The following is a 101,231-nucleotide window of genomic DNA, read 5'->3' on the forward strand; positions in this document are numbered from 1 at the left end:
TAGATCTGTTTTATGAAAAAAAAGAAATCAAATTGTGTGCATACTTAGCAACCTACTATGACATACCCACTGTTAAGTTACTTGTAGTATGATGGTTGTATCATTTGTATAATACCTCAATGAAAGTTGAGACAACAGACTCGATTTGTATTGCCCCCAGTCTAATGTGAATCCAACAGTGGCTGTCAATGAGTGCGTACATTCAGGTTTTTTTGTTTCCTTTTTTTCAGAATCAAAAGTGCCTTGAACTCTTGCACATCACAAAACTTGAAATTTGTCAGCCAGTACTTGAACTTTTATCAAGTCACTTTTCTAGTTTGATGTTTGTATCCGTGATGTGTATTACTGTATTAGTTCGTTGGCAGATGCCATTAATCAATGCAGTATTGTGATGTAGTCAGGAGCAATGATGCACAGTGCGTTTACCACTTTTCGTCAGTGATTAGGGCAATGAGACAGATTTGTTAGTTCTCATCTGTCAAATACACTTCTTTCATTTCTACAGTTTGATTTGGGGAGCAAATTGTGAAGTACACAGTATGCCATTTACACAAGACACATCTCTACCGCACTGTTAATACCCCAGAGGAAAATCTACCCTAAGATGGAGACATTTTTAAGTGTACAGTGGATAATGAAAGGAATGGACACCATGCCATGTCTAAACATCTCTTTCAATTTACATGTTACAAGTTATATTATCATGATATCTGTACCATATATATCATGCACACATTCATGTATGCTCGTAAATGTATCATTGTGTATGTATTTATGTACATGTATGTTTGTATGAAAGTGTGTATTACAAGCACTTGTGTCTGTCTTTGGTTCCAGTGATGGACTCTGGGATATATTTCATTTGACCGGATTAGAAAAGTGACCGTCACTTGCTGTGCAAGAGACACTTCGAGTGTATATCATGTTGCAAACCAACTCATGGAATTATGATGTACATAGTCTCTGCAAAAAGATTGATCACAACTTCCTCCGTTAATAAAATGTAATTTTGAATAGATTGATGCCTTATTCCGCTCTGCAGATTTGTTATAATATCAAGTTAACATTTCCGTTGCAAGAAAAAAAAAAGACAACAAACAAACCAAACAAACAATCAGTATTGCACTTCCCTTAGTATTTCATTCTTTCTTCATGTCTTCTGGGACACGATACTTGTGATGCACTTTTCTGATTTCCAATTTGATCAAAAGTTTTAAAAATTGAAAGATGTAAGCCCACTCATGGACTTCTTGTTTGCCCAACACTTTTGACATATGAAATGTTACTGACTCTTTAGATTTATTTTAGTTTCATAGATTATGAAACTAAATACCACATTTCTCAACTTCCAGATGTATTTTTTTTCCTTTGACAATAATTGCAACATTTTAGTGCAATACACCAGAAGAGAAGACATGATAAATAAAGACAGCATTAAACATTGTTGTGGTTGTGTTTTAAAGAAAGAAGAGTGAGAGAAAAAAATGGGGCCCTATAGAACAAATAATTTACCCCAATATGGTACGTTAAGGTTCAAGGCAATGGTAGGACGCAGTGTATAGAAGTATAATGTGTATGGTGTATCAACATTCCAATAAAAACGTTTACTGCAGTATAAGGTATTATAATTTCATTTCCCTACAACTCTATTTCCATTATTTGATTATTCATTTTAAAAAAATGTATGTTCTCTATGTATTTGTTTATTCAATTCTTTTTTTTTCTTTTTCTTTTCTTTTTTTTTTTTTGGGGGGGGGTTCAAGTTTGCATAAGATCATTACACCACACTGGCCTGTCTATAAGTGTAAATGTATGTAAGCTATTTATGAAACTGGTGAAGCAATGTTTGTTGCGTGATTTTTAAGGTTGTCATTTTTAGGTCGTAAATGTGCCCACATGGGACGGTACTCTGTGGTCTTTCTTGTCCAGTTTCGTCTTCTTTTCGTAGTCTGCGGAGTGATTTGATACCTCTCGTGTAGTTTCTGTCACATGAACTCACTAATGATTTTGTGCAGTAGATGTTAGTGTTGTGAATATTCCATCATTTGAAATCTGTGAGTCACATCCTTTTTTTATGGGTCATCCCACAAGACCAATACCCATGAGTCATACAGCCCACAAATCCTACAACCCACAAGTTCGACACAAGGCAAATAGAGCCCATGGGGATGAGACCGACACTAGGTAAAAACAGCCCACGAGTTTGACGGATACAACACAGGGTTTAATGTGTCGATCTTGTAGGCCTTGTTTGCTTTGGTGTGGAACTTGTGGGCTGTAATACCCATGGGCTGTATAACTTGTAGGCTGTATGACTCATGGGTGTCAGTCTCGTGACATGCACCCCTTTTTTATGGGTGATAACCTGAGAGCTCATTCGTCAGCTTTATGGAGACCTGTAATGGAAATAGTCGTTTGATCAACAACAAGATTCTGGGAAGAGGTGTTGGGGGGGGGGGGGGGGGGAGTGGGTGGGATATATCATTATCACATTCATACAACTTCCTGATAGTAATTCATAACAGTTATTAACAGCAGTGAGTAAACATACTTGCAGAAAATATACATGCATACAAATGTTTTGCAGACTGACACTCAGTAGAGTGATGTATTGTCAATATTCGTGATACCACTATGAAGTGAAATGACAGCACATGGTCAATGATTTTCTGTCTCGTCTCTCTGTTTCTACCATCCTGTCTATCCATCTGTCTTTTATTCTTTACATCTAATTGTTATTTCTTGGGGGTGGGGGAATTGGGAGCAAAGATGCAAATGCCATTTTATGAGTAAGTGTGTGATCATTGTATTTATCAAACTTTCAATTTTTGAGAAGTAAATAAATGCTATCTGTTTTAGTCAATGGTCAATTGGTCACACTCCAAGTGAATTGAATAGTAAAGTGTCTTGTGTGTTTTCTTGCTTGAACCCTGTGGTCTCCCAAACCGCGCACTGGTGCCCTTCTCAAAAGGATCACGAAACTGTCCATTGCCACCCAAGTGTGTGTTTGTGTGTGTGGTGGTGGTGGTGGGGGGGGGGGGGGGGGGGGGACATGGAAATGTGTATGTTTCTTTGCCATGTTCATTATCACCCTACTTTCGACTTTTGATCACTGTGTCTTTAACCCATGCATTATAGTGTGAAATGTGCTGCCTCCTTCCATTATTGAGTAGAAGTTAACATTTGCAAGAAATCAGGGGTTAGGAGATAATATGAATGGTGTCCATCTAGAATCTACATTTAACTCTGTTTTTATAGTGTGTTTGTGTGTGTGTGTGTGTGGGGGGGGGGGGGGACGGAGACTACCACACAAGAATGAAGAAGAATTGGATTACTTTTGGCAACGAGTGTTGAATAAAATGCCCCTGCCAACAAAAACAAAAACAGAAACAAAACAAAACACAAAAAGCAAAACAGATGCAAACACAGTATTATTTATATGATTAATAGATTTCTCCATGAATTCCATTTCACATAAATGGAGTCACTTTACAACCTCCATGTAAGAGAAAGACTCAAGAAACAATGACATATCTCATGGTCTTTCATAAGCAATAAAGAGCAATTCATTATAGTGTTAACATGACAGTCATGCATCTTACACAATGCAAAACATAGCAACTTAGAATTTCATTTATGTTCAACTTGACTTTAAGTAGAGCAAAATCAAAGAAACAAAGAAACAAAATGGCTAAATCTATATTCAAGTTAAATGTATAAGCTTAGACAAGAAAGTCATGGAAGTTTAAACCTTCATTGACATTTTGGGCATATTGATGAAAAAAAAAAGGACTTTATCCATTGTACAATATATCAAAATATAGCAACTGAGTAAACCATGTTTATATTATAAAAAGAAAATGTCAAGAGTAGGCCTATTTGGGAAAATCAATTCACACTTGTGTGAAACAGGTGAGATGATTGATGTTGATGCCTCACAATTCTTGTTTGTTTGTTTTTTTCCACAAGAAAGCAAATTGACATTTTGTATCCATTGCATCAAATTGTTGCTGTAGACTTATTAGAGGTTTGATTTCACCTAATCTTGTTGCTACTAGTATTTAGAAATGATAGATATTCAGTTTGGTTAATATCTTTCAAAAGAACAAGTTTTATATAAACAGTGGAAGACTTGTGAGGCAATAAGTGAACGCTTTTACATCCTAATCTAATCTGATTTGGGATAATTTGTGAAATTCGTTAATTCAGTTCCAAAATCGTCTATTTCAAGCACTTCGTACCTAAAAAAGCAAGCAAACAAACAAACAGTAATTAGGCATATGAATATTGAAAATAAAAAGTTTGCCATCTTGAAAATCATGGACTACAAAAACAAACAAACAAACAAACAAATAAGTATGTCGGATGCTGCCCTCTGCCGTTAGAAGATATAGCAAGAATGCATTTTTACATTTTGTAGTCGGTGTCTGCTGCCTATGACGTGATGTCTGCACACGGTGGGCCTGTAAATGTTCGAACTAGCAAGGTTATTCTCATTATCCTTTCGTTTATATCATCTGAGGATATACTTCTAAGTATACGTCTGTAGTTAAGCTGCAGGAACATTTTATTTCTTTCGAGTTGATTACAAATTGATGCATCGTATACATTTTAAGAGGATGTTACGTGCAATAGTCCCACTTATATTAAACGGCTGTATGTTGTTGTACTCTGTAGTATACAAGACAGTGCAGAGTAGGTAGAACTCGCCTATTCTACTGTGGTCAGTAGTATTCATACTGGTGCTGGTTGTGCTCTGATAATGCGTTCTTATTCACGTTTACGTTTACAAAACGGCGAATTCAGGAGTACCGTCTCTGCCTTAATCTGCTGTAATTTTAATACATCATTTGCATACAAGTTGTCACATTTTTGTAGTAGTAGTAGATGTCTAGAAAGGCAAAGGCCTAGGTTCTATATACTTATTCACGATTCCACGAGGTAAATATTTGTGTGGTCTCACGCCAGCATCCACAATAAGATTAGTAGCATTCATTTCTCATACAAGGTTGAGGCTATGGAAATAGCTAGCGGCTATCCTCATTGGAAGAAGACATTGAAATTTAGAGAACAAATAAAGTCAGTTTTATCACAAACTGTTTCTAGATGATACATGCACAGGATGGATAATTTGACCTGGATATATTTCCTAAATTCACAACAAAGAGCAGTCATCTAGTCAGAACCTATCTAACATGGCAATCTGAAATGTGATGTTTGCACTTTCACAGGAGACAGATCTGCCTTATCTTTTCATGTTGTAAATATGCAAGATGGCAAAGCCGGGGCTTGGTGTAAAATCCTCCAGGCGTGGGAGGAATATTGTCACGGGACATCTCAAGGGCAGGGCAAGCTCCATGGAACTTGGAGAACCAGCTAACAACCCTGACAGTGGCAAAGCCAGTGTCATTAATTTGGAAAGGCAACTCAAGGTAGGCCCTGGTGTCCTCAGTATGATTAACTTTAAAGTTAAAACTAATATTTCAGGATTTATATCTATTTGATTATCTAACATACTTTTAAAAGTGCATTTGGCAATTGTGTTGAAAAGATGATTGAACAAAGATATTGACTCGCAGACTAGAAAAAAAGAAGAAGAAATACTTGTGTGTATAAAATGCACACCAGCTGTACCAGGAATGTCGTTTGATTTCAGATGGAGACTGGTTTCCATCCATTGCTAGAGTCAATTACTAGCAGCCCTTTGTCTTATAAGAACTGAAAATAAAGAATTGCAAACAAGTTTAAGAATAGGTAGGGGATGAGGAATTGATTACTCTATAAATTCTTGATTGTTTATTTATTTTAAGTCAGTTTGTTTTCCATCTGTCAGTTTTGTTGATTGTTTGTGCATTTCTCATCAAAAGGAGCTCTTGTGTGTTTATCAAGTCTTGCCATAAGTGAAATTCTACTTGGGAGAAGTACAAGTTTTGTCATTTCTCATTCTTGGATTATGTATTTCATTCCTTTCTCATCATGACTGAAGGATCTGAAGGAGAGAAATGAAACACTGGAAAAGGAACTTGAAAATGTAAAGTAAGTATACTTAAAAAGTGAACTAATTTATTATCTTCATATTTTTTGCAAATGTGACCATGTTCTTGTATTTGTTGTTTATATGTTTAATGTGTGTTGTGTTTATAACACGAGTTTGCAATGTGTCTATGCTTTTGGCTAAATTCTGTGAGGTTTTTAACACACTCTACATTCTGCCAGTATTTTGATGACTATTCCTTACTTTTTTTTTCTAGCAGAGACTGCATTTTGAAATAACTGCAAGGGTTTTGTATGCTTCACGGTCTTACAGAACATGACGTTTTGTTTTTTGTCATTTGTATAAACTTAATTACTGCAATTACACAAATGTGCATTCACTCATACCATTTATTTGTCTACTCATGCATGATTCCACAGGAGTATGTATGAGCAGCTGGTTGCAGAGGGACCATCTGAGCAGTACTGTGAGAGAAGAGTGCACCTGCTCAAGGCGCAGGTGATCCAGCTGGAAAGACAGGTTAGGAGACTGGGCATTGGCTTTTGGGTCTGAACTATGAAGAATAGTCGGCAAGCTGAACTTCTTGTCACAGAGGGCTTGTGTAATTGGGACTCCAAATTAGTGGTTGCCTTACGACCTCTGGGCAATGAAGCATGGGTGCTGCTTTGCAATGCCTATCTGTCTGATTACAAAGCCAATGCCTCTAGCCTGGGTTACAGATAATGCAAGTGGTGCATTGTGAATATATATGAATAAACATTAGAGCCATGGTACCTCAAATTTAATAACTTACGTAGTATACAATTCTGTATATCGTATTTAAAAAATCAACTTATATTTTTGTATTTACATATTCGACATGATTTGCATAGTATTGACCACACATGAAAGTGTGATGTAGTATTGTGGTGAAAATGTGCACATTTTCAAGACAGTGGATATAAATGGGCATTTCACTGACATAAAACTAAAGTCATATTGTGTAGTGCAGTTGACTGACACAAACTTATTTTGTTTCCTTGTTTCAGGTACTGATGCAGGCAGAGGGCTTGAGCTCTCGATCAAGAGTTCTGTTTGAGGTGGAAAATAATCTGCAATCTATAGCAGATGATCTCAGGTGTGCTGTTATTTTTACCTCTCATTACATAAAGATATTCATTAGCTTGATAACGATGACTAAAATCATACGTTTTCAAATGTTACATGTTAAACTCAAACATATAAAGATTCCTTAAATCTGTGCCAGCTTTTGCCAAAACATACTGTGTTTCATGTCAAGCCTTTTTCCTCACTTTACTTGACAGCAAACTTTTTGCAGCATGCCAGTGATGTAATAAGTTCAGATGTATGATATGCTGATGTATGAGTTCTCAGTTCACTGCATCCAATTCTCATATTCATAAGGATTGAAGTCACAAATACAAGGATTTAATCCCACTGAGAGAGATTTGTCACTTGACTGAAATGCAGATACAATTCTTTCATGTACTATCTACACTTCTCTGAGGAATGGATTTCTAATAAATATATATTTTTGTAAATCTATATTCAAGCTTGGCTTTGACTGCTACAGGCATATTACAGACAACGACTAGGGTATTTCCAATTATATTTTCATCGCATGATAATCCGACCCATTTCTTTGCTAAATTTCTTTCCTGATACTGTGAGTGTACTTGCCATATATTCAAGTCATTAGAATATATTGCAGTGCTGACATACATACTATGTGTATTGTGGTCTAGTAAGAGAAAACAAAACAAAGGCAAATAGTGACTGAGTAGTGATTGTCCCATTCTGTTTGCCCACAGAGAGCTCCTATCAAATGAGGTCAAAGGTCCAACAGTCCCAATTCAAAGGTCACAACTCACCACCATGATAGAAACTGCAGAGTCCGCCAGGCTTAGACTGTACAAGAATTTGGAGGTGAGTGGGGAGTAGTGCACGCAAACACCAGAATCAGCAGCAGTAAGCAGTAGCAGTGGAGAGGAAATTTCATATGTTTGAACTTATTATTCAGTAGACATCCAGAGGGTGCAATAGAGCTATGTTCCTGGTTTGAGTGGTTTACACCCTATCTCTTGTGGAATCTTTTGCCAAGGAAACAAAAGAGAGATCTGCACTCCTTATTGTATTTTAGAAGGCTGTAAGAAATCACAAAAGTGCATGATCACCACTTTTTGTATTCATGGTCATTGTTGGTAAATAGTGTTCTACTTTGGCACTCTGTCTACTGCTTTTTAATCCATTGTTAATTGAAAGTTAATGGTATTTTTTGGCCTCTTACTCATTGAAGACATTATGATTGCAAACTTGCATTCCTTAACTTCTTGACACTCCCCATTATTGTTCTTATCTCTATGTGTTTGTTGTGTTCTCTAAACATGGTATTTTGTTGTGGCTTATCATGCTGTAGCTCCATGTAGAATTCTGCCTTGGCACTAAGGGGTACTAAGCAGTGCATGAATGATAGTAAAAAATGGAAAAATTTGCAATATGTTGTATTTATGTTAAATTTTTACTCCTTTTCAGACTTTTTTGTCTGTTGGTCTTCCTGAACACTGATGATATTTCTGTTTGAAGAAAAAGATCCCTTGAGAATTCAAGTTATTCACATGGACCCATCCTTTCAAACTATATCTAACCTGCAGAGCACCAACCAAGAAAATATTGAGCTGCCCCTCATCTTTACGGGAGGTTTTGCAAAACACAAGCCACATCCATACGACAGCAGGCCTGTTTCTATCATGGACGTCTGCAGTGGAAGAATAGACCATCTCAATTTGAAGCATGTAGTGAGTGTTGCCAACTTGAAGCATATATCGAATTCAATTCAATTTTTTTTAATTCAATTCAGTCATAGTTTATTTCCATCAAATGAAAAGAAATGCATATTACAAAGTGGGACCTTGAACTTTAAACAATCATGTCTGTAGTGAAAATTTATCCACAACAGTGGTATACTGCCACCTTCAGCTCAAAGAGTACATTCGCTTTATACATATTTTGTGATCTTGTGCTGCATTAATAAGACACTTGATAAAAGCTAAACTAAACACAGAACATTCAGCGCATTCTGATACACAAAATGAAGAGCTTATGAAATAAATTACATGTATAATTAGTCCATACATGTATTCCTACCAATGCCCCTTTCCTTTGCGGAAAGTCTTGGAAAGGTCTGTAATTTTTTATTCATGCAGTGATGTAGAATGCATTTCTCTGGGTTTGGGGGGGAAAACGAGCTCTTTGAACTCATGGTATGGTTTTGAGCAATATTTGTGTTTTACCTTTGGTACTCATAAGATTGACAATGTTCACATAACCTTAGTTTGAGTGCATGTATGTAAGTTTGGAATTGTTGAGAATTTTGAGTACTGTACTATACTGTGTTCACAATTTCTTTGATATATAAATATGCCTTCCTATTTTTTTATTACATTCTTGTGCGCTTCATTCAGAGTGAACTTTGTTCCTTTCAGTTTTTATTTTTCAAATATCAACCATGTTTATTATACGATATAGTATTTTTGATAATATTCAGTCTAATTTTTTTTTTTTTTTTTTGTCTGTTTATTCTTTTTTTAAATCAAAGGCGAAGTTAGAATCTAAGCTGTTCAGTCTTCACCACCAGCTGGCGCTGCTTTCCGAGTCCATGAAAATCTCTCTGCCGAGGAATGATGCCGAGGCCCTGTCGGTGGCTAACCCTTACGGTCACCTCCCTTCGGCCTCTGGGGAGAGAATGATGGGTCTCCTGGTCAAGGTTGACCGTCTGCTGGCAGAGTGCTGTCAGGACCTCTCGTCACTGTCCATCCTTGTACCTGCTGCACCCTGGGTAAATTCACCCTCTGCATATGTACATATGTATATGAATATGTAACTGAATTATCATTTGTCTCTAGAGGTACCTGTCCATCCATCCATCCAGCCAGCCAGCCATCCAGTGATGTGATTATGTATGTGCTAGTGTGTGTTTGTATATGTGTAATGTGTAATGAAGCATTTCTGACATTATTCTCATCTGATGGGCCTACATGTAATTGCCATTAAATATAACTGATGTATTCATAATCATTTATAGATACCTGTAGCATTCCTTTAGGACTAGTTACAAGCTGCCCAGTTCATCTGTTACATTCAAATGCATTTTAGTACATCTTATCAAGTTTGCATGCATTTATTGTTGCTCTGTTGGACAAGCTTCAGACAAACTCTACTGCTTCTCAGGAACAACTGCCATTAGGCCAGTATGCATGGCATATGAGTACAGCCAATTACATGGTACATTAATCCAATTCATATCTGATGATCCAGAGAATTGCATGAGATCAATCATTTATTGTCATTCATAAACAGTTACTGTATATAAATAATCTTTTTTTTTTTCTGCTGTCTTGTATTTTCATAGATGAAGAAAAAAGCTCCTTGGAGGTGTTTTTGAGGGGGGGAGGGGGGTATCTTTTTTTTTTTTTTTAGGTTGCTCTCAGATTTGAACTTGATGGGTTTGACTTAGCGTCAATAGGTTACTGGTAATAACTGTTGATTATGATCGATGTCAGTTTGAATGTTTGTTTCCATCCTGGATAACTTACAAAAATTGTAAAGCCTGTTGTCTAGTAGGCAGAATTTTTTTTTTAATGCAATCCATTATGTACTGCATGTCTAAGCAGAGTGAAACGAAAACTCATTTTGGGTACCTCGTATTGATGGCAAAATGTTCCATTTTGTCTCTTTGCAGCCGCTATTAACCAAGTCGATAGCCCCAGAAGTCAGCGTTGATAGTGTCCTGGCAGCCCTGCCAAGCTTTCCCAGGAACAAACAGCAACAGGTAAGGAAACTCACCCAAGGAAGTCTTGAGTGAATTCTGCCGTCGAAATCACCATCTAGCCATCATGAACCCATTGAAGACTAGTCTTGAGTATATTCAGGCTGATGTCTATGGGAAACTTGGTGTTATAGCAAAATCAACTTAAATTTGCATATATGTTTTTTTTCTTTCTGCATAAAGGAGATATATTACATGGAGCAATCTAAATTCATTAAATATGCACAAAATCATGAATAAAACTACCTAAGTTTGGGCATTTGAGACACTTTGTGTTGCCAATTTAAAAATTTGGACTCATAGATTTTCTTAGCTGTCCTACACTTTATTTTTAACAAAGCATTTTATCATATTAAACAGAATTTTGTATCTAATGTTTTGTTGGTTCTGTGTAGATTGTTTTTATTTTCTTTTAAAAGATATGCAATTAGTTATTATGCACTAATCATGTGATATAAGGAGTGCTTGACTTTACCTGGTGATTCCCATTAATTCAAGGGTCAACGTATCTTGTTTTCTTACTGTAGATATCTCTTGTAATGTATTGTGGAAATTATGTATTTTTTAATTGAAAATGCATGGTGCAGAAGACTTTAGCTACCTTTATTGTCACCATCAGAGTTGGGAATAAAAATGTCTGTCAACTCCTTTGAATGTCCTCACAACAGCAGCTCTGTAAATTTCTTCTTTACATAGGGATTACGTCACAGTAGTGGCTTGTGCCACAACATATCTCAGCATTGCAAATTCATTGACAAATGCTTCAATACCCCTTTCTTTCACATTGATTTTGGTTTCCTGGTGCTTTTGTTTGAATCAGGTAAAGTCTGTGATTGAAGCAGCTATCAAGGCAAGTAACTACTCCAGAAGAGTCTCCAAAATGGAGGTGAGTTGTCTTCACAAAGGTTACTGCAATCAGACAGTGATGTGATGGGGGGGGGGGGGGGGGGGAAGCTTACACCTTTTTCCTATTTTCCGTTTATGAAGTCTAGGTTATTCAAACCATGTCAGGAATTTGCACACTGCACACAAAGAAAAAATGATTGGAATATGTCACTGATTGTGTAAAAATATATATCAAGCTGATAAACAAGAAGGAATCATATGAAAATGAAAGCAACAGATGTAAATGGCTGAAAAAGATATTTTAACTAAGTAGGCAACAATACCATCTTTTCAGTGGTTTGAAGCCTTCATGCATAGGGTGAAGGGAAAGAGGTCAATGTCATACGTCACAGAAATTTTTATTACAATATCGAAAGATGATTAATTCTCTTTTAAAAGTGGGAAAATAAGAGGTGGCATTTATGCATCAATAGAAATGGCCTTCCCATGAGCTTGGTCAAAATGCAAGTGTAAAAGTGGATTATACCATTTTTTTTTTTTTTTTGCTTTATTGTTTCGATACAAGTGTGTACATTGACCTATTCAAAAACAATCCTTGCCAATGGCAGCCATAGCTCTGGAAATATATACTCTTATGCACAATATTTTTAATTTTGCAAATTTTGCGAGTCGCCCTACATTCACAATACATCTTACAAAAATATTGCCTCCAGTAACATAAGTATGTTGTATACTGGCATTGTGTCTGAGGTGAAAATTTACTGATTTTCATCAGCAGAAAATAATTGATGCTTATTTCTAATTTCGTTACTGTCGTACAAGTCCCAATTCACACAATATATAGCGTACATAGTGTCTGACTTTTATGAGAACTGCCTGTATACAGATGCATTATCATATTATGACATCGTGATGTTGGATATTGCAAAACCAGAGTTTTTTCTCTCCGTTTTGTGTCCATATGGGCAGGCTAAAGCTTGTGCAGAAGAGCTGAAATTCCACCAAGCACTGTATGACCTCCAGTTCAAGTACATCCAATCTTTGTATGATGCCGTCAGGTGTGCAACCACCACAACTAGTTTTGTTGTTGTTGTTTTATTGGTTTTTGTTGTCATGTAGCATTCCGCCATTTTTCACTATGGTGTGTTGGGTGTTTGTTTAAACAGCATCCTCAAGGAAAAAGATTCTTGACAAGTGATATCTCCAATGAACAAACTGTATGAATGCACTTAAATGAAAGTAATCAGTGTTTGAGATATTGTATTATTGCAATGAACAATTTGTGTGTATCACTTGATTGAATGTGAGTTGAGCTTGTGTCAAGGCCTAGTTAAGATTGATGTTGTGTGTTACAGATATTTGTGGCTAATAGATTTTGATTTGTCATGACAAATTTCATTTCACCTCAAGAGAATGCATTGTAGGTAGTACAGGTGGAAGCTTTGCTTCATCAGTTGATATACTAAGAAATGATTATGCAGTGCTGTGAGGTTACTCCAGGGTTTTAGATACGAACATGTTGTCGCCATCCTTTTATGACTGGTGACTGAAAGGCTCTGTGTTAATGAAGAATAGCAAAATGTAAGCAGAGCATAATGATATGAGCACAAGATATTCAAACTAAAGGAAGAAGATTGGATGCAACTCTTCACAATCTTCAAAATTGAGGTATAACAAAAGTGCACCAATGCAGCCAACTGTACTTTTAGTCATGGTCAGAAATATGGTACTTAGATTATGAAAAAAAAAATCCTCACAAGTATATGATTTTGCCTTCATTTTATTTTCTTCTTTCTTTCTTTTTCATCTTATTTATTCTCACAGAGAATCATACATGATGTTTGAAAGCAGTATCCAGGACACAGTATGTACGCCCATGAAAGGTATGTTTTACTGACTGTGACAGGAAAAAGTCAACTGTTGCATGTGTTACCTATTTTGTAAAATTCCAGCAAGGGCCTGTGTGATTAAAATCAATTTTTGAGGAAAAAATATATATTTGACATGACATGTGTTTGAAAGCCACAATAGGAGTCTACAACAAGTTGAATTCTGTCTGTCGTTCATGAGGAAAGTGTAAACTTTACTTTGATGTTCAAAGAGCAGAGACCCAGGGAATCTCATCATATCTTAACATTTTTCCGCTGTATACAGCTGTCAAACCTATAATCATCTGTGAAAACACTCGACATTTTGAAAGGATGCTGTGGAACTCTTCATGGTGCTACATTTAAGTGGTTGCTGTGTTGTCATGTGTTCTAAAAACATTTGGACTCATCTATGTAATTCTGAGTTGAATTTTTGTAGAAAAAGTTCATGTCATGTTCAGACAATGAAAAAAGCAGACCAGGTTGATCTATTTCCCTGATTTGCATAAATGCCCAGTCACAAACTATATAACCAAGTATATTTCTTTCAGTTACCATGGTACCCCGCTGGGGTGAAATGAAGTATAATCATGAAAATTGTTAAAATCATTCCACAAGTACATTCCACAGGCATCAGGTGGAAATTAAGGGGTTTCAGCATGCAGGGGGCTAATGCAGTTGTCCTTTCCTCACTCTGTTTGCATACCACGACAAGACGTGATGACGCACTTTGAACGGCTGAGGGAGTCCGCATCCGAGGATGCCCTGCGGCAGTTTCTGTCATCGTTCAAGTCACACCGGCAACAGGTGAGTGAGAATGGTAGGGAGGAGGGAATATGACTTCCACTAGGAAACCACAAAAAAACCCAAGTCCTGTAAACCACAAGGCAGTCTCTGACCTAGCTTTCACACGTACCGAGAGTGCTTAATTTGAAACACAATTGTAATGACGCGTCACTTGCTCGAATCATGTTTCAAATTGAGTATTCTTGCCATGTGAATGCAAACTTGGAATCGCAGAGGGTGATTTGAATCGTAATTCCAGTAGTGTTTCACATGACAGTTGAGAGGTGTTTTCCAATCATGTTTCACCAGAAGTAAGCAATGAAATGACCGTGCGAACGTAATTGAACTCCAATCGTATTGGGGGGGGGGGGGGGGGGGGGCGGAGATAATGGTGACCTTCTAATCACTCGTGCAGAAGGATGGCTCAAGAGTGATAGATGCTAACATTGAAAGGAGCAGAACCTCCCCTCCTTGCTCTGAAATTCAAAATCGCAAAATCAGTGAAGCCCTCCTTGGTTGTGTGAAGAAATGATGATTTGAATCATAATTGCAATCATGTTTGAAATTCAGCATTCAAATTAAGTAAATCTCAGTATGTGTAAAAGCATGGTTAGTTCACACTTGTCAGTGAGTCTTGGTGGCAACCTTGCAATGAGGTGACTTCCCCTCCAAGTTCTATGTGTGAACACGCCCCCCCCCCCCCCCCCTCACTGGAAACTGCGTGACGCAGGAGAGAACCGACTAGACCGCCGTGTGAGAAGAGAGAGACAACAAGCATCTTAACATCCCATTAATTCTGTGATGTTGAAGTTTATATAATCTAGTCATATAATCTAGTGGAATAAAACTGAGTCAAAAGGGGCTTAAGCTTTCGATCCTAGCAAAATCTTTATTGGAGGCCAAATGACAAACGGTGCTCCGTTTTTTTGTATAACCTCATACAGATATCACACTCCAAATGTGTGTATCAGACTTACCTTTGCAATGCGGCACATTGATCACATTGGTAAGGATCGTCATTTTGTCGCAAATTCCATCTTTCCACCACTATCTCATTATGATAACTATATTCACTAAGTCAACTATTCTGCCCTATTCATACCAACAAGGTCAATGCTGCCATTGAAGGACTCTCAAGATCCAAGGGCAGCGGAGCTGACGCCATCTCAAAGCACGGTGAGCAATTCCTGGAGGCAGTCAGGGTCGTCGGTCAGAGGACGGCCGCGGAGAGGGACAGGCTGGCCGCAGAACTGGACGAGGTCAAGCGCATGAGGGATGAACACATGAAGGAAGGACTGGACGTCTTCAGACGGCACGAGAAGAAGGAGGAGGAGGAGGGGGACAGAGGGGAGAAGGCGGAGAAGGAGAAAGAGGTGCAGGGGGAAAGGGAGAAAAAGACTTGAGAAGGAGGCAGACGAAGGCACACCTCCGTCAGCGTGGGCGTGTGGTTTACCCCCTTATGACTCCACTCTTGAGGATCAGATCTGTGGGTTCTCAAGATGTCTGCATTGGGATGCCCTGTGAGCTGGAGTGGAAGTACTATAAAGGTGGAAATTTTCACAGTGTTGAAATTTCGGGTAACCAGAAACTAGCGCGAAAATAAAAGCACGCGAATTTTTTTACTTGCTGTATGTTCCCGTACTTATACTGTCTTGATTCCACGGAATTAAAAACACGCAAAACTCTTCTTACCAGGCCGAGCGCGAAAAATTAGTCACGTGAAAATATCCACTTTTACAGTAGCCAAGCAGAGTGAAGCAAGCTGGAGGAGGTGTCATATGCCACATTCACACAGGGTCTTGCATTGTGGGGGAAAGTCCCGCACCGCAGCACGTTCTCCTCCAAAATGATAGTGTGGACACTCAGTGGGTCTACTCTCACTGTCCCTGCAAAGCTTGTCTGGTCCAGGAACAAAATTTGGAGGGGAGAGTAACCTTGGTTTTTAGTTGATAGCACCGAGCTGTATTCATCAAATGTGTGCATGCGCAGACACTAGTGTCAAATGGCAAGGCTCACCCCAAATCTCAATCGCCCCTACAGCTCAGGGACACTGGAGATAGGAGTGTGGATGGTCAGTTGTGAAAAAAGATCAGATCTCTCCTGGCTGTTCCCACAATGCGGGACCCAGTGTGAATGCAGGGATAAAATCACTCCAGAATCTAGGGACTTCTTCTGTCTCCTCCAAGCACAAAGCCTGATTCCATCATCAGATATATTGTTCCATTGCTGTGCCTTCTAGTGAATTGTGATTGTAACTATGATCGTGCTGCAAACAACTGATATAGCCTTGTATTCAAATACCTACAGTACGAACCTCACATATGTGAGGTTATGGACTGGTCAGAAAATGCCAGCCCCAGAAATATCTATTCATAGAAATCCCACCTTTAATCTCCTGTCTACTATTGCTGCAGTGTGTTATATATTCCACTCTGATGTTGTATTTAATGGCAAAGTTATTTTCTATACTCACATTAACATTGAGTGTTCATTGAAATGAATTTGATTATATCATGAATTTGTATACATGGATGCTTTGTAAGCAATGAATGGTTGCAAGGAAGGATAGTGAGGATAAATTATTATCCTCACTCTAGGGTAGAAGTGTTTAGTATTTGATTACTATATATATCTATATCTAAAAAGAGCATTGTTTAGGGTGCTAGCATTGTATAGTTACATATGACACAAACATTTAACGTATGCACAGCCGTTTGAAGTGTGTCAGGGAAGTTTGCAGTACACACGTGTTCTCTGCAGCTATAGCTCAATCATGCACATAGGGGAATAACATGTTCCGTGTTATTTTGTAAGGTGACAGAAATACCTTTGACATGTTTCTTGCAAAGGACACATTCACCAAGTTAGGAGGGATTTATGAAGAATATTATCATTATGAAGTATGAAGAAATTGCACCTCATGGTCTGGAATAATGTATGCAAGTGGTATGTTTCTAGAATGCCTCCCTCTGTAAAGCTGCCTTTGCTTGGTTAGGTTTTTATGTCGAGACATTATGTGCTGGTGTCACCAACTAACAACACAGTCAGGGTATGTGTGTGTATGTGGCTGCAACATTCTCAAAAGCCAGCAACACACTACGCAACATCCTGGAATAATGGCATCATGCCCAAAGTAAAATGTAATCAGCGTGTGAAAAACATGTTAAAAAACTTGAGAAACATCAAACTACTTAGAAATTTTGTGCCAAGACGTGGGACAGAATATTGAACGTAAGCAGCGCGACCGGAAATAAGTCACAAAGTATTGCGTTCTATGGGCTCGTGATGTGAACTCTTGCAACATGCTCAAATTTCAAGTTGTGAACCACCTGGCTGTGTGTTGTGTGCATGTCTTGCACAGACATGTACTGGGGTGAATACTGTATTTTGGCGTGTTGTCAAGTTCACAATTATCAAACGACTTTGAAAACTTTGAAAATGAAACCACCCTGAGGTATTTAGCATGTGCAGTGGCAGCAGACTTGGCCATGGCATGGGGGTCATTTCATGTGTGAAGCTTTAATGGTGTGCTATGAGTGAGGTTCTGCTGTAAGAATATGCATCGATTGGAGTGGATTAGATACAAAAGCTGTGGTGTGTGGAGAATGAAGTCTACAATGAAAGTGAAACATTCTTGTTGGACCAGTCGTAATTTCTATTATTTTTTTGGTGGTTGTTGCAAATGGATCAAGGAGATTTTTAGTCTGAAACATGACAGAATAACGTCTTCACAGATTTCCCATTAAAGAAAAAAAGAAATTACTCATACATTTGTATCTCCGACCAGGTTTCACCCAGTCACAGCCACAGATATGTTTAAGATCCTGTAAGAAGTACATTCAGCAGTGCCGACACTATGGATAGATATTTGTGGTAGGTTTGGAGTGGAGCACATCAGGGATTGTTTCTAAGTTTGGTTTCTTCCAAAAGTTCAGTTAAAAAAAAAAACAACAACAACAACAACAACAACAACAACAACAACAACAACAAAACCAGATATTGTGGTATCATAATCAACTCTTTTCAAACCTGTAGTGTCTTTCATGTCGTTGGTGAGGTTTAATTCAAATATCTCTCTTTGTCTTGAGGAGAAAGAGAGAAACGAATGAATTCAGAAATGTGTGTGTTCAGATTCTCAGTCTCGTGTGAGAGAGATCAAGTGCAATTATATGATATTCTTTCATTCCATGGAATGGAATAGAAATGTGTTTGCCTTTGTTGTAATGATTATGAATTTTATTTCATCTGGGTCCTGTTTCATAAAACTTGTTAGCAGTAACAACTGCCACATTTCTATGGCAAATTTGCTCTCAGCCAATCAGATGCAAGGATTTCAGTAGCTTGTAACAACTATTGTTACTTGATATTTATAACAAGTTTTATTATACGGGGCCCAGAAGTTTGTCATCTACATGCAATGAAAATAAAACTAATTCAGAAAATGACTAAATGCAGTCATAATTGTGTGGTTGCCATGATTTGTGCAATATTCAATCCTGAAGACTGTTGAGACAAATGAAGAGGTGGATGTAAGAGTTTGAACGGGTTGGTATGAATGAGGAAAAAGCCAGCATGAATATTGAGCAATAAAATCCCCTTGTCTTGGGATCAGGTTAGAAAAAATATGTTCTAAAACATACAGGTAAAGTTTTGATAAAAACTGTTGCATCAATCTTTTAAAGCTTGAATTTTCAAATAATATTAAAAGTTTTTTTTTTTTTTTTTTTTTTTTTTTTTTTATGTATTAGTACACATGCTACATACCCACATGTCTGTTGTACTTTTAACCCGTTTAGGACGGTTTGATTTTGCTACAACACGCATTTCCCATAGACACCTGCCCGAGTATACTCGGGACTCGTCCTCAACGGGTTAAGCTCAATGGATTTTGAGCAATGTTTGTATTTGTGTTTTGTCATTTTTCTTTACCGTTTTGCCCGTTCACATAGTTATGACAACTAGTTTGATGGCACAGTCAACTACTCGGAATATGACATTGCTCTATGCCGCTGGTAACAAATTTCACTTCCAAATCGTGTACTTGGGGTAGAGAATTGTGCTATGGTGACTATGAAAGCCTTGAGAATACCAACCTCTTCAATTATCAGTACATTATGTGTGAAAAATATTGCATTCCCGCCACAAGTACAACTAGTGTTTTGATCCCCATGTAAACCCCTGTTAGCAGGCTGAACAAAAAATTGGATAACAAGTGGGTTGGATGGCATGGGGTACGTTGGCTACAGGAAATAATGAGTTTTGATGTCGTGTAACCACATTCCATGTACAGAAACACCAATGCTAATCTTTTCTCGGTGATTCTCACTTCACACAATTTGTGTAAATCCTTCCTCATCTGAATTGCCTACATTTTCATGGTCACATCAACAAGTTTCTCCTATCAATGTTACCTTCATCAAGCAGTTTTATCTGGTAACTCCATCTGCAAATTTTTCTATTATGCCTTTCTTGGAAGGCAGAATTACAAATTACAAAACCTTGCAGTTTAGGAGAGATCATTTCCCCACATCTGTTATTTAAGCACTAAATCTAAACCACATGTTTAGTGTAAGCCTCTTCCAGGAATTGGCATGGGTTATTGTTTCTTCCCCCCCCCCCCTTTTAGTTCATTTTGGTTAACAAAGAAATAAAATGAAGTTAAAAAAAAAAAATTCCTACTCATGGCAGACCCAGGCTGCACTAAAATCCAGAAAAATCAATGTTCAAACTACTGCTCTCGACCATTCATCCCATATCCATGACTACAGTAAATCTTGCTGGAGTCAACCCGCATCCGTCAAAATCATGTGAAGCGACACATTCCACAAAGTCATGATAACGATTATTACTAATACATTATATATATATATATATATATATATATATATATATATATATATATATATATATATATATATATATATATATATATATATATATATATATATATATGTATATATATATATGTATATATGTATATATATGTATATGTAATTATAAGAAGAATGAGTCTCAAATACGCTATCTGTAGATCCAACAAGAAGGTTTTTATTCACAAAATTTTCAACCTGCCTCAGACCTTCGTCAGTGTAGTGTATTTGAGACCCATTCTTCTTATAATTATAACAAAGTCCAACACATGGAAAATTCCACGATGAACATATATAATATATATATATATATATTTTTTTATACTGTATACGCTATATATTTCGCGGGGGTTTTATTTTCGCGAATTTCGCGAGTCGGGAGCTATTCGCGAAATTAACAACACGCGAAAATATTACCTTCCAAAATGAATCCCATGCCTTGATGATACGAACATTTCAGTACTAGTATAACATGTCACGGCTTACCGAACAGACCATACTGGCTAAGCTTGTTTACGTACATCCACGTCTACTTACGAATACTGTAGAGAGCCAAGCCATTATCGCAAGGGGACCACTTGTCAGAAATCTAGTGTGATGGACTTAACCACTTCAAAAATGTTGAATTCTTACTTACTAGTTCTCAGAGTTTGGTAAGTCTTTTTCATGCAGTGTATAACTAGTATCATTCTTATTTGCTCGTAAGTTGAAAATTCACACTTTTTTGCCGCTTCATATTTTCTCTGGTCCCCCAATCGCGAATTTAACCACTCGCGAAAATGTGTGACAGCGGCAATTCGCGAAAATTTATGTACGCGAAAATTATAGCGTATACAGTAGTTGGTTTATAAGCTTACCCTCGATTAACTCGATATGAATTTCACTTCTGGACAGAATTGACTTGAACAAAGCTAACAGGAGGCTAGGCTAAGACGCACTATCACACTCACTGTCAATCTCTCTTTATCAATACAGACACGAGGATCTAACACGCTGCTGCAACAACGGGTACTGTGGGTTTGTATTTGGTTTAAGAGGTTTATTTCTTCCATTATTCATACTGTTTAAAACAAACAACTGTACATTCAGGACACCTTGCTATAATGATATAATTACATGTATGATATATATTATGTTTCTTCTTTTTTTTTCTATGCAAAATGAAAAACCACAAATGCATCTCTACACCTGTGGGGCGACTCTACACAATATTCTCATTATCTTTTTTTTTTTTTCCGACAATCTAAAACTGTACAAACTCTCACTGCCTTTTCAATTTCTATACATACTACAGCAACATTAGGCGTCATTTCAATATCTTTGTATGTCTCTTTCTGAGTGCTGCATATAATATCTTTGTCTGTTTTATCACATATTCCACCAATATGCACGAGCACAAGGACGCATATAGAAATATATCGACTGACGAGGTAATGGCGGCCACGTCCCAGTTCCAACGCGTACATCGGACATTCTCTCACACATCAATTTGCAATTCCACTTCAAACTCACCATAGTGATGAAACATAATCTCTGCAAAATCACGTTTTTTATCAGCTTCTGCATTTAAAACAAAAAAAAACAAAACACAGATACCACTGCTAAGGTTGTGCAAGCATGCTCTGCACGATGGTCACTAGTTAAGCTGAATGTATCCATTTACTCAGAAATTCAGCATCTCCAGCTTCCTTCCATAAACATGTACCAAGTACATGTATGAAAAGGTTTGGCCGCGCTCCTATATACCCACCCATCTGACGATTATTGGTGGCAACGTTAAACTTGATCAAGTCCATAGAGCAGCTATGACACACTGATCTTTAATCTACAAGGACATGCATCATATTTTGTCTATGCCCTCATCTCAGTTTCTCTATGCCCTCCAGGCTCCAATTGACAGAATGTAACTCCTTTACACATGTTACATTACTTCTATCCAGACAAGGGACATTTCTGGCTCATACACCCCATCAAACGTGCCTTTAAACATGACTGCCCTCCTACACTATAAACTTGAAAAACAATTGTCATCTTCAGTCAGTCGGTTGAAATATTTTCCATTTACTCATTATTTTCTCACCTACCACATCCCATTCTGAAGCTCAATACCACTGCACTTTCTTGTTCTTGCTTGTTTTTTTTTTTTTTTTCTACGAGTTGCGACTGGGACGACTTTTAACAATAAGTCCAGGCTTGCAGTAGAAATGGAAACCAGGTCTTTATAGCAGATTGCACTTAATGACACCCACGGTGGCGCTGTTCATAACAGATTATTGCTCCTTGCCTGCCACTATGTAGACATGTCACCACGTGAGTTTGGCATGATTCACCCAGGACTACGGAAGACAGCCCATACCCAAAATCATTCAAAACATCACAGTGTGCTATCACAGACATCTCATTCAAACTGCGACATTCTACATTACATCTCTCCATGAAATATCACATCAAAGTGACCCAGCGTGCTTGTATTGAGATTACATGAAGAGAAAATAAGCAACTTCTGATTAGCCTCATGTGTATCAGTGAGAAAAGAATCCTAACATTATACAGATGGATGAAAACCTCTTGATAACTTTATACTTGCCAGTTTAAAGTTGGGCCAGATTATTTGTGTGCAGTCGTTAGTGGCACAGTAAGGGGCTGCTTTAAAATGGTGAAGTGGAAAGAACGAAATGTTTGAATGAGAACTTTACACATTGATAGTAACGTGACCTACAAACCTGTGCACTACAAAAATTATGTGCCTTGCTTCGACACCCCGCCAGATGGACAATGCAGAGTGGTATCTCAAAAACATTCTAAACAATACTCTCTATCATTTTAAAGAGTCCTTACGTATATCAACCAGAAGAGCCTGCAGATGTTATAGCATGTAGAGTGGTATCAAAATTAAGTTTGTACACAAACAGGTAAAGTGCACAGCAAGATAGCAAAAGGGCTATTTAAGTACTTAAATGGGTGCCTTAAAAGGAACAAGAGGGAATATCTACCTTACTCATCAGGAGTAAAAATCCTCCATAAAAAGGGGGCAAAATATCATTCCAAGCAACATCCTCCACCTTATAATTATGAATACCAGTACGTGATTGGAACCATTCCAACAGACCAGGTATAGAAATGTTTTTCACATGTCTGATGACTGCACCACACGTAGCAGCAGCAACTTTGAAAAACAAAGACGGCAAGATCGTGATAACCTACAGATGTGCCCCCTCTAGCCGATATGATTCGTGGCGGGTGGCTCTATGTTCTTCTTCTTCTACACACAAGATTCTAACAAGATTAAACACGGGGTAAGCAAAGCTGCATATTGTCAATGTCCAAACACATTCTCTCATGTCTGTTTACCTACACATGCTTTTGATGGCTGACCAACAACAACAACAACAAAAAGACAATGGTCTCTATGATTCTAAAGTGCTGAAGGCCTCTTCCAAAAAGCCTGCAGATTCCTGCTTCAAAAACTTTCCCCAACTACAGTGACTAAAGAAAATATGATTGGGACCAAACTTCAAATCACTGGAGAGTAATAATACCATACAAAAAGAAAAAGGAGAAAGAGAGAGAGTGACAAAAAAAAAAAATGATAATAAATCATATAATATTTCAATTAAAAGATCTATTCAGGACACTGATATACAGACATAATATACCAAATATGATGTCCACAATACATCCACTAGAAAGTCAAACACAGAGATAATTAGAGTAGTGTTTGTGGCACTGCTGAAGTTAACACATACACATCTAACTCCCAGTTTATGCAAGAAATGCATGCTTTCTACCCTACTTGTGTTATCACGCTCACAAATACAAAGAACACTAATAACAGGTAGCTCTAGAACAATGCTAATTGGTGAAAAGCTTTATCAGAAAGAGAAATACATGTTTGGCTAAAACCGCTCCTTAAATTTATTACTGCCGAAAGCTTTCAAATTTTCAAATGTCACCTCTATATTGCCAAATACTACATGCCAAAAAAGTAGGAAATCGTGGGAAACTAATGCAACATCAGTGGGAAGGGGAGAAAAAAAGAGAAATGACTCTAACAATCATACAGCAATCAACCCTTGCAAGTTATCATGCAAATGGTAAATAGTGTCCTGACATTCAGAGAACAAACATGATCTTGATGCCAAATTTCTAAACTCTTACTCTTGCAATGTAAAGTGGACACACAAACACATAGCTTGGCCTTCATAAATGCACTATAAGTATTTATGGTGATATCAGGATCAAATTGTCAGTTCAAGTGGTTGTTGTTATTACAATTTTTCTTCCAGTGATTTTTTTTTTCTCTGATATACATAATACCACTTTCATGAAATCTCCTGCTTTTCTTTTCTTGCAATATTTGCTACGATGCCACATGGTTTACATAATGTCCTCTAACGAGTCTTCTGGCAAAACATATAGGAATGATGGACTTCTTCGATACAACATCAAATCAATCTGCCAAAAGTCTGCTCCATTAAACTGCAACTTTCTTATAAAATAAGCATTCCATCATATCACTTTTATGTATATGACACGACAGCATACAACATGGGAATTAAAATGTTCATAATTATATATATACAAAAATAGCCAAATATTCCCTTTTTGTCTGTGAAACCTCCATACATTTCTCACTCCTGCTTAATCCTGAAAACAGAGTTATCAAAGTAACATTAAATGCAAATTTGAGGAAAATGTGTAAACAAACACAAATTTTTAATGCAAAACAAATAAAATGTACAACACAACATTCAGAAATATCTAACAGTCACATAATTTCACAAATAATATTGGTTGTTTTTTTTTTTCTTCTTTCTTATTTGTTTGGCAGTGCCTCTTCAATATTACAAAGTTCTTTCCATATTTTCACAAAACAGTTCCAACAGCATTTGATTGACAATACTGCACTAGAAATAAATAAAACCAACAATTGTTTTTCTTCACGGCAAGAAATGTGAATTAGCTTGTGGAGCACAAAGATGAAGCACTACAAAAGATGTGTTAAAGTTCAATGATAGAAGGCTTTGAGTCCAGGGCTACAACATTAGGATATCTCTTGCAAATCGTATGATGGATCATTAGCAGTCACTTTACTACTTTCACACTAATCCAGATAAAGAAACTGTGTGCATTACCTATGGGTCCCCCCCCCCCCCCTCACTACTACTGCTACTTTAATATGATGATACATTCTGAGTGCCGCAGAGACCACAAGAATGTGTATGTGATGTTACAGTGTTTCCATAGCAACTCAACTCTCGATTCCTCAGCAGTATCGAATGCCCACATTCACACATACCAGTACATTATGAATTGTGAGGATCATGAGAGCATGAAGTAACTGTAAATATCTTATTACTTTCTTTTGTTTTCTCCTAAGCTTTCACAAGATCTAGAAAAAGGGGTCCAATGAGAAAGAATCTTCATAAACTTCAAGCAAATTCTATTCCTCGTATCTTGTAGAGGCCATTTTTCTTACAACATCACTTCTTTGCACTCTGTACTACCGTTGTGCATGCAGTGGTAGTGGCACTTGGTTTCCAATCCAAAATGCACTTGACTGCTTTTACTTTTGAAATGTGGTCGCCAAATAACGACAGTGCTGGACAGTGCTGTTTGATAGAACATCACAGCTTTCTAAATCGCTGCATGCTCAATCATGCTCACACGTAATGTCATCACAGAGTTGCCAAGCTGTTGTCGTTTGACAATCATCTCAGACTCTGGCCCATTTTCCCAGCTTGCACTGTATGACATTAATTGAGGAACATGTCATGACTTTTCTTGTCATTACATCACACTAATTGCACATAAGCTTACAAAAAAAAAAAAAATAATAATAATAAAGGAAAAAAGAATCACTGGCTCCACAAATGCTAGAAAGGACAAATGATACTATTGCTACACAATGCCACAGGGAGGAAAGGAGAAAACTATTAAACCTGAATGCATTAAGGCAGCAGACAGATCTTCGGGTCACTTTGATTTATGCTTCTCATCGGCACTCTTGGCAACGCGCCACGAAGTGAGGGCTTGATATGATGTCTGGATTTTATGTACTGACTGAAACTTGTGTCTGAGGTCCCGCCCACTTCTTGGTATGTTTCTGAATTGCACACACACACACACACACACACACATCTAGCTCTCACTGCGAGACTACAACGGTGACAGAGTCCCCCTTAACGAGGCTTAATGGTGGAGTAAGGGCCTCTCGTCACTAAGGAAAAGGAGAACAATGATCGCTTTAACAATTGTCACTTCTTAATCAATGGCCGCAAACCAAATTACACACTCATGATAGTAGTTTCACAATGCTAGGCCATCAAATACACAGTGTGTTCATGACGTGAAGTGATGTTTACACACACACACACACACACACACACACACTCACATACACAGGTGTACCAAGTCTGTGACACACAGATTTTGAACAGAGAGGTGTGGCTAGGTGTGATAGGTGTGCAAGTTTCTGAAATATTAGCCTGTGACTTACAACTGATAGCAATCTCACTGTCGTATGCAAGTACTTAACCCTTTCGCATCTGAACCATCTGTGGCCACCCTAACATGAGTGTGCATTTATGAGTCTGTGAACAAATAACTATTGCTAGTTTGTGTGTGTGTGTGTGTGTGTGTGTGTGTGTGTGTGTGTGTGTGTGTGTAATGCATGTTTCTTTGCCTGCATCATAGTAAATCTGTAGCACCCTTACGTGCAACTCCAGAAATACAAGATCGGTATATCCAGACCCATGCAAACATAATGCGAAGACAGCTGCCTCCTTCGAAAGAGGTGTAAAATGCAAGATCTCTAAGTGCTATGAAAGGGTGAGTATATTGGTTTCATAGTCTTCAGGTGTAGGAGATATTGACTGAACCTAAATACAATCAGTTAATGATAATACACATTGCATGAGAGGTTTCACATTTTGTTTCTTCATGATCAAATTGCGGTAGAATATTTTTGTAACCATTCTAGGACACTATTTTACTTGTAAACACAACAGAGGAAAAAAAAAAAAATTATATACTGCACTACCACAAAAAAACAAAAAAGCCTGATAATATACTTCAAATATTCACTACATTTCGCTAATGAGATCTGCTAGGGGAAATTCAGGATGTCGTGAATATTGGCAAGTCTGTGAATGTACAGTGTGGCACATGAAGGGCCAGGCAATGTCACAGAACACGACCTGAACCACTTCTGTGAGGCTGTACATGCTCATATTTGGGACTGGAAGATGAGGAAATGACCACAAATATGGTGTCCCCTTGTCCGCATCAGTTTGTCTTTTACCAAGAAATGCGCCGGGAGAGGACGTATCAAACTCTCAGTCCTACAGCCACTATTAGACACACAAAGCAATGACACATGGTACAGACGGAAAACTTGCATCCTGACAGCAGTTCTTGTGGGAAGTCGGTACGTGCCTCTTGTAGCATCACATCATTCACCCATCAATCGTTTCTGCCATATGTTACAACGGGGAAGGGGCGTGGTGTCCAACATCACGTAAAGCTTGATCTACAGTGAGTTACATGCATTTTCTTCTTTGCATTTCAATGGATAGTTGATATTCTTCTGCTGTTGTTGTTTTTTTTTTTCCTTCTTTTGTCTTCTCCTTCTCCTTTCTCCCATGCAGGTGCTATGTCCCTAGACGGTGGTCTGCACGGCCGGCGTGGAGTCTGGGGGAGGAGGGTCGAGGCCCATCGTTGAGCAGATCCAGCCGGCAAAGTCCACCTTGGCTTCCTCCGACATCTTGGCAAACTTGTGTTTCTGTTGCACCGCAAATGAGAAATCCAAAGTGAAAGAAATAGTCACCATGTGATGGGCATGCAATGCACACTAAAGCACGATTCAATTCAATTCAATTCAATTTGATTTTATTGTCCGTTCTGGAAATTTGTTTTGTTTGCACGCAAACCCTTACATCGATACATTATACATGTCACATCATTATCACAGCAAGTCGTGACTGGTGCTCTTTGTGGTCTCAGTCTGGTGGCCCCTGGCTGTGGGCCCCTGGCCTGCTGGGCCACCGGCCTCTGGCCCGGACTTAGGCCCCTGGCCTTGGGTCCGGCCTCAGGCCCGGCCTTTGGCCCGGCCTTTGGTCCCCAGCCCTACTGTACATTGTATGTGTAACCAAACATGTCTGTACCTTGAATGAAATAAATATGTGCTTATTCAGATGATGTGCAAATCATATTACTCAAACAAGTGTATCAAAGCCATCACATAATACAGGTACATGTAACCGATAAAATACAGGACTTCACAGGACTTCAGTAAAGAAGCTTTGATGCGTAAAAATATGCTTCCAAAAAATAAACAAATAAATAGATACAGAATAATGAGTAATATCATTTGCCTCAAAGTATTGTAGAGTTTTTGTGGGGATGGGGTTATCAGTAGCAAAAAGTGCTAACCCAAACATATGTATGATTGTTAATGCTGTCATATTTCTTGTCATTGTCATTTCTTCTACATAGCGCTATATGAGGTACCATCAGATTAATGCTTTCTGTTTGGCTATATTCTGTGCATTTTTTAATTTAATTTGAACGTGGATGGCAGCTCCACTGAACTCTTCTGTTCCCCACTACAATTAATAGGAAGCACTCTATACACACATCTTAATAATTACACACATGGAAATGTTCATGTTTTCAGTCTCATCTTGAAATGTGTGTGTCTGTATGAGTTTTCTGTACTGGTTCATTTTCTAAGAAGCAATGAATATCATCTGAGTCATATATAAATACACCTGTAAGCCTTGAATTTCACACAGATAAGGCCAGTCACCTACTGTAAAAGTGGAAATTTTCGCGGTGTTGAAATTTTCGCACATTTCGCACAACCAGAAGCTTGCGCGAAAATAAAACACGCAAATATTTTGAGTGTCATATGTTCCAGTAGTTGATGTCCTGATTCCACGGAATTAAAAACACGTGTAACTCTTCTTACCCGGCCAAGCGTGAAAAATTAGTCGCGCCAAAATATCCACTTTTACAGTATTCTGAGCTGAATAAAAGATACAATATGTTTAGTTTTTTATCTGCCTGCACTTAAACATACAACACATGTTCAGAGACAGCCAGCTTGAAACGGCAATCTTACCCGTAGATTCTTGAGATCAGCTCTCTCACCAGGATTCTTTATGAGACTGCAAAGCAAGAACAAAGTTTGAAAACGGTGATGAATGCTCATTAACTCTGTGTGCTTTGAGTGTTGATTGGCACAGAAAACCCCATAGCCACTGTACACACTGTCACAGAAAGGGTTAGGCATGACATTACAGGACCAAAAATCACAAGTTTAACTCAAGACTAACCCCCTCTTGGACTACCACTTCAAACATCTATAGACATTCTGTGCACACAGGCCTTCAGCGGTAATTACAGAGTTAAACTGCTACTAGTGCTATATCACCTTATGTAGCTTGCCTATCCGAGTTTGCAGGCACAAACCCTTGTTGGTCGTACAGGAGTCTGCGCCAAGACTACTATATGCACCACTAGCACTGCAGTCTCTCTCAACCAGGCTACACTACAGTACAGGGCTCACACCTGCAAATAAAATGGACTGTCCCACACCCCTTCACAAATTCGTACCAAAGATACCAAAATAAATGAAGAAAAAAATTAATTAAAAATCAATGATGTAGTTTGGCAAAAAACTGAATAGCTGTAGATATTGAGTATGAATTCCTCTACAAACTGCATTTTGGTTGGAAGATGAAAGCTTTTCTGATGGAATTTGAGGGGACTATATTTCATTGGGTACGTGTACAGAAAATAGGTGATTTTTTGAGTGACAAGTACTCGTAGTCTGGCTTTGCGGACCCTTGGACAGAATTTGAGCAGAAGAACCCACCCTGGAAATTTGATGGATGAAAGGGTATATCTCACTTATCCAGGTTAGTGAAGATGAAACACCTCATTTCTCCCAGCTATTTTACAGAATTTTTTGAAATTTGAATTTTAACACACGTCTCTATGGGGAATTATTTACCCGTGTGAGCCCTACAGGGCCTATGGAACAGTGCCAGTGGTGCAGGTAGTCTTGGTGCAGACTCCTTTATGACCAACAAGGGTTTGTGCCTGCACTAACTATCCCTATCCCTCCTGTTGGAAGGGAGGTGACACACATTGAAACCAAACTCATCTCCTTCTGTTCTAGCTTCCCTCTCACCCCTCCAAACCCATCAAGTACTGTCATGCAGGGTGACGTCAGAGCACACTGCTCGGGTTACAAGCTTACACAGGACCCTTCAGGTTAGGTTACTGCTGTGGCATGCAGTAATTGGCAACCGGGGGAAAATAAAAAAGAGTGGCAGTGCACAATATGATGCGCACATTGTACTTCATGAGCTCTGGTTGCAAGACAGACGTGACATCTTGATTTGCCAAAAACCTTTCATTTCATAAAGGAGAGCTGGTTGTGTCATTTCAATCATACTGACAAGCGTCCTTAACCTTCTTTTGAGAATAATGTTTGCCAGTGACTCAAACTTTGCCCTTCTTATTGCAGCATCAGTTGAGAATACCTAAACATGATCATTTTCTCATCCTCTTAAAGTGACACATAATATTCCCGAAGACAGGGCTTGACATGTAACTTTTTTTTTTCTCTGGTGGCCCGTTTGGGCAACTAAACTCTTTAAATCTGAAATTTTGGTGGCCCGAAATAAATGGAAACATAATAATCCATTTTGAATCTTAAGTGTTCAATCGGGCCACCAAAAAATAGCCTTTTTGGAAATTTGGTGGCCAGACATCAATTTTAGTGGCCCTGGGCCACCCAGCCACCGCTAATGTTGAGCCCTGCCTACAATGTCAGTACATACAAAGGTCACAGTTGATTACAGGGGAATTCTAATACCCCAAATATAAAGACATATTCAAGTGCATTGAGTGAACGCAGAACCGTTAGTAGTACACATCAGTGAAGTCTGGAGAGAAATTGGACAACCTGTACACAAGTTCTGAATTTCAAAGTTTGGGTCAAATCCACATGGTGTCATTGCTGGGGAAGAAGACTTCCACAATTATGTGATGTCACAGAAGGACAATGATATAAAGAAATGTATGAAATTTTAATTTTTCTACCATCATGAAATAGCACTTAATTCACCTCTTTTAGAGGACAGGGGAAATACTATTACCCTCAACATAAACGTATGTCAAAAGCATGTTGAAATAATGTGTACTTCTCCTCTTTCTCTGTTTAAAAGAAATTTTGTAGAATTCCCTTCATATTTTTTTTTTTTATATTGTTGCTCTATAACAACATCCCAAACTGTTGTAGTCTTCTCATCCAGCAATGGATGGGCACAATCAGAACTTTCAATCAGATTGTTGGATTTTCCTCCAACTTCACTGGTCTGTTCTACTAATATTGCAGCATTCAGTGAGTCTACATAATATTTGTTGGGGTAAATTCCCCTGTACTCTGCAACTTTTAAAGAAATATTTCAGTGCTCCTATCTTATCAAGTGAATACCCCACCGGTGATTATCATTTAGCCCACTGAAACAGCATCACTGTCCATTCACTGGAAGTTGTAATCTTGGCCTTGAAATTGGAAATAAAAGGAGGTTGAGCCTATACCTCAAAATGCTATCAACATTGTCAACAGGCATGCCACCCCCAGCAAAGGCAGATTTTACCTTTAAAAGAAGATTTAGACACTATGAACAACTTACCATTGGTCAACGAAGTCTACAAACTCAGCAGAAAATACCCTGCTGGGTAACCTGGGTGGTTGCTGTGCAAATTGAAAGAGAGGAAAAAAAAAAGAAACGGTGAGAAAATAATTCTCAAATTGAGCCAGCATCGCCTGATGTTATTTCATCAGCATCCAGCTACTATTTACATTTTTGTTGACTGAAAGTTGTGCATAAGTTTATAAACAGGAAACAACAAACAAGAAAGCAAACAAAAAGTGCAGGCCAACAGACAGAAAGGACAAATCACTCATAACTCCTGTATGATTTCACAACAGCACAAACAGACAACACAAGTAGAGTTGAGGAAGAGAGGTTTGCCGTAAGACCATGTTACCCCAAACCTCTCTTCCTCATTAACATCACCATGCACTCTTTCATGCAACACCACCAGAGTTGTATCATTGTATGAATTGCACTGGGAAGGAATTCCTTAACTGCAAGATTAATAGATTCATTATAAGAAGTGATTTCTGTAATTCAAGTGAATATACTCACAAACACCTAGTCCCACATATTCATATTTATGTTAGTAATTCTTGGTGTACATGGTCTCTAGCATGCTGATCTTTTTTCTACTTTCCCTTCTTTTTTTTTTCACATTTTCTCCATCTTTCCGAGACGAATAATTTGATGAATTCAAATAGTTACACATTGGCATTTTAAAGAAAACAAAGGACATTAATGACAAAACAAAAAAAAAAGAAGAAGAAGAAGAGAGAAACAACCTGCTGGTACAAATACACATTCACAACAACATGGTGAAAATATTGAACATGCCAGATACATGACATTTTCTTGGAACAGCAACTTTCAAATTCTCACAAGGCACATTGACTGTTATCTGCCTTGATATATCATTTGATCTGATTTTCCTTTTCTTCTTCATTTCGAATTATGTATGGACCTCAAGTCCTCTTTGCTCAATAAATATTTAGAAAAAAAAAACACACTAAACAAACTTCTATGCATCACACCAAATAACATTATCATTGGATTTATCTGGTGGAATTCATGATCAGAACGCAGCATTTCAACCTAAGTTTTGTAGTCCTTGGCTTTGATTATTGACCTTTCACCCCTATCATTTCAGGCCAAGTACCTGATTATTTATTTCTAATCTCCTCACCAGATATTACCTCGGACATTCCTAGCTGCAGACAAGGCTGAAAATTATATCTGCAGTAGACATGTGCAGTTTATCTAATGTTGGAAAAACAGTATTTTCCATGAAACCTGGATTATTTTTGGCAAAACAAGTACAGAATACTGAAAAAAAAAGTATCAGTTGGCATCTCTGTAATTTCTACCACGCCCCCAATTTACATCACCACTGGCCACTGGCCGTTCCTAGCTGGAGCTATGGCTGGAAATTACTTCTTCTTTTTTTGTGCTAAAGTACATTGATCTTTGATCTTGACCTTTTGCCACCATTAGGTTCATGCGATAAATTGTCTACACTGTCTATGCTGTTGTATGCATAACTGTGGATGACATGCAATCCATTGCATCTAGACTTTTACATGGCGGCAAAAATTACAAGTCCATTGAAGGCGGTAAATTGCCAATGCACGTTCCTTCTCGACTCGGGAGTACGCACCTCTTCTACGATGTAGTTGAGTAATTCGAAGATCGCCATTGGCCTGGGAGAGTCTGAAAACACGCCACCGACCCCTGGAAAGAAAGAGGTGAAGCAGTCATATGAGACGACAAAACTACAAAGCTAATGTATCCAAAACACAACCTACCAACAATCATAACCACAGACGACCCTTACACAAATTAACCCTACACCTGGTGATCTCAAATGTTTGGCCCAGTGTTTATTCTTCAGTTTTAGATTGCTGCCATGCATGATGTGTGGTTCCTCTTTTCTACTTTCTTGTTCAGTTTAGTTGTTTTTGTTTTGTTTTTTTCCCCAGCAGCAGAAGACAAAGAGAGGTAGAAAGAATGCTACGAACCTCACTTTCACACTCATTTTGGGCAACTCAAAATCACTGCTGGGCTAATAAAAAATATGGATACATGTATGTGTCCATTGACTCCTTACATGCTGACCAAGTTGCATTGCTCAACAAATAGGAAAAGTCTCATGGACATTCATGAAATTTTTACATATTACCAGAGTGAGGATATTAGCTGTTTTTTTCCAAGACTTTGCATGTTTGGCTAATTGCAGCGGATCATTCATGAAATTCAGACATATCAATGAAGTCAAGTTGGTGAAAGTTTTGTACTTTTGACACATTTAAAATCCTCTGAGAAGTACAAGTACCATCCACCCCTCCCAATCTTAAAAGGACTTGTAATAACCCTCACCACTGATGGGTCTCGTTCCAACCCGGCCCCCGGACTGACTGGTTTTCCTGCTCTTGCCCTCTCCTGCCTGCAGCTCGTAGCCGAAGAGGGTTGCTAGCGTGGCCTCGTCCGGTGCTGGGATGGGATATCTGCCGATGGCCATCTCCACTAACGATAAGCCCAGACTCCAGATGTCTGACAGTACTGTGTAGTGTGTGCCTTGCAACCGTTCCGGCTGCACAGGGGGAGCAAAGCGTGGATAATGCAGTCCATCAATAGTCATATGATATGAATCAAAAGTAAATTTGCCATCTTGTTCACAAGTATCAATACACATATTCTCTACTTGTACACTTTCTAGAAGCAGCACATGCAGCAACAAATAATAGCAAATATACACCTTGAAGCAAGCTCCTACGTGTCAGAGCATGGAGTTAAGATCCTCCAAGGCAATAATATCAACAATGCCCTGAAAAGCAGTTTGTATCTGTACAATACTCATTGGGTTTACTCACATCGCCATGTACATACATTGCAGACTTTGTAATACCACCTTCAAATAGGCCATGGCACTCTCACGCTGTGGCTCCTCTCCGGCTAACAATGATTCTCTCTGACTAACAATGATTCTTTCCAACGAGCCCACACACCTTTCACACAGGCCACAGCACTTGATGATATACATCACTGACTGGCCTTGTCACCCACATTTGTACCATATCATTAGCCCTGTTGCCTCAATACTTGCCCTGCCATCTTCCTCACTTGCCCTGGTACCTCCACAAGAAGCATGGGTGTTTCACCAGTTCAGACAGGTACCTTACCAACTGATCCTTCAGCCATTCCCACATAAAAACCAGAGTACCTCTGCTGCAAGCTAAGATGCCTCACTGGCTGTCACTGGTACCCTACTGACTGGCCATGCCACCTCTTTCACAAGCCTTGTGGCTTGCTTGAGCCTATGCCATCCTTGACCGGCCAAAGCACAACCCTGACCACCACCCAGGCGTCCAACTACATGCTGTATCACCTGCATAGCTAGCAACTATTTTTTGACCACTGGTCCTGCTGCCTCTTTGGGACCGAGGTATTACTGAACTTGCCTATGTGGGTCTCCCCATGGCCCAAATGATGTTGTCCTTTTTGTAGAACCTCACTCCGTAGTCGAGTAAAATCCTACCTTTCTCTATAGGCCCCCTTCACTGGCCTGGCTACTGCACTTCCATAGGCAACCTTACACATACAAAGTGACTGCTCCATAAGCCACTAAACTGTTCACAATCTATTCTGGTCCTGTTTAGCACACTACTTACAGACATGTATGACCTTGTTCCTACAAACGAGTTTGCCATCGAGTCGATGAGTTGACCGCTCACACCGAAATCGCACAGCTTTATTTCTCCTCTAGAGTTGACTAAGATGTTGGAGGGTTTGACATCTGGATGAGATAGGAAAATGGAGATAACAAAAACATAAGAAAACATGCACATACTGCATGATGACACTTTTTACTTGAAGAAAGAGTAGCACAACCTGCAAAAAGAGATAAGATATGCACACAATTAAAAATTGTCATGCAACCAGTAGCCTTTACATAGGTCAACTGTTCCTAATCAATGCTGCCATCAGATCTGACTTCCACTCAAGATTTGAATGAAGTCATCTGTAATCAGAAATTATGAACTTGCTTTTGCATTTTGCATCTTTTGTGTTTTAACACTAGACAAATCTGGCACAAGCTATTAAAACACACTTTCGTCAAACCCATCAACCATCTGATATTCAATTTATCTCATTAAATAAGGTTCTTTTGTATGGAATATATCCATGTATACTGTATCATCAGTCTGTTTACCACCTGGTTACTTTGTCATTTGCGTCATATTGCTGTTGTTGACATTTATCACATAATAAATGCAGGAAAGTATCTGTAAACAAATAAAACAGAAGTACCATTTGCAGATTGCATGGTTACATTTCAGCATGAACTAATGCTGGTACACAAAGTGTTTTTTTTTTTTTTGTGATGCTTGTGGTACCTTTATCTGCCCCTCTATCGCTGTTCATAATACTGTCTGTTTTTTTCTCAAACTTATATACGATTTTCAGAGTATTAACACATCAGAAAGAACAGTTTTAAACATGGGGTGGAGGGAGGAGCGGGGCAGTATCAATGCTGAACAATCTTCGACATCCATGTCATATGGTTCCACACACGACCAGGACCCTGTTTCATAAAGCTGTTCATAAAGTTACGCATGACTTTACGAACAAATGGAATACAAAGTGCAAATATGTGTATGCATTATTTTTTTTTGTTATGTTTCAACAAAGAACGACTGTATGTCAATATTTCATATACATTGGGGAAAATATGCTTTGAACTAAAAACGTCTTAAAATGCAATCATTTGCAAATTTCAATGTTAGCTATTGAAATTAACAATGATTAGGAAACCCATTTGGCTTGCCATATTTAAGTCGTTCGTAAAGTCGTGCAGCCTTATGAAACAGGGCCCAGGACATATTCCCCACTAATATACTGGGTTTAGGCATCTCCATTTTAAATACCTCAAATTGCGTAGATATAGAGACTCTCTTTAAAATCTCTTTAAAATTTCATCCTTCGTTTTCTTGTACACAATAGAACAGATCAGGATATATTCCCTGCTAATATTCTGGGTTGAGGTATCTCCATTTACCACAGACTGCGTAGATATTGGAGACTCTCTTTATAATCTCTTTAAAATTTCATCTGTGGTTTTCTTGTATCATACACAATAGAACAGATCATGTTACAGTCAGATGCAACAAAAGTATATGATTTTCCTCCATAATCTGTTATATCATAAAGACTGAAGACTTCTGTAAATCCATTTGAAGGACAACAAAACTTGAAATGATGGATTGAAGATGAAAGTAAGTAAGGTCATTTGTGCACTACCTGGTATCTAAAAGGCTATCCTTGAGCATAAAAAAAAAGAAAGTTGTCATAGAAAGATTTAAAAAAGAAGACATGTCGCATACAATTTTATTAGATATAAAAGTGACTGTTTTCAGCTGAATGAGCAATAAAGACTTTTATATAGCTGACTACCTTGTAATTCTGACTTCAAGGTAATCATCTGCCCTTCATTTCCCTGAAAGACCGCAAGATGTTATAAGTTATGATGTCAAAATCATCTCAAAATTTATTGGTGGAATACTGGTGGTAGGGTTTCACTCAATTATAATTTTTAGTGCTACGGAGTAATGGGGGAACACAGAGGCACTCACCTTCACTCCTACAATTCTCACTTTATGAGGAGGCGTACATGGTATGCAGCATATTTATCATTTAAATAGAATTGTGCATAAAGAAATTTCCTTTCTACAGATGAATCATGTATGATAAATATGATCTCATGGCTACCACTATACAAGTATCTTGGGTGGGGTGAATATGATGTCTGCGTCTTTTTTTTTTTATGCACAGGCTTTTGTGCCCTTTTTCACATCACTTCATGTGCCAGTTGGCAGGGATGCCAGTGGCTGATTGTAGATAACCCAGATCCTGCGGAAAAATGTCTGCAAAATAGGCCGCCAATGAAAAGATTGTGGTCAGGTTAAAGGGACTGCATTGGGGGAGGGGGAAGGGGTTTCACTTTCACTAATCCCATTTGCTGCCTACATTTTTCTTCTTCCACGAGCCAATAATCTACTTAATCTGAGCACACATGGGAAATAGTGGAATTATGTTGGAGAGATCTGCATGTCTCTAACTCTACACATGTTTAATGCTAGCTCCTCTACTGCATCTATAAAAAGCTAAACATCATGCGGGTTTGTTTGTTTTTTTGTTTTTGTTTTTAATGCTTGGATTAGAGAGCCATTCTCTGAATGATGGATTGAATTTTTTTTTTTTAATTTCTGTGTATATTCCACATATCAATGCTGCTTGTTTTCCCTTGCATGTTCTAACAACTCTTGTGCATAATATATTGCCAATGCCATTCCCTTCCACTATGATAATCATAACATGTCCAACCCGAAGACATCAATTATTAACTTGTTCTATTGATATGTAAAAATATTTTTCATACGACATATCTTCTCCAACTAAATATTTTTTCCTATTTCATATTGACTGAGAACCAGAATGAAGTGCACACAGGTCAAATCCTAAGCTTATAGCTTACTTTTTTCCCCTCTCTCCCTCCTTGAAACTGCCCATTTCCTTGATCTTCAACTCTTTCTCTATCTCCTTCTATTAAACGAACAAACACACAGTCTCACACACAAACACACTCATACACACACACCGCACAAAGGTGTCTTCAGTGACAATTCCTGCTGCTTTCATTCAGTTAGACTTCATACAATGCACATACTAAGTACATGTATTCACTGACACTGAGGGACAATGAAGGGAGGTCTAGAGTAGACCATTGAATACCATACAAGATACCCATTCTGAAGGACACTTCCGCACATGTATGCAATTCATTGAATCAATTCTTCCTCTACTTCCTGTACCTAGTTGATGCCAGAACATAGTGGAAGAGTTCAACCCCTCAGGATCCCCCCCCCCCACCTCTTCCTTGCTCACCAGCTTCCATTAAAGTTGAGTTCATGGAATTGGATATTGGTGCGAGAAAATCATAGTGAAGGTCATGCTTCCGTGAAATGTATCACCAACACATAAGCTTTTGTCATCCAGGATGTTCAGACTTAAAGAAGGCGAAACAGTATGCACATTATCATATTCAAAGCTTGCTTTTCAGTGTATAGACCTACTACTATTACTAGGAACTACTAATAATGGACTACAGACATCTTGGATCCTATTGGTGATCTATGTTCACAAAGAAATCTGATAACAATATCTGGATTGGACAAACAGACAGCCAAACAGAAAAAAACATCATTCTATTGACAACCTTTTTTTTTTTTTTTTTTTTTTTTTTTTTTTTTTTTTTTTTTTTGGGGGGGGGGGGGGGGGGGGCTCTAGGAACATATCATTACATAAGATACAAGTGCATACCACATTGGCCAGCAACCTGAAACACAAGCCGACTTTTAATGCTGCAAAATCGTTTCATGCACGTCCTTATAAGAGACAATCCGCTCCATGTAAGAATGACATGGATAATTTACCACACCTAATTTGTGGAAACTATATGAATATGTTACAGTTTCGGTTACTCTCGGAACTCCTTTTTTTTTCACATTACACTTGCCATTCACAACAGCCCTCATATCAGCGGAGTCAAAAGCATGCCACCTGGGACTACCTGTACTAAAGATTAACAATTAAAACTGAAAGCAAGCCTTAGATAATATATAATATACAATAAGAAAGACCGCTGAGCAACTCGCATGGCTCCCAAATAGCTCAACACATGAGTCATATTGTCTCTGACGGTGCCGACGATCTATGGTCACAGGATTCTTAGTGTTGAAACATTGAAAATGGACCAATTCAACTGCAGTGACTCACATGTCTATTGTGTGACCCAAAGAGAGTGGGCCGGCTCCACTTTCAGAGAAGACTTAAAGCGAATTTTTCTTGTGGAACACACACTCTCACGACAAGCTGGGTGGATCTGGGAAAATATTTCAAATGGGCAGCACACCTACTCACTTCATGTACTTTTGTTTTTTTAAAGTCAATTCTGAGTAGAGAAGAGTGCCAATATTGAAACTTGAAAGAACACAGTTTGCATTCCAAATATAGATGACATGTGATGTAAAAGGCCCCACCTTCTCCTCCCCCCCCCCCCAAAAAAAAAAAGAAGAAAAAAAGTCTGTGATGTAGAGTGGTAATCACAAAGTTTATTAATGAAGATTTAGATGATAATTCACAATTTCTGTTAGTGTTACAGACATATTGTATCAATGTTTATGAATTCATCTCTCATTCAAGGCCTATACTTTCTTCTTGCATTATATATTGAAGGTGATTGTGATCTGCTGTAACAAGATTTTTTTCAGAGTTTTTATGTTTTTTTTTATTAATAATTGGAGGATTATTTTTCCGCAGCATAGATCAAAAAAAAAAAAAGGACAACAAATGTGATATTAATAATCATGTCTGAAAATGAACAATATTACTTTTAAATACCAGTTATCTTTTCCTAAAGACTTGCTATAGTTTTGATATTCCATCTAAACCTTGTTTTGAATAGGCGCATATGAATACCATCCCATCAATGATTTTGTCCCTGTGTTTTATCAAGTACTCTATCATCAATTCATTGTGGAACAAACATGAATAGTTGCTTTACATTCTCTAGAACTGGCCCAAAATCATGTAGGCCCTACCAGCTAAACTCACATATTTTGACTTATCTGCCAGAGCAGTCTTTTTTTTCTGTATAGCAGGAGCAGCTCCTTGATCCCCCCCCCCCCAAAAAAAAAAAAAAAATAAATAAATAAATAAATAAATAAATAAAAAAGAAAAAAAAAGAAAAAAATAAAAAATAAAAAATAAAAAAATAAAAATCATGGCTCTCATTCATTAATACACTGTTGTCTTGTATCTTAACTTGCTGGACTTCTTCACCATTCAGTAATTTGTCCAGACTTGACCTTATGGTATATCACAAGGTTCCATGACATTTCCTCCCGCGACAATTGCTCCCATGAAATATCTGCATGCTAAGCCAAATATACATTCCACCCACAGACATAAACCCAACCCCAATGCATATCCTCACATCAAACTTAATCTAAAACCTTAAATCACAATCCTAATCCTAACCATAACCCTACGTCCATGGAGAAAATAAGACTGGAGCATTTTTCACAGGAGCAATGTCATGTCATTATATTAAGAAGTGTAAAACAATAATTTTTCAACACTGCTGAATCTTGGTCATTTGTACAACTGTATGCATGTGCCTCCTGCTCAATACTTTGGCCAAACTCCCCAGAGGAAACCGTTACCATAAAAAGAAGATGAATATCACAGACACACATATACAGAAAACAGAAAGTTTAAATGTCATCAGAATAAAGGCTGAAATGGACTTCCTGTCCTCCCACACAGTATTGGTCTAATAACCTATGCTATCCCGCCTTTTGGTTAAATAAGACACCTGCATCCCAATATAGTTCTGCATCAACACCTTTAATTACTCTAGTCTGCATTCGGGCTAGAGAGGAAACATTTGGCTTTGAAGCAAGTCAATGTGATCTGGGAATTTGTTGAATTTCGAGATTCCCATCAGGGGAATGCACGTTTCTTTTAGCCCAAATGTCAACGTTGGGAGGAAGGAAGGGAGTTGTGGCAGACACAACAGTCCACGCCCACAAGATCACAGCAAACACCGGCTTCAAGAAACCCCTGTCTGTCTGGGCGGGGTGCAGCCGCTTTACATGGAAACCCTCATCCCACAAGCATATTTCATACCGCCCACTGATTGCACTCTGGAAAGCAAGTTGCTTTCACTTTTATTCTTCCCCCTCTCAAAGGATAGAAATTGTGTGTGTGTAAATGGAACAATTCATACCGCAAATATGCAGGGGTCAAGATGGACTAAGGCTGGATCATAGAGGGAGGTTATACACATAATTCACACCCCTAGTCCCACTGGTGGAGTCACATTCAACTTGCTCATACCCCATTGCATATTTTCTCTCAACAACGGAAAAGGTAAAATACACACATAACAATTCTGAATGAACAATGTCACAAATTAAACCAGGGGTCGCACTTAACTTTTTTTTTAAACTAGCCAGGCGGACTACTTAGAATCAATTTTTACACTGAAGCAATATTTTGGCTAGCCAGACTGACTAGTAACTTCAGAATTTTTTTATTTTTAGCTAGTCCGACGTGATTTTGGGTGGCCAATGGCCAGCGGACCATCGCCAATTTCGAACCCTGTAAACCAGCCAAGAAGGGACTGATTGCTGAGAAAAAAACAGTAATTTCGATAGGAAGCAATGAAAAAAGGATATCTTTGATAATCACTCAACAGTCTTTGTTGACCAAGGTAGGGTGAGCATGAGAATCATATCACTCCTGAATCTAGCCAAAAGTTTTGTGTAGGGTTTTTTTTTTGACCCCCTTGCCAAGGTTGACAAGAAACAGCTAAGAGATTTGCTTCAAACTCTTAAAGAAAAATAAGAGGAAAATTAAGTTAACCAAACATGAACATAACTGAAAAGATTGGCTGCTCAGTACAACAGTTACACCACAGTTACACCAAGCTTTATCAATCAAAAAAGCTCTGAAGTGTAACTTGCACGTGCAGTGAAGTTGGAAAACGGTGTTGGCCGTCAGATGGCTACATCAAATAATTCAGACTTCAAACTAAGGAATGCCACACAGACCCTTTACAGTCAAAAAATCTTTTGTCAATGTATTTTTTTTTTGGGGGGGGGGGGGGTGGAAAAACACAAAACAAAGGGGTCAGTTATTCTGTCTACCAAGTGGTGACAGGAATGATAATACTCACATTCATTTTGATTTCATAACCACTTGACCAAAGAGTTAAAGCTCAATGATAAAAGTTCCTTAGAGTCACTCTGAAATGCATCATTAGCTGGGACACAACTAGGGAGACTACAACTCTGTTTATCATAATATCCTTTTGTTTTTTGTTGTTGTTTTTTTACTATTGTCTTGATAGACAATGATAATACTCACATTCATTTTGATTTCATAACCACTTGACCAAAGAGTTAAAGCTCAATGATAAAAGTTCCTTAGAGTCACTCTGAAATGCATCATTAGCTAGGACACAACTAGGGAGACTACAACTCTGTTTATCATAATATCCTTTTGTTTTGTTTTTTGTTGTTTTTTTACTATTGTCTTGATAGACAATGATAATACTCACATTCATTTTGATTTCATAACCACTTGACCAAAGAGTTAAAGCTCAATGATAAAAGTTCCTTAGAGTCACTCTGAAATGCATCATTAGCTAGGACACAACTAGGGAGACTACAACTCTGTTTATCATAATATCCTTTTGTTTTTTGTTTTTTGTGGGTTTTTTTTTGGTATTGTCTTGATAGACAATGATAATACTCACATTCATTTTGATTTCATAACCACTTGACCACAGAGTTAAAGCTCAATGATAAAAGTTCCTTAGAGTCACTCTGAAATGCATCATTAGCTGGGACACAACTAGGGAGACTACAACTCTGTTTATCATAATATCCTTTTGTTTTGTTTTTTGTTGTTTTTTTACTATTGTCTTGATAGACAATGATAATACTCACATTCATTTTGATTTCATAACCACTTGACCAAAGAGTTACAGCTCAATGATAAAAGTTCCTTAGAGTCACTCTGAAATGCATCATTTGAATAGCTGGAACACAACTAGGGAGACTACAACTCTGTTTATCATAATATCCTTTTGTTTTTTGTTTTTTGTGGGTTTTTTTTTTTTGGTATTGTCTTGATAGACAATGATAATACTCACATTCAGTTTGATTTCATAACCACTTGACCAAAGAGTTAAAGCTCAATGATAAAAGTTCCTTAGAGTCACTCTGAAATGCATCATTAGCTGGGACACAACTAGGGAGACTACAACTCTGTTTATCATAATATCCTTTTGTTTTGTTTTTTGTTGTTTTTTTACTATTGTCTTGATAGACAATGATAATACTCACATTCATTTTGATTTCATAACCACTTGACCAAGAGTTACAGCTCAATGATAAAAGTTCCTTAGAGTCACTCTGAAATGCATCATTTGAATAGCTGGGACACAACTAGGGAGACTACAACTCTGTTTATCATAATATCCTTTTGTTTTTTGTTTGTTTTGTTTTTTTTGCTATTGTCTTACACTGTAAGTGCATCATGTATGCATTTGATGTATGAGTATGTGTACATACATTTGTATGTACAATTGTATGTCCATGTGTGTGATATACATATACATACTGTGGGTGTGTGTCTCATATGTGTATTTATATCATCTATGAATGGTCTTTCAAAATGATCTTTCAAAACCAGATTTGTAATCACAGCTCTGTTGTAAAGATACAAATATTTTCTGATGTCATTATTACTCTCAATGTTGAAAAAAGTAGCCTGTCTGCATTTATCATCATATTATCACTATATTAATCATTATCATTTTTTAATGGTATCCTTATTTACATGTATTCAATAAAAATAATTCTTTGCATTTTGATGTACATACATGTAGATATATGCATATGCATGTATGTTGTATATGGAACTAGACAATTTATGATGGAATCTAAGCTATACAGAATAATGTAACAATGTATCATTTCAGGATGCTTAATTTCTATGAAGAGAGAGAGCTTTTGTGCAGTAGTATGTGTGATTAATATTTGCATTTACAGAGTTTGAATACCTAGTACTGTACTGTCCATACACTTGTTTGTTTTACTTTAATATCAACAAATATTATCGGTCTCACTGATCCAACCTTGATTGTTCAAAAGCCAATTCAAATCGGAAACACAGATATTGAAGCATCACACATTTCACTACATGTGTCAGTATACTTTTCTCCTAATTCTTCATTTCTAACACAAAATCCCTTCAGCCATATCATATCTGTAGATAAATTACTCATATTAATAACCTCAAAAACTGAATTGAACCATAAGATCCTTCCTCAGCATAAGATTTTTGATGTACTCTCGATTAAAAGATCTTACTTTGTGAAAATATGAAGATTTTGCTTTGATGTCACATCTGACTTAAACTACTGGTAATCTCCTTACGAATCACTCCATGTATATGAATCTTATAAGAATAAATCTGAAAAAGGAAAATTTCAAGATACAGCTCTTCAATCCCAAGCACAAATCCCATGTAACAATTACACTGTCACCACCTATCTTTGCGAGTCCCTGTCGGGACTGAAATGGCGCATGCTTCCATCTCATCTTTTGCAGTAAGACTCTGGAACAACATCACGTTCATGAATATGGCACGTACGAAGATTGACAGGCTCAATTGCACCTTTCAACCAGACAATGTGGCACTCAGCGGTTACTTGCCTCGGTGGCTGCCCAACTTGGACCTCCTGTCCAAGTGTAAACACAGCCATTGGCACTCCATATATGGCCAGCATGGAGAGGAATAAAGCATGATTTCTCAGAAGCTGAAATGTCAAGAACTAAGGTATAGGGTAGAGGACTACTAGTAATCATTTTCACAGGATTTCCCACCACTATCCCCCCCCCCTCTTGAGATTTTACCATTATGATATGAACTTGGTTCAATGAAAAACATGCTCGTTCAGTCAGTGACAGCAACATGTAACCTCCTGAATTACAATATATACAGAAAGTTCAGGCACTGAGTTTTTATAAAAAGGGAATGAAAGTGAAATCTGAACATACGTAACAAATTTATGATAGATGACTGCATACTTATTTCAACCATCTTTACACAGGCTATACAAGGTAGTGATAACATGAGCCAAAAGCAGACAACAAATCTCACTTCTGCTGTTTTAACCTGGACTGACACTTTTCTTAGTTCACGACATTCACACTTTGTTTGTGCTCCGTAACTACTAGTACTTTCTTATCAAGCATGTGATATCAAGCAAGACCAAGATGATTCATTGTTTGTGATCACTTGACTCAGGTGACTGCAGTCAACTGATTAAAAGATCTCATGAATGAAAACATCCATCCACTATCATTCTCGGTTGATTTGAAGTCACATGCCTTCATGTCCTCATCACTTTATTACAGCAGTAAAGGTATAAAATATGGGATGATGCAAACCAGCGTAGAATTTGCAAGCTTTGGCCCTCACAGGTGCATAACCTCAAAATCGCACTGATGTTGCCTACAAAGAGATAACTGATGGCAATATCAGAGCTAAATGAGGATCACTATATTATGACTACAGAGAGATCAGCTCTACAGGCAATACACCCAGATGGACACCTCAGACACTTGAACTCAGGCTATTAGGAAAGTGCACCTCTACATTTAAAGTAAAACCCTGAAAACTTTGGGTTGAGGTCTGAAAAATTATAAATACACTTTATTTAACATGGAGTGAGTCAAATCTGCAGAATGTGAAATGAAGTCTCACACGGGGTTCAAGAAGGGGGAAGAACAGAACACAGCAGTGCGGATCAGACTGTAATCTTTGTCACTCATAGGTGGTGGTCTGCTTCTGTAAGGAACAATGGGTGACAGACGGAAGTGAGTTTAACACAGCCTGAACTGGGATTGACTCATTGAGTAAACATACCCTAGAATTCAATTTCTTGTCACGTTGTAGTTAAAAAAGAAAAGAAAAGCAGTTGATACCAAGAAAGAATGAAAGAAAGAACGGGGGAGGGGAGGTAGAGAATCATGAAAAACTCTCGCTTCTACTATAGTCCAAGAAAAGAATCAGGCATATTACGCCGACTCCATAACACTACAGACAAGTTGCTTTTTAAAAAATGAAAACCTTCCTAGAGACAGTAGGTAAGATTTCTCTCTGTGTAGTTGCTAGGTATGGTCCTTTGGAGTGTTTAACAAGTATAGCGAGGTGCCCGCACCTCGTCAGGGGCCCGAATACCGTCACCCCGCTTAAAATTGTTTTAAGCGCACTAAACAAAAATTTATGCCCGGGACTGTGTTCAGTAAGCTTGAAACTTGGCAGGGCTACCACAACCAAGCAAATTGTGGTTAAAACCGAACAATTTTTCGCGAAAATCTGAAATTCAATCGGAATACGTGTTATAAGTATCACCACTGTCCCCGCACGCATCTTTTACGTGTATGTCTATGGGAGCATCACGGTCACCCGCACACGTCTTTTACGTGCTTTGTCTATGGGAGCGCGGGTGACGAGTTGCGGGCCCCTTCCTTAGCGCGCAACTTTTTCGCATCGTTCGCGTTTGACGACGATAGCAGCAAATTTTCGACATCGATCAGTGAAATTGTGGTTCCATTGGAATTTTCAGCATTTTCCTGTATGTGAGTTGGATTTCAAAGAATTTCAGTGGCGAAATGTGATTCAAATATGCGCAAACATTAACTATGACGAGGTGCCGGTCACCCAAGTATACCCTTTTTAGCTGGAAGGTAACAAGGGGCATCATACTCCCATAAACATACATTGTAGCAAACTTGTTTTACAAAACATGCAACTGCATACACGATGTATATCATTTAAGTTGCACACCCACACGAACCAAGGATACTCTGAGCAGCAGCTTATGCTCAATTGCATACGCTGATTAAAAATACGGTTCACATGGGTGTCCTGTTTGTACTAAATTTTTTTGAGCTCGAGAATGAGCTGCAACCATGCACTGTGCATTGCTGAAATACTTTAAACCCCTATTTTAGCAGACTGTTCAGCATACATGTCTACTTCACATGAACTGAAAAGGCATTGAGATGACATCACGATATAAAAGTCTTTGCATGTGTTTTGCATTTATGCTTCCCTTGTGAAGGTGATTAGAGCAACATGCTGATCATAAATGCACAAATTTGTGCATCTGGAATCAACATTTTGAAACGCTGCTTACATTGATACCCCTTTCAGGTAATCGCGGTTCAATTATCCGCATCCAAATAATGCGGATGAAGTAGTCAAAATCGCGTTCATATATCCCATGAAGTGCGCACTACTTTTACGAGCACCCGTTCATATAATGGTGCGAAGGACGGAGTTATTTGTCATGGTTACGGCGCACGCCTCTATAATGACGTAATGTTTCCGGTGAATATCCTCACGTGTATGCACACCTCTCGCACGCTCAAGCTCAGCAATCAGCGGTTGTGCGGGAAATCGAGTGACCTTTGACTGAACTGTGAATGTTAGTGCGGATAAGTCGTAAAACGCGTTCATGTATTCTCGATCTACTCCTCATGCTGCAATTATGCGCACAATAGCAGCATCAAAATAATGCGCACTTTTCTACTCCTCTCCCGTTCATGTAATCGAAATTTTACGACTTATACCCCTTTCATAAACTCATCCTCCTATTATCCGCATAAGAATAATGCGGACAATTCAATAAAAAATGCGTTCACAAACTCTGAAAATAATCCGCATTATTTTTACGAGCGCCCGTCCTGGAAAAGGCGGATAATCGTCATGGTGACTGCACACGTCCCTCCTGCGGGAAAGACAGGTGACGTTTGACCGCACCCCGGCAATTATCCGCATTATTTGGGTTTGCGTTCATAAACTCAAAATCTGGTCCCGATGCTGCTATTATGCGGATAATAGAAGGGTCGAAATAATGCGCATTAATTCTATCCCCGCTCCGATTTTACGACCAAATGTTGCGGATATTATCCGCATTATTGAGTTTATGAAAGGGGTATTAGTGCTCCTATTATCCGCATCCACGATTACCTGAAAGGGGTATGAGGTGAGTCAGGACGCAACCATGTTTTGCTCGGGTTTAAGGCAATTACTCCCTGGCCAATTACCCCAGACCCTTCCCTGACCTTAACCCTAATCCTAATCCTGAACCTAATCATAACCCTAACTCTAATCTTTACTCTGACCTTATCACTTACCAGTAGGGCTATTGAGGGGGGGGGGGGGGGGGTTAACTGTCCTTGGGGGATAATTGCCCTGATCTGGTTTTGCTCTGATCACAGTTTCGAAATGCTGATTCTGGTCCCAAAAAGTTGAGCATAACACACCCTCAGTTGTTTAAAAGGATTCATGTACACTGCCATTTACCATTTGAGTCTCATAGTAATTTACCTCGTTTCAAGTCTCTTCCCATCCTAAGAATACAAAAGAAGACATGAGTACAGGCATGGGAAAAATAAAACACACAGAACTTGTTGTCAAGATCAGAGAAAAAAGGATGAAATCATCACAATTGTCCTCCAAACATGAAAGACACCACCACCACTACAGGAAAATTAATGAATATATATTTTTTAAAGGTTTCTTGGGCATATTTCTGCAACTCTTCGGTATAAAGTACTTTTTTTCCACTTTACTGAACTATTTCACATTTTGGTTTAAAGGAACAAGTCAATCTCAAAATGCTTGAGATATGACTGAAAAACTGATTCTCATTTACCTGTCCTTCATGAAAGATGTTAATTTTGGCAAGGTGAAACTAATGAACTCATTTGGGGCAGTTTACAGCCATAAAAAACTCACACAGAATGGAAGAGACTTTCAAAATCAACCAGGCCTGCTGGTACTTCAAGCACTGACATGATGCCACATTCAATAATTTACAAACAATGCAACTAACATTCATTACATCTTTCTATTCACTCTTAACTTTCGCTAATCTTATAATACAATCCATTCACTTAACTGCACTATACTTTGCTGCTTGCTCTTTCTATGCATGACATTCTTCTTTGTGACGAATCTCCTTAATGATTGCAAGTACCCGTGGAAAATTACCAAATTTTTCCATAACAAAATGGGCTGATTTGTTGGCTCTCCTTCTACAGGCTTCATACTGAGGAAGACAACACTGAATACTGTATAAATATAGCAAGAACTGCCCGGAATAGATCCAGAGCATCATGAAATAAAGGACAAAAACAATGCAGTGGCCCACACAAACAGGATTTTAAATTTTTGTCACAAAAACATGATGGTCTTGGTTTTGCATAGTCTTTAAGAAGAGAACTTGGCACTGTTTTCCTTACTCTATGTAGTATGGCTTACAAGCCATGCAGCTCAGCAGGATTGAAAAAAAAAAGTTCGTTAAAAAGGGGGGAGAGATATACCAGGTAAGTGGTTTCTGAATATCAGTTGACAGATCGTGTAGACTCAGCAAAGTGTATTCTCTTCAAGCAGAAAATGAACCCCCATGCCCACCATCATGAAAGTTGTGATAGAGGTTAAGGATAGTTTACATTTCGGCTGCTTTATAGCTGATGCCCGGTTTTTCCCAAACTTCCTGAGTTTGTTGATTATACAAGGAAATGATCGCCCCAACCCCCCCCCCCCCCCCCCCCATTTAAAAACAGAAATCATAATTACCCTCGTTAAAGACCAAATACATGTAATGGGTGACATGAATTACTTTTCTCCTCTCTGGTGTCTAACATTTTCTGGCTTGGTCTTCATTTTCTTTTCTTTCTTTCTTTCTTTCTTTTCTTTTTTTTTTTTTGGGGGGGGGGAGGGGGAGTCCATGGTCTGTTAGACATGTATGGTGAGCAATGTCTGAACAGAAGTCATTATAAAAATACTATAAAACCAGTTTTACAGTACAGGGAAATCAGTAGCAACTAAATACATTGATTGTTTTAGCCAATCAGAATGCGAGTAAATCCTATACCAAGTACCATAAAACCAGAAATGTTCATGTGCATCTCATTTTTGTGAATTCCACGAGAGTCAAGATTCGCAAAATTGAAATGCACTTGAAAGTTCTGGTCTATACTATATGCCATGAATGCCAAATGGTAGCAATTCGCAAAAATTTCATGCTGCAAATATTTCTGGTTTTACAGTATTCAGTGATTACCTGCAAGTGGTCTTCTTGATCACGCTACTATATCATTGTGTTGAGAGGGAAAAAACAAAGGTCACTGGTTTCACATTTCTTCAGTCTTTCCTAAATGACTTAGCTGCAGTATTTCAAGGATACTAGACCATCTCATAACCTTACTTGATACGAGGCAGAGGATACCGGCTCCTTTGTCAATACATTTTATAGCAAACCCTTAGGTGTTTTTCTGTGAACAAAGGAGGATATCCATAGGCTAGGAGTATTTCACATTCACATGACCAGGATGGTGGCTTATAAACCCTTAAATAATGATTTTTTTTCTCCAATTTATTTGTATTTATACTGTAAGGAATTTCTCAATACTGATCCAGTTTCACTTCAGAAGTATTTTACTCACTTAATGAGCCAAGTGATGCAATATTTTGGTAGGACTCGCTGAAATTTCCCTTTTCATAATCCCATTTTCATCTATGTACTGTAGTTTTGTAAATATTTTTCTATAACTCACAAAAATGAATTTGCTAGGATTTCCTCTGTACGATAAAATGGATATTATCATTGTACTGCTTTCAAGTTTGGCTTTTATTTCCTCAGAAGTAGGTAACAACTTGAACTTTACAAATTACTTTATAGAACTTTGTGTCAAACAATCCTGAACTAACTGAAGGCCTCAGTATGAATTTTACAGCAGAATGTACCTTAATGGGGCAAGATTACATTTTGTTCCAAATGAATGAAAATGAGTATTTCTGGACACTTTTGATAGCACAAATCAGCATATGCATGATTAATCCATTTTAAAAGTTTGGTAAAGGCCACGCGTACTAAAAGGTACAGATGGGTATGTGAGATGGCCACAATGACTTTCAACAAAAATAGAATTTGAAAGAAGAGCACACTATACATCTGAAATTTGATTGCGAAAACTAGAGTTCTCTTGAGGAATATTCCCTTCAAAAACTAACTGTGCAGGGATATTTCACAATTTTCCCTTGTGGTTTCCCTGCAGTGGAGCTAAACATCTGCTCTGGAGTCCCCTTGTTAAAATGCTAGTCTAGCAAACACTGAAATTTTACATTGCTGTCTCTCTATCCATTCAAGCTGTTGGTTCTGATTTGTCTCATCAATCCATGATTCATGTGCAATTCATACATTCTGACAATATCAAGGTACTGTTTAACAATATTTCCAGTTTAAAAATCTGAGCTCCTGCATGTTACCAGATATTGGGAGTATCACAAATCTATTTTTAAAAAATGGAATTTAAAATGAAAGCTAAATGCTTCCAAACAGTGAGCGACTGGATCGACCATATTCAGCATTTCTTAAAGACAGTAAATGTTAGAGTAAACCAAAAATAAAATGACATCTACCTCTTTAAAGATCTCTTGATTGCGGCAGTATTACTCCATTAACTTTTTATGCTGTATACAGTATTGTTTTTTATTGCATTTGAAAATAATTATTATACAGTTCAGTCAATGAAGCTCAACCACTTTTGACATAGAACCCCCACTACAGAGATATAAAGTGCAAACTGCTATCAAGGAATCCCTTGGGCTCATGGTTAGTCATTATTACCTTCATCAATAAGGTTATCTTTTTGTCGCAGTTGGTCTGTCTGTTTGTTTGTTTGTTTGTCTATCTGCAAAATAGCTCAAAAAGTTATGAACAGATCTGAATGAAATTTTCAGGAAAAGTTGATAATGACACAAGAGATGATAAAATTTTGGTAGTGATCTAGATCACCGTCTGGATCCAGATCTTTTTAATATATTTTATTTTTGAAGGATTCTCTATCATTGGAGGAAAAGGGTCAATGAAGGGAACGAGGGAATTCATGCTGCGCGTATTTGGGGTGCACACACGCGCACTGAACGTACACTCAAGGTGCAACAAGAAGCTGAGGTACTTAAAGACATTAGAAAGGCTTCTTCATCTTCTACTTCTACTTCTACTGTGCTTCTCATCAAAGCCTGTTCAGCAACTGGATGAGGGTTTGTGGTGTGGTGTTTTTGACAGTGGATGCAATTTGTGCTCTTTTGAGTTCATTAGGAAATAAGGCAATTTTCAGCATGTGTGTATGGGTGGACATGAGCTGCTTGGAGGAGGAGGTCTGCACTCTCTAGTTTTTAGCAATCTCCCTCCCTTCTGTCTAGTGGCTCTATAGTGGTTGCTTAAAAGACTAGATTCCTGCTTGCAGGCAAAATCGACATATTTGTTTTATATAACAAAATTGACAAACATACAACTGTACCATCAATACACAAATTTCTACAATTGTATTCAAATTGTGACTATTGAGTTCTTTTCAATGCATTTGTTTTCATATCATACGATCATAGATCAATCGATCTGTTATTCATAGAACACTATGGTTTCATGGAGATGTTAAGAACATGTATATCTAACTGTATAATATCTTGATAGTTTGATGCAAAAGTATGTATCAAACATGAACATTACATTACAAGACACAAACTTCATATATACACAACTTCATCTAATGAGTATAAAATTCCTGAACAATTTGGTTCAGTTTATAATAATCTAACAAATACAAAATTTAATAATAAATTGGTCGTGAACCAGTGTTATACTGAGCACTACAAAGACTACACAAATCATTATTGGTAGTTGACTAAATAGGCAGTTGACTAAATCTAGATACCTGGCATGAACATGCATTTCAGATCATATCAATGAAACTTCAATTGCATTTAACCCATTGAGGACGAGTACCGAGTACTAGTATACTCGGGCAGGTGTCTATGGGAAATGTGTGTTGTACAAGATCAGTCAATCATCAACGGGTTAAATGGCTTGTATCATTGTACATGTAATGCTTCTGTACATGCCACACGACAATTTGAATAAGCAATTAACTTTACTTACACAGAGTTTATACCTATGCCAGTCTGCTCAATGTCAATGTCAAAATGAATTGGTTCTTACTGTCCTTACTTTCTTTAAAATAATAATATCAATAAATAATAAAATAGCATACCAAGGCACCTCTGAATGAATGCAATATTCCTAAAATCACTGCAGGAATGGGTGATGATAGTAATTATGACAACATATGAGCATATGTATTTATTTTTAAGTTCGGTATGTCAAATTTGACACAGCTTTCATCCAACACAGCTGCAAGCATAACTTTGCATCCAGCACAAACATGAATGACTGACTGTTAGGCAGCAAACTGTGGTCCATAGCAGCCCGTGTGATCACATGGACTACACGTGCCGCTAGAGTTGCAGAATTAGTTCACCAGACTGGTAATCAATTACTGAATCAATAAACTTGTGCATATTCCAACCTAGCATGTTGTGTGATAACGTATAGATGCGAAAGTGCATGCACATGAGGGTTATGGTATGTAGGGAGGGCATGCAAATGTAATGCAAGAGATTATTATGCATTGCTATACATGTACAATGATCATGACAATACAATTGTGTGTGTGTGTTGTGTGTGTGTGTTACATGTAGGTGCGTTTACATTTGTGAATGCCTGTAATACACTGCACACAGAGAAGAAAGCATACAATGGCACCTTTCATGCTACATAGTAGCAGTGAATATTTCAGAACAAATAAACGAACACACATAATGATCTCAAACTGATCCAGTCTTGTACGTTACAGAGGGTAAAAGGTTTAAAAAATACATACCAATGTTTTTGAAAGTGTACATTATACTTTACGAGCTGAAATTTTCGCGTACAGATATTTTTGCGAATTGGTCCTTCGAGGACATTTTCGCGTGCTGTTAATTTCGCGGTTGCGAGGGTCTAACTGAACTTACTTATTTGCGCGTTGTTATTTTCGCGATTCAAAGGCGATTCGCGAAGTTCGCGAAAATAAAACCACCGCCAAAATTTCAGCTCGTACAGTACACAATTTCAACTTTTCCATCACTCCCCCCCCTCCCCCCCCCCCCCCCCCCCCCACACACACACATACAGACATTTGCATGGTTTGACAGAAACATTTAAACTACTGCTTTGATTCATGTGAAAGACTTTGGTAAAAACAAATCAGTGTTGTGATATCAATGTGTGTGTTTCTCTTCATCAGTCTGTGTTTGTGTGTGTGTGTCGATACTGTGTGAAAATTAATTACTTCATTTTAGTCATTTTTCTAGTTTTTCCTTGCCAAAATTAGACAATCAGCAATTTCTGGGCAGATGTGGAACATAGGGCTTACATAGTAATACAATCACAAGACCAGATCTCTTGAACAAACTTTAACGTACATGTACGTCAATGAAAGATATCTGGCATTATGATAGCAGCAGTACAAGATATAAAATGTGGGTGGCTCTGCAGAATGTATGGTATGTCATTCTTGACAAAGGTGTACCAGAAACAACTTAAAGGGCCACACCAGACATGTTTGGTTAGCATGACCTTTTCAGAAATTGGTATTGGGTTAAACCAAACAAAATCAAATAAAAAAGAACTAGATAATTTCCAGCATCTCATTATCCCCCAAACATTACAATTTCATGAGTAGATGATTAGCTACCATCCTTTCAACATGTTACCGAGTTGTCATATTCTTAACCACAGTATACAGTGTATGCCTGAATTTCACTCAATATTTTCATCACAATTTTAGTTCAGCGTCACAAACTGCAATCACTGTGTTCAGATAATCTTTTGTAATGGAATGATACATTGTAGCTGTTGCTAATTACAGGAATCACATAACAATTAAGGTTTTTTCAATTCAAGTGTGACATTATCTGGCAATTTAGTGGCCAACTTAGTCTGCCAGAACACAAACATACAAAAAGCATTCATGCAAGCCTCTGAATATTTGATTACCTTAGTCTCCTGTCACACAAGTTCGGGCGATGAGCCACTTTCTCGTGGGATACACAACTTATGTAGGTTCAGTATGTTCCCATGTATTTCAAATTGCAAGCTGTGAAGTGCAAATCTTTTCGAGTAGCAGAGCCATTCATCCAATATATTTCACAAGGGCTGTCCCGTTTTGGCAGAAAGTCCTCTTCATAATATGCAACACCACCACTGATGAATGACTCATTCTAAAGGTTGGGAGCCAATATTACAGACATTCGTTCCCCCCCCCCCCCCCACTTTCTCTCTTTCTGATTCATCCTGTTCATGCCCTTACTTAGAAAGAACACAATCGGAACATGAATTTGTCAGTGGAAAAAAAAAAAGATTCACGAGACCTTACAGGAGAACTCTGAAAGATTTTCAGACTTTTGCATTTGAACATATATCTGTATATTAAATTCGTTATACTGGGTACAGAGTTACAGAATTTATAGTGATTGGAATAAGGAATACGAATTTTTTCAAAATTCATAACATATCATAGTGAATGAGGATGACGACATGGCTTCACATAAGAATGTATGATCAGGTGCCCATGAAAGCAGAACAAAAGAAGAAACTTGAAAGCATGCATAAATTCTACGCTGGTGAACTTGTTTATAAAGCAAGTGGTATTGCAATGGTTGGTTTTAATACATACATTGCTGCATCACTGGCATATTAGCCTGCTATGCCACTTTTTTTTTTTTTTAAAGGACAAGTTCACCTTCATAAACATAAGGATTGAGAGAATGCAGCAATATTAGTAGAACACATCAGTGAAAGTTTGAGGAAAATTGGACAATCGATTCAAAAGTTATGAATTTTTAAAATTTTTGTGTTGGAACCGCTGGATGAGGAGACTACTAAGGCTCGTGATATCATATGAGTACAACAGTATAAAGAAAATGTAAAAGAAAATTCAACATATTTGAACTTTTTTTTCGCATAATAAAAGAGCACTTGACTTGCCTCTTTCTAAAGGCATTGGGAATAATATTACCCATAACAAATGTCAGTAACAAGTCAAGGGAATGTGTGCTTTTTTCAAAAGATGAAATTTTGTGAAATTCTCTTTATATTTTCCTTATATTGTTGTACGCATGTGATATCATACACTGCAGTAGTCTTCTCATCCAGCGGTGACTGCACAAAAACTTCAAAAATTCATAACTTTTGAACGGATTGTCCGATTTTCCTCAAACTTTCAATGATGTGTTCTACTAATATTGCTACATTCTCTCAATCCTTATGTTAATGAAGGTGAACTTGTCCTTTAATGTATTTGTTTGGGGTTTTTCAGACTTGGGTATTGGCTCATCCGTTCAAGAACCACAATAAATTGACAAATCTACTCCTATACGCATGGGAACTATCGATCTATGACATACAAAATGTAGTGCACAGTGTGAAATTATGAAAACTGTCTGGAATTCCCCTTTAACTTGCATGATCTCCTTTACTACTGTACCAGCACATGTCATTCATGAAGTTTGTGGGTGTTTTGGTGTTAATAGGTTGGCTTTATGACTGCTGTAGGCACCACCTTTACCTATTGATTGATTAAGTATGTCATGTAACTTCCTCAACTCCCCCATATGCACATTATTTTATTTTTTCCTGCTAAATCTTATTTATGCCAGTATTATCGGTAAATGACCAATTTACAACATTTTTCCACTAAGAAAGATGATCTACATTGTATAATTTTTTTTCACAGGCTTCTTTCAAGCACAGAGTCTATCTGTTTTTCCATCTTTTTTTTCAGTCCACACAGGATTTACAAAGAAAGTTTTCATAATTTTAAGAAGAATTTGAATAACATGCTTCCATAGAATTATGCACAAGCCATCATTCAATCACAGATTCATTTGCTCATGTGTACCTATGTATATCAAAGTGTGATCTAGCATTTCAAAGGTAATGAACTTGTGGAATCTAGGTAAAGGCATCAAGAATGTGAGTGAAATATAATGCTTGAATCTGACCTTTTCAGTGTGTTACATACCAGCATGATACAGTGGAAATACTATACATATATTGACTGTTTTTATTCGGGCAATAATATCAACGATGCCCGAATAAAAGCAATTTATCTGTTTTATATACCAATAAAATTTAATGAAAGTCTACTTGGTTGATTGCCTAGCACAAGCCAATTCATACACTATCATATTATGAACAACAGAACACATTTAAACATTTGCAGTGTAAGCATATCGGACAAGGGTCACCTCTCGCACAATGGAAGTCAAGCGTTAACAGTACATGTACATCATGCCACTACGTACCAAAAGAGAGTGACCTGGGACTGTGGGGCAGTTTAGTGCTGTGAGGCATTTGGGTACTATGTGGCAGTTTAGTACTGTTGAGTTTATGCTGCCAATATCAACCAATCTGAATCAAGGATGCATCTAAAGAGGTATATACAAAGCATAGTGCTTTTAATCACATGTAGGCCAATATTGATCAAGGCGAAATCAAACAAAATAAAATCAGAAAAGGAGCTGAACTTGAGAATGAAATTCAAGAAGTGATTCTCAGAAAACAAAAGAATAAATGAGTACAGTCAATCCTTTTTTTTATTTCATTTGTACTACTAATTATGAGAAATTGGGACTAATCTATTCAGCAGGGGCATTTATGCAAAAAGGACATGACACTCCTACTCTAACAATTTCAGAAAGAAAATTCATCACAAATTCAGACTTTCAAAATGCAATGACAGGCATTGACACATCTACAATGAATCCCACACTGCAATCCCACATTGAGTTCAAGTTGACTCCAATACATTGAGTGAAGTTAAAACAAAAGCAGCAGTTTCATATATACTAGAAATGTTGCTATGGCGACTGATGCCTCCACCATAATGCATGATTCTTCCAATAGGTATAGTACAATGTCTTCACAATGTGTGATGACAGTTTCACATAACCGGCAAAATATTGAAATGACAGGTTTGTCAGAAATATCTTGAATGTTCACTTTCCTTGAACTGGGTTTGCTATTATTGTCTAAGAGTGCAGGTACACATATTTGGGGAATTGAGAATTTTTACTTGACTTCTGACCGACCCTTTTATAAGTTTATGCATTGAGTAATTTCCAAGGTATGAAGACAGAAATATATATATATATTTTTTTAGGGGGGGGGGGGGGGCATTGAAACCTGGCCTTTGACCTTTGACTTTCTGGCTGGAAATTTCCAGGAGAATCTCCATTAGGTAATGCATGCATATATATATTAATAATGCAAGCACTGCATATACTAGTGTATGAGGGAAATCATAAAATTTTGAGGAGTTGACCTTGACCTTTGACCCCGACTATTGACCCATGACCCCTAAATTCCCTAGATAATCCCTGCCAGTCAGTACATGCATATGTACCAAGTTCCATGAAGATATATTGAACCATTTGCGAGAAAAGTGATATTGCAACATTTTCACCTAACCTTTGACCTTTTGACCTTTGACCTTATGACATGAAACTCTCTCTGGAGAATCCTTATGCAGTAGTGCATGTCTACACTAAGTTTCAAGAAAATACCTTCTAGCATTGCAAAGATATAGGGGAAATAGCAACATTTTTAGCATTTGACCTTGACCTTTTGATCTTTGACTCTAGCCAATGTCACTGAAATCTACTCAACTAATTGACCCATCATACTTCATCATTGGACCAAGTTTGGTGAAAGCTGCTTCATCCAGTTTTGAGTTATCAGGTAAACAGATAAATTTTAGGATTTGACCTTGATCTTTGACCTTTGACCTCTGTCCGATTTCACTAAAAAACTAATCAAGTAATTGTCCCATCATACATCATCCTCCGACAAAGTTTGGTGAAATTTGCTCAATCCAGTCTTGAGTTATCGTGTAAACGGATACGATCTCATGATTTGACCTTGACCTTTGATCTTTGACCGATTTTACCCAAAATCTAATCAAGTAATTGCCCCATCATACTTTATACTTTGACCAAGTTTGGTAATATTCCAGTCAATATTACTCAAGTTATCGCGTAAACGAAAGCGTACGGACGGACGTACGTACGGACGGACGGACAACCCGAAAACATAATGCCTCCGGCACCACTACGTGGCGGAGGCATTAAAAAAAGAACATAAATGTTCAAGTTTCACATGATTTTTATAAATACCCACAAATGGAAAGAATAAATGACATCATAAAATCTGCCTACTGGAGTATGTGGTTGCAAATAATGTCACTGATTCAAAGAAACATGGAAAACTTTGAAGTTCCTAAGCCTCCCTGCAATATATGTAGGTTTGATTTAGATCAAACCTTCACAAATCAGTGCCATTCTGTTTCATCTGATTTTACTCTATTCATAGAGCCAACTTTAAAATCGTTTGGAAATTAAGGCACTTCGGATGTCTACAATGATCTGAAATTCAAAGACAACTGATCGTTTACCCACAGTGCACAACTGATAACCTGAAGCATTTCTAGATCAGTAGACAGTCACCAATTCAAGGCCTTGCATACATCTTTGTGTCTAGTCACTTCTAAAGATAATAAAGATTTTTTTCTCATACAGGATTAATGCCCATCCAACAGAAGTTATGCCCTTCAGACCCAAAGAAAGTAAACTGCAGTGACCAAGAGCCAGTGTTTGCATTTACAGTCTATTTTGATCAACCTTGAACTTGTGGGAGAAAAGTGGGACTTCACCTAAGCAAGTTCCTGGCCTGCTGGTCAGGTAAACATACCCTGGGCTGCTGATATTTTGAATATGCCTCTCAACAAAGCATCCTATTCATTATTCATCTTATGTTTGCAATAAATTGATAATCCTTTTGCCAAATGTGTTACACTCACCTTTTCCACAAAGTGCTTTTACCAAGAAGTAGGTGTTGTAGATGAATGCTACCTCATACTGTAGGTATAAAATACCCCTATGACACCTTACACTCTCCTCAAAATGATAGGGTGTGGGATTTCACCACTGAACACATCAAGGATGTTCACTGTACTGATCAGGAATTAAGACTTGGAGAGTATCATGTGTGCAATCATAAGCTCTGAGGTAATGGGCCCGTTCACACACAAGGGAAAAAGTGAGATTTAAAAACCGATTTTCTTATCGCGATCAAAATTTCAAAATTTTTTCCTGTGTGGACAGAAAAATTTCACTAATTTTCGCTATCCTAATCGCGATCCAACTCGCACTATTAGTGCGATTTTTCAGAATAATCGCAATTATTTTGCCAAGCGTCGTGTGTGTGAGTGCGATCGAGATCCAGAAATCGGTATTTTTAATCCCATCGTTCATAGCGCGTGAACGTCAACATTATTGGGACCACGGGGTCAGTCTTCGGTCATGCAAGTTTGGCGCATGCGCAATTTGGCCACTGATCGTTCTTTCCTTGCTGCGAAGTGCGATTTTTCCTTGTGTATGAACGGTCGGAAAAAAAAAAAATCGAAATCTGGATAGCGATCGTAATTTTGATTTTCGTTGTGTGTGCACGGGCCTACTACCTCCTACATCCATGATGAAAACTCTTTGGTCTTTCCATTCCATTAGTTGTGAACTAAATAAATATTCCTGTAAGAGACTTAAAATGCATAGCAAAACATCGTTCCACATGCACAGCCAGAGCTGTGTTTCTTTTACCCAACTCCTCCCCCTTCCTATTTTTATCTATATTCATCACTTTCTTCACTACCTGATACTTTTACAGCAATGGAAAACGACCCATTCAGATTTTTGTGATTTTTTTTTTCCGACAGTTCTCTCACAATATATTTTAACTTCTCAACACACAGAATGTTCACTTTCATGTTTTGTATCTATTATTACATATAGGAAAGAGTTTTTTTCAACAAATGCATTGCAGACACAAAAAATGCAGTGAAACAATGTTTAAATTTTAACCCCCTCCCCCCCCCCCCCCAAAAAAAAAGAACACCTTACCACCCACCACTCAGTTTAAGTTCTTTTTAAAACTGCAACCAACACAAAGCTGAGGAGAAGGAACTTTTTGGAAAAGGAAATTTTGTTCCATATTGAATTTCCGTGGTGTGCTAGATTTCATACAATTATCTTCCTTTGTTCCATACTCCCAACATCCTATATCCATGGCTTTGGTGAAACAACTTCTGAAACAAATGCCTGGAATCTTCCACCTGGAATATGTATGGTAATAGCAGGTAAACTAAACTGCCCATATTAAAAGTCTCAGAAGCAAAAAAGAGGTAAGTACTGAAACTCCAAGACTGATTTGACAATCACACAATGACCACTCTCTTATCTGACATGGAATTTTTTCATCCAACTTTTTTCTTTCACATTATGGATACCCGCAGAAAAGAGAGAGAGAGAGAGAAAAAAAAGAAAAAGTACATGCACTGTTAATCTAATGTCATTTTCCCAAGGGGAAGATATTTCTCAATGAATCTGGGGCATTTATTTCAAATACATACAGCGTATCAAAAGCAAATACCAAATAACCCATTAGATTTTTTTTTTTTTTTTTTTTTTGAGGGGGATGGGGTGGGGGTTGTTGACTAATTGTGAAACACAGTACATGGGTGCCTCATTATCCCTCGTGAATGACCTTCTTTTGCCCTTTAATTTGCAACGCTCATGCAAAGTGGTTATACATGTACATATTAAAAAATAAACAACAACACACTGACATGTTTTGAGTGTTTAAAAACAGTGCCTGCTTCTTCATATGTATGGCAAAATGTGCTACGCTGGTTTCCTTTCGACAAGGCATGTATAAAGTGTGAACACTGAGGCCTTGTTGAAAGCTTTACGCATGCTCTCGTCACTTTCCTAGCGTTTCACACACTACTTAACCAGGTTTCCACCCTATTCTATCCAGGAAGTGAAGCAGGAGCTTCCACACGCATGACTTGCAGCTCTCTAAAAGTGAAGTGGGGCCTTTTACTGACAATACATTGACACATTGTGTTCTCTTTTTTACATGATGAATGAATGCAAAGGCCTGTGAAGTTCTGCATTCCAATGCATAATACAAAAAAAAAAAAGGTACATAACAAGTATCTCGCAAGAAAAGCATAAAACTGAAAGAACAAAATGCAATCACGGATCAAAAAGTCTTTAAAAAATATTTGGCCTTGAAAACAAATTGTCCCACTCAGCACGATATCCCACTTCCTCACTACCTTTCTTGACAATGGAAGATCTTGTCAAACAGATTGCATCAATGCTTTCATTGAACATTTAAAGGGATGTAAAGTTTTTGTTGAGATGGGACTTCAGGTTCCCAAGTTTTCTTTGTGAGATATTAAGAAACCTCTTTACTAATGGGTCATTCCACGGGGTTGGGGCAACAGCACTTTTTTGTGTTCCTAAGGAATTGCTCACTTTATCCTGAAAATTTCATTAGGTATTTGATGTTGCAATGTGGTTTTGTGGGAAGGTAATTGTGTTGGTGATTACTTGACGAAGAAATAAAAATGTTGAATCACAAGAGTTGGTGCCGGTGTGTCTTTTAGTGATGATGTCCATGCTCTTTTTTTGGGTACCAAGTGTGACATCTAAAAAGGTTGTTTTCAGTTGAAAATATCTGATTGACAGATAAACAAAGTCAGAATCAGATGGTCACAATTGATAAAGCAATATTTGTTTATCAGCAAAACAGTAATAGGATAGCAAATGAAAAGTGACTTCAGGTCATAAATCATTCCTCAACCACAGGCATACCACCGTTACATGCGATGTCCTAGTTGAACTTTTTTGGTAAGGTGGTATTGTGGTAGATTACTTGCATTCATGAATTATCCTTTCCATGGTTATGTGTCAGAAATAAAGGGCAGGTGGTAGGCAACTTTTCATCAAAAGATCAGCTTTGAAAACATAGGTCTATGTTATGTAAACTAATGGAGGGTCACCGGTGTTTTGAGCAATGTCCTGGCTGATTTTGTAACGGTGGATCACATTTCATGGCATGCACAAAAAAAGAGAGACTGGAGAAGAGACCTTGCTGTATCAGGAGGATGGGAGGTAAGCTGAAAACCATGTGCACATAAATCAATCTGATATTGTGCCTTCTGAAGCCCTGCAGTGGCTGATCTTCCAGCAATGTCCCTGTAATGGTGGATTGGATTTCCAAGAAGTTCTCCTTTTTAAAGTGACATAAATGAGGCGATATATATTGGTACTTGTTTCATGACATCAATTTAACCTATCATGAAAATGTGTCAACATATTATAATGGAGAAAGTGTTTTTAAGTTAAAAAAATTATCCCCAACAGTCCAGAATCTCTTATAACAGTCCCACATACCTCTTTTCGTGTAAGTGAAACTGTAAGTGAGACATTGCCCGTTTTATTCCAGAGTTGCTATGAAGGCCTCAAAGAAAGTGATATCTTTATTACTAGAATTCTGTACAGACAGGTTTTGATTGTTAGCCAACATGTTTCATTTGCAATTAGGCATATTTTTTCCACCAAAATATGTTAAGTTAGTATGGACTGAATCCTCAGAAACCGACTACGATCAGGTAGTCTACTGGCACTAGATCAGGTAGTCTCTCTATGTCCTGTGAAACATCAGTTCTGGTTGTGGGATTTGTGTCAGGATAAAAGTATTACTTTGTGCATAATGATGCATGACCACAGTCCAATTCATTTTAAGCTATAATTCTGGTAGACCAATCAATGTTCCTCTTGCTTGGTAGCCTCTCGTTAACTTTGCGGTCAGGAGTGGCTCTGACTTTATTGACGACAGTACATTTTGCATGAAGCCACCGAACAAGAGCTAGATTTATCGGTCAATAATTTTGGTAACCTTCCCCAAACTACACCCTCTCCAAACAAATTAATTGATATGAAATACAATTTTAGTGATAAAAAAACAACAAATGAAGAATGATGAGTGCTGAAAGTTGATGGAGTCACAACTTCTTCGTGAAGAATGTTGATCAACCTGTCAGCACGTATTATTATTTTTTTTCAGTTCACTATCCTTGAAATTTATCTTCTATTTGTTTGGAGTGGGTATTTGTTATAATATGAAAAAGCAAAAGCATGTGAGATTATTTTCAATGTTAAGTTTTAATGCAATATATATAGATTTTAAATATATGTATTCATTTTAACAACTATTTGTGCTTACCAAGTATTTTTTGCATGTTCACATTTAATGTTTTATCCACTAATAAGTTCAGGGATCAATTCTATTGTGTGTCCATGTAAGTGAGGAAAATTAAAGTAATCAAATTCAACAAGCTACAGTATTTTTGGAACGTATCGACCATGTGCTGTCGTAATGCCATGTCTTGACATACTTGTAGTTTAGGAGAAATAAACTAGTACATTTTTTCGTACATCTCTTCAGTAATGCATCAAAGGTCTCAGAGTTATAATTGTGTATGGAAGACAAACTATTACCTGTTCATTGCTACACATTTTAGAAGCTTGCCTGGATGTGATGTATACCTTTGCTTGAGTTTATATTGAGTTTGCATCAGGTGGTTGATACTGGACAACTATCAAAATTCAGTAATGTAATACCATTCGATATGACTATTACAGGGACATGATATCCATGTAACAGTAATAAAAATCAAAATGATAAGTTGAATAAGTTATTTTTGTCAAACACCAATCATTGAGTACTCAAACATTATGTGTTCTTACTCTCCTTCATTTACCAGGTCAAGAAAAAGTTATGTGAATGAGAATAAAGTAATAGTTGTACACATCTACTGCTCGGACAAAGTCATAAAATCTAAATGTTTGCAGTTTTATAGAAAAAAAAAGGGGGGATGCACACGTTGTGCCAAAAAATAAACATTTTGCCATGCATTCATCCATTTTTTTTTTTCACCAGGATGCAACTTGCCATACACATGTGTACATTTGATATCATTTCAAGTATCACAAGTTTTATACCATTATCAGACTGTTAGTTCTGTGCCATTGTACCACCATTTCGGGGACATTATGTCCATGTAACAGATGCATGCACATTTTAAGGTAATGTCTTAAAAGAGATATGGACATTTTAAAGTAATCAAAGATTTAGAAATTATAAGATTTAACAGTCTTTTTGTATTTACACAGAAAAAGACATGATTCAAAAGACAAACTGATGTGGAAACTTGAACAGGATTAGTATGATTTTGAAAATCACTTGGAAATAATTTCTTACATTCTCGTTTCAACTTTAATATTTAGTCCTTTTATTTCCATCCAAAGAATTTGACATTCAAGGTGTTTTTCTGCTAGTACAACAGTAGTAGTATTAATTGCTCCTGTGGCAAAAAGTGAAATTTGGTATGTAATGACCCTTGATGGACATTTAGTTATAACGCTCCCAATTATACCTCTGTTACAGAGACATGATGTCCGTGTAATGGTGGTAACATAAAAATTGGAAGGTCAGGCCAGAAAAAGTGGTCAAGTATTTCCAATGAAAATTATTGCATTCTGATTAGGCATGATTTCTCTTCAATACCTAGTTCTACATTCCATCATAAATTGAATTTCTTGGCTTGGTGAGAAAAAAGAACAACACAGAACATGGTACTGCTATACACAAGGAGTCTCATGTTCCATTTATTGATGCTCTATCTGTCAAAATACTTGCACCATGTTGAAAAATGTGGAACAAAGTGATTAACAATTTTGTTAGTAAAAAGTTTCTTAGGAGTGATTGAGATCAACTCCTTTTATTTTGAAGGTAAGCAAGTATAGTCTTAGCAAGGATGATAAATGATGTCCATGTAATGGTGGTATTTTGTCAAATCTTGTTTCTCAGTTTACTCAAATATGAAGGACAGTATTATGAAGCCTTGAGTGGATTTAGTTGAAGAATTGTCCCACAAAACTTGGAATAAACAAAACAATTCATTTATCACACTTCTATTTTTGGACTCTGATGTCACAATTTTTGCCCCAACCCGATGGAATGACCCTAATATGAAATATGAAAGAGCATAAAATTCTAAGAAGAATTCAAAGTTTATTTGATGACAAGTGGTTTTGAAATGTCCGAGATATTCAAACATATCACTAAAAGGTGGGGTCCATCCTTCATTATGATCGCATTATGATTTGGATATATGCTCAGTCATTTCAAAACCAATTTTCCTAAAATAAACTGAATTCCTTTTCAAATGGTATGCCCTTTAATATTTCATAAAGTGGTTTTTAAGTATCTCACAAAAATTTAAAAGGTGAATCCTCATCGCAACCAGTACCCTACAATCCCTTTAAAGCAGTCATTAGTTAAAATTACTAATGTTCCTCAATTTTTCTTGCTTTTTCATTTTGAATGCTCACCAGTCTTCTGGTTCTTTCTGGCATATAAGAATTCTGAAGCATTTTCTTAATTCAACATTTCCACCATAAAAACTTCTCAATATTTATCATCTTGGTTTGTTATTCGTTATACATATCTTTCCCTGCACTCATACAAAAAAGCTCCCACAAAAGGTGCATTCTGTGGTCAGCTACTTGATCTTGCCCGAGTTCTACATGTAGATGAGGGTTACCCAAGCCCCTTTCAGTCATCAAGGGCAAATTGAACATGCAATGTATTCCTGATGAAGTAGCTATACACCATGAAGACGAATATTTCAGAGTTGACATTTTTGGACATTCGGCGTGATGTGGTAACATGTGATATCAGCGTGAAAGTAAACACATAAAAATATTTCATCCCTTCAAACGTCTAAAATTACTAAATAGTCTATGAAATAAAAACACAAAATCAATTCTCACTCCCAAACTCACAAATGACTTGCACAAAGATATCTTGCATGCAGCTAAAGTGCAGCTCATGTATATGTTAACTACTGGAAGAAAAGTTTCATTTATGCACTTACCTCTATGCATGATGTCATGCACATCTCTTAAATAGCTGAGACCTTTCAAAACCTACAGGAAAGAAGAAACAAAATAATTTATTATCCACAGCACACTGTATCATTTGCATTTATCTATCCTATGCTTACTGCAGTGTAGCTATGCAAAAAGTAACAAAGTACATACATTTGTTTTCAATGAAATAAGCTCTTACAAATGAAAACACTGACACATAGTGACAGTTCATTTTAATTGCCACTGTTCATGTTGTAGTTTCATGACACTTAACATTCACTGGAGTAACATTCATTATTAGACAAAAGAGGCACAAGTGTTATATACAAAAGTATTTACACACCAAGAACATTTTTACTGAATAAACAAAGGGCTTTTATATCTAAAGTTAGTGAGTCTTTTGGAAACTCCGAAAATTAAGATTACTTTCTTACAAAGCTGATATATTGTTGAGGTAGGTAATACAGACCTTTCCTCAGAATAAAAAAAAAACAACATAAACTTCTTAACCCATTGAGGACGGACTGATTTTGCAACAACATGCATTTCCCATAGACCCCTGCCCAAGTATACTCGGGACTCGTCCTCAACGGATGAGGGAAGGGGCGAATAAATATTATAGACTTCCAGAAAATTTATTTGGACCCCGAGAAAATTCCAACCATTATTCTCAGTACAAAGGGGGAGTACATTTGTATATTCTTGAAAGGGAACCCAAACCCAAAGAGCAATGTAGACTGAGTGAAAGCAGCAACATTAGTAAAACACATCAGTGATAGTTTGAGGAATATCGGACAATCGATGCAAAAGTTATAAATTCTTAAAGGTTTGGTGTTGGAACCGCTGTATGAGGAGACTACTGTGGCTGACACACAGAACTACTGAGTAGTTGAGTTTTGTGCATTATTCAAATTGTAGATAACTGTTGACTTCCAAATTTCTCAGCAGTGGCCTAAACAAGTCCCCTGAGGTTCATATTTAATGTTTTGCTGCATTTTGGGAGGTCTGTAAAAGGTATCCCCTACCTTTAACAAATGTCAGTATCAAGTTGATGGAATGTGTAATTTTCATGAAAAATTATTTTTTCCCCCGTAAACTTTCACTGATGTGTTCTGCTAATGTTGCTGCTTTCACTCAATCCACATTGCTCTTTGGGGTTTGGGTTCCCTTTTAGTGACATGTTGTTGTTGTTGTTGTTTTCAAAGTGTTTTCTTAGAAATATTATGATGCATCATGTGTTCTGATGAATATATTCATTTGATTATGTCCCAATAGGGAAAAGGGGGAAAAATAGTAGTTCATACACGATGTTGGGTGACACTATTCTTCACAACCACGCAGAAATTTGTGATATTCGGAAAGGGGACACATGACCTTTAAACCATATCAAATATGTCCCTGGCATTAATCAATTATTCATCTAGGAAGTAATTCACTTACCTTCTCCAAAATTCATCTATCTCTTGGTTCATTTATTCATTTAATTTTTTGAGTCTGGTTATAATTCACTGAACAAATCTACTTACTGAAACTGTGACTTTGCCAAGAATATTTTCTGGAATCCTGCTGTTTGGTGCAGATTTCATTACTTGGTCTAGGGAACCTCCATCCTGTATGAACAATAAATAAGACACATACAACAACAAACAGTTATTTGGTAAACTGCCATGAGTCAACAAAGCTTCTGTAGAAGCAAAGTAAGCGGTCAGGGGTGTCCAAAAAGTGCAGAAAGTATTATCAAAGAGAAGCGTCAGAAATTATATGAGCTCTCGAATGCATTCTGAGAGAGAGAGGAAAAAAAAAAACATTCATGCCTTTGGACTTTACCCTTGAAAAAAGACACCTTATCAAACTTGCATTTCACACTTCATCACACAATGCTCATGAATACATGTGCTTTGAGTGGTTTTTTTTCACCAGTTGAAAGGGCTCTCTGTGGTTGCCCTAGAAAAGTGCTAAAGCCATAAAGGACACAATAAATTGTTGAATGTTTACCATAATGCTGACATTCAGAGTTTCTTCAATGTATTTGTAGTGTTTTGCGAAATTGAGCCTTTAGCAAGTCTTAGATTCAGGCTTGCTTTGACCTGCAACATCTGATGATACTGCACTACACACACTTCCCTCTATCGATATTACAATCTAGTAATTTGGCTGAATTCCATCTTGTAGAATGTTTGAACCTGTTTTATGAACACAATTACGATGTAAGGAAAACTCCAGAGATCACAAGAGTTTGCAAGGAGAACAAATCTTGACCTTTGCATTGGTATGCCAAGTGCTGGGTACACAGAACGATACAGATATAAATGCAGAAACAAATGGGTATTCTGTACCACACACTTACATTGTAGTATGCATCCACAATGAGGGTCTCACCTGTGCATTACATGCAGTATTACATGCAGTATTGTAACACTATTAAGCAGAGCTCGGTAAAAATCAATAAGTAATCACAATTTACCAATTACACATCACCATCATTGACAGTGATAAATACACTTTTGGAAATACATGTATTCTGTAGGAGAAGAAACAAACTTTATTACTGCAATGCTGAAAGCACTTTGCATCACTTCATAAAAAAGTCATAACTCTCAAATAACCATAAAGGATGATACAGTGTGCACTGTACTTCACAGTGTGGAAAATTTTGCAAATTTCTCAAGATTCTCTGTAATGCCTGCACATCAAGAAGAGAGTTTAAATGCTATACATTGTAGTATTTTGTGTTTTGTGTGTTCTATACACTTGCATCCATAGATTTCTTGAGTTGAATATCACCAGTCAGTGAAAGTAAAAGCATGAAAATAGTCTCAAAAGATCAAGCCTGAGAAATCAATCATGCAAAAATATTGCATACATTCAGTTTAAGAGTCAGGAAGTACACATGGTGTACAATCACTATGACAAAAATCTGATGCTAGAATTTCATATTATTCAATAAAATATCAAAAGGGGACACAAAATTTCCCCCATTTCCCCCAACTGAAAGCCCCTCCGAGTGACAACAAGTCACTCAAACCAGATATTTGAGAAATAAACAGACCTGTAGAACAAGACTAGGATCTGGAGTCTAGACAGGTCAATATTTGCTACCTTGTTCTAAAATACAGTGTACTGTAGGTAGGTACAATGTAGTAGTTTGAAATGAAACAACTACTTGCCGTGGAGCAAAACATGGTGACAGTAAAGTTCATAAATCCTCAGAACACATGAAACACTACACTGAAAGCAAATTATATCAACACAATCTACAGACTTCTTGCTGTTAATATTGCAAGTCTTGAGAGCCAATTGGTCATAGTCCATGCATTTGAGAGCACTTAAAGGCATAATGTACCATTTGTAGATGAAACAAAATCCCAGCATTAGTGCTTTCAAATAGTTCTAAAATGTGAGTCAGGGATAGAAACATCCACTGTAAAGATTTGAAGTGGTAAAATTGATGTTTAAGTATTGTTAAGTTTACAAAATGTGGACAATAGTTGTAATAAAATTGTTTCCAGACTAAACCGTCTACAGTTACGGTTTATTGAGAAAAATACAGATACATTGTATCTCCTTATATTTTAGGCTTTATGGTGAAAACTTTATATGATAGGATGTTTTGTGGTACAACAGACCTTCACATATGCATTAAATGTCATATCTTGAAAATAATTTTAATCACTGTTCCCAAAGGTAAACCGGACCTTTAATACTTGCCTACAGTGGGGTCAGTTGCACTTGTCTATAATTAAAGAGGGTATAATTAAAGAGGGTATGCAGCAAGATGTTATGTTCATAATCAGTGACACACGCTTACATACATTACCTAAGAAGGGAAACTTGAAGGGATTTCCTTTAGAAATCATTACATTATGGAATTTAATTTTGGTAATTTTTCAGCCAAGATGTATTTTACTTGGGTCTGTTTATTTGTAATCACACCATTTGCTTAAACTACATGTACAACGTCTGGACACGTATTTACAAAGTTCAAAATGTAAAGTTTGCAACCAATTTTGTATCTAGATTTTACATTGAAGTTCAGGAGATATTGCAAATGAGAAAATGTTGCATTTTATGACAAAAAAACACGACAGAACAACAGTGTCTACATGACATACTTGTCCACTACTCAAACTTTCACGTGTCAAAATTATGCATGATGAATGAATAGAAGTAAAATGATATTGAAATTGTGTGTCACTGCTATCCTTTTCTGCACTGTATGGGTGGGAAGAGTATACAGTACAATTGTGCATGTATAGTGTTTCTGTAAGAGACACTGTAACACCCTGCAGTTATTTCCTTGTCCTACCAGCCCTATAGTGTCATACAACATCTACAATGTGGCTGTACACATGCACACATACTTGCATTTCTATCCAGGGGTCACCTGAGCGGACAATTATGTTTTATCATACGAATGTTCATATCATGATAAGCCTACTCTTTATGACACAGGTTACTGCGGTCATTCAGAGCCACATCTAGAGAACTGGACAGCATACGAAGGTCACATTATGATCTGGTCGAAATCAACTTTGAACAGGAGACATATCCATAGCCACTCTTTCCATGAGACAAACGGTAAAATTTGAACAAATACCACTACATCTATTTGGGTAAAACTATCATTATATGGCATTAAGATTGTCACATGTATTGTTTCCTCTGGTCTCATAATCCAACAGCTCAACACAGAGTATCCATGAGTGGAATGACAAGTACAATGTGATAACAATTTACAATATAGTTACCTTTATATGACTAATAATGCTATGATCCTTTCTCATACCATAGAAGGAATATTCAAATACAATATATTGCATATGATCAACATCTGTGATAAAACTATTAAATATGAATTAAAAACCGAGAAATCTGACTGAAAATATCATAACGTTAGCCATAAATATAGAAAGTTCTCTATATGCATACATTTGAATACAAGCGTACACATACACACACACACACACACACACACACACAAACAAACTCACACATACATACATATGCACATACACACACACACACACATACACACACACACACACAGCCCCTCCTTGGAAGCAATATTAATACACCACCATTGTATTTACTTGGAGCCCTGTTTATTCAAGTGCCTGGGAATTCTAGAAGGTAGTATTCCATCCAGGGCAGTATCGAACAGCAATAATGCCAGCATTACAGGGCAGCGAGTGAGTATCAGACAGTACACCAAGCACTATGACTGCCACTTCTAACCTGGCTGGGCAAGTGAAGGTTACATACAATTTGTATACAAATGAATGTCAAAATACTGCTTGCATTGTCTCTGCGGGGGGTTTAGGACACAGAATGGTGACACTATACTGAGACAACCACACACAGCTGCACAGTGTGGAATCATTTGTTTCGTGATGAGACCACTGATATCACCCTATAGAAGCTGTTGAGAACCGAGTGCTCAGGATAACACACATACAGTGTGCAGAACCTTATATGCACCATGTAGACAAGTATGACTCAGTACTTCCCGTGCAAATGTTGGCGCGAAATGAGGGGAAGAAATTGGGATACTTCTATACACTACACTGGCTAGTTCATGTCTGCAGACCTCTACACTCAATTTTACATTAGCAAGCTGTACATTTCTGCACCTGTGAAAAGCTTATCATTTCCTGATTGTGGAGAGGGGGGAGGGGGGGGGGAGGAAGGATTTGATTTGTAGTTGCAGAGAATGTGTTCATGCTATTCTGTTGTTGACAGCTAAACAGGCTGGCCTTTTCAGTCGAGTTCTTAAAGTATCAAATTTTCTGAATCCCTCTATTGACATCGAACAATGCTCATCTTACCACGCATTTCATGCACCAAGTTTGATGGGGGAAAAAGGTCAAGCAAAGAAACAGGTCATCTGGAATAAAAAAAAAATTCAATGCTGAAGCAAACGACATTCATAATGGCATTCATGATTACATGTTGTGACCTCTGCTAGCTACAGCTCTCCTTCCTTTTCAACAGCAACTCACACATTTCATCATATATTGAGGTTGCTCTAAATTGTTTTGAAGGTCTAATTTCAACCTACCTTGATAAGAAAAAAATGTTGTTTTCCTGCCAATACTGTCACACACACTCGACTTTGAGTGCCATATTAATGTATACTGATACGGTTTTGTAGCTACTGGAATGAAATACTAGTTATTGAACTTGTGATACCTTTCCACGCATCAGCAGCATTGCATAGTTTAATGAATCGCTTGTGCAAACCTACATGAAAAGAGGCACTGTCTTTACAAATGTATATCTGTGGCAAAGAAAAATTTCCACCAAAATCTGGACCTCATTTTCTCACTTTTTCAGCTGCACAAATGTACTCTTTGTGAATATGATGCTCTGAGCCAGATTGCAGTTGATCTTTCTGCGCAGGCCGGCGAGATATGATATTACAACATAATTTGCTGTATGACGAAATGGGCACCGCCGGTTCAACATTGCACATTGGGGCGTTTGCCTGTCCCACATAACCAGAGGCAATTGCTAGCATGTGTTTCCCTGGTGCGAGTTATGCACTAACAAGATCACTTGCAGGACAGCAAAGCTATTAACTCTGTCACTGCTAGGCAACCTGTTTGCACTAGACTACATGAAGGCAGTGGTACCCAACACTGTTGGTCCATAAAGGGTTAACTGCAGTAGAAACTCTCATTGGCAATACCTCTGACTACCAACAATTTCTATAAATTTCTTTGTCGAGGGCAATGGGCATGGGAAGAGCAAGCTTAATTTTGACCTTAACTTTCTTAAAATGCAATAATCATATTTTATAGATATTCAATTAAAGCAAAGGACAATTCAGAGAGCATACCTTTAAAAAGGATGTGAAATCTAATCTCTAAAAAGATATGGCAATAAGTCTTTTAAAATCTTATTCACTGAATATTTTGAAGAGATACATTTCATCTAATTACTTGCTCCTATAAAAAATTCAGAGCTGTAAACTCTACACTGTCGATCTACCATGCAAATTAACTCATTCTAGGATCATCTAAAAGACTGTGTCAGAAAAGTGGAACAACCTTTAAACTGTTAAATATTTCTATATCAAATCATATGGGCACCATTTCTCTGATGTCCAAATAATAATCTTTGTAAGCTCACACAAAAACAAAAATGACTGACCTACAAGTATTCTACACTTGTACTTCAAAATTGTAGGAGCTACTGCAACATCAAGGATGCATGTCTCACATACGGTACTCAGTCTAAGCTAATCTTCATGAAAGAAGTTGGGGTTGTGCAAGCAGGTGAAGGTTAGCGCAGGAGACAAACTCTTAATAAAAGTGATGATTTGATTTTAAGGAGCTGGATTTACATGTGAAATGGCACACTTATAAAGATGTTTTCCTCATTAATGACTGCTAAAACACACTTAACATAATGTTCTAGGACAAAGAAATGTGTTTATCCTTTTATATGTGATGAATGAAAATCATTGCTTGGGACTTACAATATTTTTATACAGCATGCAATATCTAGGAAAAACAAAACATAAATGATATAAAATAAGTGAATGACTCTACATTAACAAGATATCATGTATGACAGCTTTTCCATGAAATAAATGTTATAGCCATACATGCACACGTGCAGGTTAATATAAAATGAAACACTTTTATTATTGCAAAAAAAAAAAAAATATGCACAGAAAAGAGATGATGAACTTACCATGTGTTCCATACACATGCATATCTCTCCGTCACTGTAGTATGCTCCATAGAAGCCGACAATATACGGTGAATTGCAATCGTGAAGTACTTTCAATTCCCTTATGATCTGATTCCTGATGGCAGCCTTTATTTCCAGTTTGATGAGCTGAAGGGATTAAGGATTACCGTATGTAAATGAGATTACTTTCATTAGGGCTAGCACACTTGGGAACGCTGGCAATTCAATCAGTGTGATATCAGACCAAGAAATATTCATTGCACATTTTAAGGCAATGTCGCCAATTACCCAGTTCTCATTATGATGTATGCACTATTTTAAGCAAAACAAATATCGCTAGAAATTGAAACTACAACATATTGTATGCAACAATGAAATCACAGTATCAACAGAAATGCATTTGGCTATCTCACTTCATTTAATGTGCTCACAGTGACAAGCCTGATCAATCTGTAACTGCCTTTCATGCTCCATTAACTTAAATATTAAGGCTGATGATTTAAAAAATCATTCAAAAGACCTCAATATAATGTATTACCCATTATCCCTGACCCCAGCAAATTTATTTATCAAATAAATATGTGGTTCTTTCTTCATACACATGTGTATGAATATCCTTCTCTAGAGCGTGATTTTGTGGTGCAAACACAAAGCTCCTGGCAATTTCCTCCTCATTATTATCTTCATATCCTACTAGAGCTTTGAACCTTATCATTTGAACATCTCACCCAATTTCATAACAATGGCTTTCTAATTTGATTGGTTCATGCAGAGCTCGACATTAAATTTTTTGTCCAGTGGCCCGTTTGGGCCATTAAAGTCTTTAAATCTGAAATTTTAGCGGCCCCATGTAAAAGCAAAAGTATTACTCTAAGTTACCCAATCAGGCCACCAAAAGATAAATTTGGTGGCCCAACGTCAATTCTTAGTGGCCCCAGGCCATTAATACTGTCGTGCCCTGTCATGCCATGTTCATGTACATTGTAGGTCCAAAATTTTGAAGAAAATTTGGACTCTCAGACTGAGTTTAACTTAAAATTGTCCAACATATCTAATCTAAAGTCAATTGCAGACTTGCTCTGACATAATATATTGGTAAAACAGAATAGCTTGTCTGACTGAATGTCATCAACTGACTGTACGCCCTATATGGAGGGAAATTCTGAAGTTGAACTTTGACTTTTGACCTTTCATCTCAAGGGCCCATTATGACCTTGGTATGACAGGAAAATTCATCTGAAAGGGTAACATGTGCTGAGAAAGAGATCACTGGAATTACAAGCAACAAATCATTAAACAGTAAAATAATCCCAATAGAATAGGAGTACACAAGCTGGAATGGCAGTACTTAAATGTAATTTGAATGTAATGTACAAGTTGTATTTGTACTTATAATGTTGTGTATTTTCTCTGTTTGTTTGTATGGTTTTTATAAAGTATCAAATAGATTTAAATCCAAAATCAAAATCAAAATCCTCTACCAATGTTCATCAACAAGGACCTTACCACAGATACCGGTGATCTTGGGTCATGGGACCACTACACTACGCACATGATGCAAAGAATCACTCATTTTTAAAGTGTAGATACATGTGTACACAAAAGAACCATTTCTTTTCTTAAATCTGTATGATGGATGCTATCAATTGCTTTGAGGACAAGTGGAAACATGTGACAGCAGAGTCAAAACATGCAAACTGTTATAAAAATTTCCTTTAAATGAGATATAATATGCAGGTGAAATACATATCAGAGGGCAGGTCCAAGCTATTGTCTCCTCCAGGCACAAAAATTAATCTTTAAAGGGAAGATAAACCCCAAGAGCAATGTGGATTGAGTGAAAGCAGCAACATTAGTAGAACACATCAGTGAAAGTTTGAAGAAAATCGGACTATCGATGCAAAAGTTATGAATTTTTAAAGTTTTGGTGTTGCAACCGCTGGATGAGGAGACTACTAGAGGTTATGACGTATGAGTGGACAACAATACCAAGAAAATATAAAGAAAATACCACAAAAATCCATTTTTCATGAAATTTACAAATTTCATCAACTTGATATTGACATATGTTAAGGGTAGCAATTATTCCCCCTGCTTTCTGAAAGCGGTTGGTCCATTGCTCTTTCATAATTCTAGAAAAGTGAATTTTTGTCGAATTTCCTTTATATTTTCTTTGTATTGTTGTCCACTCATACGTCATATCCTCTAGAAGTCTCCTCATCCAGCGGTTCCAACACCAAAACTTTAAAAATGCATAACTTTTGCATCGATTGTCCGATTTTCCTCAAACTTTCACTGATGTGTTCTACTAATGTTGCTGCTTTCACTCAATCCACATTGCTCTTGGGGTTTACCTTCCCTTTAATACTGCCAAAATGTTGTTGTTTTTTCTTAATCATTCAAATAAGGAAATGCCACAGTCATAATCAGAGAAAATAAGTATTAATCATCGTGACGTACGGGACATCATATATTATTATTATTTTATTTTTTAACTTTGTATCAAGGAGGTTGTTCTCAGTTGATGCATAGACAAAAAGCAGCATTCAAGTACTAACTACTATGTGAACTACTTCATTATTTAAGCCATGTACAAATGTATACCACACATGTACATGATGTACTTGTAAGTGGTTCAAGAATTTACTTACCAGTAATGATTTACACTTCAGGCTCAAGGATATTTAGCTCACACAGTACTTGGATGTTATTTGTGTGTGTACATGCATCACTTAGGAATAGCAGAAAAAAACGTATGAGCTATAAAACGAAGTGATGATTTATGTGTGTCTTACACCTACTTAAACTATGAAAAATAGATTAATTTGGTGAACTACTGTACTGCTACATCTTCCTTAATCATTATCTTTTTCATAAAAACAAATCTGCAATCTGAAAGTGTGAGGCATGTATTTTCTTCCAAGTTTTGATCTTTCCTATTTTTTTTTTTCTTAAACAGATCTTTCCTATTTTTTTTTTCTTAAAACAGTTTAGTTTTTTCAGTAAGTATGGTAATAAACATTTGTTAACATCCAAGTCTGTCAAAGTTAAATCCACTTGTACACATTATAGCAAGTGCATGACTAATATGCAAAATCCCACTACTTTCAAATAAATAAAATTATGACAAGATTCACAGCTAAAACCTCTTGACTGATTATGTTGAACACATTGACCAGAGATTAATTTGTGCAAGAGTAGTTATTATCATGTTGAACAAACTCAATTTATAGTCAAACAGTCAACTTTTGAGCACAACAATATGTTGCTTTCTGTAATATGGTAACAAGTAATTTCATTAATTTCATCTGAGCAACAACAAGTGCCTGCATTGTATATAATATAACTAATAATATTTTGTTACTCATTAGGTACCAAACAATAAGGTAAGCTTATACAGCATGTAGCTCAGAGTAATTTTACATTGCAGGCCTCTTTGAAATCTCAAAATAGAATGTACTGGAAATAATTTTGAAGCACTGGACACTAAAATGTATTTTTAGAAAAATGAAACATGTCCAATATGTGGAAGAAAATAAAACCAGATAAGTGCAGAACTACCTGCACTATCTACAGAGGTGATTCCATGGCTGCAGACTATCTGGAGAACATGGTACAAGCTTGTCAAAAACCTGTTCATCTTTTGTAGGTTCATGCTACAGCACACGACTAGATCATGGAACTGTAACTACTGCTAGGTATCTGTAGCATGCATTGTTCTGCAGGTACAACTTTTCCTCAATATAAACACTATTGTTATTTTTCATTAGCCCCATCTGCCACATGTGGTACATTGGTAGGCTTTGTTTGTGTGCGTGTGTGTGCGTGTGTGTATGTGTGTGTCTGTGTGTACCTGTGAAATGAAACACTGCTCTAATTGTAAAACACTAAAATATTTCAACACAAAATGTGTGAATAGCTCTGATTCTAAATTTTTTTTTTTTAAATCGAATATTGCATGGTATGCAGTCTGTGAGTACACTGCAATGTACAAATGACATGTCATTTCAACCGCATCTTCACCAGCATGGTACCAGAGAGTGCTAAAACAACATATATAGTAAGATTACAATCATGACCTAGTAAAAAGGCAATTGTACACTTTCCCAAGATACAAATGTTGGGCTCTTTGCCAAGCTTGAGTTGACTTAATGACCTATCAAGTGATTGAAATTTGAGGGGTTGAGAAAACCAGGGCCCCGTTTCATAAAAGATGTTAGGATGGCAACTCTTGCTGGAATGGCAACTTCCAATAGCAACAGCCAATCAGGCAGCTGGATTCTTGTCCTTGCCATGACAATTGCCATTCCAGCATGAGTTGTCATCATATCGACCTTTTATGAAATGGGGCCCTGATTATAATCATGGTACATATGTAGGACAAAATTGAGTAAGGCAAGCAGGTTACTAAGGGAGGAAAGGGAATAAAATCAAAGAGTTACAAAATTTTTGATAATCACAAATGATTACATATGGTACCAAATTATTCCACTACATCTTAACATATTCCATTTGTACTACATGCCATTCTTCTTTAGCCATGAGTGATACATACCTTTCTTGCCATGACCATTTCACTTGCTTTGTGCTGCACCTTGGTGACTACACCCCCATTGCCGGCTCCAAGTTCCTTCAGTACTTCAAAGTCTTCATTGCACAACTCTCCAATTTCAATGATTTTTCTTTTCATTGTCAGGAACCTGTCCAAACGCTTCCTTTGGTCTTCATCCAGATCTAGATTGTCCAGTCTCTTAGATATCTCGTCAACATTTGTTCCCGATGCATTTTTACTACAAGGCAATGCACAGATGACATAATAATAGTAAAAATTGTTTATAATATTTCCACCAAGGAAGTTTAACTCAGGATTTGGATTTGGATTTACAAGTAAGGAATACACAGTTCATCGATAAAAGTCATTTCTAATGAACGAGACAAAACAGAGCTAAGATTTAGCACATGCATTCAGAAATCTTTATCATTTTGTATAATGTGTGTACACTTGTACATGTGGGTATCTTTCCCTTGACTTACTCACAATTTGCTTTGTAAGTTATGTAAAATCAGTATTGGAGCTTGACCTCTAAAGTTCACTTAATGTTCAAAATATGTAAACCTGTTTGAAATGCCTACTTGCATAAGACCTTCACATCTTAATAATCATAGGTTTACATGGAATTTTAAACTTCAATTTGGAATCATAATGGTTTACCTCTTAATCTTATGTTCAGTTTAAAAAATAAGAACCATATTCATCTTTGTATGGCCAAAAATTGAAACGTTCACTTATATTATATTCACGCTCAAGCTCATAATTACACTGTATTCTAAAATGCATTGCACCTGTTAATCTATAGGGACAGAGTGGTATAATAGTCATGTTTGATTTACAAATGCCAAAAAAAAACAACAACTCCAAAACAACATGTTAATTTACCCACACAAAAAGTGGGAATTACTACTATACTGTAGGAGCTGTAAATTTAATGTAAACCCTGTTCTGTTCGTCAGCTGTTTGCAATTTTAATTCACTAAACTTTTTGCTACTATTTACTACTCACAACTTACAACTTCAAAACAACCTCAAAGCAGTCATCATTCAGTCTGATATCACACCTCAATTTTAAAAACTTGCAAAAAAATATAATAATTTTCCATCCGACTAAAATTTAGACCATTTAGGGTCTAGTTAGAATTTTAGAATCCACTGTCTATCATCTCCTAGTTATCTAGAACTACATCGTTTGTAGATTCTACCCCTTGGCCTATTTTAGTAGTTATGACTTGCTTGTGTGAACAAAGATGAATATTTGCATTTGAGTGAAACTAAAGTCCAGTAGAAAAGGAATTTTTGCCATTTTGACACTTTTATACTGTAGTCCGAATATGTCGATCGCAGCTCGTTCACTCTGTGAACTGCATTGCATAGGAGCAGACGGTGCAGCGCATTGTACAAAACACGTTCACAGTGAGCGCGATTGATCTGAATGTAGCGATCTCATAAGCTGGTATCTCAATGAGCAGCGAACGTTTGCGAACGTAGCGAATTTGAGATTTGCCAACTTTTCTGACGAATGTTTGCGAAAAATCAAGGTTCGCTTCTGCCATTAGCGACAGTTAGCGACTTTTAGCGATGTTTAGCGACAATAAGCAACACTTGAGTGAATGTTTGTGAAAGTGTTTGCGATACACAGGTGGCGACTATTAGCGACTGTTAGTAAATGTTAGCGACAGTTTTGCAAATATTAGCAACTGTTTGCAAATCCCTTGCGACAATTTGCGAATGTTTTGGGACCTGGAAAAGTACCAGGCAATTATGTATAGTCAGACCCATAAAACGAACATCAACCTTCCACTGCATTCAGATCTCTTGTGACCACCGTTACTTATGGATTTCCAGAATATGGAAATGAATTTCTGCCAAGAAGAGGCTCAACGTGCTGCTATCCTTGAAGAACTGCTTTGCCTGGCTGCTGCTACAACTATCGTGCAGCTTATACGAGAAAGAAGATGAAGAAAAACAAGAAAGGAAGAAGAAAAGAAAGACTGTTTGGGTCAGAGAGTGGTTGTTGCAGAGGACAGACTTATGAAAAACTTTTGCAGCATTTACATGGAGATGTCAAGAGCTTCAAGAACTTTCTTAGAGTGGAACCTTGCCTGTTTCAGGAGCTTTTATATGGTTACTTGTTCGCTAGTAGTGGCGAATCAAACAAAAATGTTCGCGACACCGTATTGCGACCATTTGTGAATTCTTACAAGTGTTTTGCAAATGTTTGCAACTGTTAGCGAAAATACAAATTCGCAAAGAAATTTTGAACATGTTCAAATTTTCTTTGGGACAAGAAAAACTGCTTGCGACAATAAAAACCGTTTGCGAACTTCCTTGCAACTGTTAACGAACCTTTTGCAACCCTTTACGAACCCTGGCGAAATCCCAAATTTGCTACATTCGCAAACGTTCGCCGCTCAGTGAGATACCCCCTATAGCGATCACTGCGAGTTCTTCTATGGTATCTTTAACAAAATAAACCTGTTTTTTCCGCCTTTCCCTCACCTTGTACTGAGTCTTGCAGTAGCGATTGAGGTTTGGGGTTGTTGTTTATGTTGTGTGTGTGTGCGTGTGCGTGTGTGTGTGAGGGTGTGTACACGTGTGAATGAAAGAAGATACTGAAAAATGTGGTTATAAGGGTGAAATATACAGAGAAAGGATAAGAAAAAGGGGAAAAGGAAATGAATGAAAAGATACTAAAAAGGTAAACCTGGAAAAATGAAACAAGAGGTGTACAAAGTAGAAAGCACAACTAGAATAAGAAGAGATAATACATGTAGAAGGAAAGAAAGAAGAGAAACGTGCATTATAGAGGAAAGCAAGGGAGAGGTGGATATGTTTGTAAAGAAAAGAAGAATGCTAAAACACTATGCAAAAAAAAAAAAGAAGATTGACAACAAATAAGTACTAGGTAGAATAATAGGATGAGAGATGAAGCAATACTGGATGAAAGTAAAGATGAATAGGAAAGAAAGAAAGAATCATACAGGCTGTAAACAAAATAAAGAAAACAAGTCAAAACATCAGAACAAAACATAAGAAAAAGATATTGGAGAGGAAAGAAAGGAAAGGTGGATGGAGGGAAAGATAATCCATAAACAACGGACAATTAGGCACAAAGTAAGATTGAACAGGAAATTAAAAGTTAGACAAAAGGAAACTCATAAACAAAAAAAAAAAATGATTAAAGAGGACAGGTAAAGTATGGATTACCTGAAATGAAAGAAGAAAAGATAGCAAAGAAAGAGAACATGTATTGAGAAAAGGGGCTGCACACACACGTGCACGAACTAAACCGCTTTGTAGAGAAGCTCCAACCTCTACAAGACTTGGCTAAGGAAAAGGAAAAACAAATTTAAGCTTTTCAAAGACACCATATTAAAGCCACTGTGATTGCTACATTCAGATAAAACAACTGTCCCATACTGCATGCGCTTAACGTATTCGTACTGTGGGGATTGCTTGTGTACGGAGTAGCATTTCAAGCGATCGAGATTTTCCGACACTTGTGAAGTGTTAAAGCTTAACTTTTATTCGACTTAAGGCAATATTCAAGGGCTCAGATACAATTATTGTAGGTTACTGAATAACTAGCGCGAGTTTGTGCATGTTCCGAAATCATTTGACGAGGTGCGAAAGTACACTAGCAGTAGCACCGTGTTTGCCCACAAATACGGTAGGCCTACCTGTTTAAGTTAGCTTCTCTAAAAAAAACTAGGGCCTGTCATTAACTTGACCGAAAGATTAATCTGTATCTGGCCATCGGGGCAATGTTCCGCGGATTCTGCGTCTGGCTTCACGGATTCCCTCCGAGGAGAGCGATAACGTGAAAAATATAAAAGACTCCTCCGCCCCGGACAGACGGATCTTTCTGTCTAACCGTTAGTCATTAACCTGACCTGTGAGTTCATGTTCATCATATAGGCTTTGTCGGAATTTTTTGTCGGCCTCAGTGTCGTGTTAAAAAAAATAAAAAATACAGAGCAGCGCAGACACAGCTCATGTGAGCATCTAAGGCATTCAAAAAAGCTGCACTTTTACTAACTATACACAGCCCAGTCGCTGTACATGGTACGTCGCGACAGGGCTGTACGCGCGCGACCACCAATCACTAGGAGAGGCGACGTAATCGTACACGATAGCTTTGACTTTTGATACTTACGATCATTTTTGTCACCTCAAACTCATCGAGTATACTCTTCAATATTTACTCTACATCTGATGCTATATATATTCAAATGTACGTAATGAAACTTACCGAAATTGATCATCATATCCAGCATGTCCACACCGTACACAATCTTTCACGCCAGGCCAAGCTCAGATATCGGGTGGTCACGTGATGTGAATGCCCTTTCAAGCAGCGTACGCACGGTTACTAGTATAAGGTATACAGCTATAAACTGTACTGGGTTATTGTGTCGCAGACGCCAAGGTTTGTTCGACACTTTCAACGCACACGCGCTCGCTCTGGAGCACATCCGGTCACGCATGCGCATAAGTCAAGGCGCCATTTTGAATCCTGCAACGACGAAGCCCGGCGGTCAGGAATTGCGCCAGAAAGTGTCATTTATTTGTTCCACGGACTTATCGCAAGTGGTCTCCATGGACCCAGTGTGGCGAACTATTCTTCTGTAGCATTTAACGTGAGTAAAGTATTCTGTTTAAAGGAGAAAAGTATACATGTTCCTAAGTTTTGTAGTTGTGTTGAGGTTCCTCACTTCGAGGCTGCATGCCGTGCGTGTCAGACGCTGTTTTCGCATAGCGTAACAGTGTCTGGTCGGGCTACACTTTTACGTGTTTACCATGGGAGAAGAAGCGTCAAGACGTCTAACCTGTTACTGTTAGAGAGTTAGACTCTAGTGCCAAGTAGCATGCAGTCTCTAGACTTGAGACGTCTAACCTATAATTCTTCTAGATTTCTATAGCCAAGCCAAGCAAGGGCCAGCCTACATACTACTAATGTTACCGTACAGTCTCGACCTATGACTAAATTTAGGCCTATGTCTATGAAATAACGTTAGGGCGTCTACAGATCTCTATAAACGTTACTCAACACTTCACAAGTGCAGTAGTAGTACCTCCATTTATCATTTATGATTTGGAGAAGAATCGGACAAAAATATATAAATTTAGACCGATGATGGCTTACTCAGTTGTGGTATTTGCTGTCAGAGGCTTGTGCCCTCCATTGGATTCCGTTGTTGGCTTCAAAGTCAGGTTCTTCAAGTTCTTGTTCCTGCCTTGCGACATTTTGACTGTCTTCAATATGAGTATGAGAGGACTGATCAATACATTAGTTCAATCAAACACAGCGTAGACCTCTTTTATTCCGTAGGAACCAGCACTTCTCAATACTACGCCGTGCAGGCTAGAGGGTTCGGAAAATAATTCAGAGAAAAACAACCGAGGCCCTGGCGAAAAGAACAGAACTCACAGTGAAGAAACACACGTCCACATACGGATGTAATGTTGATTGACTGTATTATGGCTAGCTAGCTGGACGTCGACCAGTCGGCCAGTTATCGTGGGTAGACTTTCGTGATCGCAACTAGCAAATCGGCATCGTCGCATCATCAGGCGCACGACAGGCAGCAGCTCGCAACTCGTACTCGCACACAGAGGCTCAAATCGGGATCGTACCGGAACAGACAACGAGAGTAGCGCAGCGCGGAGCGTGGTGAATTACGTTCGCTGACCGTGTGTGTCCGCTTTCATGTGTGCACCGTAACCCCTTGCAGCTAGCTAGCTGCAGCTGTGTAGTCTTCGTTCGCAGGAAACTATGTCCCCGAGAATTTTCCTTTATTCATCCCATAATGCTCCACTATTGCAAACTACGCATGCGCAGTGAATTACGGGCCTGATTAGACTGGTGAATAGCCATAGTACTTCTCCCGAACCGTCTCCTGCCCAGTAGAACCGTGGAGCGTTTCAGGCTCCATGGATGAACTCTGAATGGCGGAATACTTCCCGGTCGTCGTCGAGGGGGAAAGGCCAAGAAAGAGGACATAATCTTCTGATGCTGAAAAAATAATGTACAAAATACTTTGCCTTGAGAGTTTCTTGTTAAATATATGAGCAGAGGTGACTCCAAAAGAACTATTCACTGAGGGGCTGCACCCCTCAGTGAATAGTTCTTTTGGAGGCCCCGAGAAACTCGAAATTAGGCAAAGTATTTTTGTTTTAAATTTTGGATCAAAAATTAAAAAAAAAAAGGAAATGGTGGGGGTTCAAAGCGAGAAGTCGCATGGTGGATGCGATTTTGTGAAGGGATCATACATTTGCCATACGAAGCATGCAGCAGTCCACAATGTCAGAAATGCTTTGTGATGTTTGTGGGGGAAAAAAAAACATTTTACAAGATCGACGGTGCGAAACAATGCGCAATGTCAGAATTGCTTTTATGACGTTAGAAATTGATCATTTTCACAGAGTGGTGACAGCCTGTACGGCACGAGCATTGCATACTACATTATTTTGTACTAGTATTGTCAAAATTGCTTTGTGGCGTCACAATTGTTTTGGTATTGTTACATTTCACAGAGTGGCAGTACGACGCAGTGCGCGATGTCAGCATTGCTTTGTGATGTCACAATCGTTTGTTACCTCCGCCAAGGGAGGAGGTTACTGATTATGTTGTCATCGGCGTTTGTTGTTTTGTTTGTCCTTGTGCAAAATAACTCAAAAAGTAGTGAACGGATTTGGATGAAACTTACAGGAAAGGTAGAAAATGACACAAGTAACAGATGATTAAATTATGGTAGTGACCCAGGAATTTTTATGGATTTTATGAAGGATTTTTGATATTTTGGCAAGTAGGGTCAATGAACTTGGGAGTTCAAGTTGCGCGTATTTGAGGTTTGCATGCGCGCACTAAAAGTGCGTGCTCTAGTTTCTGCTAGAGCGAGGCGCCGCGCCGCCGGCTAGAAGTTGATGACGTAACAAAAGGCTTCTAATAGATTGGGAAAGTAGGCTACTTTCAGCACGCGGAGATGCGCTCTCAGTGTTTTTCTAGTTTTAACAAAAAATTTACATTTCACAGAATGACGGGTACAAAGCTGCGCATAATTTCAAAATTGCTTTGTGACATCATTTTGCGAATGTAGTATACTATTTGCAAAATGTCGTCATAGAAGTGACGTCATTTTGCTAACAGTACTTTATGGAGTGTCAAACATGCCAACGTTCTGACATAGCTGAAAATACCAAACAAACATGTTTGGTGTCAAACATGCCAACGTTCTGACATAGCTGAAAATACCTATAATCACGTGAAGCTCTTTCAACCAATCACTAGAGGATATTTTTTTTTTAATCCAAAATATAAAAGGAATTATATTTTGGATTAAAGATTTATCCTCTAGTGATTGGTTTAAAGAGCTTTACGTGATTATTGGTATTTTTAGCTATGTCAGAATGTCGGCATGTTTGGGACGAGTCCCCGGTCATACTTGGGCAAGGGTCTATGGGAAATGTGTGTTGTAGCTGTAGCAAAATCAGCCCGTCCTCAATGGGTTAAATAACTCAGAGTACAAAATGATGTCACAAAGCAATTCTGAAATTGTGCGCAGCGTTGTACCCGTCACTCCGTGAAATGTAACATTTTTATAAACAATTGTGACATCACAAATCAATCCTGACATCGCGCACTGTTCATACTGTCACTCTGTGAAAGTATGAATTTCTAACAAAGCAGTTGTGACGTCATAAAAAGCAACTCTGACATTGCGCATTGCTTACTCAATAATTGGTACCGCCGCTCTTTGGAATGTGTATTTTTGAACAAACATCACCAAGGCAGGTTCTGACGGATCTTATTCTAGGGCAATTACCCCCCTGAGCTATTACCCCGGACCCTTCCCCTGGCACTATTATAATCCTAATCCTAATCCTGAACCTAATCCTAACCCTGACCAAAACTCCTATAAACCCTAAACCTAACCCTGACCCTAATCTTTACTCTACAACCTTACCACTAACCAGTACTTAGCCGGGGGGGGGGGGTAATTGCCCGGACACGGGTTCGGACATCGTGCGCTGCTCCACGCTTCTTATTGTCAATATGGGATCCCTTCGCATCATCGCATCCGCCACCCAACTTCTCGCTTTGCATTTCCCCCATTTCCCCTTCTTTTGTTTAAGATCTTTATGCCAAAATATAAGATGGGTTAAAAAACAAAAACAACTCGATACTTTTACACTTATGGCACTCAACGACAGTGCAATTTAAAACCTGCAGGCATCAATTTTTAATTATCGTCATAAATTCAGTGTTTTGCTGTTTGTTTGTTTGTTTGTTTTTTTTTTTTTTTTGCGTTGTAGAAGCACAACCTGACGACGACTACTCCGAGTTAACAATTCATGATTATACATCCAGGGCCTATGTACGCGCGGAACATGACATGTGTAATAGTGCACGGATAATGAATACAAAAAAGGGGTTCGTTTCAAGTAGGCCTATGCGAAAATGGAAAACCTTACCTCACCCTCAGGTTACGTAATATTTTGATAACCGTCTTTTCTTTTTCTTTATAAGCTATACTAGTACAATACTATACTGGTATATTCCATTTGATGAATCCTCGATTCTGCATGGTCAAAGGTGCAGTCAGTATAGTTTGTGGCGTTCCGCAAGGAAGTTTGTTATAGGCCCACTGTCATTCATAGTTTACATTAATGATTTTTACAGATCTTCAGATAAACTCTCTTTTATATTATTTGCAGATGATTCCAATCTTTTTTATTCCCACCCTGACCCTAATATTTTAATTAGTACAGTGAATTATGAATTAAAGAATGTCTCACAATGGATATATGCAAATAAATTGTCACTGAATACTAAAAAGACAAAGTATATGTTTTTTCAGTATTTCCTTAGATAGATTACCAGGTAATGTTATACATGTATTTGATACTACTCCCCTAGAAAAGGTTTCGTCTATTAAATTTTTAGGTGTTTGTGTTGATAATAAGTTATCATGGAAATGTCATATAAATAATATTTGTAATGTAATTGCACGTTACATATTATATAGGCATAATGAATAGATTGAAATATGATCTTCCTTCTTCTGCTTTGATTACGTTTTATTCAAGTGTGGTAATGCCGTACTTGAATTACGGAATTCTTGCTTGGGGGAATTCATATTCGACATTGTTAGATAAACTTTTTCTCTTGCAAAAGATGGTGCTCAGAATTGTTTTTAACCTTCATATCCGAGCACATACTGATAAGCTGTTCCTTGAACACAAATCCTGAAAATAAAAGAGTTGTATTTATTTTAACTTGGTCAATTTATGTTTAATTACAACTGCAACCATCTACCCAAAATATTTCATTCTTTATTTCACCGTAAGAGCCACGTACACAATTATCCCACGAGACAATCTTAAGAATTCCATCTTCCCTTAGTGAGAACTGTACACACTCAAAATACATTTGTTTATACCGGACCCAGATTTTTGGAATAGCTTAGATAATGATTTAAAGGAATCTGTGAAGTTGATTACATTTAAGTATAAACTTTAAAAATATTTGCTTTCCATATATACCAGTTAATTCTGTTTAATGAAAAAACCCGTTATGTTTCACTTGTCCTTGAGATTTTGTAGTGTGTCCACAGACCTTTTCCATCCCTCTCCTTTTCCCTTTCCTTCTCCTTCTCTATTCTTCCCTGCTCCTCTTTCCTCGTTCTTCGTTGTCCAGTAGCTGTCTGAGTGCATTTCCTCAATTTCTGTTATTTCTGTGTTTTGTGTTGTTATTGTTGTTGTTGTCGTCGTTATGTTTGTTTGTTTGTTTGTTTGTTTTTTGTGGCCGATTGTATATCTTCCTTTCTGGTCAATTTTCCTGGCATACCTGGCCCTATAGTGTCTGTGCTATGTCATAAATGTGATATGTTTTATATAGTTTATAAGTTTGCATTCTAAAATCATAGTATTGCTCATAGTATCAGCATCATAATATTATATCAATGAGTAAATGTACAATAGTATATAGAAGCATTCAAAATGAATATGTTTCATTGATATAACAAATTGGTGCTGTTGTTGTTTTGTTCCAGTGTTCCACGTCTTACAAGCTTGGCTGTTTAGTGGAACACTGTTTTCCATCGTTATGATTATTTACTATTTTTGTTACCATGACAAAGTGCATTGTTTCTTTTTTTTTATGACATCATTCGTGCATATACTTTATATTGTATTTGAAAAAAAAAATGCCTTTATCAGACGAATGTAAGACAAACTGAAAAATTGTACCATTTTGGATCATGTTCCCTTTTTTTTTTCTTTTTTGATGATGGAAATAAATAAAGTATTGAATTGAATTGAAAAAAATGGATTTTATGATGCGCGTATTTATATAAGATCTTGCACGCGTGTAGACCTATGCGCATTGTAAGATTACGCCTTACATTTCAATGCGGTGAGGGACATTCCAGTAGGATTACCTCGTTCTTGTAAATTGTTCCCAAAACAAAAACCACGTGATGAGGTGATAGGTCCTCGGCTGGATCTTCTCTCTGGAACAAGCTCTCTTTCAACTTCAGTATCAATTTAAATTCAGTTATTTCATTTTCTTAGGAAATACACAATACAAGGTATTATATTTATCATTTCCACTGTTAAACAATTTGAAAGGACAAAACAATGGGTATAATACCAAATGTATGTGTGAATGATTAATGCAGCGAAAAAAGAACAATGCCCACTTTGCAATTGTAGCAAAAACAAATTAATATGGCGGTGGAAAAGAGTGGAAAAAAAGATGGAAAAGCTTGTTTGACGTGGACCACTAAAATCAAACAAACAAACAAATAAACAAAACAAAACAGAAATAAGAACTGCGCACGCAACAGCAATATAACGTATTTAAGATTTATTATTTCTCAATAGAGTTATACCCCTCAACTTTGTTTTGGGGCATAGCTGTTGAGAAATCCTATTTTAAGCAGTCGATATATTTACACCCCCATCGCACTCATCCTTAGGCCTACATTGGGAAAATTTCCTAAAGTTTTAGCATCGGTGATATAAAAAAAAATAAATAAATAATAAAGTCGCATCAATTTATACATATGCTCCTCTGTCGCTCCTTGCTAGAGTTTTTTTTTTTCTCCCACCTTCAAAGAGTGACTGATTAAATGAATGAATGAATGAATGGACTTACTGAATCTCTTTCACAGGAGTATTTCCTCCACTGATCTCGCGATGCAACTCCGGCTCTATAGAAGAAGTCATGTCTATAGTAGGGCCGGCGAAACGGGGGGCCACATTCTTTGCACCTGTACAGAGGAATACATAGGATGTCACCACTTTGCGCCCCCCCCCCCATTTTTTTTTTTTAACCCGGAAGTGGCTTTTTTGTTGTTGAAAAAACCCGGAAGTGGAATGAGAAAGATGCGCTGAAGACCTTGTTTTTTTTTTTTTTTCTTGTCAGGTGAAGAAGCTCGGAAGTGGCACCAAAAGGCTTTTTTTTTTTTTTTTTTTTTTTACGTGTAAGCTCATGAAACCCGGAAGTGCCTCCCCCCCCCCCCCACCCCACTTTTGAAAACGTGGCGCCGGCCGTACATAGGACATCAAGCTCTTCATTGGCAATTATGTGACGAGGTCCACCATCGGATTCAGCAGAGAGCAAAATGTTTTGTCATCCAGGGCGTCCATGACCACAAAGTCACACACACACACACACACACACACACACGCTCCTCTGTCGCTCCTTGCCGAAGTTTTTTTTTTTTATATATATTATCATTATTAAATGAATGAATAGCCGAATGTCTGAATTAATTAATCAATGGATGAATAAATGAATGAATGAATGAATGATTTGTAGATAGATAAATTAAAAAATCATAAGTGATTGAACGGTTGGAAAAAAAAAATACATGCACATGCATAGACATAGGGCCTACCAGAGGCGGATCCAAGAATTCCGTAAAGGGGGTGGGGGCGCAAAGCAGTTTATATTTTTGGTGCCACTTCCAGGTTTAATCAGCTGACAAGCAAACAAAAAGTGACCTCAAATGGATAGTACAGTTTTGGTTGAGATGAAGATTCAGCTTTCAACTCTTTGCGAGATGATTACAAAACCATAAAGGAGCAAACAATTTTAAGAGGAATTAAAAGTTTATTTGATGAAGATCGGTTTTGAAATGGCTGAGATATCCAAAAACAAAGTAAAACAAAGCGATCCTAATAAAAGGTAACCAATCAACACATCGTTGTAATGTTCATTATTCTTATACTCTACATAATTTAAATATGCACCACTACGGTATACAAGAACGGGCAAAAATATCTCTCTTCATCTGGATAAAATCAGCATCATAAATGTGGATAATCAGAACAGGGAGGTCATAACACAGTGCATTGCTGAATTACGAGTACCCCCCCCCCCCCCATGGTTTCTCAAACGAAGGTGAGAGAGATGAGAACAATCTTCTGAAGATTGCCATGACTTTGGTACTCTATACAATTTACAACTTTGCACTGTACATAATCTCCTCGGCACAGCAAGAGTGTGGTGGTAATAATAAGAGAGCAGCATGCGCCGCGTATGTACGATCTTAGCATGCACGTAGACGGGTCGTAGATTCATTCACCTAGCCTACTAGGTGAAGAGTTAACGTTGCTGAAGAAACGGTCGTGAGTAATATGACGATATTTCTTCTTTGTAAATTTGTATCGACGTAGATTACTTTATTCATTTCATGTAATGTAATAAGAGGAAAACGAAAGATATAGCGAAGAAGCATAACTTTTTGAAGAAGTTTTGTAGTGCGCCAAGAATTAGCCTAGTCCCATACATTAACTATTTTGTAAGGAATAACGCAGGAGAAAAAGTCCACAGTGTACAAGGCATGCAAGGCGAAGAGACATGAGGGGCAATAGGCCAAGCCATCCTCGATCCTCCGGGGGATCCTCCGCCAGTAGTATCGCTTACAATCTAGCTCACGAACTTTTGTCGGTCTTTATATGCTTCGTTGCATAGACTATATCTTTACGAGACATGTAAATTTACGATAGTAGTGAGTTACTGAGTGTCTTCGCTGACAGGCGTAGGCGTGGTGCTATAAATTTATTCGTGAATCGTGGTTTTAGGCATGAATTTCTACCTCGCCCCTGTGAGCAGCGAATGAATTGGGCCACCCTGCTAGCTGCTCCCTCAAACAAGTTAAACCGATAAATCTGCCTCTTGTGCAGCGGCCTGGACTGATATTAACCCCGGCGCGGGGCCTGTAACTTAACCAGTAACAGCGCCCCAAAGACTTGTAATAAAAATGCAATTTTCGGGGGAATAGTGAAGTAATCAAGTGCACTGCAATGCTTGCAATTCAGTAATTTCACGGTTTCACGGTATCACGGTTGAAAAGCTCCATCCGGAACATCACTCAACGTTGATAGCGGTTTGTGAGGGAACGGTATCTAATCGAGCTGTGCGCTCTTTAGCTTTTGTTTAAATATCATTGAATCCTTGATGGAAATTAATGAGTGGGGAAGGGAGTTCCAATCTTTGGCAGATTTTGGGAAAAAAGACTGTTTGAAGCAGTTCGTCTTGCTAAAAGGAACTTCAAGGGAGAGCGGGTGAGATCTTCTTGTAGACACGGAGGGGTCTCGTTTCTTAAATTCCAAGTAATCCGTAATAGAGAGATCTACATTGTTGTGGATCATCTTGTGCATCATGACCTGCCTGTTGATGAATCTTCTTTGTTGGAGGGGTGGGAGTTGAAGGGATGCAAGCATGTAATCAACCCGTCGTTCAAAACAACACTTGGATTTGCAACGAAAAGCCACATGCTGTAATACCATATTGTTGAATATTGTAGGCAACTAGATGGCTCTATGTATCACCATTTACCTCCAAAAACCAGATTAATCGTCATCATCTTTGAGACCATCTCCGCGAGATGCAAATCGCAATTTGAACATATCACGTAAATAAAATGATCTGTGCATGCGTAAATGAATATTCATTTCAGTTCTCAGCGAGCCGTCCTGTTTTTTTTTTCCACACGCATACATTGTGTATTATAATATGTGCTTCGTTTTATCCATACCCGATTGACAGCAAGGCTGTTGGCGCATGCACTGTGTAAGTTGTACTACGATACGAAGTGCGGAAGGACTAAAACCTCGGATAAAATCTTTCACTGGGCTCTTAAATAGATTGTATTGTAAATTGATTTTGGCGGCTCTGATTGTAAGTATCTTATCTAACAGTACAGCACAATGTTGCCTTGTTTGTTTTAGTATTACAAGTGTAATATATATTTTTGGGTTCTCTTTACCTCTCCTGAATGTATTTTTTTTTCTTTCTTTCTTCTCTTTTCTTTTCTTTCTCTTTTTCCTTCTTCCTATCTGTTTTCCTCCTGCATCCTTAGCTTTAGTCTCTTGTGTATCTGTATTTCGTCTTGTAAATGTATATTAATGTCTTTTTAGCTATGTTTCAATCAGATTCAACTACGTTTTCAAATGTTAAAGGTGCACTCACTTCAAGCTGTGGTTACTGAGTTGTCACCTCCAGTTTGTCATTACTGAATTGTTACTGTTGTTACACGAATTGATCTGGAAATAAATGTTCTCTTGACATATCAGGGACAGTACGGCTATGATTTTCAGTGTAAAACCCTGTATTTTGGTCTCTGGTCACCACAATGCTAAGCCATATCACGGGTTTCTTCGATAGCCATAGGGCTTCCATGCAAGGTCGCTGCTGCGGTTAGACTGATCTATGTGCTTTATTTCGCGGAAATTTCCACTTTTACAGTATTTGTTTTTATTAAAACTCGATTTTTGTTCTTGACAGTTCTTGATTTGACACTCGTGATGCATGTCTGCATTATAGCTATACTAGCTATAGACTAGTTGAAATAGTTAAAAACCTGCACCAAGGTTCAACCTCCTATGTAAAAATTCAACCACACATCAAAAGCATGGTTTTACATGTAGCAGGCCGTCAAATTATGGAGGGCGTTCTGGTCGAATTATGGTCAGCTTGCTTTATTTACATGTGATATCATGATGATAAGAAGCACACTCATTTTGAGTGGATTGGAGTTATGGAATTAACAGCACCTTTGCTCTGAACTTTGTGTGTATGTGGTGATGGAGTATGATTATGGTTGTAGTGGTCTCAGAACCAGGTCTACTCTAGTTGTTGAAATGGAAAGCATATCAATCATTTAAAAAAAAAAATAGCAAAGTCTTATGACTAGACTGCAATTTACAGAATCCCATTCCCTTTGCCTTGGCACACCATGTATTCTACAAGTAATATGCCTCTCTGTTTTGAAAACAATGAGTCAATTTGTGTCTCATGTGTAACATCTTATATGTATGATGAAAACGTGTTTACAGGGTAACAGGTTGTTATTTGCATACCTGTGAATATAGTTTTTGAGAGGGAAGATCACTTTCGATTTGACTGAAGAATATGCTGTGAATTAATTTTTCTCACAAAGTGCAAACAGGAGAAGAGGAAGGATAGACGAGGAAGGAGCTGACTGGACAGAAATATGGTGCGGCTGAGTGACCTCCTCCTCAAGGTCGGGAGACAGACTCCTGTGTGGAAGAAAGCAAACCGTCACTACCGCTATGGTATGTCAAGACCATGGACAATACAGGCGCAGATACAGAACCTACCAGGGCGCGGTCGACCAAAAGTTCTTGTAGAACCCATCAAGGAATGGAAAATCTTCAGAGGTGACTTGGTAGGTGTGGACATATAATTTAACTGTGATTAAGAGAAGTCTAAGTGGAAAACAAAACAAAACAAAACAAAAAATATGTAGTAATAGCAGAGCAGCAGCAGCAGCAGTAGTAGTGGTAGTAGTGGTAGCAGCAGTTGATGTAGCGAGTAGTAATGACACCAATACTTTATATTTGGTCTTCCAGAACCTCACCTTACTTTTGGCCATGTCTACCTAAATACCTCTGTGAAAGTACAAGATGTGAGGGCAATCATTGCAGACACAAACTTAAATGTTGGGCAATTGCATTGACCTATAGAAACTGACATTCTGCCTCTTGAAAGAAGACAATTTTGTGTTGATTTTTGGTAGATTCAAGTTTTACCAATTTACACGGTCCATTAATTCTGTAAACTTTTATAAAACTTCAATATACTGATTAAAATAGCATCATTCTGTTGGCATGTAAAAGTTTCCTATCACAGTCAGACATCAATGTTGAGAAGACATCAGACTGGATACCATTGGTACTACTTACCTCATTTTTGTTGTGTGATCCTATGAAAACAGACATGACAAAATGTGTATACGAGTGAACATTAGGTAAGGATTATTACCTCTGACTAAAACTGAATTACTTCACAGAATGTCTGCTTTTATAATGCAGGTATATATACTTATTAGTTTTTATGTCATTAACATGTTTCTAGTTTGCTTGTGTAGTGTATGTGTGACTGAATTTCTAAGAATTCATGTCATAAACTGTGTAAGTCAAGTCCATGCAGTGTTTCCTGCTATCTCCGTCTGTTTCTAACCATGCAGATCGTGATTATGGAAATGTGTGATCACAGCATAGATAGTATTATAATGGTATACCAAAAAGAAAAATGAAAAGAAAAATTGAATTTAAGAATGGGTATCACTACAAACACTTTACAAGAGCTTGGTCTGAAATGGCTCAAGACTGTGTTTGTTTGTTTGTTTTTCTGTTTGCTTGCTTACTTGTTTGTTTGTTTGGTACATTATGTTATATATCGAATATTCAACATTCTTGCCAAGTCTGTTTATTTGAGGTTTTGGAAAAGGAACGTTTTCCTCAATGTATCAAACTTTTATCTGAAGATACTAACTTGATTGGCTGAATTTGGCGGTTTTCATCTTGATGTATTTTATGAATTAATGAGTATTAATTTGATTTTATTGTCCAGGTGGAAGTACTGAAAGGGAGAGACACAAACAAACAAGGCATTGTGGCTGACATCATCAAACAAAGAAACTGGGTGATCGTAGAAGGACTCAACTGTGTAAGTTAGTCTCACTTCCAGGCAGGGTTGTTGTAAGCTGCATCCTCCAACTAAAAGCCCATTTGAAATAAAACAAAACAAAGCAAAAAACAAAACAAAACAAAACAACAACACCTATTTGATGTTTAGGAGCTGTGATGATGTAGTGGCTAAGACTACAGGCTATCTCTCACAAGGTCCCTGATTCGAGGCCCCTCAGCAAGGCACTTTATTCTCATTTGCCCAGTCCTTTGCAGGGGACTTCAACGTATAGTATCCATTCAGCACCAAGTCTTCAGACTTGGTGCTGAATGGATACATACATTAATACATACTTTGACATACATTCTTTGACACGAAGCCATCATTTTACCTCAGGGCACCATCCTAAAAGGGGCATTAGGTCTTTGGGTCTTAAAGCTGTCGGTCCCATGGTTTCTTGCTTGGACGCAGTCATTGCTTCATTGGCTTTCGCATACGTTGAATCATAATTCAAAGTATCCATATTCATGTATACTGGTATCAATATATGATTTTCTGATGGTAGCTATCACTACATGTATGCTGCAAATGCCCAAGTTGGTAATTAATGGGATTCAAGTTACAATGTTGACTCGGTGTCTCAAAACAGTTCTGACTTGGTGGTGAATACGTATTCAGTGCTCATGAATTGCTTTCATCATGAGGGACGTCAACAATTTTGGAGAATATAATCTCTCCACATTCTGAAGCATGCTTTGACTTGATCAGATGATCAGGGAGTGCAATAATGTTCCTCACCTCATATACGGCAGATTACCATTTTATATAAATTTGCATCTCTACCATTCTCATATGCACCTATTGAGTACCAACTCACTCAAAATACAATGTTTCGTTTGATTAAATGGTTTGCATTTTGGCTTGGTATTACAATTTTAATTCATGCAAATTTATATTCGACAAGGCAGCGATCAGCTGCAGCTAAAAGATAATGTTGATAACTGTATACTACGTTTGGAGAGTGTTTGAAACTATGAGCGTACTAGTTCAAGTATAGCATACTCCCCAGCAGGACAACATCTTCCGGCACCTATGAAGGATTCACATTGGAGAGGTGTAATACAGAAAAGTGTCTTTCTGTTGAAGAATAAAAAAGATTGATAAAAACTGCCAAACATTTTTAATGACTGTGGAGTGTGGAGTGAAGGATTCAGAATAGATTAAAATTCTATAAAAATTTAAAGCTTGTGGTCAATTAAGTATTCAGACATGTTCGACCAATTTGAGTGAACTTCAGTGAACCTTGCACATTGTACCATGTTTACAGCATTAAAATGGGAGAATGATAGAATGAAAAAGGGGGGAAAAATAATGTTTTGTACGAAGAGAGTAGCTTTCAGCCGTCAAACTTTATTTCATCTCCACCTAATCTTTCATGAGCTTTTCTGCCTTTGCTGTTTCTTGATAACGATATCCAGCACTACCGGAGGATAGGAAAGATGCCAGGATACTCGGGAACAATGATTGTCAGTGAGGGGCCCCTCAACGTTAGAGATGTGGCGCTGGTGGATCCGTCAGACAAGTAAGATTGCCAACTTGATCACAGGCTAATTCCGACACAGACACGGGTCTTTCAGCGCTGTTAAAGTAACAAATAGATGCATCCGCAAGAGCAGTGCAATCAAGCAATGTGCAAAAATACTTCTTCGTATGTTAAAGGTACTAGCCCACATTTGCAAACCCACGAAAATCAAAACTGCATAAAACAGGTCCAATATGACTTCAAGTACAAGTTATAACAGTAACATACCTCACCTGTCGCTCTTTGTCTATACCATTCGATAAAAGAGAGAAAATCATCGTTTTAAAATCAATTTTCAAACCGGGTCAACCCGACCCAAAATCGAATTACGAGCGCGGGCTATAGCTACGTACATTGTACATGTAACACGTACGTGGACCGGAGCTAGCGAGCGTTATATGCGTGCATACGGATTACGGTGCATTTTTATTTATTTTTATGAAAGTAATGGACTAATTGGAACGAAATTTTGCACAGGTGTTACTGCAATCATACCCAAACTCCATGCTAACTATGAGACCAATTTCTGCAGGTTTACAAATGTGGGCTAATACCTTTAAGTACATGTAAATATCGTGACTAATATACATTACAGTGCACTCCCGTTATGAGGAATATGGTTGTCACAACATTTTTGTTACAACAAAGTAAAACTTCAGGTCCTAAAATTATCATTTATACATATCTTCATTTACTTTACTGTTCAGCTTTGATGAAATTTCAATATAATAAAAGAAAACTGCCAGTCCCAAGGACTTTGCTATAACATGAGTAGCCTGTACCTGTCAAGAGCAGTGAAAGCAGTGCAGTGTGAATTGACTGTGAGACCACACCCAGATAAAGCAAATTGCTTGTCTGGCATGGACACCCTTTTTTTGTTCACGTTATAATGGAGATATTTAACTGAAAAGTGAAATAATGGGTGTAGTACGTGTAATGTAGAACAAAGCACATGTATAAAACTGGCAGTGAGATATGCATTTGATTGTAAATTAAAGGAAAGGAATTTTCACACCTTTTACTCAACCCTCTTAATGATGCAATCTTTCCTCAGCAAACCAACAGACATTGAATTCCGATACACAGAGGCCGGGGAGAAAGTGCGGGTGTCTCAGCGGACTGGACGTATCATTCCTGTTCCCATCGTGGACTCGGACTCCAGAGATTACAAGACCAAGGACACTTATGTTGGTGAGGGAGAAAAACAAATCAACAGAGCTTTTTTCTTTCTTTCTGTAGTTGCATAAATGCATAATCTATCTGGGGGTCATTGTCAGATTTAAACTTATGTAAATAAAAGATACTTTATGGTACATTCTGTCAGAAGGGGTCACTCAGTCAATGACTGTATTTGGGTCATGAATTATCGTGATGCTGCTGTACAAGTGGCAATTTATTTATTTATTAATTTTTTTTTTCATTAGGTTCATTTCTTTATATTCCAATTGATTGCAATCAGGAGGAATGTGTTGACGGGTCATTAGCTACAATGCGTAACTTAACACACTCTATAACTACTCACCTTGTGAAAGATTACATAAGCAAGGCTTTCCTGCTTGCAATTATGATAAAGTCAGCAGTCAGCAGTCAGTTTAGTTAAGTATTAACTTTGTCATTATTGAAATGTGATTCCTTACGATTTACCCTTCATGACTGAAATTTTAATGAATGTTTGATTTAGTATGAACAGCAAGTAGTCACTTATGTTTTAAATTGCTAGCAGTGACATGACAGATTGGAAATAGAGATTAAAACAGATTAAACAGATTGGAAATTCCTTCTGAGAAGTGCGAAAATGCTCTTATGAAACCACACTATCACCAGATTTATACAACCATGTCATGTTACGTGTTTCTTTGAATTGTTTTCATATTTTCAGAGCAACCAAAGGACTCGGTGGCTGAGGATGTTGGCAAAAAGACTTTCACACCTTCCCTCAAAACTGTGGAAGCAGAACTCATGGAGGCATACAACATCCAGGACCCAAGGACACCAAGAAAGACCTACTGGTATTGAGAACTGCGACCTATGATTTGGTGGACCTATTAATGAGTATGTGGTATATTGCACAAGGATTTCTGTTTTTGCATCACTGTCTCTTCGTTCATGGTGGAGATGATGAGGTGATTGTGGTGGAGATTACAAAGTGCCAGATGTGGAAGAACTAGAGAGAGTACTTGGACCAGTCCATCTCAAAGATGCAGAAGATATCCGGAGCAGAATGTAGAGTGCAGAGTGTTGCCTATGACACCATGATGCGATAAGATAGTATGACGACTGTGTGAAGTCCTCTTCTAGCTCCGATTGGAGAAGTTTCAGACTGCGAGGAAATGTGATTGAGATAGGGCAGAAGGGGACGCTTGAAGCGAAGACTTTGTCTGTCCAACCTGAGGTTGCTCAATCATGGAATGAAAAGATTGGTTCAAGGGATTCACATAATGCTCTTGAGCTCACAACTAGTCTTGATGGACAAACTCAAGAAATTTGTAAAATGTCAATAAAATTGATTTGTACAGATTACAAACCACAGACTTTCAACAATTTTAAACTGACATCAAAGACTGTGAAAGTTATGGTGTACACTTGGGGCTTCATTTACCAACTTTTTCACGTTCAAAATTAGTTTCATACCCACAATCAAAGCGTGTTTGCAAACGCTTTTGGAATTGCATTTCTCAAATTGTTGTGTTTATCAATTCAACTGTGAGTCGATTGGGAGGCCTTGTCACTGCGCCGCTCCATTGCGCAGTTTGACCAGAGGAGCATAGATGTGCAGTTGGCAGTGGTTGGCGTGAACAGGTCGGAGTTATGAACAAATTTCAAAACGACTTTGCCTTTTATCAACAGTAACTCCACACAAACACGTTGCTGACTCAAATGCATTTGCGATCACACTTCTTTTAGCATTTCAAAAATGTGTTTCTAACCCCATAATCAAGACAGCTCTGCATTTATCATCTGCCAAAAACTCCCTGAAAGTTGTGCCAGAAATGAGTTGATAACAGCACCCAATGTCTTATAAATATATCTTTCACAGTATGCCATGGATGTGGATGACATTTAGGAGATTCTGGAATCCTTTAGAAAACATGATGTAGAATGTAGTGTGTGTCCAGGTAATGCCTAGACCAGAGGATTTCATGACAA

General features: G+C 37.7%; 3 protein-coding genes across 3 annotated transcripts in view; 2 read left to right on the plus strand and 1 right to left on the minus strand.

The window, feature by feature from the left end:
- Positions 1–5,274: 5,274 nt before the first annotated feature.
- On the plus strand, positions 5,275–15,723 carry LOC140231188 (uncharacterized). The gene is made up of 13 exons (XM_072311336.1): positions 5,275–5,432; positions 5,987–6,036; positions 6,415–6,514; positions 7,024–7,112; positions 7,807–7,921; positions 8,647–8,790; positions 9,591–9,830; positions 10,734–10,823; positions 11,641–11,706; positions 12,636–12,724; positions 13,491–13,549; positions 14,250–14,341; positions 15,430–15,723. The coding sequence occupies exons 1-13, from the start codon at positions 5,358–5,360 to the stop codon at positions 15,721–15,723; spliced, it is 1,503 nt and encodes a 500-aa protein (XP_072167437.1). The 5' UTR covers positions 5,275–5,357.
- An 11,120-nt stretch (positions 15,724–26,843) lies between these two features.
- Positions 26,844–85,024, minus strand: LOC140231287 (dual specificity mitogen-activated protein kinase kinase 1-like). Its single transcript, XM_072311432.1, has 11 exons — positions 84,701–85,024; positions 79,555–79,789; positions 75,000–75,146; positions 68,828–68,911; positions 67,307–67,358; positions 35,534–35,658; positions 34,242–34,455; positions 33,523–33,596; positions 31,902–31,963; positions 29,315–29,360; positions 26,844–27,973 (listed from the first exon to the last, which is right to left on the minus strand). The coding sequence occupies exons 1-11, from the start codon at positions 84,799–84,801 to the stop codon at positions 27,851–27,853; spliced, it is 1,263 nt and encodes a 420-aa protein (XP_072167533.1). The 5' UTR covers positions 84,802–85,024; the 3' UTR covers positions 26,844–27,850.
- A 7,115-nt stretch (positions 85,025–92,139) lies between these two features.
- LOC140230691 (large ribosomal subunit protein uL24m-like) overlaps positions 92,140–101,231 on the plus strand; it is a 10,626-nt gene continuing 1,534 nt past the window's right edge. The window contains exons 1-6 of the mRNA XM_072310832.1: positions 92,140–92,193; positions 95,010–95,258; positions 96,446–96,541; positions 97,981–98,084; positions 99,139–99,275; positions 99,964–101,231. The exon at positions 99,964–101,231 is cut by the window's right edge and continues 1,534 nt beyond it. Coding sequence (XP_072166933.1) covers positions 95,064–95,258; positions 96,446–96,541; positions 97,981–98,084; positions 99,139–99,275; positions 99,964–100,100 — 669 coding nt within the window. The 5' untranslated portion in view covers positions 92,140–92,193; positions 95,010–95,063 and the 3' untranslated portion in view covers positions 100,101–101,231. The remainder of the gene's footprint in view (positions 92,194–95,009; positions 95,259–96,445; positions 96,542–97,980; positions 98,085–99,138; positions 99,276–99,963) is intronic.

Source organism: Diadema setosum, chromosome 7 (genome assembly GCF_964275005.1).
Source record: "Diadema setosum chromosome 7, eeDiaSeto1, whole genome shotgun sequence".
NCBI classification, from domain to species: domain Eukaryota; kingdom Metazoa; phylum Echinodermata; class Echinoidea; order Diadematoida; family Diadematidae; genus Diadema; species Diadema setosum.

What these genes read in the sequence shown, in the direction of transcription:
- LOC140231188 (XM_072311336.1), top strand. Translation starts at nt 5,358, where the DNA reads ATGGAACTTGGAGAACCAGCTAACAACCCTGACAGTGGCAAAGCCAGT. An exon ending in TGATCCAGCTGGAAAGACAG is followed by an intron (nt 6,515 to 7,023) that starts GTTAGGAGACTG and finishes TCCTTGTTTCAG; the next exon opens with GTACTGATGCAGGCAGAGGG. An exon ending in ATCTCAATTTGAAGCATGTA is followed by an intron (nt 8,791 to 9,590) that starts GTGAGTGTTGCC and finishes TTTAAATCAAAG; the next exon opens with GCGAAGTTAGAATCTAAGCT.
- LOC140231287 (XM_072311432.1), bottom strand. Translation starts at nt 84,801, where the DNA reads ATGTCGCAAGGCAGGAACAAGAACTTGAAGAACCTGACTTTGAAGCCA. An exon ending in GCATGTGTATGGAACACATG is followed by an intron (nt 68,912 to 74,999) that starts GTAAGTTCATCA and finishes TTGTTCATACAG; the next exon opens with GATGGAGGTTCCCTAGACCA. An exon ending in TTGGCAAAGTCACAGTTTCA is followed by an intron (nt 67,359 to 68,827) that starts GTAAGTAGATTT and finishes TCTTTCCTGTAG; the next exon opens with GTTTTGAAAGGTCTCAGCTA.